At 34.8% G+C, this 144,179-nt stretch overlaps 10 protein-coding genes and 1 long non-coding RNA gene across 17 annotated transcripts in view; 7 read left to right on the top strand and 4 right to left on the bottom strand.

The window, feature by feature from the left end:
• Positions 1-30,796: 30,796 nt before the first annotated feature.
• On the top strand, positions 30,797-32,312 carry LOC113729612 (stemmadenine O-acetyltransferase). The gene has a single exon (XM_027253881.2). The coding sequence runs from the start codon at positions 30,873-30,875 to the stop codon at positions 32,181-32,183; it is 1,311 nt and encodes a 436-aa protein (XP_027109682.2). The 5' UTR covers positions 30,797-30,872; the 3' UTR covers positions 32,184-32,312.
• A 19,565-nt stretch (positions 32,313-51,877) lies between these two features.
• On the top strand, positions 51,878-53,903 carry LOC140037040 (probable transcription factor At5g28040). The gene has a single exon (XM_072080718.1). The coding sequence runs from the start codon at positions 52,172-52,174 to the stop codon at positions 53,603-53,605; it is 1,434 nt and encodes a 477-aa protein (XP_071936819.1). The 5' UTR covers positions 51,878-52,171; the 3' UTR covers positions 53,606-53,903.
• A 1,433-nt stretch (positions 53,904-55,336) lies between these two features.
• Positions 55,337-61,612, bottom strand: LOC140003743 (guanosine deaminase-like). 4 transcript variants are annotated; one of them, XR_011840886.1, is made up of 5 exons: positions 61,448-61,612; positions 59,498-59,688; positions 56,236-56,340; positions 55,824-56,133; positions 55,337-55,714 (listed from the first exon to the last, which is right to left on the bottom strand). XR_011840886.1 is itself a non-coding variant. In XM_072080720.1 (5 exons), exons 3-5 carry the CDS (start codon positions 59,552-59,554, stop codon positions 55,945-55,947), a joined length of 351 nt encoding a protein of 116 aa, XP_071936821.1. In that variant the 5' UTR covers positions 59,555-59,688; positions 60,549-60,666; positions 61,448-61,585; the 3' UTR covers positions 55,745-55,944. The 4 variants fall into 4 exon arrangements, 3 of the variants coding, with proteins under 3 accessions (XP_071936821.1, XP_071936822.1, XP_071936820.1); XM_072080720.1 differs by lacking the exon at positions 55,337-55,714 and adding an exon at positions 60,549-60,666 and having other exon boundaries at positions 55,745-56,133; positions 61,448-61,585; XM_072080721.1 differs by lacking the exon at positions 55,337-55,714 and adding an exon at positions 60,549-60,666 and having other exon boundaries at positions 55,745-56,133; positions 59,498-59,680; positions 61,448-61,585.
• Positions 61,613-66,478: 4,866 nt separating this feature from the next.
• On the bottom strand, positions 66,479-73,383 carry LOC113732681 (guanosine deaminase-like). Its single transcript, XM_072080717.1, has 5 exons — positions 73,225-73,383; positions 72,746-72,805; positions 71,288-71,478; positions 66,950-67,054; positions 66,479-66,852 (listed from the first exon to the last, which is right to left on the bottom strand). Exons 1-5 carry the CDS (start codon positions 73,238-73,240, stop codon positions 66,664-66,666), a joined length of 561 nt encoding a protein of 186 aa, XP_071936818.1. The 5' UTR covers positions 73,241-73,383; the 3' UTR covers positions 66,479-66,663.
• A 9,634-nt stretch (positions 73,384-83,017) lies between these two features.
• LOC140037039 (uncharacterized) lies at positions 83,018-90,492 on the bottom strand. The gene is made up of 2 exons (XR_011840885.1): positions 89,954-90,492; positions 83,018-84,796 (listed from the first exon to the last, which is right to left on the bottom strand). It is a non-coding gene; the product is annotated as an uncharacterized lncRNA (long non-coding RNA).
• An 808-nt stretch (positions 90,493-91,300) lies between these two features.
• On the top strand, positions 91,301-93,279 carry LOC113732679 (polyubiquitin-like). The gene is made up of 2 exons (XM_027258598.2): positions 91,301-91,457; positions 91,921-93,279. Exon 2 carries the CDS (start codon positions 91,921-91,923, stop codon positions 93,067-93,069), a length of 1,149 nt encoding a protein of 382 aa, XP_027114399.1. The 5' UTR covers positions 91,301-91,457; the 3' UTR covers positions 93,070-93,279.
• A 2,357-nt stretch (positions 93,280-95,636) lies between these two features.
• LOC113732678 (uncharacterized) lies at positions 95,637-103,583 on the top strand. Of its 4 annotated transcripts, XM_072080716.1 has the most exons (6): positions 95,637-96,827; positions 96,935-97,114; positions 98,789-98,891; positions 100,212-100,267; positions 101,784-101,948; positions 103,039-103,583. In XM_072080716.1, the coding sequence occupies exons 1-2, from the start codon at positions 96,069-96,071 to the stop codon at positions 97,007-97,009; spliced, it is 834 nt and encodes a 277-aa protein (XP_071936817.1). In that variant the 5' UTR covers positions 95,637-96,068; the 3' UTR covers positions 97,010-97,114; positions 98,789-98,891; positions 100,212-100,267; positions 101,784-101,948; positions 103,039-103,583. The 4 variants fall into 4 exon arrangements, with proteins under 4 accessions (XP_071936817.1, XP_071936816.1, XP_071936815.1 ...); XM_072080715.1 differs by lacking the exon at positions 100,212-100,267 and having other exon boundaries at positions 95,659-96,827; XM_072080713.1 differs by lacking the exon at positions 96,935-97,114 and having other exon boundaries at positions 95,667-96,827.
• On the top strand, positions 101,605-103,334 carry LOC140036415 (FLUCTUATING-LIGHT-ACCLIMATION protein 1, chloroplastic-like). The gene is made up of 4 exons (XM_072077810.1): positions 101,605-101,667; positions 101,784-101,948; positions 103,039-103,152; positions 103,242-103,334. Exons 1-4 carry the CDS (start codon positions 101,605-101,607, stop codon positions 103,332-103,334), a joined length of 435 nt encoding a protein of 144 aa, XP_071933911.1.
• A 2,204-nt stretch (positions 103,584-105,787) lies between the features above and the next one.
• On the top strand, positions 105,788-107,936 carry LOC113732680 (polyubiquitin-like). The gene is made up of 2 exons (XM_027258599.2): positions 105,788-105,945; positions 106,570-107,936. Exon 2 carries the CDS (start codon positions 106,570-106,572, stop codon positions 107,713-107,715), a length of 1,146 nt encoding a protein of 381 aa, XP_027114400.1. The 5' UTR covers positions 105,788-105,945; the 3' UTR covers positions 107,716-107,936.
• Positions 107,937-121,234: 13,298 nt separating this feature from the next.
• Positions 121,235-121,945, top strand: LOC140036414 (uncharacterized). Its single transcript, XM_072077809.1, has one exon. It carries the CDS (start codon positions 121,235-121,237, stop codon positions 121,943-121,945), a length of 711 nt encoding a protein of 236 aa, XP_071933910.1.
• Positions 121,946-140,030: 18,085 nt separating this feature from the next.
• Positions 140,031-144,179, bottom strand: part of LOC113729311 (uncharacterized) — an 8,195-nt gene continuing 4,046 nt past the window's right edge. Inside the window, exon 3 of the mRNA XM_072077808.1 lies at positions 140,031-140,168. Within this exon, the coding sequence (XP_071933909.1) occupies positions 140,031-140,168 (138 nt within the window). The remainder of the gene's footprint in view (positions 140,169-144,179) is intronic.

The following is a 144,179-nucleotide window of genomic DNA, read 5'->3' as shown; positions in this document are numbered from 1 at the left end:
AACCCGAATCGATGTGGTACATGCTATCGCTCAGGAAATCGATTATATGTTTATGGTTCTGAGTCGACATGAGAGATACCTCCCACCCGAATTGGTGTGGTACATACTATCGCTCAGTGGTCGATGAGACATCGCTCCAATCGACTTATACTTTGTTTATGATTCTGATTCGACATGAGAGGTACCTCCCACCCGAATCGGTGTGGCACATACTATCGCTCAGTGGTCGATGAGACATTGCTCCAATCGACTTAGGATTGTTTATAGTTTTGAGTCGACATGAGAGCTACCTCCCACCCGAATCGGTGTGGTACATGCTATCGCTCAGGGAATCAATTATAGCACTGAGACGGTATGAGAGGTACCTTCCACCCAAATTGGTGTGGTACATGCTATCCGCTCAGGGCTCATAAGTTATAAAATATTCATGTACAATTACCAATCATTGTTTATGGTTCTGAGTCAACATGAGAGGTACCTCCCACCCGAATCGGTGTGGTACATGCTATCGTTCAGAACCAATTTTAGCACTGAGACGGTATGAGAGGCACCTCCCACCCGAATCGGTGTGGTACATGCTTCCGCTCAAAACTCACGAGTTAAACGTATTTATGTACAATTACCAATCATATGTATTCAGGAATTAAGTACCACGTAATTCAAAGAGAGAGAGGACAAGCGCATCCCCACGAGTAAAATTCGATTTGTCGATAAGATTTACTTTGATCGACGTCGAGTCAACACAAATATAATTTGCAATGGTAACACTTCACTTAATTCACATAGCAATTCACTTCACACAATTCGAATATCAATTCACATAGCACAATTCAATTGTAGCATTACTTAAGGGAGAATGAGTGCGGTAAAATACACACTCGTCTCAACAATTCCATAATACTCAATTAACAATTAAAGCATTTATCAACAATTCATGCACTTGACACTCACCGATTCAAAATAAGTGAGCAGACAAAGCTTTAAGTGTCCGCACCGAGATTCCCTTGGAAATCTCCTTGAGCGCCTGAACAATTAATAAGTATTTCTCACTCACAATCACGTATTAATCAAGAAAGAAGGTACATTTCTTTAGACTAGTCGATACCTTAAACAACGAACCTTAACCACTCAAAATAAAGGTTCAAAAGTAAGGATTTATTAATACAAGAAAAACTAATTTCCTCCACGAAATCGAGTTTAAAACGATCAATCATTATCAAAGGGTAGAGAAAGGTTTCCAAAAACTCATTTCTCATCAAGTTGGAAAATTTCAGTTTTACATATCAAACTTAGGAAAATTAGAACTTGCACTCTATAGGTCCAAAAATGGAAAATCTTATACTGTTGGAATCTTGTTTCAAAGTACTAAAAATTCCTAGAAGACACTTTTCCAAGATTCTAAACGGAAGACATTCAAATTTCAGCTCAAAGTGGCTGACTTGAGCATACAAGACAGTTTCGATCATGTTTTTCGGTAAACTTTGAAAATTTGGCAAAATTCACAGAAAGTGAACTAGCTTCTGAAATTTGTAACACAATAAGAATTTCAATCAAGGTTTCAAATGTAACAAATAGAACTAGATTCAGAGTTTTGAGTATCAAAATATAGTAGTTCAAAGTTGGCCAAAATTGAAGACTGTTCTGTGAATTTTCCAGATTTGAAAGTAAATTTTGGGACATTATTTGGGTATCAAAATGGTCTTAGAATAACACCAAATTTGGTACACACCATCTTCCATATGAGGACTACTTCACTATCAATTTTCACACAAAAACTCATACGGGAAGGTAGTTAACAAAACTATCAAAGTTCAAGAAATTTCCAAAACAGATCTGTCTTCTTGCTTTCTTTTCCTTTTCAAACATTTTGCACCACGAAATCAGTCCCATTTTAGGTCATTTGTGAAACCAAGGTCCAAGAAACATTTCATAAGCAGTTCATAGTTGGTTGACATCAAAATTTCAAAATAAAACATCTCACATACAACCAAACCAGTCAGCCAGCAAAACGAAGGGTTTTCCAGTTCTGCTGCAGTTTATAAATTGTACCATATCTCACTCAATACAACTTGAAATTGAGAGTGGTCAGTGGTGTTGGAAACTAGACTCAAAAGGCTACATTTCATCAGAAGAAGTCATTCTGAAATTCAGTTCATAGATAGCTCGAATTCAAGCGACAAAACGCAGCTTACCACTGTCATTCGAACAGAATAGCAGAACAGAACAGGAAACTTTGGTGAATCACTACGGATCACTCAGTTCGAACTAGATGGTGCATTATAACATTGGAAAGCTACAAATGTCTAGTTTCAAATTCCATAAACGGCACTCGATTTTGTCGTCTGTACAAAAAGATATGTTCGATCAAAGGGACACTGTTCAAGCTGTCCGAACACATTTTTCAGATTTCTTCAAGTTTCGAAAATTCTGATTTTGCTCAATCAATTCAAATGATTTTTTTGTAGAAACTTTCTACACACCATCTACAACATATATACAGCAGTTTCACAGCAAAACAACCCACAAAAATTCAAAAGACAGGTACGAAAAGCATTGGACAGATTCGGCCAGTTCTAGTTTTTCTCTTTTCTCAATTTTCTCCCCATTTCCAACCGTAGTTCCTCTCATTTAACACATAAACAACACAAACCAAACATTATATCATCATATTAGCCCATACAACCAAGGTGGAAATTCATATAATCCACTTCAACCAATCCAATCCAAGTAATAACAACAATAATGAAACTACAAGCTTCAAGGCTAAGGATAAAATCCATTAAAGCTAAGAATGAAAGATTGGATGGTGTTGGATGGTTACCTCCTAGCTTTGAGAGAAACCAAAAAATTTTGGCACCAAAAGGTCCAAGAAAACCGCCAAGATGAAGTCTTTCTTCTAGTTTAAGTGAATTCCCAAGTTATATGGAAGTTGTGTGATGATTTGTGAAGGATTTGGAGTACGAATTTGCAAGATTGAGTGAAGCTTTTTCCCTTCCTTTTCCCTTCCTTTTCCCTTGAAGGTTGGCCAGCCAAGATGAGAGAGAAAAAAGAGGTTTGTTGTGTGGTGAAGCTTCTTGAAGAAGCTTGAGGGTTTTGTGACCAATTTCCTACAAAAGTCAACTGAGACTAGTGCTCGCATTGTGCCCGTTTTCTCTCGAGTTTGTTTCACTTGTGCACTAAACCTCTAATGTAATTTCTTTAACACTATAATTATTCACTCTTAGTAGTCTAGTATAAGTTTCTTAAATCTCCATTTACCCGTTCCGGCTCGATTTACGCGAACTTCCGATTCGCGCGTGATAAAGTGAAACTTACAATAAATTTATGTAACGATGATATAATTAATTAACTCTAAGGTAAATAATTATAAAAATAACTATTTTAAGAATAAACATGAGTCCTCAAATCACCAAGATCATTGCACTCTCAGATCGAATATTGTCTCGAAAAACGTGTATTCACTATTTCTTACTAAACGAGCTTCCGAAAATTAAATTTGCTAACGGGACATTTTAAAAATATAAGTAAGGCATAGTTCCATGTAAATGGATTTAAAATGGTTGAAATAAATTATTCGGAGAAAATGGGTGAATAAATATTTAAATAAGCCAGTAAATAAGATAAAAATAAGAAAATTTTTCGGGTCCTCACAAGAAGTGTTAAGGATGAATTAGAAGAATATAAGATGGATTGGTTAGTAGAAAAACAAGAGAGACAGAGAGATAGAAATGAAATCATGTAGTGCCAAGTGTCAACCATCTAGGATACCATTTGATCAAAAGAAGTTTTGTGTTTATCTTCCAAAATTAGTCAAAAACCTCTCATTTTTTTTGACCATATAGTGTCAAGTGTCAACCATCTAGGATACCATTTGATCAAGAGAAGTTTTGGGTTTATCTTTCAAAATTAGTCAAAAACCTCTCATATTTTTTTGCTTTTGGCCGAACCATAGAGGATAGAAAAGAGAGAAAAAACTTCAAAATTCATCTTGATTTCCTTGCTTGATTTGTGAGAAATTCGAAGATCAACCCTAAACTACTCCAATAGATCTTGAGTGTTAGAGGGAAGCTCTTGGTGGAGTTTTTAGAAGAAGAAAGCTCTTGTCTTGCATCTTATCTTAGGGTTTTGAGGTATATCACTAAGACACCTCTCGATTCCTTCTTATCTTGTAATTTAAGTGACACATGACTTGATTATAAAGGATTTCATAGAAGATTTCATGGTTTTGCTAGGTAGTTTGCAATTTTCAGCTTTCATATGAAATGTTTTAGCTTTGCTATGAAAGCCAACTGAAGGAAGGCAGCCCCTTATTGAAAACTAAAGCAAGAAGAGAGAAAGTTGACTTTGAGAAGAGAAAGAAAAAAGAGAGAGAATGCATGAAAAAAGAGGGAGGGCGTTCGGAAGAAAAGAGAGGGTGCTCTTCCGCTCCTAGCTTTCCCTTTAATCTTTGGTATATGATTTTTCAGTTTTGATATGAATTTTCTAGGTTCGATATGAGATTTTCCAGCTTTGGTTGAAATTTCCAGCTTTATGGTTTAAAATTTCAGTTTTGATGTAGTTTATTTGGAACCTTTTATATGTCAAAGTTTGATAGTTTTTTATGGCTAGATTATGTACCACATAGGCCCTATAACGTGTTAGATTGATTGATTGCAAATTGCCATGAAACTAGGGTTGAATATTGAATGGTTAACTTGAAAAATTGGAGAACATATTGCTGGATTTTTTCTCCTTGTTAGTCAAGTGAGAGAGAGTGAGAGTTGAGGTGTAACTTTAGAATATTTTTTTCCTTTTGCATATGATTTTACTTGAGACACTTGTTACAATCTTATTCTTTACTTGTATATCGATTTTGAGCCAGAGAAAGAGGTTTAAGTGAAAGAAAATGAGTTTCTCCCAAACTATTTTAGAGTCAGAAATTTCCAACTTTGAACATTACAAGTCTTAACTAGTTTTTTCTCAAAATTCTTGACTATAAATGACGTATTTTTACGCCATATTATATTTGAAACATTGCGTTATCATACATGCGGTTTCCACCTTGATTTGACCAAGAAACCGTGGCACTTTTGATAAGCGATATGAGGGTTAACCCTACAAATTACTTTGTTTTCTAAGTGAAGTTTTGAAACTTACATTTTGTCATTTATTTATGTGTGCCTCAAGTGGTTAGATTCTTGATATATTATATGATCACAAGAATTGAGCATATCTAAGAGGACAAATCAGGGGTTTGAAGTGAAATGATTATGATTCATTGATGAGTGTTCGTTACATGTTTGTGCAATAAATGACTATTTTGAATGTTTGTGAATGATTGTTTGAATGTTAAATGCTTTCCAATAATTGTTAAATGGATTTTCAATGGGCGAGTGTGTACTTTATCACACTCGACCTAAGTAAATGCAAATTTTCAATGATCAAATGATTGAATATTACTTGTGCATGAATGTAAGCCATGTGTACTATATCGCATTGGTTGAATTGGGCCCTTGCCCTTCGTTGCCAATCCACTCGAGACAAAAGCAAACTCGGTCAGGAGGCTGGTGACCCTAGACCCCTGTTTTGGTATACTCGAGTATGACCACGAAGTCGGGTGAAATACTGGCCAGTGAATGCAATGCAATGACTGAAATGAATAACTAATTGAATGAAATGATCACTATGGGAGTTTTTATTTTCAAATGTTGGAAGTTATAAGGAAGAGATGGACGAAGAATGACTGAATGAATGAATGAATGGCTCCAAATGAGCACGTATCCTTTTATTGAGTGTGCTATTGTTACTTAAATGCTCCAAATGTTTTCCCCAAATGATTGTTATTAAATATAATATGTCTGTGATTTAACTCCTTGAATGCTTGTTTGGGAATCTCACTGGGTTTCTAACTCATCCCATTAGTTTGTTTTCCTTATAATAGTTGAGATCCGGAGCAGATAAACTTGAACTAGAGTGTAATGATCCTTTTACACATGTATTTTTGACAAACAGATTGTATATTGATATTTGGTGGTGTATCTTACTTCACTTTTGGGTTGTAATTAACTTTGAATTTTGATTGAGTTGTAGAACTCAAATGTTATTTTGGAGGTTTGAATGGATATCTTGAGAATTTATTGGAGTAAATGTAGTGAGTCCTGGCGAGAGTTGGACAGGCGATCCACCAAACCTTTGGGTACACCCTGGGTGGGTGGGGTCGTCCCACAGTTTGTTTCGAATCCGTTGACACTCCGTCAATCTTGAAAATACAGTAACAATATCCTGTAAATCACTACTTAACTCCAGTCTACGTTTACCAATCATCTCCCTTCCCGGCCCGAAAGCCAAATATGTAACAAGAGGGGTAATATTCGAATTTATTGTAACCAGTAACAATAAACACGACCCATGGTTCCTCAATCGCTTCATCAATCCCTTATTGGCTCGGTTCGACCAATTAGCCGATGAGATTTGGGTTTTGGAGCCCCGGTGATAGTATAGCCGATGTGGTAAGAGTACACAATCAACTTTCAAGTCAATCACTCGGTGGAGTCATTGGGGTAAAGCACATGAGCACCCAATGCTCAAGTATTATATTTCACTTGTTCAGATCATTTGTAAACAGGATAGGAATCCTTTCTTTACCCAAGGCTGTCCACCCTACCCAACTACCCAACCTCACTAAGGTAGGTCTCGGATAGGAGTTCCAGTGAAGGATCCAGTTCAACCGATGTGATCAATTACGCATCAGGCCTACATTCATGCACATTCAAACCCGCATTCAAGATCATGGAATTCAAATTCATGGAAGTCGAACGCAATAAAGTACGCACTCGTCTATGCACTAACAATTCAAGATATCTAGCAATTTTGATCAACAAGTCACATTTCGATCAACAAGTCACATGAAACATCTATCAAGTAAATCACATGGTTCTAACATGCAGTTGGAACACTCACCAACTTATCACATTCAATCCACTTCACTCGCAAGTTCTCCCTCTTGGCCACTCTCAAGTCCTGCGATCATATATAGTATAGCAAGAGTTCAACAACTCCAAGCCACTATAAGTAAGAAACTTTAAGTTTCAAAACTTTCACTTAGGCACCACACAATTGTTCACATTTTAGTCCCAACAAAGCTTCCAAAAATCACAAAGCTAGAGCAATGTTAGACCAAAAATCACAAGGGAAAAAACCACGTGCATGGTAGACCAATGTTTCAAGTGTAATATGGAGCAAAAATATATCGATTATAGTCAAGAATTTTGAAGAAAACAGGACAAGACTCTCTTAGTTCAATGCTGGAAATTTTGAGAAAGAAACGGTTTGGAGGAAAATCATTTTCCTCCTCTTAACCCTCTTTGTTTTGACTCAAATCCAACATACATATGAAGATCAAGGTTTTAACAAGTGTCTTGAGCAAGAGTATGTGCAAGAGTAAGTCAAAAGCACTCTAAAATTAAAACTCAAGCTCGAGTATACCAAGGTTGTGCAAAAGGTTAAAAGAGTTGAAAAAAGTAAGTTTACAAGAATTTACTCGAGTATACAATAAAAGAGTTAAAAATGGTTAAAACAGTTTGGGACAATAAAACTCAAGCTCTCCCTTGCTCAATCGGTCAACCAAGCAAAAATTAACAGCACTTATCCTCAACTTCTCCATCTAAACTTCCAATTTTTAACCTCATCTTCATGACAAAGAGAAAATAGATCATGGCTAACCTATGATAAAGCATATGACATATATTCTTGGCAAGGAAAGCCATCAAAATCACACAGATATAAACTTGAAACTAGGCTAGTTACTTCATGTACCAAGGCTAGAAATTTAAGAAGAAATGAAATCCTTCATAAAAGCCTTTCCTTTTCATCCTAGATCTTCATACATCAAGTAAAATCAAAAATAAGGGAAGAAAGAGGGGGTTTCTAGCAAATTTACCTTTTTACCTCCAAGACCTAGAATGGAAAGCAAATCAAGAAAGTTGCAAAGTTTCCTTGCTCCAAAAACTCCTCCAAGAGCTTTCTTCCAAACTTGCCTCAAGGATTGATAGAGTGGATTAGGGTTTCTCTCTTGTTTTCTCACTAATTAGACAAGAAATCAAGGCTAGAAATTGAGTTTTTCTCTCCCTTTTTCTCCCTCAAATTTTCTGCCAAGGCTAAGAAGAAAAGAAGAATATTTGGTTAAAATGGCACCTTGGTGGGAAAAAAATGAACTTTGGTCTTGGTCAAGATTCTCTAGATGAGTGACACGTGGCAAAACAAGAGGTAATGTCTATCTAATTGTCTTGCTAATCATTCAAGTAATATTTATCCAAGTAATATCTCTCTTTCTCCAATTAGCTTTTAACACCTCTTGTCACATAATCCATTTTGCACAAAACTCCCTCGAATCCACAAAAATTATTGCTCACACCTCACTAGTTGATCACAATGGCACAATGCACTATGAAATTCAAAATGCAACACATTGAATGAGACAATAGGATATAAATCATGACTCAACCATTAAATCAACCAAAAATTCAAGGAAAGCAAGGAAAAATGAAAGTTAAGAAAATAATTTTCGGGAGCTCACAGCCATGGAGTCAAGGAAGTTTTCATTTTATTTCCATGCACTATTTTATAGTTTATGTTTGATTGAGATAAGTTTTAATGTTAACCACTTCTACGGGAGAGTGATTTTTAAGATGATGTCTTAAAAATGGGAAGGTGTTGTACTAATAAGATAAGTGTGGAGGTAATATACATAGAGTTGTTAAACAGAACAAGCAGCTCAAAAACTCAATTGAGCTTAACTCGATAAGGCTGGAACTCAGCTCGTTAATTGTGGCAAACGAGTTGAGTTTGAACTAGAAATATGCTCGTTTAATTAACGAATCGAGTAGGCTCAAATCATTTGTTGGCCGAGTAGCTCGATTGGACTCGATAAGGATGGGCATATATATCATTTTAAAAATCAAAAGAACAAAAATTCGGATTAGGGTTCTCAGGTTCTGTTTCATTTTTCTTCTTCTTTGATTTTGCTCCATCTCCACCTCTGTGCCTCTCTACCACACCTCACAGCCCACCAGTCCACAGCCCAATGGTCCACCATCTCCACCTCTCTGCTTCTCTGCCTCTTCGCCACACCCTACCAGTGCACTAGCGCCACAAAGCCCTTTATTTTTCACAGCCAAAACCAATCACTACCGCAACCAGTCCTCCATTTTTCATGGCCAAAACCAATCACCTCCAGCCATCTTTACTCTCCAATCTCCACCAAAAATCATCGCAAGCAACCACTGACCAGTCCAGTTTGACTTGTTTCTCTAAACCACCGTGATTTCTGGTAAGTAGAAATACTTATTATTTTCAAATGTTTGATGACAAGTTTCACATTTATCGACAAATTCATGCATATGCGAGCTTAATTAATTTGTGAGGGAGCAAAAAGTGATTTGGGCCAACATTGTTTGTACTCAAACACAATGGTATATTTTTAGATAATCACCATTAGAGTTAAAAAATGATTAATTAGTGGTATGTGCTGAAGACTTGCCCATAATTAACCTCGAAACATTTTTGGTCTTGCCGAAATGTTGTCTAAGAAAAGAAAATTTTATTCTTTTTTTTATGTTGTTAAAAGCCTAAAATTGTGTATTTGTCCCTTCTAAGATTTTTTACGAGCTTTGAACAAATCTAAGCTAAATTATGGCCGAAAGTAGTCTCTCATTCCTCTAGATTGTAGACAAGCTAATAGTAGTCCAACTTAGGCTGTTTTAAGTTTGAATTGAATTTTAAGAAGTCTAACAAGTAGTAATTGTTACCGAATATGTTTAGCTAGGTTAATTTTTTAGTCTTAAATTAGCTATCCAACAAATCGAGCTTCCATTTAGTTTGAGCATTTTCACTAGAGAGTCACTCATTAAATCTCATTCAAATGCCCTTTGCAGCCCTTGCATTTTCTTCTATCCGATGGACATGAAACTTATCTAAGCTTTAAGGCTATGGCTAGTTAATTAAGTTTTTAGAAGTTCATATAGAAGAAATAAACAAAGTTATTAATTAAGTTTTAAATTCATATAGTAATCTGCTGCCAAACCTTCCATTTCTTGAGCCATCCATATACTCTAAATTGCACTTCCCCTCCCTACACCGAAATAAACAAAGTTTCCATCTGGATTTATCCAGTTAATCTTGGCCATTTTCTTGAAGCATCCTTGGTCAGCAATTTCATTCTACTTTTCTATTCCTTTGTTCTTCATTCTTTCGAGAAAATGACACTATTAACAATGGCCCTGTTTGGCAAGTGAGTTTTTTGGACGTTTGTCTAAAACTTTACTATAGCTTACTGTAGAAGTTATAGAATAATTTTTTGACGTGTGTAAATTTTTGAATATTTTGAAGTGTATAGTTTAAAACTTTAAAAAAAAATTTGAGGTTACTGTAGATAAAGTTGTTAAAAAACTTGTAGCATACAAATTTGGCCAAAAACTTGCTCGCCAAACAAGGCCAATATTTGTGATAGGCTGTTTGACATATTTTAGTGCAATTAAATACCTGTATTTTTCTGCCTTCTTTTTCATTCTTTTTCTACCATTTTTCTTTCTTTTTTGGATCATACTAACAATAAAATTGATTGGTTTTTCCCTTTCAAAAAATAGGTATATATAGTCCTCCATTTCATTCACACCAAGGATCATCATCAAGTTTCATTATGGAGGTTAGAAACGAAGTTGTCAATCAAGAACTTGAGGTGGAGGAAAATGCTGATGAGATGAGTGAAGAAGAGTTAGATTTAGATATCTTAGAGCAGTCAAATGAATGAGCAAAAACAGGGCAAAAAGGTGATGATGAAAGAGCTAAACTATTTGAAAAAAAAAGCAAAGAAAAAAGAAGCCAACAATGTGGGAGGATATGAAAATACTAAAGCAGGCCGATGGAATAATGAAAGTGCAATGCAATCACTGCAAAGAGTTGTTTGATAAAAGTGCATCTAGAGCCACATCTCAACATAAGCGTCACCTAAAAAATTGTCTACAAAAAAAGTTGACTCTTGGGGAAGAAAATCGAAAAAGGCAGCAAGTCTTATCCTTTACCGAAGGACCCTCGGACTGTATAACTTCTATAACAAATTTTTCCTATGCTTATGCCAAGGTCTGAGAGTTAGTAGCTCATATAGTTCTTGTAAATGAATATCCTTTCTCTATGTTGGACCATGTTATTTTTAACAAATTTATGAAAGCTATATCTCCATTTTTAGAAAAGATTAACTGGCAAACAGTAAAGGAAGATTGTGTGACTGCTTACATGTTTGAAAAGAAAAGGCTCACTGCACTGTACAATGAGCTAGATAGTGCATTCAAAACTCACAAGAACTTGACCTTCTGACCACCATGCAGTGCTGCTATATAGCATAACTACAGAATATACAGTGTTGCATATAGTTCAAGCACCATATATAACAAAGCATCATGAACAGTTCCTCTTTATCTTCATCATGAAACCAAATACCCAAGCACACCTATCTCTAAATGTTTCAATTTTGAATCATTAAAACTCCAATTTTTTCCTTCCTAATCATTCTCCAGCCACTTCTATGTCAAGTCCTTGGATCAAAACGCATCATAAGCATCTTAATCTGCGAATTCAACCCGAGAACCCTAACTTGTGCAATTATAAATTTGGATCATTTTGGGCTTATTTTGTGCATAAATTTTCTAGGTTACATCGTATTTTGCATCACCAATCATTATCTCACTTGTTTAAGGTACGATTATTTCACAACTTTTTCATTTCAATTTTTGCCATTATCGAGTATTGTATTTTTTTAATGAAATTGTGAAGTTGCAATATAATTGCCATGGGTTATGATTTTTAATGATTAGATTGGTACTACTATATAAAATTGGTAAATATGGCTTGAGTAGATGATGTCTTTGGTATTTTCTCAAGTGATGCATACATGAACTTGAATTTTTTATGGCAAATTGTGATGAAAATTTTGAATTGCATTGCTATTTATGTTGATAATTGCTTGTTCGGGGATGCTACACATTGATAGTTGTGCATGACTTTCGGTCTATTGTGAATAGGGTTAAAATAATATGGAGGGTGATAAAGGCTAATTTCGTGAATATTTTTTAAGTTGTTTCATATTGTTTTTGAGTCAGTTTGTGGAGTTCAAGGGTATAATTTACTCATTTTGGCTTTTAAATTGCATCATGAGATAGTAGTTCGAGTAACTATGATTAATATTTTACTTATATAATCTTATTACTTTTCAGTAGCTGCAACCTCTTTTCCATTAGCACCTACAACTATAAAAGAAAAAGGAACAAAAATGAACAAGTTTTCATGATCACGTCAGTTTTAAAAGGCTAGGTGAAAAAAGACAGGTCAATAGTGAACAACCATTTTGTTCATGATCAATTGATTGTTTCTCAAGTGTTGAGCCTACACAGGTGGGATGTTCATCAAGTGGAGGCTGTTTAGCAGATTCAAGTTGTTGCTCAGCTTCTTCTTCAACAGGTTCATCTGAAAAAATTGAGAAAACATCAGTTTCAATATGTTAACAGCATCGAATAAGTATTGTCTTAACAATAGCAACCTATACTAGCAACACTTTGGTCTACCCACTGCTTGGTGCCCCAAAATGACTCTTTAGATAGATCCTTCTGTTGTGGCCAAGTCCAAGACAGTTGCTACATTTGTTGGTGTTGAAAGAAGGACCTCTTACACTGCCATGACTAACTAACTGCTAGGGTGGTATAATAATATGACATTTTCATATCATGTGTCCCTTTGCATGACATTTTAAGCAACTTAGTGCAGTAGCCCCTACACTTGATAGCTTATAACTCTATTGTTGCCTTGTCGAGTTTTATTAGGTTCCTTTCTCTTTGCTTTCTTTGGCTTTTCCAGAAGTCTCAACTTCTTGGGTAGTAGAACAAGGTCCTTATAAGAGTTCCTCCAAGCATTAGGTTCACTAAGTGGGGTAATAGCTAGGTCATATGCAACCAATTATGCCTCTCTGGAGTAACACTTGTGCACATATTCCTCGAGTTTCTTTGGTGTAAGTAAAATGCAGCATGCAGTACGACAATATGGTAGACCAGTGAGTTCCACTTTCTACAAGTGCATAGCACTTGTTTAGATCCACTATGTAGGTTCCACCATAGATGTGTTTCACTTCAAATCTCTTGTCATTCGAGTGCCTTGCAATATTGGTAGTAGCCTTGGACAAATTTCATCACTTCTCTTCTTCATTCATTCTGTTTTTGTCCGCAGCCTTTCCATTAGATACAGTCTAATGTTTTCCAACATACCTAGAATTGGATTCTCTCTTACCTCTAGGATGATTAAGTTGAAACTCTCACATAGGTTGAGGAGTATAATACACTTAGCTGCTTCTCTAAATTATGATCTAGACTAGTGTGCATAGCTGCTTCTCTAAACTCTCACATGTGTAGTATTTGTTAGTCACTTATAAGCATTGTGGTTATAATCTCTCAATGCTTCCATCTCATTTTCAAACCTCTTCATATATGATACTCGTGCACAACCCCGAAACTATCCTTTATGTATTGACTCAGGTGTAACTTCTTTATGTTGTAGTGCAAATGCCTCACACAGTGTCTATGCTCAACTCTTGGAATGATGTCTTGACTGGCAGATCTTAAACCTTGACAGTTTAGACCAAATGAAAAAAAGGAGTCAGTTTATCATTAAAAAGATGTAAACTTATGAAAAAAAGAGTCAGTTTATCATAAAAAGGAAGAGTCAACATATGGAAAAATAATCAAGTCAGCAATAAATCAATCACCTTCTACTGGTCACTGATAAAGGTCCAACTCTTTTGTTCATAAACTTCCAAGTCATATTTCAAAAATTCTATGAACCACTTCCATGAACTCTTATTTTCTACCTCAGCTATTGTTTATGCAATAGGGTAAATGCAATCACTTGCATCAATTCCAACTGCTATTAACAAAACTCCGAGGTAAGGGCCCCTCAATTGCCATCCATCTATAACAATTACACATCTACAACTTAATTTGAAGCCTCTTTTTAATGCGTCAAAGAATATATACAATCTCTAAAATCTTTCCTTGCTGGTTACATCATCAATAGTTGTCTCCATGTGTATTGTTAAGCTAGGATTACAAATCAGCAATTCATTAGAATAGTCCCATAGCTTTGTGTATTGCTATTCATAGCTGCCATTGATTAGTAACTTGGCCTTCATAAAGGTCTTGCTCGCCTAGTCCATAGTGGTGTTGACATTAAGCTTCGAGCACACCTTCTCCTTGAACTCTGCTCTTGTAACCTGATTGTTTAGTCCTAGGAAATCCATGTAATCTCATGCTAAGAAACCAGAATTTGTACTATTGTAATAAAAGGTTCTGCCATAATTACAAGGTGGTCCCATGGTCCGGATAATAAATACATTATTGTCAGGTTCTTTTGAAGCATAAATGAACCACTTACAATTTTCTATCTTTCATTTTGCCCTCATTCTCCCTGTGTCATTCTTGCCCCATCGAAATCATTGCCCCATTTCACTCTATATTAATCAACAGCTCTCTCTAAAATATTTTTATCATCAAACAACAACCTAACTTCGAATTTTGGGTCTACCATGTCATGTTCCAGCCTAAACCTAACATATCTTGGCATTCTCTTCCTAGAACTATTATTATTTGAATTTTCATAGTTGCTATCAAGCCCTTCTAAATTCATTGTGTTTGATTCTTCATTCATTGGCATACTATCCCCATCATACAAATTAAAGTCACCAACACCAATAGCTTGCCTTGATGCCTAGATCCTTTAACATCAATGGTTTGTTGCCTTGAACACTATTCACTTGTTGGTTTTGTGTTTTCAAAATCACTATATTTTTTCTCGGTAGTAACAGATGTTTGACCCCTTTCTTTAACTCTTTCCAGCTCCTTATCAGATTGTGCAACAAAATTGCTAAAAATCACATCATCTTCATCTTTGCTAAAGTCATAGTCACAGTCATTTAAACTTCCAATGTCTGTAGATTTTGAAATTCCATTATCATTTACTTCACACATATCTTCTTTCTCAACCATTTCAACTGGTACTGTGATATCTTCAAATGTTGTGGAGTCATCAAAATTAATATCAACATAAAAAGCATCTTCACTTAAAACTCTAACCTCTCCCACATCAACATTGCAATTGCCTAGTTTACTATTTATAAACCTATCTACCACATATAGTTTTGCTACACCAGATTGCTTCTCAATTGAAGCCATGTCAAGAACATTTCCTCTCTCTCTATTTTACGAAGTTTGAAGCCACACTCTCCTCTTAGAACTCTATAAAATAATTCGATATTTTCTGTGCATCCTATGATAGTGCGCATATCATAAAGCTTTGACACATCTACCACATTGGCAAGGACACTTTTAAAGTAATCCATGTTGCCCCCATATATTTTTTCTGTAGTGGTCCAAAATATACCCTACCATGATAGATGTTTAAGGTAAAATAATCCAACCCTTGTCCTATTCATTTTTTTTTCAAATAAGATAAAAAAATATTTTTATTAATTATGTGTGCATATGCTCAACCATTATTCTATCACTCGCATAAATAGCATGAAAGCAACAACATATTGCATAAAATGATAGCAAAGGGATCACTTGCCTTAAACCAAAACCAAAAAACCCTACACAAAACACCTTAGCCTACCCCAAATCTATCTTCCCAAACCCTTGCTCTTTACACTTATGAAATAGACATAATGCATAAGCATCCAAATCCCAATACTTAAACTGAAATCCCAACAAGTTACATAACTAAAAAGTGCATATCCAAACAAAATTCAACTTTAAACAAGAGCATAAGTCTTTCACTTACTAGAATTGCTGGTATTTCCTCGAATTTGTCTTCGTCGTATTTTTGATAGCCCACTTGCCCCATCTGTGAAGATCCCAAGCTGATCAATTCATTTTCCGACATCTCAATCTGCCATGGCTTTTTTATTATGATTGCCAGAGAATTGCCCTAATTTGGCTTGCCTAATTTTGTATCTTGTCTGTAACACTGATACTAAAGTCTTCTTCCTAAAATGCTCCCTCATAGTTTGTCGTCCAGCTGAAAAAAAGTATATTTGGGGTGGCGCCACCTAGTAGGTCCTTTATTGGCATAGACATCTTAATTTAAGAACTAATTGCATATAAAAAAATTTGAGGAACCACATCGGCTTAAGTGAAAATCTTTAAGGACTAAATTGGTATTTTTCCCGTAAGAAAAGATATGAAGCAAAACATTTGCCTATTTTGTAGAAAGCAAATTGAAACATATCTCCTTCAAAACAAGACGAAAATTTTCATTTGTAAGGATCGAAAACAACCTAAGAGGGGGGGTGAATTAGGTAGTTTAAAAATTGGCCAAGTTGTGAGTCACTTTTTGAGTACTTGCCCTCTTTTTCTAAAAAACCATACAATGGAACAATTGATGAGAAAGTACAAGTGCTTGTGAGTAGAAGAAATGAGCAATTTATATATCAAGACAGTAAGTAAAAGAGATAGAATATCAAACCAAATGTCAAACTCCTCTTGAGTTTGAATATCACTTTATAGAGTAAATTTCTTCAAGTTGATCAACTTACAACCAATTTCTTGTGTACAAGGGAAGGATCACTTCCTCCTTGCCCCAAGCCACACTTGGTCAAGTAAGGAAGTTTTACTATCATTCGGATAACCCTCACAAAGCTACACTATTAAAATAATTGAATCACACTAGAAAAGCTAACGAAAATTACACAACTAAGTGAACAAATTCTCTTTGAAGAGTATTTTACCACTAAAATCACTCTTAATCTGATGTAGTCTCAATGTGCAAAGTTACTTTCATGTGGTTGACTTTGTTCTATTTATATGGGACCAAAAAATTTCTCAATTAATGCTTTCAACAGATAGAAGTCAGTTGAAGAGTCAACTAACCGTTGGTAGTGTCGGACGTCCGGTAGACCAATTTCTTTCGTCCGAACGTAGGCAGTGAGCTCAAGAAATTTTCCTGAATTATTTCGGACGTCCGGTACCTTCAATCTATACGTCCGAAGGTAGGAGGTGAAACTGAGAATTCTTCTTTAATTCTTTTCGGACGTCCAGTGCCTTCAAGGTTTTACGTCCGAAGTGTCGCAACGCTTGTCAGACGTCTGGTGCTCTGATGATGTGCGTCCGATCGAGATCAGTGAGTTTAGAGGGAATGACTCAATATCTTCGGACGTCCGAGGGTGAAGTTTTTCATGCATCCGAAGTTGCGCAAAAATTGTCGGACGTCCGATCCAGTCTTCTTGTGCGTCCGACAGTAGCTTCAGCATTCTTTGTGCTTAATCTTTAAACCTGTTTTACTCCATTTCTGAAAGGGTCTATTGAGAGAACATTAGTAACATCCATTTGTTTTGTAATCATCAAAACCTGCGGACTGAGATAAACAATCTTCCCCTTTTTGATGATGACAAAACAATGGATTGAGAAAAATAATTGGGGCACAACTCCCCCTTACTTGATGCATCCAAAGAGTGGATAAAAAATATCCTCTCACATATAGATTACTGGACACTCCCCCTTAGAGTGACTCCTCCCCACATATAGATTACATATCTATTTCTCCCCCTTTTTGTTATCATTAAATCCAGTATCCGATACACATTATTAATATTTCCAGCAATATAGGAAGCCAAAACTATCAACAATTATCAACAATACTATTAACACTTATTAGCAAAACCAGAAGCCAAAACACAACAGAGGAAACAGCAATCATTCATCCAGTCAATATCAGAAATCAAATGTCAGACTGAATTAAACAACATTCATCCAAAAAACAGGAATAATCCACAAAAGCAACATTCATTTGAAACATAAAAGATAACCAAATAGTTTTACAGACTAGCAGAGGAAGGGAAATAGAATTCTTAATACAGAACACACGAAATGTTTTAAAATGCAAGAGATGCCAAAAACCTATTATGAACTACTATCCTAGTCATGAAATGCATTTGCCTAGAAGAACCTAAATGGTAATTTTTGACGATCCAGGCCTCCTCTTTGTTAGGCGAAACTGAGCAGTATCCACTTCTTCCTCTTCAGTGTCCTCATCATCATAATCCTCTTCAATTTCTTTTTCAGTTGTTGGAGCCTTTCCCTTGTCCTGTGGCTGAGAACTGGAGGCATGGTACTCTGGGATAGTTTCAGTAGTTGACTCAATTCTAGGCTCCTTTTGGTGTGCATTCTCATTGTCTTGAGGAATGGGAGGCACAAGCAGATTCCTTTTGTCAATGAAGGTGGCTTGTTATTCGGATGACATGGTCATTATCAGACCATCTTCAAGGAGTAGGATGTGTTATTTGAGATTCTCAAGCAAAGAAATGACCTCAAAATTGGATAAAGAGAACTTAGTGGCTGACTTTCTAGGATGGATAGTAAAGGGTGAGACAAACATGGACTGATCTCGAGGAGTCCTAGGGGTAACAGGAGTTTCATAAAAATTCTTTCTCCTAGACTCCGAAACAGTTTCCTTGTAGCACCAGTGACCCTAAAAAAATTTCAGATTTTTACTTTCAAAATAAGTTTTGGAGAAAACAGTTGATGCACTTTTTTTTGTGATTTTTCAGTAAACGGAATTTCAAGATGAGCAAAAATAAGAGTTAGGAATTTTTCATAGGAAAATTTCCTACGGCTATTAGTGTTGATTTTGAGCAAGAATTTGCACATAACAAAATCAAAATCAATCCTGATTTTTTCAAGAAAGCAATAGAACAGGTAAACCTCCATTTTGTTGGCATCAGTCCTATGACCATCAGTAGGGACCAACAGATTCAAAATTATGAAAAAAAAATGATCAAGTTTTGAGGATTGAGATCCTCCAATCTCGCCTCAGTAGGAGTATTAAAATGAGTTTGAAAATAGGTCATCAATTTAGCAACATGAAAATGATGATATGCGGAAAGAAATTCTTCATATGAAAAGAAATTTGTAATTTTTCCTTTAAAACCATTTTCAATTTTGGTTTCCAAAACAGTATTAACAATGTCAGGGTTCAACTCTATGTTAACAGAATTAACGCGTGAAACAAGATCAGTGTGTGATCTACCCTTCCTAAGGTTGGCAAAGAATTGATGAAGCATGTCAGGATAGTATGTGTTTGGAATAGTCAAAAAATGGGTCCATTTTTGGAATTCAAAAAGATTGAGAACAGATTCAAGGTCAAGCTTACGAAATTCGTAAGGGATGATGGTCCTCTGAGTGATAAAACCTTTCTGCGAGATCCATTCGAACCTCTCCCTGGCATCATCATCCATGAACTTGGGTAAGGGGGTAGGTTCCTCTGCAGTTTGACCCTCAGGTTGCTCAATGACAGGATGCTTTTTCTTTCCACTATGTTGAGCAGTTGGCACGGTATTCTGAACACCAGACCTTGTCCTTAGAGACTTCCTGATAGATGGTTTAGCAGTTTGCTATTCCCTAGCAGTTTTCTCTGCAGCCTGTTGTTCCCCAGAAGGATCAGCAGTTTGTTTTTCCTTAGGTTGAGCCATCCTCTTCCTTTTGACGGTCCTTTTTCCCTTCCTGGGTGATTTCGTGACGGATGTATCTGCATTGGTGGGCTGCTCCAGTTCCTCTTCACTGCCACTGACTGGATGCTCTTCAGTTTGATGCTCCTCCAACTGTTCAACAGATGGTTCAACAGATGGCTCTCTAGTTCGAGCATTCTACTTCTTCTTTTGTTTTTCCTCCACGAGTTCCAGATCCCTTTTTGGGTGATTTGGTGGAAGGTTCGACAACCTGAACGTCTTCATCCTCTTCATCTCTAAGCCTGAAGGTGCGTCCGACACTCACAGACCCTCCTCTAATCCTCACCATGATTGCAATGCAGTGTGTTTATTGTTGTGGAGTGTAATGCAAATATGTATCAAAAGATGGAAAGTGCAGTATGAACTACAATGGATGCTTGAACCGTTCATAGAGAGTGAATTTGAGTGGTTAGGATTTCAGGTAAGAATTGAAATTTATAGTGCAGTTGGCAGTCGGGAGAAGTTATGATGAGCAATAAACGCGCAATAGGAATGTAACGGTGCCGGTCAGAGTAATTTTTTGGAACTTGTTCCGAAGAGAGATAAATTTGAATTTTGAAAGTGAGAGAATATGAAGAGTTGCGTCCGAAACAAAGGGTAAGAATGAACTAAATGACGCAGAGGACTTCCTTATAAGACGCAATTTTTGAGTGTCGGACGGCTGAACGAAGTAGAGTGTCCGACACATTCGTCCGAATCAGAACTTTCTGGAAAAAATGATCAAGAACACTGTCGGGCGTCCGTTCTAGCACATCGGACGTCCGATAAAGAGTGACCAGAGAATTTTTTAGAGTATTTTTTCTGAAACGTCCAATTTTGTTCTCAAAGACACAAATTGATCCAGTTGTAAGGCTTTTATGAGAATATCAGCAATTTGATCTTTTGAACAGACATATTGAACACAAATGTCACCCTTATGGACAAGATCGTGAATGAAATGATACTTTATGTCTATGTGCTTTGTTCTAGAATGTTGGATGGGGATTTTTGTCAAATTTATGGCACTGGTGTTATTATAATACATAGGCACACAATAATACATCAATCTAAAATCATTCAATGTGTTTTTCATCCACAATAATTGAGCACAATATGGAGTAGTTTGCAAGATTTATGGTTGGAATTCAAGATTGGAGCAAAAAGGATGGTGCAAGATGAAGTTTCTCTCTTCTTTCTCTCCCTCAAAGTTTCGGCCAACTAGTTGAAGAAATGAAGATGATTTTGGTCAAAATTTGATATTTAGTAAAGGCGAGAATTAGGTCAAAGTCAAATTTCCAATCGGGTCACGACACTTGGCACCTTTAGGGTAAAATCTTATCTTCTTTCTCCCAATGGTTAATCTAACTAGCTAACCTCTAATTATCTCCGAGCACCTTGTAAAATAATATCCCTTAATACAAAACTTCAACTAGTTATCAAAAATTTTATCGCACTTACCGCACTAACGGGTCCCACGTCCATAATACATTTCAAACTTAACATGAACTATCTTATACTAGGAAAATGATTTAAAAACTATACTTACTTATAAAAATCTTTAGAAACTTAATATAATAAAGTGAAGTACGAAAAATACATGGAAGAAAATAAACTAAAATAATTATAAAATACGACAAATTTTCGGGTCCTCACAATGTACACTGTACACAAGTGAAAGAACACTCTGTTTTTTTACCATACTTTGGGTTTGTAAACTATAATAACTAATATGTACAAGAAAAATATCAATTGATACAAACAACATAACAATATGTCATGCCAAATTTATTTTCCTAAACTCTCAATCCAAAACCATATAACAAATTAATAGCAATAACAATTTGTAAATCATCATAACCTACGTATAAACCATAATTCTATTAGAATTAATTTGTAAACCATAATAACTAATGTGTAGAACGTAAATAATAATTGGTTCAAACAACACAACAATCTGTCACAACTATATAATTTTTCTGAATCCTCATTTTAGAGTTGAAATCTTTGTTAAGCAGATTCTTCATATGCATAGGACAAAGGCTCTCTTGATAACTAGATCGTAGCTTGTAGCCATCATGATTCGCCACTTTCTTCTTCCTAATTGTATATGTTCACTCATAAAAAATTTAGCACTAAAGATAAACCCTCCATAATGTCCTATAATTTCTATTGTGATACTTTGCTTTGGGTCAAGGAAACTCAAACCTACCGAAAGCGAAAACTTAGTTCCATACTTCTTCAATATAGTAAACATACGATTAGTAACACTCACAAAATCTTAACTTTCATGTGAACAATATATAATAATGAGAGACTTGTGCACGATGAAATTTTCAACAGAAGAAGGAACATCTAACAAAGAAGAATTTCTGCTTAACTGTGAATATTGACAGTTATTCCATTCTCAAAATAGGTAGAGAAAAAAGCAAGCTACTAATAAACTCTTTTGTCACCTTTCACATGATGTTCTTATACTACCTACAAGAATTTCTTTTATATGCATTGAAATTTCTATTGTCCAAACAAATTAACAAATTGTAAATCCAATTGCACCAGTTGTAACTTAACCCTAACTAATGTGATTTCAAATAAGAGACATTCATGGTCACCTATATTCCATTCATGTCCAATTAACTAAGTATTCCATCACAAAATTTTAACTTTCATCTGAACAAAATATGATAATGAGAAACTTGTGTAGGATGAAATTTTCAACAAAAGAAAGAATATCTCACAAATAAAAATTTCTGCTTAACTGTGAGTATTGATAGTCATCGTATTCTCAAAATAGGCAAAGAAAAGAAGCAAGCAACTAATAAAATCTTTTTTCAATTTTCACATGATTCTCTTGTACTTACCACAAGAATTTCTTTTGTATGCGTTGAAATTTCTGTTGTCCTAATAAAGCAATAAATTGTAAACCTAATTAAACAACATGTAACTTAACCCTAACTACTAGTTTTTTTTTTTTCCAAATAAGAGACATTCACTAAACCTATGTCCAAATCATGCCCAATTCACTGGGCATTCCATCTTTCTTTCTTTCTTTTTTTCTCAAAATTCCAGATTAAATAATGTGTATATTGTCTAAACAGTGTGTAAATATTTTTAGTTAACAGCCCGATACATCTGACAAAAGATAAACCTGTTCAATCATTTCAAGAAAATAGAGTTTCTTACCTCCATTAACTCTGAAATCTCTAACTATTGCAAGAGACCCTAAACCCGTGGATTATACAGTTTCTCCGCCTATAAAACACCGTGGGGTCTTCATCAGGAGGAATTCAAGCAATTATTCCTTGATGAGATAAGCGTCTGGCTAAGATCCAAGGAGGTTTTTGGCAGTTGTCCTCTCTACTATCTCAAAGCAGTGTCGATGTTTTGAAGTGATTTTGGGAATTAGTAGACAACGGGGAAAGGGTTTGGTTGGAGAAATCTATTTTGATATTATTGATAAAAAGAACTTTTCATTAATAATTTGGGCGGGATAAATTTTTACTATGCAAACGCCGTTTGATGATGATTCTCCATCCGTTTTCATAATTTTTATTTTTTTTAATGCTACTAAATAATACGTCGCCGTCTTGCAATTTCTCATTTCACTTGCGACGTGGTTGTGTTTTCTCCCATTGATTTATCTCAATTCATCTGGCCGTCAAAAGTTTTTGAAACGGTTGTCTGGTAACCGTCCTGGCCCCTGGTCCATCTTCCCCCAGCCCACCAGACGTTCTCAATGTTGGTGCGGGACAAGTGTTCAAAGCTGCTAGAAGTGGCAGCTTTTCACTCGGTGGAGATAGGCGAATTCTCCCATACCTACTCCAAGCCTGTTGGGAAGATACCTAACTATTTCAGCTAAGGTATCCAGGAATTATTTTCCAACAGTCAGCATCTGATGTAGCCGTAGGTACCTATCCCAAGTCTGTTGGGGAGATACCTAATCAATTCAGCAAACGTATCCCGGAATTGTTTTCCAATAGACAATATCTGTGTTGAGTCGACATTTATTTTATCAACTTCAATACTCAATTAAGTCTTTTCTCATTCTTTTGATTTCCACTCTGTCTTGCATTCTAGGATTAGTTGGATTTGGGCTTCTCTACTCTAATTTGACTCATGCATGGGGGAGAGACCAGGTCTTTTCTTATGGGAAGGGACTCTTTTTCTAGTTTTATTTTTCGTTTGAATAAATCCTCTCCTGTGATTTTTTCTAGTTAGAGATTATTTTCTCCTAAGTCTGCTAGTGATAAATTTTCTCCCCTAAATTTTTTAGTGGGAGTTTTATTCTCTCCTAGGATATTTTTGTGAGAGTGTTTTCTTTTTTTTTTTTATTCAGTCAGTAAGATTAAAGATTTGGTAGACGTCAACAATCAAATCTAATAGTCAAATTTAAATTTTTCTTTAAACTTGAAATAATTTTTATCACATCTGACTATCTAAATATCAAAAAACATGCATACGGATTTGTTGAATTGTAATGACATTCATTTGATGGGAAGATATCTTTGAAGTTTCAATTTTATGATCAAATTTGTAGTTTTTATAGATCTGTTGTATCATTTGATTTTCACATCGATATGGATATGTGTCATGTTTAATACACTTGTTACCATTAGCACAGATATTGACATGTAATTGTCCTTCTTATAAAGAAAAAAGTCTTTTTTTTATTCGTTTTAGTAGTTTTAGATCCTTGATTGGAGATTGACATTCTTAAAATAGGTAGATAGTATAGATATTTAGTATTTGTGTATCTCATCTGGCCACGATGTAATCAACAAATTGTGTATCCTTTAGTAGTTATTATATTTTTTTTTTTTTACCTTTTTTTTGTTTCATCGCTTTCATGGGTATTATGTTTGTTGCCTTCTTTTGTGAGTGTGGCTTTTGTCCCTTTTATGTTGTTTAATCCCCTTCACAATATCTTATCTTTCAGGGTACTTGTTCCTTACGATTCAATCGATCCTATTCCCTTATGGTTGGTGTTATCCTCAATGGATGTGACTGATATTTCTAAGAAACCATGAAGGAACGCGGACCCATAGATGGAGCTGTTAATAGCTCAGATTTGGCCAACAAGGCAAAAAATAAAAATGTACAGTCAAACCATAAATCTATTATATACGTCTCATTAGGAATAATATAAGATTTATATATCTTAATGAAAAGTAGTACAAATTGTTTATGATGAATTGCAATTTATTACAAAGGCTGTATACTAATATAAGACGCACGGTTCCTACCTGAAATTCGTATAACTGAAAATATTTTGGATCTAACAGGAGAATGAATAGACTGAAGGCAAGGATGATTATCAGTCACAATCGCATTTGACGAACTAAAACATTTCTGACATATAGTAAATTGTGTAATTCACCGTTCTAAATCAACTTATACAACATGTAATTTAAACATTAATTACGAAGCTATAGATAACATTATAAATAATAATATTCAAGAGTTGTATCTTACCCAGCGATGTTTTGACATATGATTGTCAGTTGAAGTATACACACCACAGTTTAACAATTACAACTTTTCTAAACTTGTATATACATCATGGGAAAGTGGTATCTAAACTTCCATATCAAGAAATTCCAAGCATTGCGAGTAGCGGAACATTTAAATTAGACGCTACAATGGCCAAAAACTACAAGGTTCAATTTGCTAGTAGAAAGCTACATACATACATACATACATATATATATATATATATGGAAAAATCATTCAAAACGTCCCTCACAATTTGCAAGATGATTTTTTCAACTCTCACTTTTAAAAATGTAATTTTATATCCTTTATAAATTTACATTAGTCAAATTTGATTTCTATCTAGATTTTCGACTAGTTTTTTGTCGGAATTCATCACATGCCTTACACATGATCATTTTTAAGGGACAAAATTATCAAATCAAATTTCATATAATCCGATCCATAGTCCCTCACATTTCATAAAATAAATTTTTTCATCCATCATTGATCATGTGTATGAATAGCTTTTTTTTTAAACCCATGTATATATCTATATGATTGTTCAAGTGAAATAAAATAGAAATATATTTCATGCTATATGTACTGTTCAAGCGAAATCAAATAGACATATATATGAGTTTTCAAAAATAAAAAAAAAAACTATTTGTACATGTGATCAATGAGGGATGAAATTTTTCATTTTATGAAATATGAGGGACGAAAAAATTTATTTTGTGAAATATGAGAGACTATATATCAGATTCTGCAAAATATGATTTGACAATTTTACCCATAAAAAATGATTACGTGCAAAGCACGTAGTGGTTTCCAGACAAAAATTAGTCAAAAACTTAGATGGGAACCAAATTTGATCAATGTGAATTTGTAAAGGATGTAAAATTACACTTTTAAAAGTAATGAATGAATAAAATCATTTTATAAAATGTGAAGGCCAGGGCATTTTGAATAATTTTTCATATACTAATCGATTTGAATATGAACTTGATATTAATAAACAATGTACATATGTGAGTTTTGTGTGATCTGGAACCGAACCAATATATAAGTTTTTTGTATTGGACCGAGTTTGACCCTATTAAATGGGTTTACAAATCTCAATTTACACTGTAACCGTTTTTGAATTAAAATTGATCAAGAAAATATGATTAATTAATTAACTAGTACGACCAAATTAGTATTAAATTTACTTTTGCTTTTAGTAGGAGTAAATAAGTTTAAACTTTTAGTAGGTCCAACTTAGTCAAAATTTTAATTATTAACAATAGGGGGAAAAATAGTCCAAAATTTATTTGTTTCATTAAAATAGTCAAATTAGTTCAAAACATAAATTTTTTTTTTATCAATAGGGGCAAATTTATCCAAAAGTTTAGTTATTTTATTAATACAAATAAATGAGTAAAAAGTTTAGTTTTATTCATAGTATGGGCAAATCAGTCCAAAATTATGGTATAACATTAATATGGGCAAATTAGTCCAAAATTTAACTTTTTTTATCAGTAGGTTCGTCTAAAATTTTATTATGTGATTAATAGGGGCAAATTAGTCATTCGGTTATGTGGAATGTTTCATTCTATATATAAAACGCAATCAAATATGGAATGACACAGTAATTCAATCACGCATCATTCCATGGACCAAATGAACCCATACTTTTTTCAAACAATGCAAAAATCATCTACACGGGCAAACGGACCTAAACCTCTCGTCTATATAAAATTTTGCAGTAATTACCTGTAATACAAATATTTATCCTAGAATTAAACATAGATGTCTTTCTATGGGAGAAAAAAATGTGTTGAAACTTTCAACCTTTTCAAGCTCAAATACAAATATGATCTCCATAGTAAATTTAAAACAATTATTTAAACATAAGAAATGTACAATTGGATCATAAGTTTTAACTCCAACAGGGAACCGTATACAAGTTAACCGTCCCCTGCCATATTATCTTGGCTCCACCACTGAAACTGAAGAGTGCCATGAGGAGTCAAAAGTTTAGTCTTGAATCTTGATGATAAGCCGCAATACTTAATGTTAAGAGCAGTAGCTCAACTAATTTAAAGATCTAAATATGTCGATTGCTCAATAACGTATTGTCTCTGCTTTCTTAAATTTTCTACATGGTAAGATTTCATATCTTAACCTTGAATTTTTCAGGAACTGGCTAGGTCTAGCTACTTCTTAAGTATGCAAAGAAACTATTTAGTTTTAATCTCATGCAGCATCAACTGTTAAAGTTTGTCCAGATCATTGAATATAGCAAAAATCTTTTAATTATTAGTCTCAATGTTGTAATTTATTTGTATTTACATTATTATTGTAAGGAAAAAATGATCCCATGCAATATATTATATATGTATATATCTGTATTTATATATTTTAGTGTAAGTGAGAAATTTTGAATTCAAAACCTCTCACTTACATTCTTTTTCTTCTGTATCACCCATCCCATCCCTCATCTTCGTACAATGCATTAATGTCTTTATGCCCGTGACACACATATTTCACTAAGAAATTGCCCAAGATATTTTTTCTTCAGCAAAAATCATTCATGACAATTTTTCTTTATTTGGCTTCAATTTTTTTTTTTTTGCAGCTTTATGTAAATATTTTTTGTAGTGAATTGGAGGGGACAAAAGGGGTTGAAGGCTGCCTTCTGTTTTGGATCATTTTAACTGACATTTTACACAAAATAAATGTGAAAGTTCTAAACTATTAAATGATTCCAATTCCAAATGTTGCCACTGTACCAATGGCGTCCCTTTTGAAAGAATTTGGTCTCTCAAACATGATTACCCCACCGAATTCCGAATGGAATACAATTTGAAGCAGTCAATGTCAAGGGGTCTTTTCGATTGTGGAACCTTTATTTATTTATTAGGAACCAATGGTGAATGAACTCGATACGGGTGGAATTGGAAAACCTAACCTTGCTTTTGTGAAGGAAAACCTAACCTTGCTTTTTTCCATTATTGATTACTCGGGGCTTTGGAATTGGAGAGCCAACAGAACAAAAGGTTCTTGTGGAGATTTGGACTGTCACTTTTTTTTTAAATTTGTAGTCAAAGGTGGGATTTAAAAGCTAAAATTTTTAATTCTTAAGATCTCGACTTTAAATTAAACTGTCACACTTGTATCCAACTATAACTGAATTTTGAAGTAGATTGGTAATATATATATCTTGTGGTAAGCCAAAAGCGTGACCACAGGTTCCACGCGTTCTGTGCAATGGGTCTCCATTACTTCTTTGAACCAAAAAAATAAAAGAAAATGTAAAAACAAGAATGACCAACTTGCATAAAAAGTTTGTGTCTTATGAAGAAATTATTGGGATGATGAAAGTGAACTCAGGTGCAGTTGATTTGTACCCACAAATGTCCAATTTAGAGGAAGTTTACCAAGTCAAATTTTGCTTGGGTGGGATTTCCAGGCGTGTAAGCATCGATTATTTTATGGTCTTTATCAAGTGCAGTTGTCAGTGTCACCATCTAATTTCTGTCCTGAGCAGTCTTAGTCGTAAGTTAAACGGAAAACTGAAAAAAGGATTGCTTAGTCATTGCAGTACATTTTACTTTAGTTGACTAAAATTTGTTTGGCAGATTCCTTGTTAAATACGTCTTTTAACACATTCTTTAGATAAGCTCTTCAATTATTTCTTATTTGTCTATTTATGGCCTTGTTCTCGGATGTTTTAGATTTTACAAAAATTTGATCATAGAAAATAATCAAAATCAGTAAAAACTACTCTCTAGATGATTATAGATTTTAACTTTTCATCATTAAAAAAAATCTATAATCAAAATATAAAAGTAACCGAGAACATCACAAAAACTAATTTTCTAAAATCAGAATTTATAATCAGTTAAAATAATCAATCGACAACACATCCTATGTACATTAGTTTCCAAAAGGTGTTGCAGTTTATTTTTTAAATTCAAACCATATGTTTCATGTCAAATTGAAGAAATCTTTACAGAATGATGCTATAGATTTTATCGTCTTAATAGATATCGTTGGCATTTTTCACTAAATAAACCTAATAGGGATCTTGCTAGGGTCTAAATTAACTGATCTTTCCAACAATTTTTTTTTCAAAATTTTCAAGTGATGGGTCATATTTAAGATATTTCCTGCATTCCTATAATTTCTGGCAACTCAGATTCGTGGCATGGGTATGCTTCATAACAATTATATGTGGCAAACAAACCTATTTATCTAAATTTACCCATACCCGTCCATAAATAAATGGGTATGAGTATCTTAAGTTTTTGCATATAGGTACAAATGAGTTACCCATAACCTATCAAATCCAATTAACCCATTTTAAATTGTCTTCTCCCAAACCTCCTCTCTTCCCCCGCCCATTTTTTTTTCAAATTTTTCATTTTTCCATGATGTTAACTACTTTTATTTTATTATTATTATTATTTGTTAGTTTTATCTTATCAATTTATTTTATCTTAGTTTGTTAACTTGCTCATTTTTTGACATTACCAATTTATGATAAGTTTTAGTCTCTTTTCCAACCTTTACAAAATGAAATTTTAAATTTACACATGAAAAAAATGCTAGAACTTCAAAATTTTTAGATTAAGTTTTTATGTTAACTTTTATAGTACATAGTTCAAATTTTTATATTCTTATTGTTTAATTATTAAATAGTATGTAATTTTATAACACAGAGTACGGATGGAAAAAAAATTGATAATTAGACTTATTGATCATTATAAGTAAATATTTAAAACTAATGATGGGTGTAAAGGGTGGTATAAATTGATAACTTAGTTTGCAAAAATGAATTTAAATGAGTTTACAAAAAGTTAAATAAATGGGTTATAAATGGGTAATTGAGTTATCCAATTCATTTTTTGACTTACCCATTTATACCTATTTAATTGAATGGATGTAAATGAGTTAACTCACTTATACCCATTTCCCATTTTAACCAACTCAAATCCGTCCAAGTCACTCATTTTGACACCTCTAATAACAATTAACAACTGTGGTAACAGATCTCAATAACTGCTATTTAATTGTACCAACACAATCAGTGTTATTTAATATTAACTATTGGATGTCATTAAGTCAAAAAGTACTTGGATGATGGATCCTTAGTGCCACTAGGCATAAGAAAAACTAGTTTTATGCTCCATGACAAACTTATCGCAACCAAAAAATCAAGGGTAGATTACATATAATCCCTTATAATTTTGCATATTGCCATATACCTCCTTATGGTTTCAAAATAATAATATAACTCTCTGTAGTTTTATGTAAAGTGGAACATGGACAGAATGTATGATCAATTATAGCGATTATACAAGATGCACTCCAAAAGAACATGTGATGGAATCATAACATCTACCTAACACTCTTATGGTTTGCATAAATATTCACTTTACTTCCCTATGACTTTTACATTTATCTATGTAATCCTCTTGTGATTTTATATAAGGTGATTAAGTTGTTATTTGATTTAACATTTAAATAAGAGCACTACTGGTATTTCAACTAACAACATTATATCTATCAAATTTCCACTTTAAATGAAATCATAAGCGGTGAAGTGGATATTTTGAAATGCTAGAGAGCTCATGTGATAATAGATGAAATCAGAGGGAAGTTATTTGTAATTTATCCAAAAATCAAAGATAGAAATCAAAATAAACATATTATGTCGGCCCATATGAAAGTGGTTGGGCTTTTGTATTTATTCATTTTTTCTTTTTTGGGAGCTTGAATGATTGATTATGTCTTTCTATAAATAGGGGAAGCCACCATGCTCTCCCAAGTCCCAAGTGTGGTAGAAGCTTGAAGAAAGTAACCAAATATGGTGGCCAACTTGGAGATATTATCAAAAGAAATGATTAAACCATCGTCTCCAACACTCTATCACCTTAGAAACTTCACTCTATCTTTCCTAGATCAACTTGCACCACCCATTCACATCCCCCTTATTTTCTTCTACCAACCTAGCCAATTACAAACTTACAAAGATCATGCCCAAATTTCTCAACTCCTCAAACAATCATTATCCAATGCTCTGACTAAATTTTACCCCCTAGGTGGAAGAATTTGCAGTGACGATTTTGCAATTGATGCTAATGATGCTGGTGCTTTGTTTGTTGAAGCTCAAGTTCACTCTAACCTCTTGCAGGTTATAGAAAAGCCTAGCATGGATGAGATGAAACAGTATTTGCCCCTTGAGCCTAATGGTAGTGGCCATGGCATCACTGAAGCTAACACTATCCTTTTAGCTGTTCAAATCAATATCTTTGATTGTGGAGGCCTAGCTATTGGCGTGCAAATGTCTCACAAGATAGCCGATGGCACGTCCTTGGTGGCTTTCATGAATGCGTGGGCCGCAAACTGCCGTGGAGATGCTGAAATTCATCAATCTAGTTTGGATTTGACTAGTTTATTTCCACCAAAAGATGTGCTCAACTCCGGTTTCAAACCAACAGTAGGCATCACAAAGGAAAAGATCACGACTAAACGCTTTGTGTTTGACAGGGAAAAGCTGGCGAAACTCAAACAAGCTCTTGCTTCATCTCCTGGATCACAAGTGAAGGATCCTACGCGGGTGGAGGCTGTTTCAGCCTTTTTTTGGAGGCATTTCATAGAGGCGACAAGAGCCAAGATGGATTCTAAGTCCAAGAAGATGGTTGCAGCAGTCCATGCTGTGAACTTGAGACCCAGGATGAATCCTGTCCTTCCGGATCACGCCTTTGGGAACTTGTGGAGGCATGCCCTAGCAATTCCAGTAGCTGAGGGAGAGAAAGGGTATCAGAATCTAGCTGGTGATTTGAGGAATGCAATAAGGAATATCAACAGCAATTATGTGAAAACATTACAAATTGGAGACGAGTATCTACATGCTCTCAAGAAAACTATGGAATTAGTCTCGAAGGGAGACATAGAATTTTGCAACTTTAGCAGTTGGTGTAGATTTCCTGTGTACGAGGTGGATTATGGTTGGGGCAAGCCTACATGGGTGTGCACAACCACCTTGCCCTTCAAGAATGTTGTGATATTGATGAGTACAAGTTGTGGGGAGGGTATAGAAGCATGGGTTAACATGCTTGAAGAAGATATGGCTAGTTTTGAGAGTGACCATATGCAGCTTGAGGTTCCTGCCTAAGATCTCAGCTCTTAAACTATAGTTATCATCTGTAGGTATGAAATGGTTTGCTATAATTGTATGCATGGCTAGGGAGACCACCTACTATTCTGGATTGACTAATGGTATGGAATCTGATCTTTTTATCTAGCATTTGGTCTTTCATAGATATAATTACTTGAAAGAAGTAAAGAGGGAATAGGTGTGTTACGTCCAATTAAATCTGGTAAGGCACTATTTAAGCAGTTATAAGACAATTTCTAACGTGTAATCTTAATTAGTTGATTTTCAATTGGTTGTCAATTGCATCTGGGTATAAAAGAAGCGTAAATGCCACTAAAGGAGTAAAGGATAGAGAAAGCGAACAGCAGTCACTTTTTGTATAGGATGATGGAGCCTTCGCTATGATCACTTTCGATTCTCATTTTCCTCAATGCTATAATTACAAACGCGTCATTACGGTCAAGACTAATAAGTCTAATATGGTAACAAAATCTAGAGTCCCTTTTTGTTTAAGAATTTTTTTAATGGGCACTTGTTAGTTACTTTATTCATACCAAACTTACCATATAGATATACACACCTACAATTATCGTAGTTTTGCATTTAAACACCTTTATAAATTAATAACACTTTTGACAAAAATCTAAAACTTAAGACCCCTCTTAACAAGGGCATCCGATAGCCAAATCCTTTCTTTAAATGCACTTTGCAACCACATACATAAAGATTTAAAGTTAAACAGCATTATTTTTGGGTTCATTTTTGGATTTTGTGATTTTGTCCAATATATAGTTGCAACCAACTTGAAATTACACACTTTGAGGATTACTATAGGACCCTCTAAGTTTTCTAGCAATTTTCACTTTACCCTCTCACTTTTATTTCACTAATAATAATAGTTAAGGTTAATTGTTAGAAACCCTCCATATGTATTACATTAGTTAAGTTTCTGTCTAGGTCATTAATGAAATGATCAATATGTTTTTTCTTTAGGACTTTAAGTGACAAAAGTACTTTTTGAAAGGTGGCAAAAGAAGGAAAATATGAGTGACTAAAGTTCCATTTTTTGAAAGTGCGTATCTGATTGGTCTTCTTTTCCAGTTTGGTTCCTCAACTCAGGCAGACAGTGGAAACATAAACACAGGTACTATGGTACCAAACAAAAAGAAAATGAGCGAAAATAGGGAAAACAAAAAGAAAGAAAACAGAATGCTCGATATTATCTTTTATTTTTTTTATCAGAATGCTATCAACTTCTTGTTTAATTGAATGCATTCATCAAGATGGCCTTCTTTCTCCTGCTACTTATTCTTCCCTCTGTTTTTCATTGATTTCTTAATATTTATTTTTTTCTATCTTTTTTCGGTTGGTAAAATTTCAAATAGCTGTTAACGTTGAGAGGTAGTTCTATCAACTATTTCAAAAGTGCAACTTGAAGCTCAGTCAACAGTTAATGCAACGTCAGGTGTTTATTAAATGTGTAGATTATCTATAAAAATACTTTAGGATGTTTAATGCAACTGAGGTAATAATATATGGGGTTTTTTGCAATTAACCCTAATACTTAACGATGCTTGACTGCTGGTCAAAACAGTAATGATGTCAAAGTTGATGAAAAGACAAATATGTCCCTAAATCGTATCAAGCCAAATATGGCTCATCCAAGCACTTCTTAAACTTCCTTACTTACCTTAATTTTAACATTTGGGTGATTTAGGCTAATTCCATTTGAGTACATAATTCAACTTAAGTGCCTTTTGTGGGGTGGGAGGTCAAAGTTTCGAATCTTGTCTCTCATCAATTGCCGCTTAATATGTGGTTGCCTAAGGTCTAGTTGAACCTATCCCCCTTGCCCTATAGCGATGTATGACTAAAAAAATAGAGTTTAAAAATGAAATTAAAAAAAAAAAGTAATTCAACTTATTGGGTTAATAAGTGTCATAATCTTCTTAGCATAAGTAAGCCCCACAACTCTGCCTTTGAAAACAATAGACTTTAGCAATTTATGCATTATATGAAATCTTCAATGCATTTCAAGGATCCTCAATTTATATGGGTGCTGAGTTCTCTTTGTTGCTTTTTGAAAAAAAAATTTGTGTTTATGCCAACTTAAAAAGAAAAAAAAAGAATTGCTACAAGTAAGATAAAATAGCTTAAACCTCAAGGTAATGAAATCATTGAATATTCATCATTTAATAAATGCATATATCAATTACAAAGAGAAGTAGGTTTGTAGTTTTCAATTTGAGAATTTTTTAATTCTGGAGGCAAATTATTTTTTGTTTGTAGTGAAGGTTTTGCTATTACAGGGGCATATGTAAGCGAAGATAAGAAAATTTTGGTTGCTATTATAGACTAGTTGTTGAGAAGGCTGAAAGCCTGTGATGTATATTTCCCCTATAATCAAGGGGAGACAGTTTAATGTCCAAGTGTTTTTCATCTTTTGGCATGCACAGTTTGCATTATGGACCTTCAAGTGAAGTTAAGGGTTCGGAAAACAAGATCTTAGGGGGTAAAATACTAATTTTGTGAAATCTTGGGGTTGTCATAAACTCATTCCTATTCTTTAAAGCCCCTTATATTGAGAGAGGCTTATTTCTTCACTGCCCAAGAGATGTCTTTCTTATTTTTCTATAAGTTTTATAATATTCTGTTACATTAAAATTCACAAAAAAAATAATTAAAACCTAAAAACTTTGAAGCGTTTTTAGCATTGTATAATTAGTTACTCCTTCCATTCTATAAAATTTGTCATGTTTGTTACTTTTTCTTATTCCAAATTAATTGTCATCTTAGAAAAGTCAACTAACCTTTTTCAATAAAATTTTATCTTTACTCTTCATGTGACCCACTACTTATTCCCAACAATTATTAATACATCAAATAAAAGATGGCCTATCACTAAGGATATAAGCGGAAAGTAAAAATTTCTCTTTCCTGCTAACGTCACTATACATAAATTACACGTTCTCTCAAAAATGACAAATTTTATGAGATGGAGAGAGTATTTAAAACTTAAACATTTTAATTTAGGGGGGAAATCATTCAAAAAGCCCCTCACCTTTTGCAAAATGACTTTTTTCGTCCCTCACTTTTAAAAGTGTAATTTTACGTCCCTTATAAATTCATATTGGTCAAATTTGCTACTTAAGTTTTCGACTAGTTTCTGTCCAGAATCCACCACGTATCTTCCATGAGAACATTTTTTAAGGGCAAAATTGTTAAATCAAAATTTTCATAATCCGACTCATATTCTCTCACATTTCATAAAATAAATCTTTTTGTCCATCACATTTCACAAAATGAATTTTTCCATTCCTCATATTTTACAAAATGAATTTTTTATCTCTCATTGATCATGTATATGAATAGTTTTTTTAAACCCGTGTATATATCTATTTACTTTCACCTGAATAATACGAATACCATGTAATATATCTCTATTTGATTCATCTGAATGTATTGTTCATGTAAAATCAAATAGATATATACATGAGTTTAAAAAAATTATTAGTTTTTCAGTCATGTTCATTTTCTTTTACTCGAAAATTGAAAACAAAGAAGATATTTAATCCTAAACATTATCGAGTGTTTATATAGAATTCAATTTGAACAGAAAAAAGAAACAAATGAAAAGTATGACAAAAAGGAGTAAGTAATTGACACTTTCAAATTTTAAGACAATCACAAGGCAAGTAATTTAACTGTTGATCTTAAAGGTGGCAAGTAGAAATTTCAGATGTAAACTGCAATTTGTTATCATCACTATAGAATTCAAGGTATGACTGATTAATTAGATGACCTTATTAGACAACTCAATAAATGAATTATTAGCAAAAAAAAGGTCATAAATATTGAATAGGTTCATATGTTGAAATCAAATAAGTATATACATGGGTTTAAAACAAAATTGTTAGTTTTAAACCCAAGTATATATCTATTGAATAGTATGTGTACAACTACAATTAACCTGTTTAGATGAAATTAAATAGAGATACAGTATATATTATTCATACCATTCAGGTAATACATGAGTTTTAAAAAAAAAACTATTCATACACATGGTCAATGAGGGATTAAAAAATCATTTTGTAAAATATAAGGGGCGAAACAATTCATTTTGTGAAATGTGAGGGACTATGGATCGGATTATGTAAAATTTGATTTGACAATTTTGCCCCTTAAAAATGATCACATGTAAGGCACGTGATGGATTTCGGCCAAAAACTAGTCGGAAACCTAGATAGAGACCAAATTTGACCAATGTGAATTTGTAAAGAATGTAAAATTATACTTTTAAAAGTAAGGGATGAAAAAAGTTATTTTACAAAATGTGAGGAACGTTTGGAATGATTTTCCGTAATTTAGGGACATGAATTCTTTTGTTATCTGAAAAATGATATATCAGTTTAGAAGTAAATATTACACCTTCATTAAAAATTATGTGAAAAATTTTGTCATCCATTTGATGAATTCTTTTGTTATCTGAGAAATGATATATCAGTTTAGAAGTAAGTATTACACCCTCATTAAAAATTATGTGAAAAATTTTGTCATCCATTTGATGGCTTACACCATCCCTTTGAGGAAATTATTTTATCGCGAACACCTCAAGCATCTAAACCGTTAAATTCGACTAAAACTCTTACGGCCATTCAATCAAACATGCACTTATTTGGTAACCAAGACTGCATGTTATAATCTTGCTACGAATGGGGAAAACACAAGCTCACAAACCACTTTAGATTAGTATAAACAGTTCTCTAGTTATAAGATATAATATATCTAGGGTACCAGTTAGTTTACAATTTTTTTATTTTTGTCCATATTTTTTAATTGTAGGCCATACATAGCCATTATTAGTAAGGATACTATAAGAATTGCGTTCAAAAATGAGCTTTTTTTTTCAAGAAAGAAAATTTTTGAAAACACTCTTCTTCTTCTTTTTTTTTCGAATGGGAGAATGTATTCTATAGAATGTAAGGAATTTGGAGGAGGCATTACAACTCTTTAATACTGTACAATACATTGAAGGTTTAATTAAGGATTGGCTTAAATTACATCTACGTCCCCAGGAGTTTGGAGAAATTACCAAATGAGCCTCAAGGTTTGGAGAAACTACCAATACCCTCCTTGACTTAATAATAGCTAAGGGTCCATCTAACGAGTGCTTATAAGGAACTTGTTAAAATATATTTCAGGTATCCTATTTTTGGAAATGTGAGATTAATTAGTGAAAGTGAATAAATACAAGGAAAGGTTGATAAGATTAAATAGTGAAAGTATATAAATGCAAGGGAGGATAATAAATGATAATATGTATATACACATGGTAAGTTGGATGAATGTTAGATGTATTAGGGCATCTGTTAAAAAAATCCAATAGTTAACTACCGGAATAAGTAAAAAGACGAAAAAAAACCAGCCAAGATAAATAACACATCCAACTCTACGTGAATTTGGGGAAATTAGATTTTGTGGATGGATTTGGAGACAATTCCGCAGATGCAGGCTTTGTTTTATGGTAATTTCATGTATTTTGTAACGGAAGCTAAAAGTTTGCTTGGTCCAGGGGACTTTTGTCAAATGTTTGCCAGGTCCAGGGGATTGACAATAGAATTGCCAAACCTCGGGAACTGATCGGTAATAAGTCCAAACTTAGGGAGATAGACGTAATTAAGCCTTAAAGATTCAGTTATCCGAGTCAGTTAAAGATATGAGTTTTAAATGTAATTATGGAATAATAATTAATGATTAACTGAAGTAATGCAAAATTGCGAAATCCCTCTTCCTAGCCCAGAACAAAATTATCAATTCATTTCATTGTAATTTTTTTAAAAGCAAAATTAAAATGATCATAATATTTTCATTATCTTTTTTTTTTTCGAGAGTCTAAAGAGGTTGCGTGTAAGTCTAGCAAGTACACAAAACTTACTAGATCAAAAGAGTGTTTTGACACAAATCTTGAAATTTTTTTTTTATCGCAGGTGAGATTTGAATAAGCATGACAATGCTGATGAGAGAGAATTCTCAAATGATGATGCTGATGAGAGAGGATTCTCCAGGGATTTCTTGGAAGTGGTGTTGATGTGCCTCGAAGAACAAAAGCTGACTACAGCGGAGCAGATTCTGGAGCGCCCCTTTTTCAAGCAGGCCATTGATGTGCAAAAATTTGATCATAGCATGAGGATGGGTTAAGTCCTTTGATGATGATAAATGATTTCTTGAATTAGCCCCTTTGATGCTTCTAATATTGCCATAACATCAAGCATTCTATTGACTGAGCAGTTCAATTAGGCCACAAAGACTCGATAATACTTGATATTATATGATGGCTTAACTTTTAGGAAAAAATACCTCTCTTTGTTTTATAAATGGCTCAAGTTCAACTTTTTTGAGGCGTGACGTTTAAAGGAGTTCTCACAATAGACTATTGAAATTACACCTTCTTCTACCAATTTTTAAGGCGTGTAGTCGCCTAGTAACATTAGGATTGTCTAAAAAGTATCTGATAGATAAAAAATTAATTATACTAGAAAAAGACAATTTCAAATCTATATTTAACATATTTTCTCAATTGTGTTATTAATAAGAAGTTCAATGTTAAAGAGAGTTTAATTTTTCACAGTCGAAACAAATACAAATGTGGTTTTTCCAAGTCATACAAATATCTCTAGATTGACATAATGTAACCTAATTTTTATCCACTACTTGATATTCACTTCTAAGTTGCATGAAAATATAACCCAAAAAAAAAAAAGAGATTTATTTCATTAAACATAAAAATTGAATAGCTTTGAAAATAATTGGGACCAAAGTAAATAAATATAGACATACATAACTCGGAAGAAGGGCAAAATTTCTTCAACCATTGAGCTATATTGGATTCCCTATTAACAATCCAACATGTAAACAATTAACAATCTCATATGTAATTTCTTTTGCATCTTTTAAAAAAGAGTCAGCCAATGGTAAGCTTAATTTCAGACAATATTTAACAATAAACTTCAGCAGCAGAGCTGTAACTAGTATCAAACCTATATAAATTGAATTGCTACTTGAATTTTACAATCGTGTACAATCCTATCTAATTAAAAATGATCATATTATGATTCCATGACAATCGTCAATTTAGTACGATTCTGTATTGATTCTACAACTCTAGATTGTAGAGTCATAGGATCCTATGATCTAGAATCATGATTTTGCAAACTATAAATTGTCAAGTCCTCATTAACCTCAAAAATATATATATATATCTTCATCAAATCAGCCAACGTCAAGTACCTTATTTTTGTATAACTAAATTATATAAAAAATTTATATGCAAAATATTATTAATTTAAAAATCAGCAGTATTGAAAATAAAACAATTGACATGCATATTATGAGATTGCAATACACCGTTTATGAAATTTTACCAGAAACTGTAATGAAAAGGGGTTAATTTACTATTTAATTAAATTCGAAGGCATGAAAGTAATACTTTTCTAAATTTAAAGTGTGCCAATGATTGATTTTTATCCGTTGAATAATTATTTCATAGATAAATGGTATCAATTATTTCTCAACTTGGTCCTGAATTTGATTTGGTCATTAATAATCTAAAAGTTTTAAGTTAATCCTCAAATTTGACAATTTTTTTTTAGTTTTGATTCAATAATGCTTAAAAAAAATTTTTGATTCCATGTGGTTTGCATGATTTAACTTATTAACCTGGCTTGATTTTAGTGAGAGTACTAATTATAATCAAATTACAAAATTTAAAGATGAAACAAAATATTGTAAACAATAAGAATCAAATCAAATTTTAGAAAAGTTAAAAAAAAGAAAAATGCTTAAATATTTTTCACTCCCTAAATTAGTTAACATACCATTATTAGTGTTATTAAACCTTATATATATTACCCTCGCCAAATTAATTGATTGTAAAATAAGTTTTGTCAAGGTTGGCTGGTGAGTAAAAATGAAAACTCTAGAAATGGTCATAAAAATGTGTATATAGTATATACACTATCAATGTGTGTGTGTGTATATATATAAAGGAAACTTTCAAAAAAAACCCAAGGATTTAAGGGCATTTTGGTCTACGCCTTCAACACTGTCGTTACAATTCAAAAAATTCCCTCCATTCTCTCTCTCTCTCTCTCTCTCTCTCTCTCTCATCGAGAAACTCATGCAATAGCTCCAGCTGAACGATGGAGAAGGAAGAAGCATGTTCGAGTCCATGCACAATGGTAATTTAAGCTTTCATTTAGTAATTCTCAAAAAAAAAATCTAGAAAATTCTTCTATCTATTAATTTTCTAACTTCAACGTGTAATGGAAATTAAGGAGAAAGACACGCAGAAGCTCTAGCTCTTCAGTGAAGAAGAAACAATCTCTGAATCATTGCTTCATGGTAATTTAAATATTTGCTGAGTAGCTTTTAGTTGAAAAAAGTTAGTTTTTGACTTCAATTTGTATAGAAAAGCTGAATGTTGTTCTTATCAAAATTTGATTAACATTTGCATGTAATTTTGTTCTTGTTTTGTAATATGTTTATTGTAAAGTAAAGAATGGATTTATTTGTGATCTGTTAACAAATTCGTTCATTTATTTCTCCATTGATGACATGGTCGATAAAATTGTGTTTGCTAGACACTGATCATCGTTTACCTGTAATTTTGTTCTTCATTAGTAATATTATTTAATCTTCAGTGTCAAATAAATTTGTTTTGTGATCTTTTGGCAAATTCGTAGTTATTACTACACTTGCGGTATGACTGCATTAAATTTGTGTTCGCAAGAGAATGATAAATGATTTTTTTCTTTTTTGTTGTTTGGATGTTCTTATCTTCTAATGTATTCATCTGTTATTAAATTATCTTTGTGGTATGTTGCAAATTTTTCTATTTCATTCCTTGAGTTTTAGTGTAGTGTTCATTTTGTGTTCTAGGATTTTTATGAATTTTCTTATGTTTTGTTGTTTAGATGTAAAATTACCTAAATTTTGTTCATTGGTTATGTATTTTTTTATTTAGATGTAAAATCTCCATTTTTTTTGCTGAGAACAAAATAGTTGGATTTTTTAATTGACATGACACGGAGGTTTGTAGGAGTAAGATTTTAACCTTGAAAAAAAATGTGCTCAAAGTGTGACTTTGGAAGTGGCACCATTCTCAAGCCAATATTTAATCATATTTATATAGACACACACATACACACACACATATATATATATATATACACACACATATACATATACATATTAATGTCATATTCTCGTCCTTATCCCTTTATTGTCTCTCTTTCTACATGGTTGATGATGCCCTCTCTAATTCCGTCGCGGTCTCTCTGTCTTTGTCTCTCTCCTTTCCAGGTTTCACAAGTTAACTTTAGCAACTTTGGCTAATATTTATCTCCTACATTGAGGTTATTTGATTTGCCTATTCAAATTGAGGATTGAAATTTAAGTTTATCCCCTAAATTTTGAGCTTTGTACATGTTTATATATCTTGGTATCTATTCGAAGTACTCACCAAAAGAATCAAGTCTTGATGCTAGATTTTTGCAAACGCATAAAACTGCTTATACATAACATAAAAAATGGTTTAATTTTGATGCAGTAAGTTTTTGTTCCCTTTTTTTCTCTTGGAACATATTTGTTGTTCAAATTGTTTTTTACTTAATATTATATCTCTTTTGGTTTCATGATATAGGGGTAATAGGGTATCAAGATGGAGTGCTTTTGATCAAATGTGATGTTTCAACAATAAGTGGGGAAGGATGTTTGTTTCAAATGTGATGTTCAAATTCATGATCGTTTTGGTTATAGAGTCTGAATGGATAGCAATGATAAAGTCATATGAGGATTCATTTAGTGTCTACCCTTTTTTTTAAGTTTGGGAATGTATTCCTTAGAGGACTTTCGTTGATACAGTAGACGATATATGTGCTATTAGCTTTTTTGTTTTCTGGCCTCGGGTTTTCATCTTTTCTTGAATAGTTTGATTATATGTTACAAGCCCCGTGGCTTATTTTGTTCCCCTCTTCTATTACTTCTTCAAGTCTTTTACTCTTCATAGATTTTTCAGTCAATTGAAAAATAGATTTGCTTAGAAGATGGTGAAAAAAAAATATGAAGGAGATGAAGCATGAATAAAATTTACATGGTTTCTTCAATTTGCTTTGATTTTTTTTTTTGGCATTATCTCTTTTTTTTTTCCTTGAAATTTAGATTATGGTACTTAAAAGTTTATCTCATATTCAAAGTATCCATAAAAAAGGAACACTAAAAACATGTATTCCATCTCTATTCTTTTCTTAGATAAGTTTTAACTCAAATCTTTATAATTTAGACGGAGAGATATATCGGCCGGATATATGTTCACCATACAAGTAAAGATTAACCCTCCGTTTCACTTGAGCAAAGGCATCTGAATTTTTGGGGTAGATATTGGGTCATATTGGCTTCTCATACTTTTAGGTAATTTCGTAGATTTTCTTTTAGGTAATACGTTTAAACCTTGCAACCTGAACTTGCATTCAAGTTGAAAGGAACCAAAATAAAAAAATCTTGAATCGAGCCAGGTTGTACCAAGATTATACTGGCAGTATCACTTTTTTTTTTCATTTTTGTGAGTATTTTCGAGGGTCTAGAAAGCCAATGAAAGTGTAAAATTTTATAACCTTTTATCACATGAATATTCATTTGCTGATCGTATTCAATGATGTTATTTCTGTTCATGAGAAGAAAATAACAGCAATCAGGAACGCTAATTAGACAAAGGGCATGACACAATATTCCAGGTTTGTCTAAGAGGTGTGTATGCGGTCAAACAAACGAGAGGAGAGATGGATTGGATGTCGCGGGAGGAAGGAATGTAAATGAGGGATTTTGAATTCGAAACTTTCCACTTACACTTAAAAAAAAAATGGGGCGCTTGGCTTCCGGCTTGGATTTGTGCTCATTTTCTAAGTGTTTTACCTTGATATAAATTTACACGAGATCTATAATTCTGTCGTATATTTTTTCACAATGTTTAAAAGCATTGTTTTTTATAGTATTCTATAGGTGCAAAATGTCCACTTTAATTAATTCTCATCTCAATTTTTTAGATATAGCATAGCCTTTTTGTTGTATCAAAGTATTTTTGGATGAGTACACTCTTTATTAATTAAAAAATTCCAATTCGAGTGTTACTTATTTAGATATTGAAATTTCAAGATTTATGCTGAAATACCTGGTGATCTATTAAACTATAATATGGTCACGTGAAAATACACAGAAATGCAACTAGTTAGACAATAGTGCAAGCTAACTATCTTGTTACACAATTTCTCTTTTACAAGAAATAAATAATTTGTGTAATTACCTAGTTTATTTGTGCTCAGTTGAACACGTAAGGCACCATGCAGCTATAGCTAAATAATGAAATTTGTTAATAAATAAATAAAATCTCTTTCTTAGTTTTCTGTAAGTTTTATATTATTCTGTAAAATTAAAATTCACAAAAAAAACAATTAGAACTTTGAACCTTTGTTAGCATTGTATAATTAAAAACTTTGAACCTTTTTTAACATTGTATAATTAGTTATTTGAAACTTAAACATTTTAATTTAGTGACGTGAATTTTTTTGTTATCTAAAAAAGTAATGCACCTTCATTAAAAATTAAGTGAAATTTTGTCATCCATTTGATGACTTTCACTGTTCCTTTGAGGAAATTATTTTATCTCAAACATCTCAAGCATCTAAACCATGAAATTCAATTAAAATTCTTACTGTCATTCAATCAAACAAGCACTTAATTAGTGGCCAAGAGAAAGCTCTTAGAGTTCTCCCAATTACCAAGTTCAGGGTTCGAATTCTGAGTCTGATAATTGGAGGTAGGAAGGGCATGGAAAGGGGTGGATCTATACAATCATTTGTTATATCCAACAAAGACTGCATGTTACATCCAACAAAATTCACCACTTCACGCACCAAATATTTGAGAACCTATCCAACAACAGCAACCAAAACAGTCAAAAAGCATCAATACCGAATTTTTTAGCACACTCAAGCATCCTGCCATGAAATTTCAAAATGCTCCCAAATCCCCCATTGGGCCTTTTGATATTAGTAGTTTTAAATTAAAAATGAATACTCCATTCATCCCAAAAAAAAAAACTACTTTCAGATTAGTATAACATTTTTCTAGTTATAGGAATTAATATATTTAATGTAGCATTTAGTTTACATTTTTTTATTTTTATCCTTATTTTTTAATTTTAGGCCATACATAGCCATTATTAGTAAGGATATTATAAGAAATTTGTTAAAAAAATGAGCTCTTCTTTTTTTAAAGAAAGAAAATTTTGAAAACGCACTATTTTTTTTTTTTTTTTTTGAATGGGAGAATGTATTCTATAGAATATCGGAATTTGGAGGAGGCATTACAATTCTTTAATACTGTACAACACATTGCAGGCTTAAGAAATAATTGGGTAAATTACATCTACCTCCCCTAAAGTTTGGAGAAACTACCAAATAAGCCCCGAGGCTTGGAAAAATTACCAATACCCTTCTTGACCTAACAGCAGTTAGAGTCAACTAATGGAACAAGAAAACAGATGAAAAAACTAGCCAAGATAAATAACATATGCAAATCCTCTTGAATTTCGGGAAATTAGAATGTCTGGATGGATTTGGAAATAATTCCACATATGCAAGCTTGATTTTAAGGTAATTTCACGCATTTGGTAACGTTTACCTGGTCGGGGGTTGGTTTGTTAAACGTTTGCCGGGTTCAAGGGGTTGATGATAGAATTGCCAAACCTCAAGGATCGATCAGTAATAAGTCCAAACTTTGGGGAGGTACATGTAATTAATCCTTAAAGACAGTTATCTGAATCACTTGTGTGATTAAAATTGTAAAATCCCTCTTCCTAGCCCAAAACTCAATTCATTTCATTGTAAAATTTTTTTAAAAAACAAAATTAAACCAACATAATATTTCCATTATCAATAATAAAATTTCTTCCCCAATACTCATCCAATTTTCCAATTCCCACTATTAAGAGGCTGCCATAAAAGAATAATAATAATCTATTTTTATGTGTCTTTGTTCCTCTTGGGCTATCCTCTAACCGTCTTAACCGTTTTCAAGAACGCAAGCCGCCTCGGCTCCCAAAACAAAACTCTCTATATATATTCGACCATCATATCCCACTTCTTTCCCTCCCACCTCATTTTTCCAATTCGCAGTAACTATTTCCGATCATTTAGTTTCTTCTTCTTAAAAAATTTCTATCAAGAAATCCCAAGAAGAAAAGAAAAGCATCAAGAACACTGATCAGGAGCTCGAGGAAAATGGCAACTTCTTCAGGTTCAGGCGCCTGCCCCAACATCCTTGCTATTACTGAAAATGGCTTTCCTAAAATGCGATCCCTGAAACACATACTCAGTACAAGATTCCGAAATGGAATGCCTGAAGAATTCATAGCCATCATCATGCGAGACGTTCTGACGGCTCTCTCTTATCTCCATGATTGGTCCGCTGATCATAACGACGTTAATTCCAGCAATATCTGTGTTGATACTGAGCAAGTTCCCACCACCGTTAAGCTTGCTGTTGTTCCAGATAAGCACTTAGAAGTTGGAGGGGAAAAAGATTGGAATCCCACTGAAGGGTTATGGGGTTTGGGGATGACTGCTTTGGAGGCCGGTTACGGTTCTTTACCAAAATACTGCACTGGGAATGAGCGTTTGGCTTTTTTGGCCTACCATGTGATCAGGATTCTGAAGCTGAAATTGGCCAAGAATAAAGGGAAGGAAAAATTGGAAAGTGCTGACGATCAGAAATTGAAAGAAAAGGCAATGCAGAAAGGAAAAGGGAATTTGGTAATTGATGACGATCAGGAAATGAAAGAAAAGGCAACGCAGGAAGGAAAGGGAGAATTGGAACTTGCTGATGATCCGACAGGGGAAGAAATGGCCGAGCAGAAAGGGAAGGAAACATTGGAAGTTTCTGATGATCAAGAATTAAAAGAGAAAGCCGTTGCTGATGAAGAACCCAAGAAATCGATGATCACATTTCCCGCGCTGGAGAAGCTGCTGGATATTCGTTACGTTGAGCGCCTGGAGAAAAAGTTGACAAAGTATAAAGCTATAGTAACGCTGACAGAAAAAGTCAAGAAGGCTGTGAAGAAGCTCTTTCCCCAGAATAACAATGCTGATGAGAGAGAATTCTCAAGGGATTTCTTGGAAGTGGTGTTGATGTGCCTCGATACACAAGATCTGACTCCATCGAAGCAGATTCTGGAGCATCGCTTCTTCCAGAAGGCCAGTGATAGGCAAGAATTTGACAACTGGATGAGGTCGCATACTGTCTATCATGAATTCCTCAGACAGAGGATCGGCCCGTATGGTTTGATATATTGATGATGATGAGAATTAGCCGTTTTGATGCTTCTAATATTTGATATAACGTCATGCATGAGTTCAATTAGGACCTGTTATTTCCTGGTGGATCATTTTCTTGTTGCTGGATTGAAACTCTGCATGAGTTCTAGACTTTGATTTTCTGAGACATTCATTTGTAGCTGAAACTTTCAGTCTGTTTGATTGTTTGCGTACTAGTTAGTTTGAGAGCTGATCATTTCGTTGAACAATACGATGATGATGATGATGATGTAGAAAGCTTCCCAATCAAAGGAATTCTGTTGCACGTATGGTTCATTAATGCTCTGTTTTTGCTCTGTTTTCTGATGAATACAATGAAGAAATGCATGGAAAGTTGAAGAAGATTGATTCAGATTCGTACAACATAATTTGCAGCACTTGAAGGTTTTGAAAGCCCATTAACCAAACTGTCTGTTTTATCAGATGTAATGTTCTTGAATAAAGCATAATCAAACATATTTAGCATTTTTTTTTCTCAATTTATTAATAAGAAGTTCAATGATAACATTGTTGAAACAAAATACAAATGTGATTTTTCCTAGCCGTACAAATATCTTTAGATCGATGTATTTAACCTAATTTTTATCCATTACTTGGTATTCACTTCTAAGTTACATGAAAAAATAACCAAATAAAAGACAGGTTTTCTTTCGTTAAACATAAATAGAATAGCTTTGAAAATAATTGGAACCAAAGTAAATAAATATAGTGCATTTTGGACAGTCATGTGTAATTATTGATTTTGTGAGGTCTTGGGGTTTGTTATTGAACTCAATCCTATTCTTTAAAGCCCTTTATCATGAGAGTGACTAATTTCTTGTTTGCCCAGCAGACATTTTCTTTATTGGTGAAAATATGTGAGATTCAGTCGAAATAAGACTCTGTTCCATCCATAGACAATTCTGTTGTTAAAGAAATAATTAATTTTTTTCAAAATGAAGTAATTTCTGGAAGTGTTATTGTATTGGAAAGTCCTTAGATAGCTTGTCTGTGTCTTTTCATGTGTATAAGAGTATCGTTTCATTTGTCCTTAGATAGAAGTGTCTGTGTCTATTCATTTGAAGAGAAAATCAAATGAAACGAAACAAGTCACAAAGTATAGAATGTCAATATGCATTCCCAACCCTTTTATATTCCTCTATTCTTCATCCAAAATCTCAACCAAAGAGCTCCTCTTGAGTTGGTAAGTCATTAATGACTTCACAGACTCGGCTTGAGTTAGCAAGTCATTAATGTTTCTCAATTGAATTTATGTTGTTAAAGATTCAAATAAAAATTGGCATCTACTAAGACTTGTCATCAAAACCCTTCTTGTACTAATTTGAAAACTTATATACAATGATAATGAATACACTATCATGATTGTATATATGATACATATGTAAAATTCAAATTTTAAATTTAAATTCAAATTAGTTGTCATGAATCTAACGTGATATCAGTGTATAAAATATTTATCCAATATGAAAATCGAGTCCTACTATAGTATCATATTTGATAAACAACAATTGGGAAGTGTCATATAATATGGATTTTTCTAACTGGTGTCTAGTCTGCACTCGTTAAAACACTAAATCATATATAACTAGTTGTACACCTATGCATTTTATTTTTTTGAATGAAAATTAATATAAAATAACTAAAAATACTATTTTATAAAATTTTATATACTAATTGTAAAAGAAACATTTAATTCAATAGATTAAAAATAGCTAATTCATAACAACTTAATAATTAGTTTCAATCAAAATTTATCCCGTGATTCAATTATGCTTACTCTAATTAATGGTGGTATGTCAATATATGAGTAAAGGAGATATACTGGGAAATAAATGCACTTAATACTTGATTCTTTCATGACTAAAAGAATTTCAAAAAGCAAACTAGTAGATGATTTTTTTGGTAAATAAATAAATTTTTTTTTCTAGCAAGTCCCCATACACGGGGGAGGGACGCCACCTCGACTTTATTACTAATCATAAGAGGAGGTACATATGTAAAACCGAACAATTGCAAGTAGGGAGTACTACTCACTTACATGGACACGTCTAAAGATTGCAGCAATGGAAACGTCTAATGAAACTAAAGATCGCATATGGCTGCATGTTTGGGTGACCAGCCAGTGCATCTGCGACTGCATTCGCTTCCCTATAGATGTGATTTATGCTTCCTTGCAATTTCTCTAGCAAACACTTAAATTGTCTGAACAATGTTGCAAAGCGGCCAAGTAGCTGAGCACTTTGATGTCACCAAATGAAAGTGTGTCTTAGGTCCACCTCTGCCTCAATAGGGGATAATCCTCCGCTAGTACAAAGTTGTAGTCCGGAGAGCAACGCTCTGCCCTCTGCTTCTAATACTTGAATGTCGCCAAATTCCTTGTAGAAAGCGATGATGACCTTGACCCGATGATCTCGAAGGACCCCTCCACTTGTGGCTTCCCCATTAGTGACACTAGCATCCGTGTTGAGCTTTAACGAGTCTGGTCGCAGCCTCTCCCATTTTACTGGAATACACATTTTCCTCTTGCCATGCTGAACTAGGAAAAAAGATGCGAGCCCGAAATCTTGGTCCCCCTTCAATTGTTCCCGTTTCACTTTGGAAGAAACCCCCAGTAGTTTCAGGAAAAAAGTAACATCGTTAATGATCGACCTCAACTCAATCTTGAGCCCCTCAAATCGTGCTGCATTCCTTCCACGCCATATAAGCCATGCTACAAGTAGCGGAATTAGACATCTAACATGGTGTGGTTGCCCCACTTGTAGAGCTGTTAATCGAGCCGCGTCGAGCCGAGTATTTGGCTGCCGAGCTCGACTCGAGTTTAATTCGAGCCGAGCTCGACTCGAGCTCGTTAGGAAAACGAACTTTAAAATGTGTTCGAATTCGACTCGTTAAGTGTACATGTGGCTCGAGTTCGAGCTCGAGCTCGACTCGTTTATCACAAACGAGTCGAGCTTCACGAGCTCGAGCTCGAGCTCGTGCAAATTAACCTTAATAAAAATTTATATTTTATAATTTTTATAATTTTAATTTCTAAAATGACAAATATGCCCTTCATTAACGAGCTCTAACGAGCTACTCGAGTATCTTACTCGGCTCGTTTACTAAATGAGCATGTTTCGAGCTCGTGCTCGACTCGTTAACCAAAATTAACGAGCCGAGCTCGAGCCTTAACGAGTCGAGCTCTAACGAGCTTTCGAGCTACTCGATTGACTTAACAGCTCTACCCACTTGCCCGTCGGGTGTCGATAATATCTATTGCATCATTGAGGCATGGAGGCAGGAGTGAAGACTAAATGGAAGCCCGACAAGAGAGTTGAAGTGCCTCCATACCTCCCGTGCTACCTCACTTTCAAAGCAAACTAATAGATGATAAACTTATTATTTGATCAAACATTCAAAACTAACAAAAAAAGTAATTTGGTAGAACTTTTAAAATCCTGTGTTTATATAGGAACCATTTTAGCCTAAATTGAATTCCAATTGAAAAAAAAGCATCAAATTTAATAGAAAAAATTTTTGGACAAAAATGACTATTTATACAATTTAAGTGCATTTGTATGAGCAATATGCTAATTTTGCGGAATATAAATTCATTGAAAAATGAAAATTGTCAAAACTTTAGAATTACAAATAAATAATCAAATCAAATAATAGAACTATAGTCAACTTAATTGAAAAAAAATTTTAAATAATGTTGATTGATTATAAAAAATCATAATCAATGTAAATGTATATAAAGGAGTGACTTAATAGATTTAAGTTTACTATAAATAAGGAAGTATTTGAATGATAAAAAAATGAAAGTTCATCCAAATTTCATTAATGATAATAAATGATCAATTCAATAATAGGAATAGAGAATGTGATTGTAAAGAATTAAAAAAGGAAAGCTATTAACAAAAAAAAGGCATAAATTATACAAATATATATAAAGTATGTAATTAATCGATTTTTTGAAATTTACTATAAATAAGAAAGTAATAAAGGACTATAATTAATTGTTACCAAAAAAGAATAAAATCCATGAAAAGGTATAAGCAAATACAATATTTTTCTACGTGGCGAAACGATAGAACTTACACTCGGCAAAAAACTAAAATAGCAAACTTTCTTTTTAATTGGCATAACCAATTTAGTAACGTACAAATGGGAAAAACTATATAGCATATTTTGTCCAAATTTTAGTAATGATAATAAATAATCAAGCTAATAAGAAGAATAGAAAATGTGATTGAAGAGGATTAAAAGGAAATATATGAGTTGATTAACAAAAAAAATAAAGAACATACAATTAATACAAACTCATATAAGGTAGGTCATCAATAGATTGGATGAAATTGAAGGTAAATAAGGAAATGTAAAAAAGACATAATTAATTGTTACTTAGAAAAAGAATAAAATCCACAAAAATATAAACACGTTGTTTCGTACAATTTTAATTTGTTACGTGGCATGAAGATAACATGTCTTGGTAGAATATAGGAATACCCAGCTTAGTAACCTACTAAAATTGAAATTGAATATCATATATGCACTGACAGTGTATACACTATCACGATTGGATGCACGATACATATGCAGAATTTGGATTTCAAATTCAAATTTGGATTATGTATTATGCATCTAATGATGAAAGTGTATACACTATTAGTAAATAGAAGATTAATCCATATATATGTGTGTGTGTGTGTGTGAGATTAATTTTTTATACAATGATAATGTGTACACTCTGTCATGCTTGAATTAATGCCACATAAGCGCATTAATAATTATTACTTCAATCTCTTTATACAGTAACAGTGTATATACTGTCATGCTTGAATAAATGCTACATCTGTACATTAACAATTATTTTGCCAACTTTTTTATATTCCTCTATTTTTTATCCAAAATCTCAACCAAAGAGATGCTCTTTGAGTTGGCGAGTCATTAATCACTTCACAGAATTGGCTTGAGCTAGTAGTGTCATTAATGTTTCGCAATTAAATTTATATTATTGGAGATTGAAATTGAAATTTGTCGCCTGTATTAAGCATCTTTTTTAAGATAATTGTTAAAGTTTAACTAAAAAAAAAAAAGTCATTCAGTGAGATTCGTCATCAAAGTCCCTCTTATTCAATGTGAATACACATAATGTACAATGTTAATGTACGATTATTACTCTATCTTCCATTTATATATTTTTTCCCTACCTAAAACTAATATCAACGCCCGAGCTCCATTTTAACGAGTGTAGATAGATCTTATAAATCGTTAGATTTTACCCTTTTTAGGCTGTCGAACAACGGAGGCTTGAATATTTCAAAAACTAAGCAGCACGTGAGTATGAGTGTGATAAATTGATGACGCCACCAAGTCACGTGCAATACATCCCTCCAAAGTCCCATATGGTAAAACGGAACCGTTCAACCCCTTCCCAGGCAAACCTTTTCCCACACGACTCCACCACCACCTCCCGCACCCTCCACCACCGCCACCACCACCACCAGAAGTCTAGGTCAGCTGCCCCTTCCCCCTTTTAGGAAATAAATCCCAGCAAAATTAAGTCCATTTTGATTCCTCCTCCTCCTCAAAAATCCGATGGCCGCCTCTCAAGAAGACCGTAACGTTTACAACCCGGAAGACCTTGACGACGACGAAGAAGACGAAGAAGGAATCGGAGGTTTAATTCATAACCCGGGTAATAATACCAATGATATTAACCCTCCTGAGAACGACGTCGTTGTGGACGACGAAGATGATGACGTGGATGTCGACGTGGACGTAGACGAGGATGATGACGTCGACGACTCCACCTCTTCTTCCAATCTCGCCGCTGCCGACCACCACCACCATGATCCCTCCTCTCTCCTTAACCACCACCACCACCACCACATCCACCTGCCTCCGCCTCCCTCTCTTTCCCCGGGAGATGTTACCGTCGCTCTCCCAACCGATCAGTCTCTCCGTCCGGACGCTGAACGACAGCGAATCGATGAAGTGACGGTCGCCTCGGTCTCTGCCGTGGCCAGGGCCGTCGTGGAGGAGAAGAAGCCGGTTCCGAACGATGAGTCGAGGCGGCTGTTTCAACGGCTCTGGACCGACGAGGACGAGATCGAACTTTTACAGGGGTTTTTGGAGTATACGACCTCGAGAGGCGTGATCAACTCGTCTCACCATCATGATACGACGGCGTTTTATGATCAGATCAAGAGTAAATTGCAGCTGGACTTCAACAAGAACCAATTGGTCGAAAAACTCCGAAGGTTGAAGAAAAAATACCGGAACGTGATGAACAAGATGAGCTCCGGTAAGGAGTATGTCTTCAAAAGCCCTCATGATCAGGCTACTTTTGAAATTTCTCGTAAAATTTGGGGCGGCAGTGGCGTTGGTGCTTCCGTCCGCAGCGGTGTTGTGATGGAAGAAGGTGGATTTGATGATGATGACGGTAACCCTAATTTTAGTGTTAATTTTATTGATCAAAGCCCTAACCCTAATTTTAACCTTAACCCTAATGGAATTGATCATTTAGAGAAGAAACCTCCGCGGTCTAGGAAAAGATCACGCGGTGTAGGTGGGGTGAAAATTGAGGAGAAACCATTTGGGTATACTAGTGTTCCAACTTTGCAAAATTCAAACCAGCAGCAAAGCGTGCAGAATGTGCAAAATATGCAGAATGTGGGCGTGGTTACGCCTACAGCAACGCAAATTGGGCCGGTGACGGCTGCAGCTGGTTCAGCAGGGTCGGGGCAGGCCACGAATTTGATTGAGGAGACAGTGAGGAGCTGTTTATCACCGATATTTAAGGAATTGTTGAACAGTGTGATGAGTTTGAATGGGCCAATGATGGGTGGTTCACGAGGATTTGGCTTTGCATTGAGTCCAATGCCATTAGGGTTAAATGGGGATTTGGTGGCGGATGAGAAGTGGAGGAAGCAACAGATTTTGGAGTTGGAGGTGTATTCGAAGAGGTTAGAATTGGTGCAGGATCAAATAAAGGCGCAGCTGGAGGAGCTAAGATCAATGGGAAGTTGATAGTTAGGAATTGCTGGAGGGTTGATGAGTAGGCAGGTCTTGACTTGGATTCGAGGAGTAGTAAGTGCTTGGTGCTTTTTCCATTATCCAGTATATGAGCTTAGTTGATAAATTTTCTTCTGGTAATTGATTAATAGTTTAGGATTTTAACTTACATTGTGGAATAATGAGTCCTATATATGCAGCCCTGATGGCTTGTTTAGACTCCTAATATTTGTGCAGATAGTTAGTTGACATGTACATGAGAATGGGCAATCTTAGGTAACTTGTTATTTGATATCTATACTTACCTTTCTCATTTGATTTTTTTTTTTTTTTGCTGGATTGATGTTTATTCTTCTTGTTGTTCTGCTCGTTAATCGATCGAGCGAGCAAGAAATACTTTATTTTGGAACAGCTTATCTGCTTGGACCAATTAGTAATCATACGTCTTCTGGATTTTCCCTGGCAAAATCATCTGTGTTGGAGCTCAAGCAATGTTTTCACGATAACTTTAGTCAGGCAGATTCTTGGAGAATCATGTTTGAAACATGCAGAGTTTAATTTATTTGAGGATTGTTGGAGAATCATGTTTGGAAGATGCAAAGTTTTACTTTAGTAGTGAGTGCTGCCAACAAAGAAACACCTCTCTCCTCTCTCTGCTGCCCTTAAAACATGTCAGAGAAACATTAAGTGTAAAGAAAAATGCGTATGCATCCGTGCAGTTTTCTGTTCCAAGGACTCTGAACCTTAAAGAAATGAGATAAGGTTGATTATTCTTGGCGATTGTGTCTGGAGAGGATTATTGATCTTCCACCATCCATTGTTATCTTGAAGTCTTGCATATGGAAGTCCTTTCTGTTTGGCGTTGCCAGTATCCTGATTTTACTGAATACCTGCCCAGTGTCAATATATTAAAGCATCTAATTCAATTTGCTATGGATGGTCTCTATGTTTTGATTAGAGGAAGAAGTCATTAATTTCAGTCTTTAAGAATCATGGTATTGAGGACCTTTATGGCGATGAAAACTGTCCAACAAAAAGGTTCATTAGTTTTTCCATCCGGGCTGTGTTGGTTTATCAAAGAGTACACATAATTTGTTTTTTTTTTCCACTCTCTGTTTACCTTTTTTTTTTGGGTTGAATTATGTTGGTTTGTTCTGACTGCTGTATAAGGTCCACCAAGTTGAAGCTAGGGGTAATGACGAGGCAGCTTTTATCAAACTGCATTTATTCCTATGGCATCTCAAGAGTGAATTAACTGATTCCTTCAGATGCCCCTCTGCGATATGATCCTAAGAAGCTTCGAATGTAACTCATTTCTGTCTTCGCTAGCTTCAAATACCTTTGGCGGCTAATAATATGTACTGATTGGTTTCGTTAGAGATGTCACTGTTCCTTGTCAAAGTACTGATTTCCCAAAGAATTAGCATCAAATAAACTACAGTTCGTGAAACTACCTATTCCTATTTTGCTCCTGGTTCAAAGATTATTTTTTCCTGATCCAACTTGATTTTCTGCCCAAATTTATGCTTGATTTGGAGAAGTTTTATATCAGTTAGGAGCAACTATTAAGTATACCTAGTAGTTGGTTTAGGACCAATAGAAAAACTCCACGTGGACATATAAAAGTTTCACTTGTTAATCCATATATTTAGTGATTTTTTTAACGTGTAAATGAAATTAAATCAAGTGAAATCCTTATACGTTCGCATGAAACTCTTTCGTTAGTTCAGAAATAACTACTATACATGCTTAGTAGTTGATCCGAGTTGACATAAAATTTTCCATCACTATTGGATGTTTCAGTCAACGTTTTTTTATCATCCGTTCCACTTACTACAATTTAAAGACAACCTACGAGTAAAACTACCTTCGCTTGTTTGTGTGTAAACTTCGAGGAGTCAAGAAGATGAAGTACAATGGTACAATGGGAAATTGTTGCTATATTTCTATGTGTTTTCCAGAACTGTCATCTCCTGAAGCTTCAAGACTGAATCTCATATCTCATCATGCAAACTGAAATCCTTGAAGGAAATTGAGCACATGCACACCAATCTTTCTGGGATACCAATCTAAATTTTCCAGCTGAACACAGGAGTGAAGGACATTCATCGAAAATATCTCCACCTTTCGCAATTTAACATATGATCATTGAACTGGGACTCTCAAACTTGAGAAAGAAACAAATATAAATATAAATGCTTGTTAAGGAAATGACGAGGGAATCGCAACTCACATTGACATGTTCAACAATGTAGAGATCAATGAAACAATATGGATGCTAGAAGCTACTTTATGAGCAAATGTGAATCGTTCCAAAGCATCCATATCAGCAATCACAGATTTCAACATTTTCCTCAGTGGATATGAAATTTGGCCTTTGATTTCTCAAAGACTTGCTCCGCAATATGGGATGCATTACCATCTGCTCTCTTGATCTCCAAATGACCCTTTTGGTAAAAACCAGTACCTCTTAGGGCATCGGCAATAAAAGCATTATATCCAATGGCAATGGCAGCTTCAGCTTTGGCACCATAAACCAGTCTCTGCATAAAGTGTTTCAAAACACAAGAATTAGAATAAAAGAGCCTAAATGTAAATCATGAACCTACCAGGCAAGATGACATGAAAAGAGAAAAGCAAAGAACCTTAATTTTGGAAAGGTAGATTGCACCAAAGCACATGGGGCAAGGCTCACAAGAAGCATACATTTCACAATCTGAGAGCTCAATTTTGTTGAGCTTTTTGCATGCCTGAACAAGTAGTATCCAACATGAGAATGACAAAGCAGCAACTTTAAGAGGCATAAATACCATTGCAGCCATGGAACTCCACCAATTCAAAGAAGAAATACGACATAAAAAGAAAAACATGAAAAATCAAATTCGAAATTAACATAAAACGAAATCACGAAGAATCAATCTAACTGCAGTATCTAATCCTCAGCTGGTACACTCCTCCCATATTCCATTGCAAAGAAGCAGAAGTAATTGCAAGCACATATTATGTGCATGGCATGCAAAACGTGCTTACAAATAAGTAAAAAGACTGCTCTAGATTAAACTCAATCACTGAAATCTGAAAGTAAATAGGCAAAATTGCATATTTGTGTAAAATGTAGGATTGCAGTCAGAATGTACAGCTCAGAACGTGGCCAAAGCTGAATCTAAAAGACTAAAACACTCCAACAATTCACGTTTGATAAGCAGTATGTTGATTTTGAAAAGTTGCATGCTAAGTACACAGGCCATCCCCCCTCCACCCTCTAAAGCTAAAGAAACAGAAAAAGGACAAGGGATTCCATAGTTGATGGAGAAAAGACAGCAATGGACCACCTTCAACGAAAAAATTGTCCGCCAAATATAATAACATAACAAAGACTTCAATCAGAAGTTCGATGATTCTATGTTTGCTATTGAAAAGATGTTTATCTACTGAAAAGATGTTTATCTAAGCACCAGTCATGTCCTTTTGCATCATCAGCAAGAGCAAATTATCACCATGACATTTCTATTTTCCACAGCCAAATGAAGAAAATATAAGCAAAATCACTGAATTGCAAATGAATATTTCCATAGATCATCCTAGCTTAAAGATCATCCTATCTCTGCATCCCTATAATTTAAATTTGAGATTGTCAAACATAAATGGTTACATTCATCCGAGCTGCCTGAGCTCGAGTATGGTTAATATTTTAACACTTTACTCCAGTTTCCAAGCTGTCATCATTGACTCGATAGCATTTTTAAGAACTCTGCTAAATGACAAGACCAGATGCTTAACATTCAGAAATCAATAAGATATGGGATCTGAGACAATGGTCAGAAAGCATTCTAAATTTCAAAAATTAATAGCTCTTTACAGATCTCAATCTTCAAGATTCATTGTTATTGTTTGGGATCCACTGACGAAAAATGTTAGGCAGGGAACTAAAATCTTTCTGGTAAAAGAAGGTTAAGACCAAATTTTATGCAGACATTGATATAAGTCACTATCCAACATTTCTTGGTTTAAAATCATTTTCCCAGATGCTCCCGATGCTTCTCAGTTATGACCTGTTTCTGATGGGTCAGGCCTATCCTACTTTTCAGAGGAAACAAGTGAGAGTAAATTGACCATGTGTTATCAGATTGACCTCTCCTATACCTAAATCATAAAAGAAATAGGTAATAGATGTGTCAGTACACTTCCTTGCCCCATACTTCTAATCATCTTGGATCAAATCTGAAGTCTTCAATAGGTTCTGCACTTACTTCAGCTTTATAGGCAGTTTTGACTTTATGGCCTGACTTTTCTTTTAAAACTTCTACTTTGGTGAAGTTTGAGATAAAGTTTGAATCCGACCTCCCTGCTGAAGGTGGTAGGGAACACTACCTTTGTCTCTATTTAGAACCTAAAGCTCTAACCAACAACGAACAGTAAGCTTGTCATCAGATTATGTATCCATAGTCCTTAGACAGTATTTACAGAATCTGCCACTTGCAAAGTTTTTACCAACTTATGTCTCACACGCTCATGTTCCATGGGCAATCTTTGCATGCAATTTCTAGGATTGCAGATCATCTTATATTTGGAAAGAATGTATAAGAAACTTGACACCCTAAATGACTGAACTCTTTACAATCGTCCAACAAAGAAAAAAGCAACTTATACATGTTTAAAAAAATATCAATCATCCAGGGTAAGAAAACAATTATCAGCTCCTAGTATGATACAGCTTTCTACAAGAAAAGGACATCTGCAACATGCTCACTTCAAAATTTTGCTTCTCGTTAAAAAGGAGGGGTTGTTGACTTGATACACTTCGGTCTAATCACTTTCATACATCTATATATAAATTGGCACAAATTGACTTGCTGACCATCAGACTACTACTTATATTTCTATTTCAACTACAGGTTGGGAATACAGATTGTATTGCATGGCCATCATTACATTGATGGATAACTCAAAGTAGGGTGCCTATTTTTGTATGAGGACAGTTGATTGTTTGCCTGTGACTTTCTAACATGCATATTCATCTTTGGAAAAAAAAAAAATTTCACATATTTCCAACCAATTATTCACGTTTGCTGCATTGCAAGCACTGACTAGAATTCAAAATAGTAATTAAGTCTATCCAGTAAAAGCACATGGCCTGTTGTAAGCAAAGATCCAAAAATGTCAGGGAAGAAGATGATAATGATGATGATGATGGTGGTGGTGGTGGTGGTGATGACAAGAGACATCAGAAGACACAACTTAGCAGTCCTTGGCACTGAGAAATTAACTTCAATACCACCAACCAAGCACATTATATTTTTTTTCAATCAACAAAGAATGAAGGAAAAGTAAACTTAGGGTCCAAGTCTGAACAAATTTCCATTACCACCAACACAACAAGCAGAATGTTGTCTTCCACATGTTTTATGGTTATTGTTATTGGGAACATGTATTGGGAACGTGTAATCAATAAGTTTCTTCTATCACATACTGACAAGAAAATACTTCCAGCCAGTTCAGTTGCAAGACCACTAAATGCAGCACCACAACTAGTGTATGGTTATTGTTATTGGGAACAAGCAGAATGCTGTCTTCCACATGTTTTATGGTTATTGTTATTGGGAACATGTATTGGGAATGTGTAATCCATAAGTTTCTTCTATCACATACTGACAAGAAAATACTTCCAGCCAGTTCAGTTGCAAGACCACTAAATGCAGCACCACAACTAGTGCAGCGCCAGACTGCATGGAAGAGATACAGGTGCTACACATCATTTATGTCTGCATCAAACAAAAATATATGAAATCATGCAAGAAAATGTTGACAAATTACATCCAAGTGTAAACTAAACCCAAAGAGAGCTCCTACAAAATGCACATGCTATAATTACACAAACAGATAAATCTCAGAGAAATTATATCTAACCTCTCTAATTGCTGTGACCTCTGCATGTGCAGTAGGGTCAGTGCGTGCTAAAACCATGTTGTGACAGCTGATAACAATTTCATCATTGCGAACAACTACTGCACCAAATGGTCTGCCATGCCCACACTCTGCCCCTTTATGTGCTTCTTGGACTGCGATTGTTAAGAATTTATGTTCTCTATCCTGTACAGCTGATTAGAAATAACAAACACATCATGAAGCTAGCCTATCCACCAGTAACTAATATAGTCACGTTTCAAAATCAACATCTAAGCTACCTTAGTAGATGCGAATGGAATTTGACCATTTCACCAATAAATGTACATGGAAAAGATAACGATTTCAATTAAATCTGTAGTTTGTTATCAGAGGTGCCTCAACAAGAACAGGAGAAATAGGAGTCAGGAGGCAGTCTGGAATCAACTCAGAACTAGTCCTACAGGTTTGTCAAAATTAGGGTTGAACTTCACTAGAGTTGCATTATCCATAAGAACATGTAAATTGCAAACTGAAGACCAGGTAAGGTTCAGTTTTCACTTCCACAGCCTGGGTCAACCTATTAAATGATTCACCTTGTAATCAAATTAAGAATCCAGGATTAATGCTATTCTATGTTTTCTTTTCCCTTCAAGGAACTTAAATGTTGGTCAGAAGATGCTCAGACTTATCTTTAACTAGAAAACACTTGAACATACACATCCAGATCAGTTTCTGAACACATATCTGGACAAAATTTCCAAAGATATCCAAATCACTAAGTTATGTCAGCATAGAAAACTCAAGCTACATATTACAGATTTCAAGCAACTTAAATGTTGAATGCTTCTGAAAGCTTTTGGATGGATGATGATGTTTTAGTTAAATCTTCTTACATCAATATTGAGAACTAGTTCAAACATATTTATTTCAATTTTCTGAGAAATTTGGATAAGCAATGTACAACCAATGTCTCATTTGTTTATACATAAAATGTACATGAATGTTCAATATCAAAACTTCAACAAAGAAGAAGAAATAACTGATGCAAAATTAAAATTGGTTCAGAACTGACCCTATCGAATAGCCGGTTGGTGAAATGTTGGATACAAATTCCAAAGGGGGAGTTTGCAAGTAAAGGCCTGAATCCTATCCAAACAATGCTCAAGCTGAAGCAGCGGACACACTATTAACTGATACAATAGAGAATAGCAAAAATGGACCAGAAGCACTAATTCAGGATTACGGCTGAAAAATCGAAGAGGGACTGATACAGCTTGAATGGTTCAAAATGACATTACGAGATATATCTAATACAAGAGGAAAAAATAGAAAAGAGAAAAAAGGACCTTTTTTAACTGTTTCTTTACCATATTCCAATGGCCTTAAACTACAGATTTTACCAAAAGCACCTTTTGGTACTAAAAAAGACTGACTTGATTTTGGACATTATCAAAGTAAACGAACCAATATTATTACCTTCCTGATTGCCAGCCAATGCAGAAGCAACAGAAATAGTTTCACCCTTTGCCTCAACAACTGAATGTGAATAAACTAAAGAACAAACTAAAGCTATTCAGGTAACAAACTAGAGCAGAATTCGAAAACTGCAGGTAGCAATCAGAAATTCAGAAAAATCACAGAGCAGATACAAGATAGTGAAAGCCAATGATCGTGTTGAGTTTTCTACAGTCTCTTAGTAAACCATGATAGAAAAACGACCAACTTAAAAAAAATGAAGTGACCCCAGTAGACTGTTTTCAGTGCTGGAATTCGCACATAAGATCCAAGATTCTTACAGACAATTATGGCACCGACAAACAGAAGTATCATTAATATTCATAGAACCAACTAAATCATCAGTTCATTCGCTACATCAAACTCCAAACAACATATCAAACATAATCCCGAAAACATCAGAAATTCCACCAATTTATCCAAGAAATTTATCTCATTGCCTATTCTGTGGCTTACCATTGGCTTCTTCCATTGTGAAGATGAAAATTGAGACGAATATACGGAAAGTCAATGGTTTCAAGAAAAGGGTTTGAATGAGAAGATGAAATATTTAGGAAAGCGACGATATGAGTAAAGAAAGATTTGGCGTCAAACAGCAAAATAAACGTGGAGGGAAAGGGGACGAGGAGAAGAGGAGAAGATAGGCCACTATTACAGAAAAGCGCGCGCTCACGCTCAACAGAAGACAAGGATAAGCCGAAGGATTTTATAAAAGGGAAAAGGAAAATCGTTCAGAATATCTCTTGCATTTTACAAAATAATTTTTTTTATCCATCACTTTTAAAAGTATAATTTTACACCTCTTATAAATTCATATTGATCAAATTTTATCCCCATCTAGATTTTTGACTAATTTTTAGTCGGAATCTATTACGTGCCTTGCACGTGATCATTTTTAAGAACCAAATTGTGAAATCAAATTTTATATAATTTAATTTATGGTACCTCACATTTCACAAAATGAATTTTTTCATCATTCATATTTTTCAAAATAGATTTTTTCATCCCTCATTAATCATATGTGTGAATAGTTTTTTTAAATATCTATTTGATTTCATCTGAACAGTACAAAAACATGTAATATATCTCTATTTGATTACATCTGACTAAATCAAATAGAGATATATTACATGTTATTTGTACTACTCAAGTGAAATCAAATAGATATATACATGTGTTTAAAAAAATTATTAATTTTTCACTCTTATTCATTTCCTTTTACTTAAAAATTGAAAACAAAGAAGACATTTAATTCTAAACATTATCAAGTATTTATATCGAATTAAATTTGGACAGAAAAAAATAAACAACGGAAAAGTATGATACAAAGAAGTAAGTGATTGGCACTTTCAAATTTTAAAACAATTACAAGACAAGTAATTCAACTGTTTGTCTTAAAAGTGGTGAGTAGAAATTTCAAATTTAAATTACAATTTATTAGCATGATTATAAAATTCTAGTTAAGACCCATTAATTAGATGTCATTATTATACAATTCAATAAATAAATTATTATCAAAAGAGAAATGTCACAAATATTGAATAGGTTCATATGGTGAAATCATATAGATATATATATATATATATATATATGGGTTTAAAATAAAATTGTTACGTGTACAATTACGATTAGCTTATTTAGGTGAAATTAGATAGAAATATATTACATGATATTCATACTGTTCAGATAAAATCAAATAGGTATATATATGGGTTTAAAGAAAAAAAGCTATTCGTACATATGATCAATTACGGTTAAAAATTTTCATTTTGAAAAATATGAGGGATCAAAAAATTTATTTTGTGAAATGTGAAGGACTATGAATCGAAATATGTAAATTTTGATTTGACAATTTTACTTTTCAAAAAATGATCACATGCAAGTCGCGTGGTGGATTCCGACAAAAAACTAATTGGAAACCTAGGTAGGTACCAAATTTGATCAACATGAATTTGTAAAAGATGTAAAATTACACTTTTAAAAGTGAGGGATGAAAAAAATTATTTTGCAAAATGTAAGGAACATTTTGAACGATTTTTCCAAAGGAAAAGTGATTCCAAGTTTTGCTTTTCATAATCAAAAGTGACGGTGCAAACGAGTTGAGTCGATTCCGAGTAATACTATGTTCGAGTTTGAACTCAACTTGATTTAGCACTGTTTGAGATCGAGTTCGACTCAATCGAGTTTGAAATTCTACATATTCAATTTGATTCGTTAAGATTTCTGATATGCTCGAGTGTCAACCTCCAGCCTGATCGAGCTCGATTTGAAAATGAGGTATTTTGAAAATTTACAAAAACTTAGTCCTTATATATGTAATTTACTATATATATATATATATATATATATATATATGTATATATACACACATATACATATATTATAAATATATTTTTTACATATATAACACGTGTTGCTCGATAAGGCTTGACAAGCTATCAAACTTAACTAAAAACGATCCATACTCGACTTGTTTGACTAAATGAATTGCTCAAGATTGACTCAAACTCGGTCAATGCCGAGTCAAGTCAATTGTTTGATCGATCAGCTCACAAGCTATTCGATTCGTTTGTATCCCTAATGCAAACTGCAAAGTAGTGTTGATGGTAAGAGCCAAAAACTCAAAGCTATAACTAATTAAAAGCAGTAAATGGAATTTTTTTTGGGGCATTTTTCCTTTTTTATGAATTGTATTCGGCACATTAACGAACTTTTGCCCACTATTACATGTCTTTGTCATTGAATTTCAAAAGTTGTCTATAGGTTGTTATTGCTTTTTTTTTTGGACATATAAATTTTGCCACATTATTAATAAAAAAGAATAACTTTTTTATACACCGTTAGTGTATATTATATTTTACACCATCAGATTTAAATCATATCGCATAACATGAGTTTAAATTTGATTCAAATCATTATGTAGCATATAATCAAAATAGTTAGTATAAAAAGATCACTACACTGTCAGTGTATAAAAAATTAATTCTAACGAAAATGCCATAAAAATTCGGCCTTGTGAGATTTTGCTAAGTTCTATGGCCACTCCAAATCTTGAGGACGCTATAAAACTATGGCCACTCTAAATCTTGAGAAGTTGGTAAACTCTGCGCTCTATGGCCACTCTAAACCTTGTGAGATGTTGGGAAGAAATGAGTAAATTTAAATCTACTCCTTAATGTTTCAATCTTTTTTTCACCCGACTCTCTTTATATGCGCTAGTGCTTTTGACACACCCTATGTGTGTTTATTTTATAAAAAATTATAAAATTAATTATTTTTACAATAAATTATTGTATGTGGAATCATGTCAGAGCATGTATTTTTTTAAAAAAAGTTATAAAACTACTCTTTTTCATTATTTAGGAAGTTATTACTTTTTAAAATCATGTTAAAGAAGAAAAAAGAGGATATGAGTTGGATTGCAAATGTATCAAATCACTTATGAGCGCTCGTGAGCGCTCGTGAGCCAGCTCGGTCAAAATTCGACTCGAACTCGACCAACATCTAACTTGAGTTCGAGCTTGCAAGCCACTTGATTATACATATATGCAAATATATATATATTATTTTTATTTTTATTAAGTAAAATAACATATATATCTTACTATTTTATTAATTTTTAAAAAAATTACTATTTTATTCATTTTTGAAAACAAAATACTCCCTCCGTCCCATAAAATTTGTCATTTTTGGGAGAATGTGCAATTTATGTATAGTAATATTAATAGGAAAGAGCAGTTTTACTTTCTTTTTATACCTTAGTAGCGGGACATCTTTTATTTGATGTATTAATAATTCTGAGGAATAAGTGGTGGGTCACATAAAGGTAAAGATAAAATTTCATTGAACAAAATCGATTGACTTTTGTAAGATAATAATTAATTTGGGACAAGAAAAAGTGACAAATATGACAAATTTATGGGATGGAGAGAGTAATTATTTTTTATTTTTTTAAACTCGAGTAAGCTTGAATTCGGGCTTAACTTAATTCGAATCTGAGGTCAAACTTGAGTTCGAATTTTACATTGAGAGACGTCAAACTCGAACTTGAACTTGGTAAAATTGAATCGAAACTTGACTGGACTTGTTTGCAGCTCTGGATGTGGATAGTTGATAAAGAAAAAGATGGAATTTGAGTACTTTGAAAACTAACTTCAGAGGGAATTTTTGGTATAACATTAAATGACATAGCTAGGGGTAATGACGAGCCAGCTTTTATCAAAATGCATTTATTCCTATGGCACCTCAGAGTGAAATAACCATGTCCTTCAGATGCCTCTCTGCAATATGTGCCTGAGAAGCTCCGAATACAACTCTTTCTGACTTGTTAAACTGTGATTTGTCTGCAAATTGCTTCTGTCTTCGCGAGCTCCAAATTTGTTTGGCGGCTAATAATATGTACTGATTAGTTTGGTTAAAGATGTCACTATTCTTTGTGAAAGTACTGATTTCCCAAAGATTTGAGTTCATCTAAAAGTTAGCATGAAATAGACTACAGTTCGCCGAGCTTCCTATTGCTATTTTTGCTCCTGGTTCAAATATGATTTTTTTTTTCCTGATCCAACTTGATTTGCTGCCCAAATTAAACTTTTTACCATGCATTTCATCTGTATCACTATTGTAGAAGTTTTATTTCAATCAGGAGTAACTACTAAACATACCTAGTAGTTAATCTAGAATCAATAGAAAAGCTCCGCGTGAACATATAAAGATCCCACTTGCTAATTCACATATTAAGTAAGTCCCTTGACATGTTAAATTAAACCAAGTGAAATCCTTATATGTCCACTTAAAACGCTTTCACTAGTTCAAGAATTACTACACATGCCTTGCAGTCGCTCCCAACATAAAATTTTCCATCACTATTGGATGTTTCAGGCACTTAGAGTTCAATTCCTGTTCTCAACACGGCCAACATGAGCTAGAAGCTTCCTTCGTGACCCCCGAAACTTCTTCATAGTGGCTTTCTTCCATGCCTCATTTTAGAGGGATCGAATTGTATCCGAAGAACAAGGTGGCGATCATTTCCTAATAATTGCTGTACCTCACAAGTTGCATTAATTGGTTGAGCAATTGTACCTCGACCTTTAACTACATGCAAGTATCATGTATTCAAGACGTCCGTTCCACTTGCTACAATGCAACCCACAGCTTACGAGCAAACTTACCTTTGCTTGTTTGTCTGTAAAGTAGTTTAAACGAATTGTTAAAGGCACAAGGTTTACAAACTTTAACGAGTCAAGAAGATGAAGTACATTGGTAAAATGGGAATAGTTGCCACATTTCTATGTATTTTCCAGAAGTGTCATCTCCTGAAGTTTCAAGACTGAATCTCATATCTCATCATGAAAACTGGATACCTTAAAGGAAATTGAGCACATACACACGGACCTTTCCGGGATACCAATCTACTGAACACAGAGTGAACGACATTCATCATAAATATCTCCACCTTTCACAATTTAACATAATGAAAAATCAACGAACTTGAGGAAGAAACAAATATAAATATAAACACTTGTTAAGGAAATAACAAGGTAACGGCAGTTCCCGTGGACATTGTTCAACAATGTAGAGATCATTGAAACAATGAACGCTAGAAGCTACTTTATGAGCAAACGTGAATCGTTCCAAAGCATCCATATCAGCGATCACAGATTTCAACATTTTCCTCAATAGATAGGAAATTTGGCCTTTGTTTTCTCGAAGACTTGCTCTGCAATACGGGATGCATTACCATCTGCTCTCTTGATCTCCAAATGTGCCTTTTGGTAAAAACCAGTACCTCTTAGGGCATCAGCGATAAAATCATCAAACCCAATGGCAATGGCAGCTTCAGCTTTGGCACCATAAACCAGTCTCTGCATAAAGTGTGTCAAAACACAGGAATTAGAATAAAAGGGCCTAAATGTAAATCATGAACCCACCAGGAAAGATGACATGAAAAGAGAAAAGAACCTTAATTCTAGAAAGGTGGATTGCACCAAAGCACATGGGGCAAGGCTCACAAGAAGCATACATCTCGCAATCTGAGAGCTCAATTTTGTTGAGCTTTTTGCATGCCTGAACAAGTAGTATCCAACATGAGAATGGCCAAGCAGCAGCTTTGAGTAGTATACTTGGGGAAAATGGCCAATTTCGTCCCTAAACTTTTTTTCCTAATGCCAATGTTGTCCCTAAATTTCGTTTCTTACCAATTTGATACTTGAATTTATTTTGCAATTCCAATTAAGGACCTTCGCAGTGGCACCACTACCTAAAACCAATCTTTTTCCTAATTGACTAATTAAATAGGGGTATTATGGAAATGTCACTTACGAGACTATAATAAAACAAGTAAATCGTATAAAAAACCACCAGATAAAACTTTTAAATTGTGTAAAAAATCACCAGATAAACATTTTTAAAGTTTACTCGTGGTTTTTTATACGATTTAGTTGATTTATTACAGTCCCATTTGTGGCGTTCCCAACATAACCCCTATTTAGTTAGTCAATTAGGAGCCAGATCGATTTTAGGTGGTGTTGCTGCCACGGAGATCCTTAATTGGAACTGCAAAATGAGTTAATGTATCAAATTGGCTAAGAATAAAAGTTAGGGACTAAGTCAGCACTAGTAAAAAAGTTTAGCGATGAAATTGGTCATTTTCCTGCACAAATACCATTGCAACCATGGAACTCCAGCAATTCCAAGAAGAAATATGACATAAAAAGAAAAACATGAAAAATCCATTCGAAATTAACATTTAAGGAAGAAATGAAGAATCAATCTAACTGAAGCATCTAATGCTTGACTAGTACATTCTTCCATACCATTTGCAGGGAAGTGGAAGCAATTGCAAACACATATTATGTGCATGGCATGCTATGCATGTGCTCTTACAAATGAGTAAAAAGACTATTCTAGATTAAACTCTATCATTGAAATCTTAAAGTAAATAGACAAAATTGCATGCCTGTGTAAAATGTAGCATTGTCCAAATGTACCACTCAAAGCATGGCCAAAGCTGAATCTAAAAGACTAAAATACTCCAACAATTTCACGTTTGATCAGCAGTATGTTAATTTTGAAAAGTTGCATGCTAAGTACACAGGCCATCACCCCTCCACCCTCTAAAGCTAAAGAAACAGAAAAAGGACAAGGGATTCCATAATTGATGGAGAAAAGACAGCAAGGGACCACCTTCAATGAACAAATTGTCCGCCAAATATAATAACATAACAAAGACTTCAATCAGAAGTTCTACGATTCTATGTTTGTTATTATAGGAGCGTATAGTGAGTACAAACATTTACTGAAAAGAGGTTTATCTATGCACCAGTCACGTCCCTTTGCATCATCAGCAAGAGCAAATTATCATCATGACATTACTATTTTGGGCAGCCAAATGGAGAAAAAATACGCAAAATTACTAAATTGCAAATGAATATTTCTACCAATCATCCTAGCTTAAAGATCATATTATCTCTGCATTCCTATAATTTAAATTTGAGATTGTCAAACATAAATGGTCACATTCATCCAAGCTGCCTAAGCTCAAGTATGGTTAATATTTTAATACTTTAGCTTCCAAGCTGTCATCATTAACTCAAAAACATTATAAGAATTCTGATAAAAGACAATACCAGAAATGCTTAACATTCAGGAATTGATAAGATATCGGATCTGGGACAATGGTCAGAGAGCATTCTAAATTTCAAAGACTATTAGCTCTGTACAGATCTCAATCTTCAAGATTCATTGTTCTTTTTTGTGAGCCACTGAAGAAAAATGTTAGGCAGGGAACTAAAATCTTTCTGGCAAAAGAAGTTTAAAGACCAAAATTCACGTGGACATTGTTATATGTCACTATCCAACATTTCTCAGTTTAAAATCATTTCCCCAGATGCTCCCGATGCTTCTCAGTTATGACCTGTTTCTGATGGGTCAGGCCTATCCTACTTTTCAGAGGAAACAAATGAGAGTAAATTGACCATGTGTTTTCAGACTGCACTCTCCTATACCTAAATCATATAATAAATAGGTAATAGACGTGTAAGTACACTTCATTGCCACATACTTCTATTAGCTTAGATTAAATCTTAAGTCTTTAATGGGTTCTGTACTTACTTCAGCTTTATAGGCAGTTTTAACTTTATCGCCTGACTTTGCTTTTAAAACTTCTACCTCAGTGAAGTTTGAGATAAAGTTTGAATCCAAGCTCCCTGCGGAAGTTTGTAGGGAACACTACTTTTGGCCATATTTAGGACCTAAAGCTTTAACCAACAACAAAGAGTAAGCTTGTCATCAGATTACGTATCCATAGTCTATAGACAGCATTTACTGGATCTGCCACTTGCAAAGTTTTTACCAACTTAATGTCTCACAAGCTCATGGGCCATCTTTACATGCAATTTCCAGGATTGCAGATCATATTATATTTTGAAAGAACGCATAAAATACTTGACACCCTAAATGCAACTTATATGTGTTAAAAACAAAATCAATCATCCAGGGTAAGAAAACGATTATCAACTCCCAGCATGATACATCTTTCTACAAGAAAAGGACATCTGCAAGATGCTCGCTTCAAAATTCTGCTTCTGGTTGAAAGGGAGGGGTTGTTGACGTGATACACTTTGGTCTAATCACTTTCATAGTTCTATATCTAAATTGGTACACAATGACTCACTGATCATCTACTTATATTTCTATTTCAATTGCAGGTTGGGCACATTAATACAGGTTGTATTGCATGGCCATCACATTGATGCAAAACTCAATGTAGGGGGTCCATTTTGGTACAAGGCCAGTTGATTGTTTTCCTGAGACTTTCTAACATGCGTATTCATCATTGGAAACAGGATAGAGGTGTCAAAAAAATTTCACATATGTCCAACCAATTATTCATGTTTGCTGAGTTGCTAGCACTGCCTAGAATTCACAGTAGTAATTAAGTCTATCCAGTAAAAGCACATGGCTATTGTAAGCTAAAGAATTGAGAGTAATCCACACAATTTTATCATGAAACACAAAAGTCTCTGAAAATTTGATCTGAAAAAAGAAATTCCACCACTCCAAGTGACAGCGAATTTCTCCAAATATTGTTAATATACCAAAACATCAGAAAAGTGGTGTTCTGTAGGAGTGTGTTCTGAAATAAGGGTCGCTGCAATTGAGAAAATCGGCATACAGAAAATCCAATTTGTTTTTGCCTTTTTTCTTTTATGCTAGAATGCAGCTTAACAATTTTTTAAAAAAAAAATGCTTCCAGTCTGTCAAAATGCAGCATCCGAAAATGGATGCGGCGAGACATGATTGACCGTTGATCAAATTTGATCAGTGGTTGGTTCTTAAAGTTGCACAAAAAAATTTTTTTTTTTGAATTGTGAATGCTGCAAATAACAAATCGGCGTAGAAAAAATTTTGGAAGTGTCAGAACGCCGCATTCAAAATGGATGCGACGAAATATGATTGACCATTGATCAAATGTGATCAACAGTAGGTTTTTAAACTTAAGCAAATTTTTTTAAAGTTGCATGAGGCGACTGCAGAGACCTAACATCGCTGCATGCTGCGACCATGAAAGTTTTTAAAATTTTGGATGCGGCGACTAACTTGTCTTGTCTGGGATTTGGTTATTTTTTCAATTAATAGGTGTCATACAGTAGAAGGAGGACGTTAAGAGAAAAGGCATTTTGGTGAGAATTTGGAAGTGGTGCATGGGGTTGGCAACCTTGCCAAATTGTTTCACATTTTGCTGCTTCCCGAGTAGAAATGGTGCATGCGGTGGGCCTCCATCATCCACCACCATTAGAGGACTAGGAACACATCCACATAGTCACACACCATCATACATGTATACAAATTTATGTTTCAATGAGGCTTCTAGCCAAGTCTTATGCATACTTCACACATTTTTTTCTTCAATTATCTTAGTTTTTTTTCATATAAGAGGATCAAAAGTAACATTCTACCTATTCTTTATTGAATTAAAATCGAGACTTATAAGTATACTGCATTGGAGAAAAATTTAATTAGCTAAAAATTGATTCCCTTTTTCTTCTCTTTATTTATCAAGAAATAGAATTAGAGGCATGAGTGAGTGATTGAAAAAGAGGGAGAGAGAGGTGTGTTGCATTAAAAAGAGGAAATGCATTAAGTAGTGTGATTGTAGTTTATGCTGCTGTGGTTGCTTCCTGCAATAATTCCACCTGTCTCAACGTTAGGTGATTGTTTCTTGGGGAGATCATTCGTGCTTCAATGAATTGGAAGAGTACAAAAGCAAAGATAAATGTCACAGAAATTATATCTAACCTCTCTGATTGCTGTGACCTCTGCATGTGCAGTAGGGTCCATGCCTTCTAAAACCATGTTGTGACAGCGCACAACAATTTCATCGTTGCGAACAACTACTGCACCAAATGGTCCGCCATGTCCACACTCTACCCCTTTATAAGCTTCTTCCACTGCTCTTGTTAAGAATTTATGGTCTCTATCCTGTACAGCTGATCAGAAATAACATACCCATCATGAAGCTAGCCTACCCACCAGCTACTATAACAGTCATGTTTCGAAATCAAAATCTAGGCTACCTTAGTAGATTCAAATGGAATTTGACCATGTCACCAATAAATGTACATGGAAAAGATAACGATCAATTAAATCTGTAGTTTGTTATCAGAGATGGCTCAACAAGAACAGGAGGAATAGGAGTTACGAAGTGGTCTGGAATGAACTCAGAACTAGTCTTACAGGTTAGTGTCAAAATTAATTAAGGTTGAACTTCACTAGAGTAGCATTATCTGTAAGAAAATGTGAATTGCAAACTGACAAGGCAAGGTTCAGTTTTCACTTCCACGGCCTGGGTCAACCTATTTAATCACAACAGATTCACCTTGTAATCAAATTAAGAATCCAGTGTTAATGCTATTCTATGTTTTCTTTTCCCTTCAAGGAACTTAAATATGGTCAGAAGATGCTCAGACTTATCTTTAACTAAAAACACTTGAACCTACATATCCAGATCAGCTTCTGAACACATTTCAGGAAAAAGTTTCCAAAGATATCCAAATCACTAAGTTATATCAACATAGAAAACTCAAGCAACATATTACAGATCTCAAGCAGCTTAAATGTTGAATGCTTCTGAAAGGTTTTGGATGATGGTGTTGTAGTTAAATCTGCTTACCTCAATAATGAGAACTAGTTCAAACATATTTATTTCAATTTTCTGAGAAATTGGGATAAGCAATGTACAGCCAACGTCTCATTTGTTTATACAAGAAAAGATCATGAATGTTCAATATCAAAACTTCTACAAAGAAGGAGAAACAACTGATACAAAATTAAAACTGGTTCAGAACTGAGCCTATCAAATAGCTGGTTGGTGAACTATTGGATACAAATTTCAAAGGGGGAGTTTGCAAGTAAAGACCTGAATCCTATCAAAACAATGCTCGAGCTTAAGCAGCGGACACACTATTAACTGATACCATAGAGAATAGCAAAAAGAGACCAGAAGCACTAATTCAGGATAATGGCTGAAAAATTGAAGAGGAAAAGCTGATACAGCTTGAAAGTTTCAAAATCACATTACGAGATATATCTATACAAGGGAAAAAAAGAAAAAAAAAAAAGAAGAACCTGTTTAACTGTTTCTTTACCATATTCCAATGGCCTCAACCTACAGATCTATATCAAAAACACCTTTTGGTACTAAAAAGATTGACTTGATTTTGGACGTTATCAAAGTAAACGAGCCAATGTTATTACCTTCCTGATGGCCAGCAAATGCAGAAGCAACAGAAATAGTTCCATCCTTTGCCTCAACAACTGAAAGTGACAATGACCAAAATTCCAAAGAACAAACTGAAGTCAATAAACTTCAGGTAGCAATCAGAAATTCAGATAAATCGCAAAGCATAAGCAAGATAGTAAAAGCCAATGATCGTGTCGAGTTTTCGACAGTCTCTTAGTAAACCATGATAGAAAAACGGCCAACTTAAAAAAAAATGAAGTGACCCCAATTGACTTTTCGTCGGTGCTGGAATTCGCACATAAGATCCAAGATTCTTGCAGACAATTATGGCACCGACAAACAGAAGTATCATTAATATTCATAGAACCAACTAAATCATCAGTTCATTCGCTACATCAAACTCCAAACAACCAATCAAACATAATCCCGAAAACATCAGTAATTCCACCAATCAATCCAAGAAATTTATCTCATTGCCTATTCTGTGGCTTACCATTGGCTTCTTCCATTGTGAAGATGAAAATTGAGACGAATATACTCAAAATCAATGGACTTCAAGAAATGGGTTCTTTCCTTTCGTGATTTAAAGAAAAGGTTCGAATGAGAAGATAAAATGTATAGGAAAGCGATGACATTTGTAAAGGAAGATTTGGTAACATAATAAAGCAAAATAAACGTGGACGCAAAGGAGCACGAGGAGAGAAGGTCGGCCACGTATTTATGAATATTTATTTATATACATAAATGCTGAGTAGGATGTGAGAAAGGGATAAGTAAGTGGTTGAGAAAATAAGGGATAAGAAGAGGGACTCTGCGAAAAGAAAACGTGGACAAAATGGGATCTTGATAGGATTCCAAGCTTTGCTATTGGTTTGTTTGGATAGTGTATTATTTGAAATATTATTTGGAATAATTACTGTAGCATTTTTTACGATGTGATATATGTAAAATAAGAAAGTGGTTGAGAATTATAAAAAAGTGGATTGAAAAATATATTTATGATGCAAACGAAATATTATTTGGGATAATTTCATTATCCAAAGCGGTGAGCTGAAACAAATAGAAAATGGAATTTTTTTTTCTTGGGGAATTGTCTTTTTTTTTTGGGGAATAAATTTTTTAAAAATTTTTTGGGGAATTATATTAAGCACATTAGCAAACTTTTGCCCACTATAACATGTCTGTTATTAAACTTCAAAAGTTATTTATAGGTTGTTATTACGTTAATTATAGTTACGATTTAGACCCTACTTGATAATCCAATTCAACATTTAAATTTAACAAATTCAGATCTTAACATATTCAGACGCGTTTGAAACTAAAAATAGAACATCTAAATTAATTAATATAGTATACACTCAAATATATCAAATTTAATATTTAATAATTCAATAACTTAATGTATTCAAATTTCAGAAACTTTGAATTTTAATTTTCAAACTTCAATTTTATCAAATATGGTCTTAGTGTAATGATAGTTACTTTTTATGGAATTAGACAAAAGCCACACAAACTACTCAACTCTTTACTTTAAAAGGCATAAAATAATCATTTACCCAATTAAGCCCTCACAAGGCAGGGCAACAAAAATCTTATATTGTCTTTAGTAAACCTCAAAACTCAAAACAATACATTGACCAGGCAATTGCCCTTCAACTTCATAAACTTCATAATTTCCACGGCAAAAGAAACCAGAAAATACTATCAAAAGTAGTATAATAGTCTCAGAGTGACGTTATTTACACTCCTATTATGTCATTTATACTCCAATTACTCCATTTTCATTTTGATAAAATCATATTATCCCTGCTCCAACTTCTTATCCTACCGTAATTGGATGACCAACTCTAGTAAAGTTAGCTCGTGAGTAAGGAAAAATAATTAAGGTAGGGATAATATGGTCTCATCAAAATGAAAACGGGATATTAAAAGTGCATATAACATAATAGGAGTGTGAATAACATCATCCACAATCCCCCTCAATCTAATTTGGAAAAACAAATATTCCTTAGTATACTAACTGATAATGGAAAATATATTTTCAATTTCAAAAATTTCATAGCTTTGATCTTGATCCCTGGCAAGTGTCTTCTAATAATGCGAATTAATATAGGTTATTTAGAAGAAAGTACAGTCATTCAATTTCAATTCTTCCTTATAATTCAAATGGAATTATGTTGATGGTTCAAATTCAAATGGAATTTCATAGGCAATAAGTTCAATATGGTACAACTTCAATATTTTATAACCAACTATAAGTAGTTTTTATCCCATGCACTTGCACAGGTTATTTTTTTAGTTTAACATATAATCAAATTAAATCTCAAAAAAAATGATATTCATTTAGTAGATAAAATTTGTAATCTCTTCAAAGAGTGTAATTATCAAAAAGGAGTTTGCAACATTGAAGAGGATATGCAAAAATTAAAAATTACAGATGTTTTATACATTGGACAAATATACTAAACAAAAGCATATAATGATTAATTTGTTTAAGTTCTCTAATCTAAACATACTAAACAAAAGCATATAATGATTAATTAATCAATTTTCTTCAATAAGAAAACAAAGATTCTTCTTAAATAGTTCATTTGCACAATCGTTTGCTTTTTGTATCATTATTGTAATTTGCGTAGATGTAGGCCAAAAAAGAAAAAAGAAAATAGGCTTATTGCTTATACAGAACAATATTTTCAAGCTATAAAAGTATAAAAGAAGGGGAAAAAGTATAATAACAACCCAAAATACTTAAGGACAATTCTTGAAATGCCAACAATTTTCAAAATAGTTTACACTGCCCCATCAAGTGACCAATAGCTAAACTAATGAAGAAGTTATTGTGTTAACAGTAAGGAAAAGCAAAATCCCAAACATTTCCTCATCAAAGAAAGCGAAAGTGAAAGATCAGCCTTGAAAACGTCATAAAATGCAAGTATAATGTTCTTTTTTCTTATATTTTTCCTCCTATTTACGCAATACCTTTAAGGGTAAAACCCCCTCCCCCTTATATAGAAAAGCCTCAAGTAGTTTCAAAATGTACAGTACGATATTTCATATTTTAAACTAAATTGTAAGGGTAATGAAATTCAATAAAATTAATGGGAAGGATGAAATGAGAAAAATGGCTCGATAAAACTAAGCAAATTCAGTTGAAGAAAATCATTTGTTTCATTCTTTCAAAACTAACGAAGAGAGAGAGAGAGAGAGAGAGAGAGAGAGAGAGAGAGACTTTCTAGAGAGAGAGAGCACAAATCAAGTGAAAGAACAACTTACGATCTGAATCAATCAAGAAGAGCGAAGAAAAAGATGACAAGGCGAAAATTTCTTCCATAAAATTGAAAGCAAATAGATATGCATGTCATAATTCGTTTATGTTAGTTAGGGTTTGGAGTTAGTAATTGTGATTTGCTTATTTGATTTTCAATATTTAAAACTAAAAATTTATTTACTTAAATAAGATAAGATCTTTGGGTGTTGACCACAGAAAAGTCATGATTTTGTGAGTTTGGGTACTGTTATGATGGATTTAAAGTTGATATTATCTTAATTTTATTCCATTTTTAGGAAGATTTGTTTGTGTTTGAGCATGACTCTGCTAATGGTTGATTGTTTATGTTGACTATGAATCATGTAAATAATTTGTGAAAGTTCCCTTTCTCATAGGATCTATACGTATTTGAGTACGATTCAAATAATTGTCACAAGTTGATATTTAATAAAGAGTTGTGTGTCGAAGTTCTAAATTTCTATACCTATAGCTGTCATATGAAGTAGTGGTGATAGTGGTCCAAAATCCCTTGTTATTAAAACTGACTGAATTTGTACTTCTCTGTTTATTTGGCATTCTGCGTTTCAATGACTAAGACATATTAGTTGGGGTACTAAAACATGTTTATTATATTACTTGAAATATTCCACAAAAGAAGACGATTCTGAGAGAAAAGTATTCCACGGAAAAAGACAGCTCTGAGAAAAAAAGTAAACATACATATGTATTTTGATCGGAGATTTAGAGAATTTCTTACCCTCCACTACACAAAAAGCCATATGGCCGTCTTTATAGACAGAGTTGAAGACCAAATCTCCATAATTAGCTTTTGCAGAATGTTTAAAAAATTGGATAAGCATGCAAGAGTGACCTTTTGATTTTGTGCCCCCAATAGTTGACTTAAATGGTGGCCTACATCCAATTAGGGACAACAATGATGTTAAATTGATGAATAATAGCATATTGAGAAATGGCAACAAGGATAATTTGTACTTGCAATGGGGATGAGCCTTTTGAAAAGTCAGTAAGTCACCAGAACATGGTGGGGACATTGTGCTGGAGCCGAATTCAATAAATACTACCCACCGTGCTAGAGCCGAATTCAACAAATATTGCCTCAACATCAAAAAATAAAGTTTTTGACATCAATAATGGTGGGGTACATAACATCACAACAGCTAAAAAGAAGTCAACTACTACTGATGATAGGGTTAGTAACACCGCAACAAAAAAGACAACAACTCCTAATGATGATGATCTTGAATGGCTGAAGGATGGGTTGGAGACAATAGAGCATGAGGATATTTTTGCAACCAAGAAAGATGTGGATAAATACAACAAACCAGAAGGCAAATCCACTTTACATTCCAAGCATTTTCAACCTTATCATGTGTTTTCTTTTCATGCAAAGCCAACTGTGAAAAGCCTTGCCATAAATGAAAGTGCTAAGAAAAAGAAGTCCAATAAAAGCAAGCTGTCTGAAAGGCTTGATGCTATTGGAGAAATTCCACGTCACATTTCATCTCAGATTCCATCTTAGAATCCATCTCAATTTGCATACTAGCAAATTCCATCGCAACTGAGGGTGAAAATCTTGATGAAAAATCAAAAGTAGAAGGTGGAGCTTCAGGTATGCAAGAAGAGAATTGGCAGGAACCAATGGTTTTAGATGAAGAGTTGCTGGGCAAGTGTGGATCTGATGGTGAAACCCAACAAGAATGCCTTGGCTTTAACCCTGAGGTAGAGTTTAGAAAGCCACATTTTGAGTTGAAGGTTGGGCATAAGTTTTCCAATTTTGAAGTGTTTAGATGTGTTGGTAGAATGATTGGTCAGAGAGGGATATGAGATTAATTGGGTAAAAAACTACTCGAAAAATATCATTGCCAAGTGTGCAAAGGGCTATTTATGGAGGATTCGTGCAACATCAATCCAAGGTGAAACTACCTTTTAGATCAAATCATTGAGTAAGCATGTTTGTGCTAGATGTTACAACAACAAGCATGCATCAGCCAAATATTTGAGTATGAAATACCAAGACAAGATGAGAGGTGATCCAAAGTGTAGCCTAATTGGGTTTCAGAATGATATTAGAAAAAACTTATGATTAATGTTTCCATTGTGAAGATATGCAGAGCTAAGAGAAAGGCAAAAAATGACATGTTTGGCACAGACATGGAGCAATATCAATACTTTTGGAGTTATGTAGCAACAATCCGAGAGACAAATCCTGGTAGCACTGTCAAACTTAAGCTTGTTATGCCTACAGATGGTACAAATGGGACATTTGAAAGATTGTATTATTGCCTTCATACCTGCAAGCAGGGGTTTCTCAATGGCTGCCGACCAATAATTGGTCTTGATGGGAGTTTTTTGAAGTCTACATTTGGTGGTCAACTGTTATCAGCAGTTGGCAGAGATGGCAACAACAACATGATTGCAATAGCAATAGCAGTGGTAGAAGTAGAGAGGTATGACTCATGGAAGTAATTCTTGGAACTACTAATGGTTGATCTCGGATTGGGTATGGAAAACATGCCTTAGACATTCTTCTCAGATATACAGAAAGGGTTGGTCCATGTAGTGAACGAATTATTGTCAAATTTTGAACACAAGTTCTGCTTGAGGCAAAGGTACCAAAATTTCAAGCAAAAGTTCAAAGAAAAGGAGCTGAAAGACTTGTTCTGGGCAACTGCAAGTGTTTGGAATGAAATGGACTGGAAATCGGCAATGAATACCCTTGAAAGATCTCGCAAGGATGTAGTTGAATGGCTGCAAAAAGCCCCGCAACTTTATGGAGCCAGTCACATTTTAGACAAAGTGGCAAATATGATATTCTGGTGAATAACCTATGCGAGTCATTCATAACTAAATTTTAGAAGCAAGAAAGCTACTATCATAGGGATGCTTGAGTGGATCCGAAGAAGGCTGATGCAAAGAATTCAAGTTAAGAAGTCTGGAATGCAAAAATTTCAAGGAAAAATTTGTCCTAACATTGCAGAAAAGATTGCCAAAAATATAAAGTTTAGTTGGCTATGTATTCCTACATGGGATGATAAGACCCAATAAAGTTGAATCAAATTTAGCAATTGATTCATTTTTTTTCCTCAGCAATAGTGCCCCTATAACTAGTTGTCCATCAAGAAGAGGGAACTAGCACTACTAAACCAGTTCAGAAAACAAGCTGTAGGTCTAAAAAATAGTATACACAGCCAACAATTGCGAGTGTGGCAAAAACTATGCTTGGCAGACAATCTGTATCTCAGTTCAATTACGTGCATTGGATTTCTAAATTATAGATGCATCTTTCATTCAGCATCTTAGCTTGTTTTCTTGTTTTCCTCTTTAATTGTAGCCTGTGGGTGGTAGTAAGAAAGGATGTAACAAGGTTGCTGACACAACTACACCAGCAAAAAGCGCCTGATTTCCTACTATTTCTGATGTTTTATACAACCTAAGGGCCAAGAAAGCAAGATCTGAATAGTTGTAGTTCACTTAGCATAGAAGCTTTATGGTTGTGTTTAGGACACACTTTTTATTTGTTAAAAAACTTTTGTGTAGTTTTTTGAGGCAGCTTGTGCTTTCATGCCAAAACTTTTGGATAGTTTTTAAGGCTTGTTTATGCTTCCTGGGAAGCTTTTGTCATCTTTACTTGGAAACGTTATAGTTGATAGGAAACTTTTGCCTACTTATTGACTATTTTAATAGACAAATATGATTAAGGGCTCCAAATATATTCCACAATGGTGGTGGATTTAGTTGTTGTAAGTGTTTTTGCTTAGATCTTGATATAGATTACCTTTTCAATTGCTTGTTAAGATACATATGTTTTTGGCAGGCCATTTCCAAAAAACCAAAAGAATAAGATACACATTTTCATGGACAAAACAAACCACCAACTTGCTTCATTTTCATTCATAAGAAAACCATTGTCTTATTTTATAGACATCATCTGATCATCATCATCAGAAGCAAAAGCGAAAAAACAGATACCATTAGACAATAGCTAACTAGTGCTTTTAAGTTCTTGACTTCATTATTCAATGTCATGCACGGCAAATGTTCTTCAATAGTTGGCCTCCCAATAGAGTTTTCCCTAGTCTGTTCATCTCTATAAATAGGATAACACCATGACCAAAAGTCACATTCATCCCATTCACACACAAAATACAACATCCCTTTCGATGGCTCCGAGGACTCGACAATTTTCACCTTTGCCTTTCTTCGACACTCACAAATCTTGTATTGGTATCGTAGATCCCTAGCTCCGCTACCTCCTCAAGAGGTTGAGGAAGACACGAGCAAATTTTTTCCTAGTACAGTTTCCCTTCATCAGTAGATAGAAGCCCAATTTTATTTCCAATATTCTTAGTTTAAACCCTAATAAGAACAGTTTGTTAGCAAAAATGCAAAATTAAAACTTTTTACCTTGGCCAAGATTGTGTAGCAATTCAGTGGTTTACTTTATCCCTCAAGAAGCATTGTCTTCCTCTTTAATTGGGTGGTAATTTGATCTATCCAAAAGGCTAGTCGGATTTCTCTCATTCAAGAAGCTACTTGGATTTCTCTACACAAATGTCGGATTTTGACTTCGCTGGGAATTTTATTGGGTGCTAAGGAGTAGAATGGAAATATTTGCTAAAAATTTGGTATAAAAAATTTGTTTTTAGGTTCCACTATGTCATTTCTATTAATTTTACAGGATATCGTCACCTTTACAATTTAGTTTAAAATATGGGTACCATTTTGTACGTTTTAAAACTATGAGGGGCTTTTTGTGTATTAGTTTAACCCCATGGAGTTTTTTTATTTTTTACTCTACCTTTAATCTTAGGAATCAAATTCTTCTTACTACCAAAAAAATATAAAAAAAAAAAAGAAAAAAGGTATGAATGTACTGTGACATGAATATCCCACAAGGTGAAAACAAAAAAAAAATTAGCACAAAAAATTCCATCAAGCACTAACATGACCATGTTCGCAAATGTGCAACGAGGTTTCTATGTGATGTGAAGCAATTGCAACAAAGAAATTTATAACAATAAATTAACATTCCCTATACAGAAAGAAAAAAAAATTCTCATGGACAATGTATTTAACTAATTGAAAGGTTACTTGTTCAAATCAAATCCTCTTGGCTAAATCAAAAGTAGAATATATGCTACTTTTGAAGTCCTACATATGAAATCAAAAAATGACAATAATCCATATTATAAAGGAAAATAAGTATATTAGTGAAGAAGTGAAGAATATCTACATTCATCAAATTAGTAAACCAAAACCAACAGAGAAGCATTGAAATCCCAAGAATAATGAATGTTACTCCCTCCGTCCCGAAAAGTGACAAACTTTTCGGGAATTGGAATATTTTTCAATAGTAGACAAGAATAAGAGATAGCTGTCTGTAATTCCCAAATTATCCCCGCCAAGCTGTCCAAATTTTGACTATAGTGGTGCGGATGAAGTTATTCAAATGGTTTATGTAAACTAGTCAACACTTTGGGCCCACAACATTATTAAAGCTACACTAACTTTTTGCTTATTTTGCACTGCACGCGCTAGTAAACATTGGCTAGCATCAGCCACGCACTTCAAAGCGTGTCTTGTTCTTTTGACAATTTATGCTGGACCCACATATTTAAAGGTAGTGTCAGAAGGGTAAAATTAGAAGAAGGAGAAAAGTTCATTTGCCATTTTAGGTATGTGACAAACATTTTGGGATAGACCAAAATGGAAAGCATGACAGTTTCAATGGGACGGAGGGAGTACATGATAAAAAAATCTTAAAAAGTTAGGTAAAAATTTCTATCTAGATTCTAAGTAAACATAAATATTTGTACGCATTGGATTTCAAGATGAAATGGGTTGACGTATTTTTATTCTGATACTGCGTACATATTACACGTGGCACTATTGCATTTGTCGTGTCAAATTTTTTGCGATGGAAAAAAAAAAGGTATTTACAAAAGATATGATTTTTATCTAAAAATAAGTGAAAAGAATCTAAAATAGAACTTTAAAGAATGCGACAGTTTGGATCCAAAATTTATCTAAAACGGTTCTTAAGAAAAATAGGAGTCGTCACTTGGTATTGAGTTTTGGTGTACCAAGTCACTCAAAAGTGTTTTTAGACAAAAATAAAATCCTTTTCGACAATTCCAGGTCTTTGAAAAACAAGAGAAAATAAGTTCGGGAGTCACGGTTAAAGAAAGAGAAGGCAAAGGTTTGATTAACTCAAACCTAAGGTACTCTTTCAACCTAGTCTAAACTAGTTGCGAGGTTTAGTCAAAATTTTTCTAATTTAACCCTTAATTTTATCACGTTTGGATGTTTCCTACATGGATGCAAATCTAAATTTATAAAATATCCAAAAAGGACAAAATATCCATTCAAGGGTTTAATTGATACCAATCGCATGAATTGCGAAAATCAAAATAATTCCTTGAAGGGGTCATGAGCATGCATGGATGAAATTTGAAGAAAAGAAAAGAAACTTAAATTATATAATTAGATATAAATGGTCAAAGAATAGGGATGCAGTATAATGGGTACGGGAGGCAAAAACTCGTGACATAATTTTCTTATACAGGGATTAATGGAGTATTTAAACTAAAAAGTTATAATCACCCATTTCCCATGTTTGAAGAATAATTCTCCTAACATAGACAAGCAAATGAACTAGTTTAAATGTGATGCAATTCTAAATGATATGATTAACACATACAGAGGATATGTGATAATATAATAAGAAATATCATGCAAATGAGAAAATATTCTAAAAATAAAAATATGCATGAAAATGTAATAGATATCAGGCAAAAGATGAATCTAATGCGTGAACGATCTACAGGTCTAGTGTTGGACTAGCCCATTTCTAAAGAACCTTACTAGCGTTGGATTAGCAAGTAGGCGGGGGAGAAATCACAACTAGTTTGGGACTAGTGTGGTGACGTCATGCATTCATAATACACAGTAAAACAAATAAGACATAAATTAAAACAAATAAATACATAAGAGCACGTAGCACGTAACACGTAAATATAATATCTAAATGCAAAAATCCTAAGAAAAGCGGATAAAGCACATAATACATAAGACACATAAATACGTAAAAACCTATCTATTACAGTGGGGAATCTAACGACAATCTAAAATGTGAAAAATAAAAATCCTACCTACCCTATATATTACAATAGGGGACCCAATTACAATCTAAAATGAGAAAATATAATAAAACAAATCTAACTATCCTATCTATTACATTTTTTTGAGGTATTTAACTGCCTCTCAAATAATTATAAAAATTAACTAAATAAATATAAGAAAATTTGAATGAACATTTAAATCAAATAAATAAAAGCATATAAAAATATATAAACACATAGGAACACGTAGGAGCACATAAGAGCACGTAATTGATATTGAAATAATAATAATAGGGGTACCTCCCTTTTGAAGTGGTGACTAAATGGAGTCAAATTGCCCTATTTATATTCAAAATGAACAAAAGAATCATGACACCAATTTAATTAAAAATAATAATAATAATAAAAATACTAAATTCACATTAATATGTCAAACGTAAAGAAATTTAAGAACATCTAAAAATTACAAGTTAAATATATTCAAAAGTAACAGAATTAGCTATTAAAGAAAAAAAACAATCATAATAAAGAGCGTCAAAATTCACTAGGGACTAAATTATTAAAATTAAAAAACTTTTGGGATTAAAAATATATTTTTTCAAAGTTTAGGGGCCAAAATTAAATGAAAGATAAAGTTCAAGGACCACAGTGCAATTAATTTAAGGACCTAAGAAAAAAAAATTTAAAATGTTCTGGGCCGAAGTAAAACTACTCCAAAGATCAGGGGCTAAAGTGCAAATTTTGGTTTCTTCCTTGGGTAAGAAAAAGGCTAACGAGCCATCATTTTATTTCTTTGGACCAAACACTACTTAAGCCCAGCCTCAATCTGGCTCAAGCCATTTCCCAAATTTTGACCAACACAACAACAACAACAAAAGACAGCAAAAAGCCAGAAAATTAAACGATAAAATATGGCTTTAACATGGTTAACAAAAAATTGAAAATACCTCAATCCAAGCAAGAGTTTCTCGGTCAAATTTTGAAGGAACTCCCAAGTTTCACTCCAACCGATTGCTGCCTTGTTGTGTTTGAGTTGCTAGTATGTGTGTGTGAGATTGAGAGGGGAAAAGGGAAAGGAGAACCGAGAGGGAGAGAGAGTTCAAGGGAAAAGTTGTCTTGGGAATTTTTGGGAGAGAAAAAGAAATGAAAGAAAAAGGGAGCCGAGAGTAGAGATCAGAGGAGAAAAAAAAATGGAGCTTCCTCTTTTGTGTGTCCTCAAGAAAAGGAAGAAGACAGCCGAGAGATGTCTTGAGTTGGAGTGTTTTTTTAAGGAAAAAATAAGAAGCCCAGCTGAGAGCTCCTTTTCTTCTTGTGTTTTTGTCTCTGTGATGATATCTTGAGAGGTTCCCAAAATTGAGAGAGAGAGCCAAGAGATTGTCCTTTTTTGGAGCTCAAAAAATGAAGTTTTGTTGTGTTTTCAAAGAGAGAGGCTGAGAGATGTATGTTGGGAGAAAATGTGGAGCTTGTGTGTTTGGTTAGTAAAAATGATGGTTTTTGACCAAAATGGAAAAGAAAGGTGCATGGAGATATTGAGTGCAAAAATGGATCAATAGTGCATATGGTGAAAGAGAAATAATTAGGAGAAAGTTTTTTATTTCTTGATTTTCTTTTGTTGTTTTTTTTTGTGTTTTGTTTTTTCTTTTCCTAAAATAAACCTACAAAATTGAGAAAAATGCACATTAAAATGCAAAAAAATAAATAACTTATTAAATTAAAAAAATCAAGAAAATATTAAAATTTGACAAAAATTTGGTGTCTACAGCATTGAATCTTTACCTACATACAAATATGTTACATATACACCGTATGCTATATTAAACATCATATTTTATCCGTGTAGGGTTCATTTCTTCCACCGAATGCATGTTCCACATGTCAGCACCGTATTTAATTGCTCCCTACCGAACTGGGCCGAAAAGTAGCTAGTGGGCCGAAAAGTAGCTAGTGGCTTTCGGCCATGTGACAAAAGAGTACAGTAGCCCACATGTCAATTCAAAATTTCTTTTCCTACTTGTCCTCCCACGTCCCGACAGGCACGTGGGGTGCTATACTCTTTTGCCACATGGCTGAAGGCCACTAGTTGCGGAGCAGGCCTGCCTGTTTTCCCACGTGCTATAACAAAAGAGTACAGCGACGTGGGCCACTGTACTCTTTTGTCACGTGGCTGAAAGCCATTGGCAACTTTTTGTCAAGATCTTGATTAGGAATTTGGGGGTTATGAAGGACTCATCTGGAATTAGAGAACAAAATGGCGAGGGAAGAAGAAAAAGGAGATAAGGTGAGGAGAGAGAGAGAGAGAGAGAGAGAGACAGACAGAGATGAGGGAAGTAGAAATAGAGAATTGATATCTGTTATTCCTTAGATTCCTTTCCCACCAATCATCTTATTATATATAGGATTTGTAACCGACTCTAACCAATTCTGTTAATTCTTCCCTCAACGATGCTGTCCTACTTATTCTTCACATGCTATTGATTGTGTTTGTACAAAACGTCACCATTGCAGGTTATAGTTTTATTACATTTCTGGGTTTATTTCCTTCATCCTAACATTGCCTCCCCCAATTAAGAGTCTTGTCCTCAAGACTGGAAATGAGGGAACTGAGCTTGTATAAAGACTTTATCTTCCCATAAAGCCTCTTCCTCTCCTAGCTGACACCATTTGATAAAGTACTGAATAAATGGATGTCCATTGCGCAAAATGAAATGTATTTGTAAAATGGAATCTGGTTGTAAGGGACAATGATCTTCGCTATCAAACTCAGGTAGACTATCTAAAATGTGGTTTAGCGGCCCAATCTACTTTTTTAACAATGAAACGTAAGACTGGGTGAATCTTAGCTCCTGCAGGTAGTTTAAGATGATAGGCTATTGATCCAACTTTGACCTCTACCTAAAATTGACCATAGAATCTGGCAGCAAGCTTGAGACATTTTCTGATGGCAACTGTTTGTTGCTCGTAAGGCTGTAGCTTTAAGAAAACCCAATCACCAATTTCAAAGGTTCGTTCTGTGCGTTGCTGATCAACAAAATATTTCATTTTTGCTGTGCTTTAGCCAGATGCTCCCGAATGCTATTGAAAATTCTTATTTTGTCGTGAAGTAATTGTGTTGCTACTAGAATGATAGTATCCAAGTGAGGACCAAGGGGTAGGGGAATGGATTTGTAGCCATATAAAGCTTCAAAAGGGGTCATCTGTAGGCTAGAATGATAAGAAAAATTATACCACTACTTTGCTAAGGCTAGCCACCTACTCTAATGAGTGGGAAATTCACCAGTCATGCATCTTAAGTATGACTCCACACATTGATTCAATCTCTCACTCTATTCGTCTGATTGAGGATGGTAAGTCGAACTGTAGTATAACTCAATATCTATTAAGTTGAACAATTCTCGCCAGAAAATGCTGGTGAAGAGTTTGTCTCAATTATATACTATGGACTCAGGAGTCCATGTAGTCTGAAAATATTGTCCATAAAGAGGTAAGCCACCTATTTAGCAGAAAAATGGTGAGCGAAGGCCATGAAGTGATCAACCTTAGTGAATCTGTCAATCACCAGCATTATAGTATCAAGCCGTGTGAGTTTGGCAAACTTTCAATGAAATCTATAGTTAGATAAGTCCACGCCATTTGAGGGACAGGCAATGGTTGTAGTAAGCCAGGATAACGTACATGTTCAACTTTATACCTCTGATAGATATCACATGCTCTCACAAATTGGATGGCATCCTGTTTCATGGTAGGCCAATAGAATAGAGTTCTCAATCTCTGCTAGCACCCGCTTTGTCCTGAGTGGCCTCCAATCGCAAAGGAGTGAAAGACTTGAATTAATTTGTCTCTCAAGCCATGAGCTGATCCTACATAGAGCTTTCCATTGTATCTTAACAGACCATTGTTCCATTCATACTATGGCTAGGATGCAGGATCTATTATTAATTGAGCAATGATGTCCTGACAGTGAACATCTAAGTCATAACTGCCCTGGAGTTCTTGTATCCATAATGGCTTCACAGAGGAGAGAGCTAAGCATGATCCCTGCTGAGCTCCATGATCTAAATCTCCTCCATGTAATCTAGAGAGTGCGTCTGCTACCTTGTTTTCCACTCCTTTCTTATATTGAATCTCATAATCTAAGCCTAGCAATTTACTCAGCCATTTGTGTTGTAGTGCAGTAGTGAGCTTCTGATCCAGCAAGTATTTCAATAACTCATGATCAGTTTTGATAGCAAAGTGATATCCTACCAAATAATGCCTCCACTTAATTACTGCCATAATTAGTGCGAATAATTCTTTTTCATAAGCTGACAACCCCAAATTCTTAGGTGATAGAGCCTTACTCAGAAAAGCTATAGGATGGCCATCTTGTATGAGCACTGCACCAATTCCCTCTCCACTGGTATCAGTTTCAATGGTGAAAGGTTTCTGAAAATCTAGTAGCTTTAAGACAAGAGCAGTACATATGATATTTTGTAATGAAGAGAAAGCCTCATGTGCTTCTGAATTCCAAGCAAAGTCGTCCTTCTTAAGCAAGTCAGTGAGAGGCTTACAGATGATCCCATAATACTTGATAAATCTCCTATAATAACTAGTCAACTCCAAAAATCCCCTCAACTCTTTTATTGTCCTGGGAATTGGCCATTTTAGGATACTATTAACTTTTGATTTGTCCATGGATACCCCATTTTCAGTTATAGTATGACCAAGATAGTTCACAGTTTGTTGTGCAAAAGAGCATTTAAACCTCTTTGCAAATAACTTATGATTTCTTAACATAGATAAGACTGTCTTTAGGTGTTGTATATGCAATTCTAACGTAGGACTGTAAATCAGGATGTCATCAAAGAAAACTAACACAAACTTTCATAAGTATGGCTAGAATACCTGGTTCATGAGAGACTGGAATGTGGTTGGAGCATTTGTTAACCCAAAAGGCATCAATAGGAATTCATAATGGCCATAGTGAATTTGGAAAGCAGTTGTGTAAGTATCTTTGTGTTTAACCTTGATCTGATGATAACCAAAGGTGAGGTCCAGTTTTGTCTTGTATTTGGATCCTGCTATTTCATTAAGTAACTCACCAGCATTTGGGATAGGATATCTGTCCTTAATGGTCATCTCATTTAGTCACCTGTAATCCACATAAAAACGCCATGTTTCCTCTTTCTTCTTAACAAATAACACTGGTGAGGCAAATGGGTTGTTGCTATGAGTGATTATTCCACGCTGTAACATGTCATCTACTTGTTTCTCAATTTCCCCTTTTTGAGAGTGAGGATATCTATATGGTTTCATTTTGAAAGATTGGGATCCAAGTTTTATGGGATCTCATGATCTATTCCTCTTGTTGGAGGTAATTCAGTGGGAGTCTCAAACACATCAGCAAATTCTTCAATAATGTCCTGAACTTCTGTAGGCACACCTCTCCAAATGGATTGCCCTACCCCATTCTCGTGGCCAAACACAGCTACTTTTTATATTCAATAAATCTTCTTAAATCACTGTCCCTAATGAGGTCTAAATGACAATTTTCTGCCTGTCCTTGTAAATGTACTACTTCTCCTTGATTGCTTAGGGAAATAGTCAACTTATGGAAATCAAAAGTGATGGGACTAAAGTGAGCCATTCAATCCACTCCTAATATTATATCTCAGTCACTTAACTCCATTACCTTGAGGTCATAACAGAATTTGTGTTGATTAATTCCCTACATTACTATAGGACATATGGCCTTACTGGTTACACATGGTCCATTTCCCACAATTACAAAAAAGGGATTGACTAACTGATAGGGAATATCAAAGGCAATGACTTTTTCACTTCTGATTTAACTATCTGAGCTGCCAGTATTACCAAGATCAACATTTTTTCACCATCCAACCACCCTGTCAGTGTGATTGTTTTCCTTTTGATTGCATCAGACAGTGTATGTAGGGACATCTTCATGACCTGCCCTGGATTTCCTGTGGATTCATCTTGTTCCCCCAATGCATTCTCAAATTCAGAATCTTCCTCATCTTTACTAATTAAGAAATTAAGATGACCAAATTTGAACTAATGGCCTTATCCAAATTTTCTCCACATCTGAAACAAAGTCCATTATTTCTCCTATACTGAATTTCTTGAGTTGAGATTTTCCTGGATTTCGGTTCTGTAGTAGACACTAGTTTGCCCTTGAATTGAGTATTCTTAAATGCACTAACAGAAGGTACTTTGTAATATGAATTGTTGTTTTGTTGTTGAGAAGAGCTCCTAGAAATCCCAAATCTATTGTTTGACGCTGCCTTCTAGCTATCCTTGGAATTTTTGGATTGCAGGTTAAAAGCATTTTCTTGTAATGTAGCCATTTCAAATGCCTCAGATAAAGCTGCAGGTTTCAGCATTCTAACCATGGTTTTGATTTCGTCCTTTAGACCATTGATGATGCTAGATATACAGTATTCCTCACTTAAATGTGAATTCCTAATCATCATAAGAGTTTTAAGCTCTTCAAATTTTTCCTGATACTTCTCAACCTTCCCTATCTGCTGTAGTTTATTGAACTCTCCACAATATCCTAGCCATTCTTGTTATCAAACCTTTTATGCAATTGTTCCTCAAACATTTCCCAAGTTATATTAGGTTTTTCTAGTTTTATTCCTTAAAACCATCTATCCGCCCTTCCTTCTAGATACATTTCTATGACTTCCACTTTCTGTTCCTCAAGGATTTGATAGTTCAAATAGTATTTATTACATTTCCTGATCCAATCTCTAGGATTTTCACCATAAACAATGGTAAGTCAATTTTCGGAGGATTTGGTATTAGAATCTTACCTATCTCCTTCTTTGTTGTCTTAATGCTCTCAGATCCAATCTGAAACCTCTGACTCAGTGGTGGAGTCGGTAATAGGGGTGTTTGGTCATTCCTCTACCAGTTTTCTTTTGGAATTGCATTGTCTCTTCCCATCATCATCTTCATAAATGCACTAAATTCTTGCTTCATCCCAACTACTAGACCTTTCATTCTTTTATTGTTTTCTTCCAGTTCTGTGCACAATTCATTGCATATTTGCAGTTGCTGATGATGTGAAGCTTGTAGACCTTCTACTACCTCTTGAAGCTTGATTTCTTGCTTCTTGATTTGCTCCTCCAATGTCTTAAACCTGGTGCTTTCTGCCATCGAATCCGAATTTGTCGAGGATTCTACTTGCTTTGGCACCACTTGTCAGGATCTTGATTAGGAATTTAGGGGTTACGAGGGACTCACCAGGAATTAGAGAACAAAATAGCGGGGAAAGAAGAAAAGGGAGATAAGATGAGGAGAGAGAGAGAGAGAGAAATGAGGGAAGCAAAAATAGAGAATTGATATATGTTATTCTTTAGATTCCTTTCCAACTAATCATCTCTTTACATATAGGATTTATAATCGACTCTAACCAATTCTGTTAATTCTTTCCTCAACGACGCCGTCCTACTTATTCTTCACATGACACTGATTGTGTTTGTACAAAACGTCACTGTTGCATGTTATAGTTTTATTACATTTCTGGGTTTATTTCCTTCATCCTGACACTTTTTAGACGTGTGGATCTCACACTGCTGAACATGTTATGTGACGAAGAGATAAGAAGTGTCTGTGCGTATTTGATGAAACGGTGACGTTTATATAAAACGATATCGTTTGGATACTATTAAGTGCTCAACTTAGATGACATCATACCATTACAACCTTAAATCTAATAGACTTGACCGTGAAAACAAAACAGATGAAATGATCCAAAATTTAAATCTAATAATTTAATGGATAAATATATACTCTCAAAAATTAAGTGGTCAACACACTACCATTCGAAATGTTTGTGTTTGGATTGCATTTTTCATGATTTTTCATGAAAAAATTACTGTAGCGATTTGATGTATGTGAGGAAAAAAAGTAATAGGAAATGTGATTACGAAAAACGACGTAATTTTTTGACGGAAAATAGCAATCCAAACGAGGCCTTAATGTCTAATCAGATACATTTCTGACCACAAATTGTCAATACTGTGGGCTGGTGCAATTTCTATCGAGATTCCGGTGGAAGAAGTCTAGACTCTTCCAAACCAATTTGGCGATTGCGTGTGGGTTTCGCTTTCTGTTTCGTAGACGTCATCTATGACCGAATTAATAAACTCTTCATATAATACGAATACAATTTCGTCCTCAGGTCGGTCTTCTTTTCTATATAATAGCCTCTTATCTTTCCTTCTTACCACTACTCGTTAATCTATCAATCTTCTTCATCATCTTCATAAATCGTCTCTCGAATTCTCCCATATCAAATTCTACCATCATAAGGTAATCCTTTTTTCTTTGACAATCTATATTCGCTTGTTTCTTTTCTCAGTGTATGATTATTTGTTGCTTGATGCTTTGATTGATTTTAATATTGTTCTGGTTGCTTAATCTTCCGGTAATTGACGGATCTATTGGGATGTATTTGGTTGAGACTAGAAGATTTTCCAATTTTATATTTTATTTAAAATATAATTAGTCCAATTTAGGCTGGAATTAAGAGAAGAAGAAAAGAGTTGATTTCTATTTAGGGTTTTTTCTCTGTAATTTGTGGATTCCGTCCCTAAATTAAGGAATTAGGTGCCGAATTTTGGGGTTGAAGAGTTACAGCTTTTTTTCGGTTTACTAGTTTTGCTACCAATTCTGATTATTCATCTTGTGGTTGAAATTTTTGGTTTAGGGATTTGAATTTTATTAGATCTGATCGGATTTGGCTTTTTGGCTTTTTCCATTTTTTCCTTAACAGATGCAGATCTTCGTGAAAACTCTAACTGGAAAGACCATAACCCTCGAGGTTGAGAGCTCTGACACTATCGATAATGTAAAGGCCAAGATCCAAGACAAGGAGGGCATCCCTCCGGATCAGCAAAGGCTGATCTTTGCTGGAAAGCAGCTTGAGGATGGTCGTACCCTGGCCGACTACAATATCCAGAAGGAATCTACCCTTCATTTGGTTCTGCGTTTGAGGGGTGGCATGCAAATTTTCGTTAAGACCCTCACTGGTAAGACAATTACCCTCGAGGTTGAAAGCTCTGACACTATTGACAACGTCAAGTCTAAGATTCAAGACAAGGAGGGTATTCCCCCAGACCAGCAGAGGTTGATTTTTGCTGGCAAACAGCTTGAAGATGGGCGGACCCTTGCCGATTACAATATTCAAAAGGAGTCTACCCTGCACTTGGTGCTCAGGCTGCGTGGTGGAATGCAAATTTTTGTGAAAACGCTTACTGGGAAGACCATAACTCTGGAGGTGGAAAGTTCTGATACCATTGACAATGTCAAGGCGAAAATTCAAGACAAGGAAGGGATCCCACCGGATCAGCAGAGGCTGATTTTCGCTGGTAAACAGCTTGAGGACGGGCGGACCCTTGCAGATTATAACATCCAAAAGGAGTCAACCCTTCACTTGGTGCTGAGGTTGAGAGGAGGAATGCAAATATTTGTGAAGACTTTGACAGGGAAGACAATTACTCTGGAGGTGGAGAGTTCTGATACCATTGACAACGTGAAGGCAAAAATTCAGGATAAAGAGGGAATCCCACCGGATCAGCAAAGGTTGATTTTTGCTGGTAAGCAGCTTGAGGATGGTCGCACTCTTGCAGACTATAACATTCAGAAGGAGTCCACCCTTCACTTGGTGCTTAGGTTGAGGGGAGGAATGCAAATATTTGTGAAAACTTTGACTGGAAAGACCATCACCTTGGAGGTGGAGAGCTCAGATACTATTGACAATGTGAAGGCTAAGATTCAGGATAAGGAAGGGATCCCACCTGATCAGCAGAGGTTGATCTTTGCTGGTAAACAATTGGAAGATGGAAGGACTTTGGCTGATTACAACATCCAGAAAGAGTCAACTCTTCACCTTGTCCTGCGTCTTCGTGGTGGCATCTACTGATTATCTTGTCAAGGCTGTCTTGCTATTGGAATTTACATAAAACCCTGTTCTGTTTGCTTTGCTCGTCTCTCTGTTGTCTGAGTCATGTTTACTGGCTTAGGCTGTTGTGGCTCTTGATTTTGGGGATTGGCTGGTGGTGGTGTATTGTTTTGTTGGCATGGGAGTTATGGTGGTGTAATCTGATTTTAAATAAAATTTTTTACTTGTAAATGCTTTTGTGTTAAGTTTTGCATTATTATCCTAACTTGATTTGCTCTGTTTCTGAGGAAGTGTACAGGGCTTGCTTGGCTTGAGAACATACGTCAATTGTACTGTTACTCCTTGGTAATCTCAGTTTCTGCATTTTCCGTATTGCATGTGCTTGATGTTCTAGAAGTTGTAAAGTCGTTCTGTGCCATAGAGACGAGAACAACACCTGGTTGTGTTAACCTAAATCATTACATGTCTCACTTGTTAACTTGAATCATTCCTTGTCTAGCTTGTTAAATCATTCCATGACCTCTTATTCCTCAGCACCATTGGCTAACTACTAACTGTTTGATCATGTGTCTCTATCTAAACAAAATCGATTGTTACCCAATGTCCTTAAAAATCAGAATTAGAAGAATTAACTAACGATTAATTGTAGAGCATTAGATGGATTAACTATTAATTGTGGATTACTTAGATCTTGTTACCCTATGTACCTACCTCATAAGCCATTTGAATGCATTTGATGGCTGTCCAAAACAGCCAGAGACATTTGACAAGAGAACTGCATGGATTTTTTTTTTGTAAACAGTAAAATTTAACGCCTGAATTTATGGTTTGTAGCATAGTCTAATGGCAAGGGAAGTGATAATCTAGGCTGTAGTATTACTCTGATGGCAAGGGAAGTGATATTCCAAACATTGTGATAAGAGGACGGCTAATGGCAAGGGCAGAGATAATCTCAAAACAGTTTGTTTGGATGGTGCTTTTATTCCAAATAATATTTCGCTTGCATCATATACACATTTCCCAACCCATCTTTTTATATTCTCAATTATCTTTTTATCTCACCTACGTCACATCACAAAAAATGTTACAATAATTATTCCAAATAATATTTCAAATAATACATTATCCAAACAAACTTGGTACCGGTGATAAGAGGTGGTCTTATTTAGTGTATTAATGTGGAAGACGAATTCGTGGTCAAACAAGGAGTTGATCAATCAAATCAATGCGGTAGTTGTTAATGACCATAATAGAGGGTATTACATTACGTGCAAGGCTATGAGTCACAGCTGCTGCTCCTCTTTTGGTATGCAAAGCAGATTGCAGGACTACTCCTGTATTCAATAATGTAGAGCAGATTTTAGAACTACGACGGCAGATCACGTTCCATGCACCATGCCATTAACGATTGAGATCAGACGAGAGCTTGGATCGATTTCGGCCATTCATTTGAAATGGTCGATCTCGATTGCTAATTATCCTTTGTGGTTGCACCTACAACTACATAGAGCCCCGATTAAGGCCTTTCAATTGCGGTTGTCACATGGTCGAGATCAATGAAGACGTACAAATGAACAAAGGTTTAGTGCTTTTTAAAAGTTTAAAACACACCTAGGAGCGATAAGTATAAAATTTCAAATTTAAATATGAAAATTTCCAATTTTTTACTTGAAATTAATATATGAAAATTCTTTTTTTTTTTTTAAATTTATAATGGATTCATAGTCAAATTGAAATGTGATTTTAAATTTCTAAGAATTTTAATAATACTCCTTATTTATTGTTAGCACTCGTATTATCTCATCTTTTCATAACTCTTGCCCTATGTAGCATTTTCTTTTTCCTTCAACAGAACAAGGTTGACATACAAAAGCGGCAAAAACATCCATTTCATGTTCTTCTCTTTCACAAATTATGATTTCAAATTTGTCAAAATACGTACTACCAATTAGTTTATTTACGCAAAAAAGAAAAAATTCAAAAAGAAAAGGAAAGAGGTGAATCAAATAATTTGATTGCTTTCAGTGCCCATTAGGGAGTACAATGATGTACAGTCTGTAAACGGACTCCTGTAAACCTGTTTCTGCTTCTCTGAAACATGAAGAATCAAGGATCATCCGTGCGTTTAATAAAACTGAAGTCTAAAAAATGAAGTCCAATATCTAATCAAGGATCACCCGTGTGTTTGATAAAACTGAAATCTGAATCCATTAAATTATTGGGTTGTTAAATACTAAATCTAATACCTTTAACTGCACATCACATTCAATGATAAGTGGATAACTTATCACTTAATTTTGGAAGTAAGTTTTACCTAGAAAATTCAGTGACACTTAATTAATTCAGATATTCAATTTTTTATTATCAAACGATCTGAATATGTTAAAATTTAAATCCATTAACTTTAAGTGCTGAGTTAGATTTTCAGATAGCACAGTAGTTTGTTTTTCTTTTTGAAACAAAGGATCAATCCTGTTTGGATTGTAAGTTATTTGGGATTATTTGGGATATTTTTACTGTAGCACTTTTTATGATGTGATGTATGTGAGATAAAAAGATATTGGGAAGATAAAAAGGTGTATTGGAAATTGTAAAGATGATGTAAGCAAATAAAATTGGGGAAATAGGAAGCAATCCAAACAAAGATTAGATCCAGTAAGAGTATGCTCCGTTCTAAACTCCAATCCAGGCCAAATAGTTCAATAGAACGCATTTATTCCACTATGGTCAAGTGTTGTACGTCTTCATAGTTGAAACTCTTCGTTCATCCGTCACTTCTTCCCTTCTCCTTTTGCCTAAAACCCCTCAAAACTACAAGAACAACTAGCTTCAATTTCATCCTATGACGGCAACAACAATAGCAGCAAAACCAACCTTTTTCTTGCTCAAACCAAACCCTTTACTCTATCCTCCCAACCGGTTCCAATTCTTCTTTCTTCCTTCCCACAAAATCCCGCCTCCAGCACCCTTCCGTCAGACACACAATAGTAACAAATTCCCCTCTAGCATCGTTCTCCTTGATGCCTATGGCAAAGATCAGTGCAACACAACCATCAAGTTTAAAACCAACGATGATGATGATTCAACGGAAATCCAAGAAAAAACAAGCCCACCGATGGAAGAACTTGCTTTTATCGTCCTGTCTAAAGCCTTGGAATATCCAGGAAATCCTGTGGCAATGGCTGCTGTGCTTGTCACTCATGCATGATCCAAAATTAGCATTGGCTGCCTCCGGTGGAGTAATGGGTGGTTCATCTTTCTCATCATCCTACAGCTCCGAATCATCATCCTCTTCGTCCTACAGCTCATCAGGGTCCTACAGCTCTGAATCATCTTTCTCTTCATTCACCGAATCATCATCCTCTTCGTCCTACAGGTCATCAGGGTCATACAGCTACATTTCAGATTCAAATTCAGAGCCAAGTCCAGCCCAATTGCTTCAAGCTTCTTTAAAGAAAAGCTATGCAGTGAGAAAGAAAAGCTACCCTAGGCGAACCAGTTTGGATAGATATGCAGTGACCTCGAAGAGAAGCTACACTGCATTGTCGAGTAGCTTGTCAGAAGAAGTGTACTCGTTGTCATCTTCGGTGTCACAAGCACAAGTTGGAGGTAACACAGGACCAACCGTTGTTGCTTGGGTGTTCCTTCTGGTCTTGTTGTTGGTCATGTCTATTTTGGCCTTTGCATTCTATAACTCTACACGGGATATGGTGAGTACTGCTGAAAAGAAGTGCAGGTACACTGTTGCCACTCAGAGGATTACCATTCTCAAGCTGCAGGTACAATGTTGTTGTTTGGATATCTGGAAAAACTTGTGGAATATTCTCTAAACATGTGTTCCAACATTTTTTCTTTTGAGTTTTGAAATCATCCATTTTTATGACAGGGATTATATCCCAAAGAAGTCCTACAGTATAATTTTTCTGAAAACACTTTCAAAAAGCAGAGTCCTGAGTCCTGAGTTCTGAGTCCTGACAGAGCAGAAAGGGAAGGTTGTGAGGGAAGAAATTGGGATTTCTTTTAGAAGGCATGGGGTGCGAAGGGAAAAGCTGTTGTTTGTTACATGGTAATTGACAAATAATTTATTCTTTGATTGGTTTGAATAGCTCTGTCTGTGTGGTTTTTTAAGAAGACAAACATGGGAAAGGAAGAAATTGAAGAATGGCCCTTAATCAATGAGGTATAATGGTTATTATGAAGCAATTGTACGAGACTGATTAATTTGATTAATTAGTTGAAGTACATGGTTGGAAATTAAACTGAGGACAGGTGATGTCTTGAGGAACTAGTTTGACATATGCTAGATGACTATAGAAAGATGAAATGAAATAGGCTTGACCATGGTTTTCAATATACTGCTGCTAGTGTTGCTTCAATTCAAAATATATACAGACATTCGATCAAACTTATAATATAAAATACATACCAACACACTTGATCAACTTTTGCCTTTTGAGGGAGTAAATTTTAATGCCTTGAGAATTACCAAAGAAACTACCTGGTCATCTCTCAGTTACTAATTACTATATGTACAATGTATATGTTTGAAAATTGGTGATGCTTTATCCTTTTTAGGTACTTTATCCTTTTTAGGTACAATTTGTGCTTGCTATCATGTGGAACTTAAAGAAATTCACTTGTTCTGATTAAAGTTATCAATGAGTTTCTCTATGACTACAATGGTGTTGGGATGCTTTAACTTTGGTTGTTTTAACCCTGCAAATGCCTTGTTCAGTAAGCATAAATTTGAGTTTCTAATCTTCCAAGAAGACTGGTATTCTTTTGATTCTGAATCCTTATGGATATTAAAAGTCAGATATTATTGCAACTGCTTTTAATATGAATAAACTATGTTACCATTTTCAATTGGTGCAAGGAAATAGTATAATGACAATCCTGTTGGATTTATCTCCTTTTCTGGCCTGGTTTCCTTTAAACTTTTACCTATACTCCTCTTAGTAAAGGAACATCCAGTCATCTCATAGAGATTTGTAGAATAAGTTTCTTACAGTTCTAATAAAACAGGGAAGACTTTGAGGCCAACCCCTATCTAGCTCTCTCTTTGTCTCTTCATAGAAAGCATGATAATTTGCCATTCACCAAATTCAAACCATTCATAAAGTGACTCAGCAGAACAGCCTTTCCCAGTACCCTGGGACCAAAAAAAGAGAAAGGAAAGATCAAAAAAGATACCACCTAAATCAATAAACAAGAAAAAAGAATCACAGATGGTCGGCCCGACTGAAAGGTGTCCAGGGACAACAATGAATAATCCATCCTTGGGAAAGTTTCTTATGCAGATTCTTCTTGGTTACATACAGTGATATACTGCTGCATTAAATAGATGAAGACCTTACTATATGAGGGTGTTCAGATAAGTTGAGTTCAAAATAGGACAATTAAACTCGTATAATGTTCAGATAAGTTCAAAATACGACAAGTAAAAATTGTATAAGGCTTTTTTGTAGTAGAAGCAAACATATTCGTTTATCTGATGCTCTTCTTTATGCAATTTCCTGTACTATGAGAGGGAAGATGAATAATTTTGAATAAATGCATCACAATATATCGCATTCCAATGATGCATGGTACATCTCAAACATACATGTAAATGGTGCCAGTCCATTTGCACGGTATAGTGCAATTCAACTAATCAAAAGTTTCAGTTTCACCTCTTTGTTTAGTTTATGTCATTTTCAGCTTCTTATTCCATCTCTTGCCTGTTTTTCCAATTCCAAAGGTTGGCTTGTTGGGTTCAGGGAGATCACTACAAAGGGATCTTGACCGAGTTGCTGAAACTGCTGACACATCCACATGAAAGGGTTTAAATTACATATTGACAGGTAAAAATTCCCAGCTTTTCAGTTTTATTAGTCCAGTTTTGATTGCCTAAAAGTGGAGCATATATAGAAGTCTTAATATAGATAAACAAAACTTTAAAATACGTTTTGTTGCTTTGTATGCCAGTATAACCAAGTTTTGTTTCGAGAAACAGCCAGTGAAAGCATTTATGTAGTTTAATGCAATTTGGTTGCCAAAGAAGGGTATAGTAAAGTGAGTTCAGCTGGTTTGTCATGTCTGTATGAGCAGTTAGTATGAAGTTCGCCAAAGTGAAAGCATTTATGTAGTTTAATGCAATTTGGTTGCCAAGAAGGGTATAGTAAAGTGAGTTCAGCTGGTTTGCCATGTCTGTATGAGCAGTGTGTATGAAGTTCTAGTACTTCTCACACTTTCCTGCATTTTGCATCTTACAAATGAAAAAATGATTTAGACTTTTCTTCGCCATTTCTCATAGTAAAAAGTAATCACAGTGGAGAGTTACTTCTGCTCTCCTTTACCTTACTTTTTGTTTAACTCTGTTTTGCTACACTTGACTATTCCCCAATTGAAAGATCCTTGTCAGGTGCAGAATGATAAGGGAAGGAACATCCTTCCTAATAGGACCTCATTTTGTCGGACGTAAAAGCTGCTTATTTCATATGCCCAGAATTCCCTCCATGTACTGATGTACCTGAGGACTGTGGCCGTTGTACTAAATTTCAGCCACAAAACTGTTCGTAGATAACATAAGAAGTCATTAATATGGTTGAATCTTGACACTCGAATGTTGAACCTTGATACTTGTGCTGTTAATAACGCTGATTTTCTAACTTCTAATTACATGCCATGGATCAAGTTGTCTGAAAGCTTCATTGTTTTAAACTATAATCTAACAAAAGATTCCAAATATTGAATCAGTTCTTGCGCTATGCTGAAATTGGTAATTGTTTATACTATTAGATGAATCTATTCATTTAATCAGCTGCATTTATTAACTGTTTTCCCTTTAATCTTTTGGTTTAAGACTTAATATTTCACATTAGAACTTAAGTTGGAAGTGCTTATGCTTTTAAGGAAATGAGTTTATGGTTTTAGCTCGGCGAAGTATTTGTGGAGAAGAAAGCAGAAAAAAATGAAGATTTTAAATTGGGTTCTCTTTTTTGTGGTCAAATTTGAGAAAATAAGAAGGCAAAATGATCAAGGGAGACTCGTAGTATTAGTCTTAAAATCTTCAGCTGACTCTCTAGCAAAAATGCTCAAATCTGCATGTTTTACATACATTTCTCAACAAGTAATGCTCTGAGTTAATTGAGAATTCGTAATACTCTCCACTTTGGTTGCAGAGACTATATTGGCATTGTTTCGGCATCCTGTTTATTGGTTTGCTGCCTATTCATCTGTAAGCGACACACAGTCTTTCTTCCTGCTCAACTGAAACTTGAAATTGGTCTTGACAGCAAAATGTAGCTAGCCCCTTTTTGCTGACTAGCCTGTGATTTTGAAATTTAGATCAGTATGTTGATTATATACTCTGGGATTTGAATTTAGATTAGCTTCTTGATTAGGTGCTCTGATTTTACCCTCTGATGGTAGAGCAATTTGCTTGATACGGACTTTGAAAAGAATTCATTTGAAACGTAAGGGAAGTTATATGTCTTGTTTCTATAATTATTGGTCCCTGTAGCTTTACTCTATATGGTTTTAAATGCCTCCCAATCCCCGTGTATATGGAAGAAAAAATGAGAAATAAAAAAATGACATGGCCATGGCCTTGTCTGTTGGGAATATAGTTACTAATAGCATGTCTAAAATGTTTGCTTGATCAATGAATGTTTTGCCATCAAATTACTAATAACTTCAACTCATGATTTGTGTTTTCAGATTAGTCTTTATATGTGTTTGCCCCTTCTAATCAGGGGATGGTTATGTTGTTTTCACTGGCTTCTCAAGCCTATGACAATATCGTGCGTTTTAGGTAAGGAACTTTCTTAGTGGGTATTGGCTTTTAGAATGCCAACTTAAACCCAAAATTCAAGTGGTACGAAATGTGTAGGAAACTGCACATCGTGTTAAGGCTAGGGCTGCTGGGTTGATTGGATATCTTCCAAATACAGAAGGAAACTGGCTTTATAAATCAAACCTGCAGCCACTTTAGTCACATTGGACCTACTTTACCATTGCATTGAAGCTGATTGACCTGTAAATTTCTCACTTTCATTTTCTAAGGCATTTATTACCTGTCTTTGGTAGTTTGAAGCAACTCAAGGGTAAGTTTCTGCAGAACACAATAATCTTGCTCTATCTAATTGCTAATTATTTATTATAGCTTCTCAAGAGTGCAGACTTGCTTCTGCTGTGCAGAATGTAGTTCTTGTTAACAATTATATATGCACAAAAAAAAGGCATCCCTTATTCCATAGATATCCAAGTTTTTGCAACTTAATTTTCCTCTAGGCATTGATTTTTTTGGAACTTAATTTTCTCTGGGCAACATCTTCATTTATGTCTGCAGGAATTACTCCTCTTGTTGTTCTATATACTATGTAATGTATGGATCATGAAGACAGTAAATGTTCTTTTCATTTCAATTTGCTATAAGAGGAGAGGTTGTGAATCTTTTTGCTAATTGGGATTTGGTTAAAGATCGTGTCTATATAGCTCTAATGTTTGGTCTATATAGCTATCTAGCTCTAATGTGTTACATGTATTAGTCTACACTTCAATAGCTGTGATCATATGTACTTCATTTGTTTGATGCTTCATACTCAATTTAAGGAATCGAGGATTTATACTGTTAAGGTAAATCTTTATGGTGTGGATGAAGTGCTTAGCTTAAACAAACAAAGACCTATTTTATTTGGAAAAAAGGTAGTTTGGTAATGAGCCTTTTACATCTACTGCTACATGAAATGCAGGCTGATATCAAGAGCAGCACATATGAAGGGGAAACAACATTCAATGAGCTTTCCATTGAAGAACGCAGTAAACTTGATGAGGAGACACTTGTCAACCTAAATAACATGAAAAAGCGAAGCTTAAAAATCAAGAGATCAACTGGTGTTACTAATGGTTACACAGTGGTAAGATGACATATAGTTTCTTTTTGGTTGCTTATTAACTGCTGCTGAAACCTGAAAAACTAAATATCCTAATAATGTGGTTAAAGTACCTTAGCAAAGCTGTTGGCTGAAATAAGTTCGATTGCATTTTCTCTGAGTTTGGAAGTATTTCATGAATTCTGGTAGTGACAGATATTCTCTCACCCTTCATCACCAAGAAATTTGAGCATCATCAATCTGTTCACTAACTTGACCCTTTCATGTTTAAAAGAGCTTCTGAAAAAAATCTTTTCAGTAGCTTCTAGGTCAAATAATGATCTTTTGTGAGTCACTGTTTTAGAAGCATAGAACACATGCTTTATGCACTTAGAAAAAGTCAAATTTTTTATTATGTCATTTTCACAACTACTAATTCTATTAGTTACTTTTCTTGTTTGCATCATCTTCACATACTTTTCTTGATAACCTGAGAATGTTACACCCTAAATCTTATTGCCAAGTAATAATATATATTCTATTTCCTTTTTAAGTGTTTGACAGGGAGTCTTGGATATGTGATAGAGAGTCCAAAGAGTGTCAGGATTGACCTTTTTCCCTAACATGCCAACACCTAGATTCTTGTTGGTCAGAAGTGAAAAGAATAATAGAGTCACTTCTGAATCACAATACTGCCAACTTCATGGCAGAGTGCTTTCGTGAATGAAGTAAAGGATTTATATTTCGTGAAATTTAGGCATTAACTTTAGCTGTAAACTAGAGAGATTGTGCTCAAATATCAGTTCTAATTTCTTTTACCCTTGCATTAGTTTCATCATTCATGACCGATGTACGTTAATTTATATCTTGGTTCATGTCGTAAAAACCTTAATTGGAAAAATAATCCATTGTGGTTTTTCAACATGTGGATAGCCATACTTGAGGGCATTTAATTGTTCATCTGAAAAGATAAAATAATCGAGGTGTTTAGATTTCTCTTCCTTTACTTTATATACGTTTTTGTTGAAAGATGTTCATCACAAAATAAATTAAGCAGCATTTAATGATTGGTGTTAGATATGGTTCCATTCATAATGCTTTTGAGAATGATCATCATGTTGATCCCTATATGTAGGTCACAATATTGGTGGCTGCTGATGGTGAACATGAGCTGCCTACCATCAATGGTGAATCTGACTTGAAAAAAGCCTTGAACAAGCTTGGCTCTATTCCTTCTAGTACAACTTTGGCAAGGAAATGATTCAGTTTCCAAAGCAAGCATATACATCATTATCTGCTTCTTCCACCATATCCTGATCATAATGGCTGTCCAAGCAGGCAGTTCAAGTGTTATGGACTCCACAGAAAGAGGATGATGTATTATCAGAGCAAGAATTGCTAGAAAAGTACTTCTCATTGCGGCCTCTATGAATGACAAAGAGTGTCCTGTCCTGCCTTTCATTTTTAAGAAGGGCTCTTTGAAGACTTGAGATACGAAAATGTAAATACTATATATCAGCTATTTGGTGTCTTGCAAATTCACTAACAAAGCCTCAGCTTTTAATGTTCATCAAATGTCCAAGATTTCCTTCATTAATTAGTTTGTAAGTGTCCTCCTATATGTCAAATTCACAATACGGAGAACCAATATGCAATTTTCAAATGAGGACCGATTTTATTTTTAGGGAGTATACATTTTATACTTTGAATTATCATTTTTCAGTACTAGTCGGCAGTTTGAAAAAGAAAAAAAAACACCCTTTTGGATACAGAAGAATTTTTTGATATTCCATTCAATGCTTTGTAGATTCTTAAGACTTGTGCACACAACTATGGTTTCTGGTACCGTCTGAATTGGCGACTCTTAAGCCCATATTGCAGTAGGAGAGAAGAAAAAGGACAAACATGTATAATTTTACACCACTAACTAACACAATGAGGTTATAGGAATCAATGGCACACTTAACTTTTTCCACACACCTTTGGTGAAGTTGTTAAATGCTAGCTTAATGTTACTTTTCAAGACACATTTTAATTTTATTTTCAAAGATACCCTTTTAATGCTCTAAGATTTGTAGCTCCTCTTCTTTTCTTTTCTTTTTTTTTTTTTTGGTTCAAGGGAGACTCCAAACCTTATAAGAAAGGGGGAATGCCATAAAGGGAAAGACTTGAGACTTTTGTATCTAATATTCAAAGGAGACTCCAAACCTTATAAGGTGGAAAGGAGGAAAGGAGAAAAGGTAGACTTGTTCCTTAATAAACAATTGGGAAGATTTGTGTAAAAGGCATGCTAGAAAAAATGAATCATAAATAGAGCAAAGATGTGTATTGCAAAGGCCTTTGTATTCACTTGTGCATGTAAAACGTACGTATTGTTCAAGTGAGTACGTTTAACTTTTGCAGAGAAACTGATCTATTTGGGGGAGGCAAACGTATGTGTAGGAGGGGTGAATCACCGGATCAAATAAGTGTACTATTATACCCTCTAATTTTTTAAGAATAAGAAGTACTGTACTTCTTATGTGATATCTTCACTATTGTATCCTGTGAATTTTTAAAGAATAAGAAGCACTATACGTTTTATATGACACCTACTTAGTGCACAAAAGAGCTTTAAAAGGGCTCTATCTAGTCATTGGATCAAGACGCAATGGTTGAACTCTCTGGATCTTTTAAGGACAAGAAGTATTGTACTTTTTATGTGATGCCTGACCTAATACACAAGAGAGCTTTAAAGGGGGCTCTCTTTGGCCATTGAATTAAGTTCCAATGGTTGAGGGGGTATTGAGTTTGTTGATGTTTATATCCATTGACCATACAATGGAAATTGTAATTCATTCCATTGACCATACAGTGTGCTTGTTTTTACAACAAATTTTTGCTTATCATGGAAAGTGGTGGCAGTAGCCATAAGTAGATGACCAAAATTTGGGTAGGCTCGATTTTTAAAAATTTAATAACCTAAATTGTGCCACAAATTGGACACCGAATGGAATCATTTTGCGTACCAAAGGTAGGTATTTTGCCTACTATATAACATGTTTACTTTTTTTTTTTTTTTTTTTTGGGTGAAAACGGCGTAATATAAATAAAAGCAATCAAAAGTTCCCCTGGCTATTACAGAACTGTCCTAATGCTACGGGGATAACAGATGCCCCTAGTGTCCTCATCAAAAGCAAAAAGGAGTTCTCGAGGACATGATTCAAAAATCATAAAATTTTGATCCAGCTTGCTGGCCAATTTCGCTAAGACATCTGCACATCTGTTGGCCTCACGGTAGACATGCCTGAGTTTAACATGCTGGAGCTGCGAAAGCAGGCATCTGCAGTCCATGATAATTGGATGGAAAAGATGATCAGGATTCACAGTAGAATTAAGGAGAGAAATCATATCAGCACAATCAACTTCAACATGTTTACTTGTAAGATGTGTGAAAAGCCACAAGCTATGTGAATATCACATATCATTTTTTTAAATTAATAACAACCAATAACTATTACATTTTTTTACTTAATTTGCACATACACATATATTTTGCTTTCGCACTAGTATGCAAAACTACTTATAATTTGCAGCTACCCTAAATAATCTTGATGGGTACATATATTATAAAAAAAAAAAAGAAAAATTCTCTCGCCATAGAGTGGATTTTAAGAATTCACAAAATTGACTCGACAAAGTATCTGTACAATTAGTATATATTAGTCGCACTATTCAATTTATGGCTCAGGCCAAACCATATCAGCTCGACTCGATCTGGTTCGCCGATTTCAAAATTTGGTCAACTTTCCAACGAACCCGAGCTAGTGCAGTGCAATCAGATCCGAGTGAATTGACCCACTGGCCATTGCGTGTCGGGTTCGGTTCGGGTTCTCATAGACGCCTCGTTTTCAAGGCGGTCATCGCTCCTCTATATAATACCCTCTTTATCTGCTTCTTTCTCCTCACTCATTCATTGAACCTTCCTAAAATCTTCCATCCATTTCTTTTTATTTTTTAATCAAAAAAGTCTTATCTGGTATTCTGTTTCTCCTCTCACAAGGTAATTAATTCCTTCTTTCTTCGACGATTTGTTTATCATTTTTTTTCGGTTGTTTTCGAAATCCATCATTGATTATTGTTGTTTGATCCTTTAATTGGTTCTGGTGTCGTGGTAGTTTCTTAATCTGAATGATTGACGGATCTTTTTGGTGATTATATTGGTTGCCTTTTTAGTCTTTTTAATCTGGCCGATTTTGATCTAGGGTTTCTGTTATTTCTGCGAGCCAACCCTAATTTTTAGAAGCTGGGTGCCTCTTTCTCTGCTATTGGGGTCGTGTATCTGTTCTATCAATTTAGGTTTTTGTTGCTTGATGCAAGCTTTAATTGATTCTTATGCACTGCTGTAGCTTCTAGCCTTTTGATAATCGATGTCCCTATTGGGATTACTTTAGTTCAACATCTTTTGCGTTTTAATATTTTAATTCTAGTAGTCCGAATGGTTTTCTATAATTTTTTTTGGGTTGCACCCCTAAATTAGATAATTTGGTGCTCCTGTTGTTCTGTTATTCAGGATTTTGCTCATTTATTATGGTTGATTTTGTGCCAGCAATTTCAGTTCTGGGCTGGGAATTTGAATTGATTAGATCTGATTGGATTCGGTGTTTTGGATTTTTTTTCTCAACAGATGCAGATCTTCGTGAAAACCCTTACTGGGAAGACCATAACCCTGGAAGTTGAAAGCTCTGATACTATTGACAATGTGAAGGCCAAGATCCAAGACAAGGAGGGCATCCCTCCGGACCAGCAAAGGCTGATCTTTGCCGGGAAACAACTCGAGGATGGTCGTACCCTGGCCGACTACAACATTCAGAAGGAATCCACCCTTCATTTAGTTCTGCGTTTGAGGGGAGGGATGCAAATTTTCGTTAAGACTCTTACAGGGAAGACAATTACCCTGGAGGTTGAAAGCTCTGACACCATTGACAATGTCAAGGCTAAGATCCAAGACAAGGAGGGCATTCCTCCTGACCAGCAAAGGCTGATCTTTGCTGGAAAACAACTTGAGGATGGTCATACACTGGCTGATTACAATATTCAGAAGGAATCTACACTTCATCTGGTGCTCAGGCTTCGTGGTGGGATGCAAATTTTCGTTAAGACTCTTACTGGAAAGACCATAACCCTGGAGGTGGAGAGTTCTGATACAATTGACAATGTGAAGGCTAAAATTCAAGACAAGGAAGGGATCCCACCAGATCAGCAGAGGTTGATTTTTGCTGGTAAACAGCTTGAGGATGGCCGGACTCTAGCAGATTATAACATCCAGAAGGAGTCAACCCTTCACTTGGTCTTGAGGTTGAGAGGAGGAATGCAAATATTTGTAAAGACATTGACAGGGAAGACCATTACCTTGGAGGTTGAGAGTTCTGATACTATTGACAATGTTAAGGCAAAAATTCAGGATAAGGAGGGAATCCCACCGGATCAGCAAAGGCTGATATTTGCTGGTAAGCAGCTTGAAGATGGCCGCACTCTTGCTGATTATAACATTCAGAAGGAGTCAACGCTTCACTTGGTGCTTAGGTTGAGGGGAGGAATGCAGATATTTGTGAAGACTTTGACCGGAAAGACAATCACTTTGGAGGTGGAGAGCTCAGATACCATTGACAATGTGAAAGCCAAAATCCAGGATAAGGAAGGTATCCCACCTGACCAGCAGAGGCTGATCTTTGCTGGCAAGCAATTGGAGGATGGTAGGACTTTGGCTGATTATAACATCCAGAAAGAGTCCACTCTTCACCTTGTCCTGCGTCTTCGTGGTGGCTTCTGAATGTTGCTGATAATTTGTTGAAGGCTGTCTTGCTGTTGGAATTTACATAAACCCTGTTATAGTTTGCTTTACCCTGTGTGTCTTTGCTGCCCAAGTCATGGGGACTGGCTTGTTAAAGCCTTCTGTAGTTTTCGTTTGGTGGGATTGGATGGTGGTGTTATATTGTCATGGGAATTTATGGTGGTGTTACCTGTTTCTAAATAAAAGTTGGAATTTCTAAATGCTTTTGTGTAAATATAGAGTCGCTGATTAAAACTGCCGTGGTCTATATTTGCTTGATTTATTGTTGTTCTCAGTAAGTATATTCTATTTGCTTAGCTTGAGAACATACATAATATCTTGTTCAGTTGTTCAGTTCTTCCTTGATAACCTTGTTTCCAGCGTTGACGTTGTAAATTAAGTTGTTTTGTGGTTTTTGATGGTTTCTCAATCGTACAGCGGCAGGTGTTGAACTTGAACATTCAATGCTTCTGGCCTGGCTACCTTCAGCTTTGGATCTGGTTTCTCTATCAACCTTCAACATTCGATCTGGTTTCACTATTGAACAGAATATTGCAAGTGGATAGAGCACAGCTATAAGAGACCATTTGACGGTGTTTGATGGCCCTACAAATCAAGCTTGATCTTGCATCGGTTCCCAGTCCTCAGCATTTGACTGCCAATCGCCAAAGTTGACCGCCAATCGCAAAGGACTGGCTACCTTCAATGTTTGATCTGGTTTCTCTATCCAACAGAATATTGCTAGTGGATAGAGCATGGCTATAAGAGACCATTGGGACGGTGTTTGATGGCCCTACAAAACAAGCTTGATCTTGCATCGATCCCCAGTCCTCAACATTTGACCGCCAATTGCCAAGGGATTGGAACTTTACTCTGAAGTCTGATCTGAACTCGGTATACCCCTAAACAAATCAAGCTTGGGAAGTTCACTCGATTTGAACTCTGGTAAACCCCTTAAAAAAAAATTCAAGCTTTAGCGCATTTCAAACTCGTTAAGATGAATAAAGATCAAACAGGCTTATTTACCTGAAAAGAGGCAAATCGTAGAATTGAGTACCCTCTTAACAGGTTCAGATCGCCTGTATTGCTCATTAGAGTGTATATGGAGGCTGATCGGTTAGATATCTGCTTCAAATTTGTGACATGAAGAATCAATTGTATTTCAATATCCAGTAAGGTTTCCACTGCCTTCCCGTGTTGTACTTTGTCTTTCGGCCTAAACCCCAAATGACTTGAGTTACCACAAAAGCAAAATCACATAAATTTCCTCCTATGGCGCCACCAACAGCAATAGTAGCAGGCAAAACCAGCCTTTTTCTTGCTCAAACCAAAACCCTTTACACCATCCTCCTGGCCATTTCCAAGTCTTGTTTCTTCGCTCCTACAAAATCCCACCACGTTTCTGCCTTCCAATCCATAATAGTAATTCCTCTCAAATACTTGGTCATCAGAAGAATTCCCAGATGTGCCAATGATCAGTACAATAATCCCATGAGGTTAAAGCAGAAGATGTCGATGCCATCAACATCATCATCAATGGAAATCCAATAAAACACAAGCCCAGTCGAAAAATCCACAGAAACATTTGACAGCGGCCGCAGCCGTAGTGTCATTGATGTTATTCATTGAGCCCAAATCAGCATTGGCTTTCTCGGGTGGACTAATGGGTGGGGGACTGTTTCTGTGACTCCAACTGTGATGATGATGATTACAACAATGGCTACGAGTTAGACCACGAGTCAGATTCATATTCACATCCATCCCAGCAATGCAGGTTCTTTCAAGCTTCTTTAAAGAAAAGCTACGCAAAGAGAGGAGTTTTCCTATACCCAGTTTGGATAGATATATAGTGACTACGCAGAGAGAAAGAAGAGTTTTCCTATACCCAGTTTGGATAGATATGTAGTCGCTTCGAAGATAAGCTGCAGGGTGGTGCCGAGAAGTTTGTCAGAAGAAGTGTACTTCTTGTCGTCGTCGTTGGTGTCATACCGCTCAGAATCACACAATTTGGCGATAATGTTAGTTGGATTTCGGCCATCTATATATTGTAAGCATATGGTGTATATGGTTTTGGAGACTCGAGTACTTGTTGTATGTGCCCGATGCTGCTGAGAGGACTGCTACAACCGTTGCTACTTGGAGGATTACAGTCCTTAAGCTACAGTTATGTTGTTATTTTTTGAGCAATTTTAAGGGATATTCTTTAAACACGTTTTGGAACATTTTTATTTTGAGTTTCCAGATCAGTCTTTCGTTTCACATGCTTATCTCCAGACAGTGTTACAGTATTATTTTTCTTAACATGCTTCCAAAGCAGAAAGGGAATGGTTGGGAGGGAAGAAATTGGGATTTGTTTCGAAGGCACGGTGTGGGAATGTGGGATGGAAGGAAGAGGCCGAGGTTTGTTTTCAATGTAATTCACAAATAAATCTTGCTTGGATTGGTCTGAATTGTTCTCTGTATGCAGTTTTTTAAGGAGGCAAAGGCAGGGTGAAGGTGTGGAACAGAGCTTGAAGGTAATAGGGATGGTGAGAATCAAATCTAATTCTTAGACGAGGAAGAGGGCCTTTAATCCTTTCAGATATAATGGTCATTTTGAAGTAATGTGTGAGATTGATTACTTAAGGTACATGGCAGAAAGAGCTAATACGAAATTTAATTAAAATGGGAAATTAAAGGACAGGTGAAATTTTTGAGAAACTAGTTTTTACCTGTTCTGATGATAGAAAAATGTATTGAAACAGGCTTCAGTGGTTGCTGTCAATATTATTGCTTAGTGTTACTTCAGTTCAAGATATAAACTCTCTCGTGCCATCTCTCTGAGATTCCTATTTCTGTATGTAAAATGATTTGTTTAAAGAATTGTTATGCTTTATCCTTTTTTAGGTACAACATATGCTTGCTATAATGTACACCTTAAACAAAGTTCACTCGGTTTTATTAAAAGTTGTCAATTAGTTTCTCTGTGACTACTGAGGTGTTAGGATGCTATAAGCTTGATTGTTATAACCTGCAAATGCCTTGTTTTATTACTCTTTTAGAAGACTGGCAATCTTTCGTTTCTGGATCCTTATGGTCACCAAAGGCGTTATATTATTTTAAGTGATTTTAATGTGAATATACTATATCAGCGTATGGCTTTCTTTGTGCTCAATGTCTGGACTTTCTTTAGTCTTTTCTATCAGCAAGAAGCACAGATAGGTTTTCTTCATGCTCTTCTTTATGCAACTTCCTGTACTTGTGGGAGAAAAGATGAAGAATTTTGAGCAGATGCAGCACAATACATTACCTTATACATTGATACTTATTACATCTCAAAGATACGTGTAAATGGTGCCAGTCTAATACTATTGCATACTGTAGTGCAATTGAATTCATCATAAATCCAGTTTGACAATCTTTGTTTAGTATATTTCAGCTTCTTATACTGTATCTTGCTTTTTTATCTGAAGGTTGGCTTGTTGGGTTCTGCAAGATCACTGCAAGGCGATCTTAAATCGAATTGCTGAAACTACAGATACATCCACATGAAAGGATTTAACACACATATTGACTGCTAAGGATTCCCAATTCCTCAGTGTCATCAATCCCTCTTTGATTGCACGAAATTGGAGCCGAGAACGCACTCAACACGGACAAATGTATGTTAGAAAAAGGTCTTCGTGTTCTATATGCCTAAGGTTTTTTGAGAAACAATCAGCTAATGCATTTATCTGAATGTAGAAAAAGCAGCAACAGTTAAGAAAGCCTAGTCTTCCTAATCTTAAACTCTTTAGTGGACTCTTCTAGAGCAAGTGCTTAGTCTGCATAATTAAATATTTTTTCTCAAGAAGTATTGCTATGAGTTGACTGAGTACATGTTCTCCATTTTGGTTATGGGGACTACATAAGCTTTGCTTTGGCATCCTGATTATTGTTGCACCTCTGTCTATTCATCTGTAAGTGACGTAGAATCTTTGTTCTGCTAAACTGAAACTTCAAACTAGTCTTGACAGCTAATATAACTAGTCCCTTACTGCTGATTAACTTTGGATTTTGAAATATAGATTAGTCTATTGACTAAACGCTCTGATTGTTCCATTTGATGGTAGAACAATTTGGTTGATACAGACCTTGAATAGAATTCATTTTAATGCTTCTAAATTTGTTGGTAACTGTAGCTTTACTGGTGATTGTCATAAATACCTACTAATGCAGGTATTAATTGGAAGAAAAAAATAAGAGAGAGAAGAAATGCCCTGTCACTGATACTGACATGCCCAAATATATTGAACTCAACTAGTTGATCTTTAAAAAACGTACTCATCAAAGAGGTGCTTTGGCACCACTTTGGTACCACCCTTGAATTTTTTTGCTATAGGTGAGATTTGAACTCCAACCTACAGCCCAAGCCCAAGGAGGGGCTTAAGACACTTCTTGATGAATGATTCCCTTACATGCTACTCCAGAAAGCCTCATGCTACTGGTGGAACAAACAAAGGAACACATCACTAGATCTAAGGGGCGAGATAATATCCAGGAATGTTTCATTGCGTGGGAAAAACCACCAGATGCCTGGACCAAAATCAATGTGAGAGGAGCTTCAGAAGGAAATCCGGGAAGAGCTGGTATGGGATGGCTGATCAGGGAAGACTGTGGCAGGTGGAAAGCAGGTTTTTCTGTCTTTTTGGGGGGGTAGCCTCAAGCATAGTAGCAGAACTCCGGGGAATACTGACAGGGTTGCAGCTGGCGGAGGAGAGGCTGGAACGGTTGTCAGAGACAACCGTTCCGGAAGGTTCACGATCATGATTAGGTCAAAAAAATTTGTGCGACTCAGATCACTCCTTGTAACTCGATTTTCACGCCGTGTGAGACTCACAAAAATGTTGTTCTAGTGTTACTCGCTGTTGTTCTATTGTTACACTTTGTATATATAATATTACATCGTGTGCAAATGATGTTACACCTTCCGGAACGGTTACTCTGACAACCGTTCCAGCCCCGGATCCGCAGCTCGCGTGGCACAAAGAGTGTGAGCAGGTTATTGCTGAGGCTGATGCATCATCCCTCATTTTAATTTGGTAAAGCAGACACGTCAATTAGTGCAGAGGAACAGGAAGTGTGAGCTGAAGCAAATAAGACTGCAGACTGGTTAGCCAAGGATAGCATTCGTCATCAAGCTGCTCAGGAGTACATAGAGGACCCACCCATTGACATTAGATCTATACCCCTTGTTTTGTTGGGCTCTAGAGTCTGTAAACTCTCCCATGTAAACAATAAATAAATAAATAAATAAATAAATAATATATATATATATATATATATATATATACTAGGAGGAAAACACCGCACGATACGCGGTGTAATTTTCAATCTTGCCCATCAATACCCAGTCATTCAAATTCAGATATTAAATATGAAAAAGATTATTAGATGCTTCTCCTCTTATCATATAGACGAACATCCTGCAACCAGATTATTAGATGAAAAAGATTCAGACTTTAATTTGAACATAGAAATTATGCAAATGGAGTAATATATTCACCTCTACCACATACCCTCTAGTCTTTCATAAACAAGAAAAAAAGGAAAATGGAAAATTCACTGGATTTAAGTGGAAGTAGTCTTAATATTTGAGTTCTAAAAGAAATATTTAAGAGCTCCAAAAATTCCCTTGAATTTTCAAAATATTTATTCAGGTCAACAAAAATTCAAATTTTAGGGTTGCTGAATGTACGTAAAATATCGGACTTGACCCGGACACCCACTCCGTCGACAAAAAAAAAAAAAGTACGTGAAATACTTGGCAGAATTAAACTTCAAAGACAGCTGAACACTTTGCATACTTGAAACCAAGAACATCAGAATGCTATCCACAGCCACGAAAATGTTCACATTTAAAATCAAAAGTGCACACATAACCTTCAAAGGACCTACCAAATGCTCTCGACAAAGTTCCAATGCAACGATAAGAGGACAATTAAGACTTGAAATTGCAGCATACTGACTATTTCCTGCATTTGCAAACACCACCAAATACCCCAACAGCAGTTTGCATAGTCCTGTAGTGTCAGAATAAATCATCATAACCAAAAAAGCACACAGTCAAGGTGCCAAAGCATGCCTTTTCGTATCAGTTGGAGCTTGTGGAGCAACTATTCAGTTGAATCTATAACGGTTAACTTTAGTCTCCTTGAATCAGGGGACAGCAGGTATTGACAGCAATTGCCCTATAATGCTCAAAAAAAGAAACGACTAAAGAAACAGTCATTGATCTATAATTTAGAGGTACTATCAGGTTTTGAGGCTAGCTGCAGCCTAATTCTGCCGGAGCTTCTTTCTTGAAATTCAGTTTAGGTAGTTCAAGAAATGAAAATATGTATGTTTAAGCAATTGGATAAGCAAACCCAACATTAACTGCAAAAATGCCAGAATTCTAGAGTTTGAGGAGTCATTCTTTCCAAAAATGATAACTTATGGTAGTTAATACACGAAAAGTTAAGAGAATTGGCACCTTAGCAATGGAGATGTGACGATCCTATTCAAAAGCCCACTTGTATGTACAATTGTACATGCTTGCGCAAATTATCAGCCTGATACAAGACCTAAAGATTGTCATACTCTATGGTCACCATTAAGGACTTTGTTCTAGACTGAAAAACAAAATAGAGGAAGTCAGCTGTTCCCCACCTATTGCCAGCCAAGTGGAGTAAGGTGTGCGTCGAAATATTCTGGAGACGTATATGCTTTATAGGTCTCGTCCATGGTTCAAAGACTCGGCCCAGTCGAGTCGTCACCGTCTCGAGTCCTCCTGATACGATATCAGGACGATACGATTCTGAGATACATCAATGAGATGTCACCGTGAAGGGTTGAAACGGCCGAGTCACATCAAATCACTCCGAGTCATCCCGAGTCAACTTGAATTTTTATTATTTTTACTAATTTTTTAATTATTTTTATTTATCATATTTTTTATAATTTTTAAAATATTAAATATTTCAAAAATTCGCGTCTCATTGAGACTGCGACCAATATGCCGAAACCGATGTGGAACGGTCCGGACCACGACCGCAACTTTGAACCATGGTCTCATCTCCTTCCACATTATGGATTCCTTAAGCATGCCTCACCTAAGTTATAGTTTAATGAGACCACAAAGACCATTAAATTGCGTGCAAAAGCCAAGAGAAAGGACATTCTTAAGTTATCATTCAAATCTAAAATGACGGAGTAAATTGGAATACTCAGAGTATGATACTGAATATCTAGAAAATTTGAATTTACCAACCAGGTAAACAGTTTTGCACCAGTGCAATGGATACAGACTTGGAAATTCACCACTGTCCATGTTAGCAACTCAAAGAGTAGCTCCCAAAAATGCTATACAGCATAAAACTCTAGGCAACATTTATATTGTGCAGGCACAAACACAGATACATGTAAAAACTAGAGCTCCAAACTGGGAAGTCAAGACCAATTGTTTTGGGTGATGATGGACCAAATTTCAAGGCAGGGAAAAGAACTGCTTGGTATGTTCTTACCAATTCAAATTTAAAGAACAGCTATTGAGCATTTTGGAAATGGAAGCTCCGTGTAACTGCCAGACAACCACATGCAGTCTACATGGTTAACAAACATTTTTCTGTATTTTACTCCCCAAGGATTTTTAAATTGCACTATATTCTTAAAATTTTTAAACGCTAATTTCAATCCTTATAAATGTCAGATCCCAAAACCAAAAAAAAAAGTTACGCAAAAATATGAGGTTGCCCACTCAAATACACACCTCTGCTAGCCTCGCCTCTAAAGTCTCTAATCCTGCATACAACTAAATTCTATGTTTTGGGATGACAAAACTCAATTCTACTCGCTTAAAGATGAGTGAAAAGCCAAAAGCAGAAAGCAGAAAGGAAAATGTCTGGTATATAGAATTTCGACAAAATATCAACGTTGCTCGTCTAAAATGAATCCCAAATGAGCAAAAAGAACAGTAACATTCCAATTTTATATTTAAATTAAAGAAAAAAAAATGCAGCGAGCAGATTGGGAAGAAGAAAAGGTTGAGCTTTTTGGACTTACAGCATCGACAAAGAGGAGAGATGCGAAGCGGATGCAATTGGGAAGCTACACAAGTTGGAATTGTTAGGACCGGTGTAGAGGGAATTGATGATGATAATCAAAATCGAACAGATCTTTACTGTAAATTATACCTTATTCATGGTATCGGTTATGGACCTTCAAATGACGCCACTATCTCAATTATGAGCGCCAGTTTCTTTTCTTTTCTTCTTTTTCATACGGTTTTCATTAATTTCAACACGGGCTCTTTCTTCGCAAAACAAAAAGTTTTCAGATCGGATACGTATTGTGCAGCCCAAAATTCTAGAGGGTTGCTCAGGGGAAAAAAAAAAAAAGCATAAAGGGTGAGTTGTGCCTTGGACTCCAAGTTTTCAGCGAGGAAGCCCAGACTCTTGGTATGAAAATAGCAAAAAGAGAGAGCGAGAGAAATGAGTCCAACAATTTTAGCATTGTTTTTCTTTTTCTTTTTTTACACATACATGCATTTGTAAATTTAGACTTATTTGAAAATAAATAATATTGAAAATTATAATTGAGTTTTGTTATGAAAGTTGGCATATTTGTTATTTTGGTTTTGTCTCTGAAATTGTTGCATCCATTAAAATATGTCAATTTTGTTAATTGTTGCATACGACGATTGCATGCTATTTTTATTGAATCTCCCGAGATGAAGTGGTTGAATAACTAAAAATGATATGGGCCTGACAAAAGATGTTTAGTATGTTGATTAGGTGTTTTAAAAGTTGGATAACCAGGTATTTAGTTTCAATCCTATATAGTAAAACCTTTCCTTGCTGCTTTATCCAAAAAAGGGATTGGAATAGCGTAGCTTATTGTTTACACATGTTTTCTCTACCTTTTTTCCCAAATATTTATCATGATGTGATGTTTACTTTTTTGAATCAAAATTTTCTTATATATACTATAAGAGAAAATGCCCAATTATCTAAGTCTTCTGGTCATTTGATTTTTTTATTGCTTTTGTTTCGGTAAGCTTTCTGTCTTCCTGTTTTTTCTTACTTATGCATGCTTTCTCTACCTTGTTTTTTAAAAAATTCATCGTGATGTGATGTTTACTTTTTTGAATCAAAATTTTTGAGCCTTCTGGTCATTTGGTTGTGAGTCATGACTATCACGCTTAAACACAGATTGTAGGATCGTATGTTGTGCAAACATTTATAGAGTATCTATCTATTACTATCTATTATATGTATTATAATTATAATATTAAAAATATGACAAGTCTTGACATTGCGGTATTTTTTTATCTTAGTTTTTATTTTGTTTATATTATCCTTCTGTCTTTCCATTAGAGTTATTGCATTTCAATTGTGATAGTAATAAAAAATATGAAACATTATAAATGATTAAATCTCAGAAGATCCCTATTAAAACTATTTAGCAACCCTTGTGCTCCATCTTCAATTCTTATGTGCATCAAAGTTTCTTATCTGAAACAATTTCTTACTCGAAATAGTGTGACCAATTGCACTAGCCACAATCTTAAGATTGTAAAAAATATTAGTATAAAAAATAGATGTTCTTAGAACAAAAGAGAAATATATAATAAGAAAAGAGTTCATATTTTTCATTTGGAGAACTTTTAAAGAATATCACAATATACATGCATAATTATGTGCTTTTTATCAATATGAAGAAATACAAAGACAAAAGCAAAAATAAAAAAAAAATTCAACTATTTCCATCAATTGAATTTCGATTGACAACTAAATAACCAATCTAAGATAATTGAGCAGTATAAATCATTTACATTCTTTATTAACCTCAATAACACTTAGAAAAAATGTAAATAATTCAAATTCAACAATGCACTTCACATTATTCTATTAAAATTCATAAAAAAAATTGAAAAGTTAAACTAGAAATATATAAAGTACAATAATTAAATATTCATGCAAAGTTTGATATAAGCACTGTTCATATATTTTATACTATTCATGCGAAGCTCACTGCTTCCATTTCTTTTTGTATCCTCAAACCTATCTTTAATGGAATTTTTTCACTTGAAATGACTCGAGTACTCGCGAAAAGGAATGAGGATATGATTTTATACAACTTACACTAGTGTGGACATTTGTGTGCTTTCAAGTCCTAGCGTGCGTGCGCTTGTGTGCTTGGCAATGTTGAATGGCTGTAGCATGATCGAAAATAATGGACTCACCATGATTGGTTTGATTATAAGGTGACTATCTCTCGGGAAGTACTTAACTTTTCAAACCTTTTTCATTTTCTTCTTCATGATTAAGCTTGATCTTTTGGATTCCCAATCTTCTGTACCAGATGATCCTGACTGGCCAAACATGGAATTATTGAACTAATTGTATAATTGCATTTCGTTTGTCTTAACAATAATAAAAAAAAAACATTCTGAATGTTACGATAAATAACATTCAAAATGTTGAGACAAATTTTTTCATATGTTAAAATTCACTGATTTCTTTAGAAACTTAACAACTAGAATGACAAAATGTTGATGCTATGTTTTCATTTGGGTTATATTTTCAAGGCATATCTAAATTCTGGCTGGTAAACAAGCTTGCCATGGAGTAAAGGAAGGGGTGAGTGTGGTGAAAACAACTAGAATGAAAAAATCTAATAAGCCAATTCATTTATACTAATACCCTTCGAGAAATTGATTTTACGGTTTAAGTCTTTACTTTACTAGTAATTATGAATTCTATTTGCTAGGCTCACGCTTGACATGCGTACATATATTTCCTATTTAACAATATCTTTTGTACTATATTAAAAAAAATACAATATTATAATTTAATGGTAAAACTATTGCAAGAATACAACAACTTTGATAAAACATGACCGTACTAAGAATTGTTTATCAAAGTTGAATCCATAATTTACCAAAAAAAAACTCAAAATATATTAAAAAACCAACAGATCAAAGAGTTCGAATTTTGATAGTCTTTGTAATGACAATTTATTAAAGAAATTGAAAATATAAAATATTCTAGAATAAGGTGAAGAATCAAATTTCACAAAAAAAAATTACATTTAAAAGATGTTATATTAGGGTTAATATAATCACATGCAAAGTACATGAACTATTACTAGTTCTAGAAAAAGAGCAGAGGTAGACTAAGGCTTTCAAAAGTCGTGTAAATAAGTGTGTTGTGGAAAAAGTGAAGTGAAGTGAGGTAAAGGAAAAGAAAATTAATTTTCCTACATGTGTTTGATTAACAAGAAAATACAAATTCTTGTATTTTTTTTAGCCAAAAAATCATGAAAAAAATCGTTAATGTGTTCGTTAGTAGAAAATATTCTATATTGAACTTCTTCATTTTTGGTATTTAATGCATATAAAAACATGGAATAAATATTTTGCATATTGGAAGAGTTGATTACCTCAAAATTAATCACAATCTTTAACAATAAGTTTATATATATATATACACACACATATGTGTGTGTGTGTGTGAAATTATTTCACAAAAATATAGATTATACAAAGGATCATACAATGTAAAAGAAAAACAATACTAATATCATATAAATTTAACAAATTACTAATTCATTAATTGTTAAAATAAGAATAAAATGTCTAACTACAAGCCGATTTTTTAAATTATAAGTCCTAAAATGTTCTAATTTATGTAGAAGTCTTGAATGGAGGAAACAGTTTAGAAAGAAAGGAGTTGTGAAGTTAGTTAAAATTTTCCCGTGACTCACTTTCCTATCGAAAATGAGCGGTTATTAAAAAATTTTATATGGTGGATCCCATAAATTTTCTGTCAAATAATCGTTCAAAACTTATAAGAAAGTTATTTTGCTTCACTTCACTTCACTTCCTTTTTCTTGACAGACAAGCACTATCTAAGGGTTCGTTTGGGAGTGGATGATTTGGAGAGAAAAGAAGGGGAAAGAAGAGAAAGTGAACATTTCCTTCGTTTGTTAGTTTTTATTAGGAAAGAAAAGAAGAGAAATGGAAGAATTTAAGAGGATAAATAATAAGTAAAAGTTTTCCTCCCAAATTGGAGAAAAAGTTGGAGGAAACTTATGAAAGTTTTTTAAAATACCTATTTTATCCTTAAAAATGTCTTAAACAAATATTTAATGACTTTTATATCCAAAATCATTCCACTAATTCTCAAAACTCCCAAACAACACAACAATCCCTTCTCTTCTCTTCTCTCATAACTTAAGTTTTCCCTTCTTCTCTTTTCTATCCTAAACTCCCAAACTTAGCCTAAAGCTCTAAGCCTTCGATGGATGGTATGGTTTCAAAATTAAAAAGACTGTTGGGAAAAAAAGGAAGTGAGTATGAGAGAAAGAACTCACGAGCGAGACACAAGAGGAGGAGGAGGAGGGATTGGACAAATTTGAGAGAAATCTTGGAAGCTTTGAGCGAGAGAGGGAGAAATGGAGGAATAGTCTCTGGAACCTAACCTCCACTGTCTAAGTACTAGGGGAACCAGGCTGTGCCATGCACAGCTTAGACCGACCTAGAATAATATTTAAAATATATGATTACATTTTTTATTGGAAAAATATCAGTAATATAGGAATTAAAAAATTACAAATATAGATTCAGGTAAAAAATATGACAAATATAGATTTAACCTGCTAGTGTTTCTCTTTAGGATTGCTTAACTGGAAACATTAGCACAAAAACAAAACAGTCCAAAGTTCAAAATTAACTGAAGAAAGAAAGCATAAAAAAAAAAGATTTTGTAAAATCAATTCTAACAAATACATAGACCTTCACGTGTCCTTACTTAAAAATATAATAATAACACGAAAATATAATAATAACACGACAAACTGTGTCAACATTGTTGGGAAACAACAATTCATTCAACCAACAATCCAAAGTCTAAAAGCATCACCGAACATATAATTTTCCGGTGAAAAATACAAATCAGAAATGTTTACAGCACGTTGTAATCAAAAAATTTGGTGTTCATAGGAAAGAAATGTTTTATCTACCATCCTACAAAAACCATGAGGACGTTCTAGCATTTCCTACAATTCTTCTCCATAGAATTCATATACCAGTTTATCCAAAAATGCTACAATCTATAGAGTTTGAAATCATAGTTAAAGAATTAGACTAAGATTATGAAACATTTAACACAAAAAAAAGTCTTTTTTATATCTGCATAGATAAAAAGTTGAAAAATTTGAAAATAACCTGTTTCTTTATTAAAAATGAAAAAAAAAACTCCTAGTTTCATACATGAATTTCCACTCGTCTCCTCCAGCTTTACCCATGTGAATAAAAGATGAGTAGAAAAAGCTTTTATCAACATAGAAGGTAAAAAGTTCATTAAAAGACATAATGAAATATTTGTATCGAGCAGCAAAAATTTTCAAAAATAAAGGAAATGAACTTTTTGGATGCTTCTTACAGTACTTTCTCAACTTCTACTCCAAGCTAGGAAAGTTTTGTGGGGAGAAAGATGGATTATGGCCGGTGACTTTAATGACATTGTTTCAAATGAAGAAAAATGGGATGGAACCTGGAGGGACGAAGGATGTTGGTTTTGAGGGTCATCCTTGGACCTGGTGTAATAATTGGGTAGGTGGGGGTGAGATAAAACAAAGACTGGATAGAGGTTTATGTAGCTATCCTTGGCTCCAAATTTTTGATAAGGTTAAGTGTAAACACTTGGATTCATTTGCGTCAGATCATAGCATGCTGATTATAGAGACAAATCCAACACAAATCAAGAGAAAGAAGAGGTTCTATTTTGATAAAAGGTGGCTCCACCGAGATGAAGTCTTGGATATAGTCAAACTGGCATGGGACCAAAGGGACGATGGCTCAAGGATGTTCAAGGTTGTGCAGAAAGTGAAAAGGTGTAGAGTAAATCTACTGAAGTGGAACAGTAAAATCCAAGGCAATTCAAAACAAAAGATAGAGCAAATCAAGGGCCAACTGCAGCAACTAAATCTGTGTGATACTGAGGCGAAGCGAGAGAGGAAGAAGAGTCTTAAGAATGAACTGAAAGAGGCTTATAGAGACGAAGAGATCTACTGGGGTCAAAAAGCAAGGGTGCAATGGCTCAAGGTAGGAGACAAAAATACCAGATTTTTCCATGCCACTGTGGAGGGGAGAAGGAGGAGGAACAAAGTGGTCAACATCCAAAGAGAGGATGCACATGGACTAAGAATGAAGATGAGCTCAGTGTAGAGATTGCTAGCTATTATAGAGAACTCTTCAAGACTTCAGACGCAAATGAAATGGAGGAAGTGTTAAATGGTATTCCACACACAATCTCAGGTAGTATGAATGATAACCTAACAAAACCTGTAGATGAAGGGGAGATTAGATCAGCTCTCTTTTCTATGAATCCTGATAAAGCTCCGGGTGTAGATGGAATGCCTCCCATTTTTTTCCAAAAGTTTTGGAACATAGTTAAAAAGGATTTGGTAGGTGTTGTCCAAACTTTCTTCCACACTAGTCATCTGCTCAAGTCTGTTAATCATACAGTCATTTCTCTCATTCCTAAAATTTTGATTCCCACATCCCTTAAGCACTGTAGACCTATTAGCTTGTGCACGGCAGTATATAAAATCATAGCAAAGATTCTAGCTAATAGGCTGAAGCAGGTTCTTCATTTCTGTATCAGTAAAACACAGTCAGCTTTTGTTCCTGGGAGGTAGGGCTGCAAACGAATCGAGCTGCTCGCGAGCCGCTCGCGAGCGGCTCGAGTCAAGCTCGAGTCGAGCTCGTTATTAATCGAGCTCGAGTCGAGCTCGAGCCGGCTCGAGTCAAACTCGAGCTCGAGCTCGAGCTCAGAATATTAAGCTCGTTAGCTCGCGAGCCGACTCGCAAGCTTGGGTATATATATATTTTTTTTTTATTTTTATTTTTATTTAATAATAAAATTACGTATATTATATATATATTTTTATTTTTTATTTTTATAGTAAAATTACGTATATATCCTTAATATTGTATTATTTATTAAGAAAAAAATATTATTTTATTTATTTTTTAAAAAATAAAATAATTAATTTTTATTTTTTTTCGAGCTCGAGCTCGGCTCGACTTGATTCGAGTCGAGCTCGAGCTCGAAATTTGCCGGCTCGTCGACCTCGAGCTCGAGCTCGAGCTTGGTAAAATTTAGTCGAGGCTCGGCTCGATTAGCTCAAAACTCGACTCGACTCGGCTCGTTTGCAGCCCTACTGGGAGGCAAATCTTAGACAATATTATGATTTCCCATGAGTTTTTACACTATCTCAAAAACAAACGGCAAGGGAAAGAAGGATTTATGGCTGTGAAATTAGATGTCTAAAGCTTATGACAAGGTGGGATGGAGGTTCCTGGAAGCTGTAATGCGGAAAATGGGGTTCAATGACAAATGGAGAAGCTGGATCATGGAGTGCATTACTACTGCTTCTTACTCGTTCCTGGTTAATGGCGAAGTCAAGGAGTATGTGGTGCCACAAAGGGGAATTAGGCAGGGTGATCCACTGTCACCCTACTTATTCCTCCTATGCTCGGAAGGCTTTTCCAATCTCCTCCAAAAGGCTGCGACTGAGAAAAAAATTGAAGGCATGAAAATCACCAGGCAGGGACCAAGACTAACCCATTTATTTTTTGCAAATGACTCTTGATATTTTGTAAAGCTGATTCCCAAAATGCAGCAGAGCTCAAAAGGTTACTTAACGTATATGAAAGAGGAACAGGCCAGCTGATTAACCTGGAAAAATCCTCAGTCATATTCAACAACAATATGCAGCAGGAAACAAAGGTGGAAGTCAGCCAAGCTTTAGGAAATATCCATGTTGTGAGCCAAGGAAAATACTTGGGTCTCCCAATGGTGGTAACAAGATCTAAACAGCAGTTGTTCGGATACATTAAATCCAGTATTCAACAGAGACAAAAAGTGGAAAAATAAACTTTTGAGTGCAGCAGGTAAGGAGATTATGCTCAAGTCTGTGGCATTGGCACTGCCAACATACACAATGTCTTGCTTCAAGCTACCTAAAAAATTGTGCAAGGAGATTAACTCCACAATGGCCAACTATTGGTGGGGTGAGGAGAATGGGAAGAACAAGATGCACTGGAAAGCTTGGAACAAGATGTCGCGGGACAAGCAGGCAGGTGGCTTAGGCTTCAAGGATTTGGAGGCGTTCAATCTAGCATTATTGGGAAAGCAGATTTGGAGGTTACTCACTCAACCAAATTTGCTGGTCAGTAGAATGCTAAAGTCCAGATATCACCCAAAGCAATCTATATTCAAGTGTAAAGTTGCTGGGAATGCTTCATGGATTTGGAAAGGACTGATGCAAGCTAGGCTGATGGTTGAAGAAGGAACTCGAAAAAGGATTGGGAATGGACTGAGTACTAACATTTGGGGGGACAGCTGGATTCCTATGACACCAAATGGAAGAGTGACAACACAGCAGCCACAAGGAGTTAATTTGGTTAAGGTGGCAGACTTGATCGTCCACAAAAGATGGAACAAGAACCTTCTCTTTAGGAATTTCACCCCCATGGAGGTAGAAGGAATACTAAGCATCCCCATTAGCTTAATAGACAAAGAGACAGCAACTTCTGGATTGATAATTCAAATGGGCATTATTCAGTGCGATCAGCCTACAGGGTACAAACTAAAGGGCTGAAGGCTTACGAGCAGGAGGTCAGGGGGCCAGCTAGTACTAGTTGGAGTATCCAAGGTCAGAAAATTTGGAAGCACCTGTGGAAACTGAATATTAAGCATAAAGTGAAGCTTTTCTTATGGAAATGTCTCAACCAAGCTTTACCTGTAAGACACCTCATTCACAGTAGAACACAACAAGGTGATCCTACATGTAGAGTGTGTGGAGAAGACTGTGAAACGGTTGAACATGCGTTACTTAACTGTAATCATGTTAAACTGGTGTGGAGAATGGCACCTATCCAATGGGAGGGAATTACAAATCTGCAAGGTTGTTTTAGTTCGTGGTGGACCTCGGTGATGGAGGCGAGATCGAGAAGTGAGGGATATGAACACATTTCTCTCATGGCTAACATTCTTTGGCAGATCTGGAAGAGTAGAAACGCGAAGGAATTTGATGGTAAGCAGCATCCCCCACTACGAATAGTGCATGAAGCTCAGGAGGAATGGTTGGAATATGGTGAAGCTACGGTCATAGCTTTTAAGATGAGTACAGAAGAAACAGGAGATCAGCCGCAACCCCCCCCCCCCCCCAGCAACAAGAAGAAACAGCAGGCATTCTGAGATAAAGGTTTGCTATAGAAAAGAGCAAGGCCAGCCCCCAAATGGGGATCTGAGCAACTGTCTCTTTGGATAATCAACAACTGATGAGAGGATGGGCTTTACAGGAAAGATGTTCTGGCCATAAGCTAATTGATGAACTAACTGCAATTAAGCTACTGATGTGTAAAGCTGCTGTACAGAAGTTGGAGAGGTTAGAAGTTCAGGTCCAGAATAAGTAGACACTCCACCTCATCCAGCAGCCGAAATCTTCGGATATGCGACTGGTAACACTGCTGGAGGATATACATAGCTTTAAGTACTTGTTTCACATGTGCTCCTTTTGCCTAGTAAATAGGGATATTAACCATATTACTCATAGAATTAGCGCTCATGCGCTAAACTTATTTGTTGACCAGGAATTTTGGATTCCTCAGTGATAGTTAGCACTGACTGTGTAGTTCCCTCAAGTCTTTACTTGAAATTGTAAAGTTTTTGTTCATCTATAAAATCACTTATCGTTTCGAAAAAAAAAAAAGAATACGTATGTTCTCTTTTTATGCCCAATTTGGTAAGTGAGTTTTTTGAAAGTTTGTTTAAAATTTTATTATAGCTTACTGTAGAAGTTTTTAAAAATTTTTTGAAATGTGTAAATTTTTGAATATTTTGAAGTGTATAGTTTAAAAACTTTAAGAAATTTTTTGAAGTTACTGTAGTTAAAGTTTTTAAAAAACTTGTAGCAAACAAACTTGGCAAAAAACTTGCATGCCAAACAAGGCCTAAAGTTTCTCTTTTGGGCAAAATAGTAATTATGAGACTGCTATTGGCAAAAAAAAGGACTCCAAGTGGCCTCTCTGCCACATCCTCACACGTGGATCAATGCTTTAGTAGAAGCCTTAGCTTTTTCTATATACTAGTTGAGGAAAGCTGTGCGCACAACTAGTGTCCACATTTAATTGCAATCATATTTTGGGAAAAATATAGCGAAGCGTCCGCCCAAAAACATTTAATTGCATGGAAAGTGTTTGGACAGTGAGATTATCCCAAAACATATTTTTCAATACATATTTTATATTTTCAATCACCTTTTTATCTCATATACATCACATCAAAAAAAATGTTATAGTAATTATTCTAAATAATATTTCAAATAATACTCTATCAAAACAAATACTTAGTATTTGTTTGGAGCTGGAAATATGCATGTTTTTAGAATTTTGGAGCTGGTAGTGAAATGTGTTGTTAATAGTAAAACGAACAATGCGTATGAGAAGCAAAAAAAAAAAAAAAAAAAAAGCAAGAGAAACTTGGCTGGTTCAAATCTAGTTTATTTGCTTCCTGTTGTAAGGACAACGTACGGTTTTGTGCATTTTGCACATCGCGTAACTTTGTTTGCACACGGCGTAACTTTATTTGTACAACGTGTAACTTTAGAACAAATTTTTGTGAGCTCCACACACGTTGTTAAAAACGAGGTATAATAAGTGATCTGAAGCGTAAATTTTTTTTTGATAAAATCTTGGCCGTGAACAGCTCATGAGCGATCCATCTGATGACTGCTCCTACCCCTCATCCCTGTTGTAAAGATCTGCATCTAAACACAAAGTGAATGGTGAGAAAACAAACCCATTCCTTTATGTTTTAAACTAATGGTGGAAATATGATGAAAGTACGAACAACAATTGATCAATGGCTGGTTTTTATGCAAAGTATAATCTAACTTCAATTTAAAAAAAAAAAGCAAACATCCAATCACATTAGGTAATTGAAGACAGTGAAATAGTATAGGATGATTTGTATCTCTGGGCTATGTAAAAAGAAAGAGAAAAATCTGCCACAGTGTCTGCAAAGCAATTGGTCAAAGTTTATAAACTTCGGCAAAATTCACCACAAACTTGTCTAACTGCTCATAAATGAATATCCAAGAGGTAAAAAGTGACAATAACGGAAAATTAATTTAGAAAGCAAAAGAAAAATAAAAGTGTTATGTTTCTTTTGTACATTTTTTCCCAACACTAAAATAAAACTTTGGGTACACATTTTGTTGGGCATATGATAAGTGTTTATATTTATTTTCTAAATAGATAAAGGTCCATTTACACTTAGTGCCTGTTTGATAACATAAAAAAGTGCTGAAACTGAATTCATTCAGACATTCAGATGTTGTGGGTGTTTGATAAATAAAAATTCATCTGCTGAACTTATTAAGTGGTGCTGAATTTGTATGTATTTTTTTCAGCACAAGAATCGTAGCTGAATGCTTAATTTGATAAGAATCAAGAGATTTACTTCAACTACTTTATCTTATCTACCAAATATATCCCTGTTTGTTAATTACATTCAAAATCCTTATCTAATTAAACAACCTAATATTCCTTATTCAAAATCCTTATCTAATTAAACAAAACAACCTGATTCAAATTTTTTTTTTAACAATAGTATTTTTTTGCAGTAATTTTCATCCACAAACATTTATATTTTGATATATATATTTTTTGTACAGATAAATATTATTTATGTGATGCAGCTTATCCACACACACGTGGCTTTATGGCACTATATCGAAATATTAGATATTGGTTGTCTGATTTTCGAAATGCTTCTCGTCCAAGATCAAAAGAAGAACGCTTTAACCAAGCACATGCAAGATTGAGAAATGTAATTGAACGTGCTTTTAGAGTATTAAAACCTCATTTTCCCATTCTCAAAACGATGAAACCATACCCTTTTCCCACACAAAGAAACATTGTCATTGTATGCATTGTTCTTCACAATCATTGTCATTTTCATACCTAACAATTTTAAGTTAATTAAATCATAGGTTTTATTTCCTTTTTGGATTAAAAGATAAAAGGGCAAAATTGTACAATCTAGCTTATTAAGCATTAAATTATGAATATTTATCAAACAGTATAAATAGATTCAGCATTAAGATTCAGACATTCATATATCTCTTTTCAGTGCTTAAAATTCAGCAAATTAATTATTTCAGTATTCAGAATTCAGAATTCAGATTCAGTGTTATCAAACGGAGCCTTAGAGTTTAATGGTTTTTTCTTTTGTTGTAATACTATGAAGTAAATTATCTTTTATGCCTTTTTGGTGCGCTTTTGGGTATTTTTCCCCTTAAATAAATAACCTTGTATTGACTCCAAAAGTGACTATGCTTTATCCTTAATTTCAATTTAATACTATACGCAAATTCTAAAAAAACCTGCATTCATGTTAATACTTGCTCCTTTTTTACTCTGATCATAAAAGCATAAAATAAATTTTGACTTATATGCCTTTTTCTTGCATCGCATAAATATAAAGTTTCGCTATTTCTTTAATGCTATGTTTATAGTCACCTTAATGTAGAATCTCTTGTGTGATTAAAAGATATAATTTCTCGGTGGTTTTTGATGCTTTTTCCTTCGGTTCTAGTACAATGAAACAGTCTATGCTTTTATGTGTTATCCTTAATTTTAGTTTAGTATCATACATAAATTATAGGATGACTTTTATTTTATGCGCCTTTTTCTCCTACCACAAAAATATAAATTTTAGTTATGGGAGCGCTTAACATCATGATACTTTCATTTTTTATTTCTTTAAATATCTTTATTTATTTAAGGTATCATGATATTGTTATATATTTTTTTTTACTTAATATCATGATTAAATAAATTATTTTACTTGGCCCGGCCAGTAGTTAGGGGAAGGCTCTTACAGTTCTCTCCGATAATTGAGTTTCTCTTTTGTTTTGTTCTATTTTTTTATTATTTTTTTTGGCAGAATCTGACATAAACATAAACGACAAGTTTTGGTATCAATAATAATATTTTTGACAGTTTGAAAATTCAATTAGGCTAAGACTAATCAAGAATTTTTATTCACGATTAATTATATGAATCAAGACAAAATAATGCTTACGCTTCACTTATCTATACTACGCACACTTTTATAGGGGGTGTAGATTTAGTATAAAATGATACAACTTTGGTATAAACGTGAAGTTTGCCTACTCATGCAACTAATTCACGGTTACGAAATTTATATAAATTAACATTAAAAATTGTAAGAATTACACTAACTGCACCGAATTAGACTGAATCACTGAAGAAGTCTGTGATTCGAGACACTTTAAAACAGAATTATTCTGGATTTATATGCTTGTGGTATTTTTATTCTGACAAATTCGAGGGAAAGTAAAGTGCCACGTTGAAGTATTATTTTAGCAAAACTTGGCTATGCATTGCATTTAATAAGCGTGGCACTTTGCATTGGAAATTGTTCACAGTAGTACTGTTCAAATTGGAAATTGTTCAAAACAAGGTTTAACACTGATAAGCTGTTGAGGTATTGATTGGAAGGATAGGAGGGGCCTATGCAATGTTAAGAACTATGACTAATGCTACTAGATCAGCAGCTGCTGTGATCACTTTTCCATTTTGATCAGCAACATTCAATCAATTAGCTTGTCCATCTCGTCCTTTGCACTTCTTCCATCATGTTAGATACTCTTACAATTTGAAACATGTATTACTAATATATGTTTTTTCACTCCAGCAATAAGTGCAGCCATCTCCTTTAGTGGGCACCGTAATTTGAGATAATATGATCGGGCCCACATATGGCGCCCTTAGAAGCCAGTGAGTTTGTTTGGACAACAAGAATTTGGAATAAAAATTTCAGATTTTGTTTTACTTGCAGCATACACACAATTTCCAATCATCTTTTTATTTCACATACGTCACATCACAAAAAGTGCTACAGTAAAGTGCTACATCCAAATAAATTCTTATCCAAACAAACTCAGTGCTGCTAGTCAAGTTTGTAGGCCAAAGCAACAAAAACTTCTTTAAAAAGAAAAGAAGAAACCAATTAATGATTTTTTTAATAGCTGCAATTAAATCACTTCAATGGAAACAGTTTGAAATTACAACTCAAGATGCTAACACAAACGATAACAAATACAAATTTAAATGGTAATAAAAATGCTAATTATATTCTTATGTAATTGCATTCGGTATCGATAGGCCTTTCATTCAAGTTTAATAGCTACGTGGCAGTGCATGAAGAAGCAACTTATCCTTGTATTCATCCTTTGATCATCTCAAGTTTCTGTTTGCGTCCTTTCACTTTCCTACCCAATAATCAACGTCAAAGCTTGCAATGTTTACTCCTCTCTTTTTGGGTTGATGATGTCTGAGAAATGTTAATCGCGCTCCAGATTCCCAGAAGTTGGTGAAATTTTTACTCCTAAGATTCCTAGAAGTTTCCCACTGACAGGGGATAAATATTAGATAGATCTTTTCCATATGCCGAAGGTTTCAAATCAAGCATCAGAAAAGAAAATGACTTTAAGAAGGGCAAAAAAAAAAGAGGCAAGTCTCCGGAAAGATAAACATTCAATTGATTTTTATTCTTTTTTTGTTACAACCAGCAGAGACCAGATGTTTACACTTACTGAAGTGAAGCTACATTTTGCTTCCTCACGACCTCCACAGATTGAGAACGTCTCTCTCTCTCTCTCTCTCTTTTTCTTTTTTCTTTTTTGTTTATTACCCCATCATATGCACTTATTGAATAGACTTCTCACACATGTTTCATTCTTGGTTAATTCCTACCCAATAATCAACGTCAAAGCTTGCAATGCTTACTCCTCTCTTATTGGGTTGATGATGTCTGAGAAATGTTAATTGCGCTCCAGATTCCTAGAAGTTTCCGAACCGCAAAGGCATCAAGTTCCCTGACAATTGTATTTTCTTCAAGTTTGAAGTCATAAACATGCTCATCCATCAAATTTCAACTTCAATTCTACTTAGCACAAAACAATATCGCTTACGTCAAAATTGGAGCTATTAAGCTTAGCACAAAACAATCGAATTGCTTTTTAAATAGACAGCCTTCCATTTACATTTAGAGCTATTAAGCTCTCTATTTAATTTTTACATGCACAAACCGGCTCACAAATCGATAGTAAAAATAGGTAAATTAGCCTACAATAAGCAATTCGATTTTCCTTCGTAGCATCCAATTGGGTTGCCTTTTCTCTCGTGATAATTCAGATGGCTCAGCTGAAAGCGCGTAGAACATGTTTATTTTAACTTCTTCAGTCCTAAGACGTCCTTATTCCGAAGAAAAACAACAAGTACACTCTATATATAAGAACTGGTTCCATTCAATCCTGCTATCACAAGTAGTATTGATGGGGGACGCTGTTGTGATCCAACCTGATCCTGTTAACGATAATGATCTCGCCGGAAACCCACGCAGGTCAGTTGATCACGCATTTACATATTCTAACGATCCTTTTTGTACTTACAGGGCTTCGAATGCTTTTCAGTCTTTTGCTTATCTTGGCTTCTGCACCATTATATATTTATGTCAAGTACCAGTACAACTAGATAGATTTTGTCAGTCAGTCGTATATTATGTGCTGAATCTTGGCTATTTAAGAGACTTTGTGCATTTGAGATTCAGCACACTTTTTGGTCAGAGTGTTTGTATATTAGTGCGTTTGAGATTCAGCACACTTTTTGCTCAGTGTGTTTGTATATTATATGCTAGTTTCTTTGAATTCGTGTTTGGATGACCTCCTTTTGGCAAGCAAACATGATATTTTGCAATCCAATAGTTGGAACTTCATGTACAATCCTGTTGGATTTATCTCCTTTTCTGGCCTGATTTCCTTTAAACTTTTACCTATACTCCTCCTAGTAGAGCAACATCCAGTCATCTCATAGAGATTTGTAGAATATGTTTCTTACAGTTCTAATAAAACAGGGAAGACTTTGAGGCCAACCCCTATCTAACTCTCTCTCTGTCTCTTTATAGAAAGCATGGTAATTTGCCATTCACCAAATTCAAACCATTCATAAAGTGTGTGATTTGTATATTCTATAGTTTCTTTGAATTCGTGTTTGATGACCTCCTTTTGGCAAGCAAACATGATATTTTGCAATCCAATAGTTGGAACTTCATGTACAATCCTGTTGGATTTATCTCCTTTTCTGGCCTGATTTCCTTTAAACTTTTACCTATACTCCTCCTAGTAGAGCAACATCCAGTCATCTCATAGAGATTTGTAGAATATGTTTCTTACAGTTCTAATAAAACAGGGAAGACTTTGAGGCCAACCCCTATCTAACTCTCTCTCTGTCTCTTTATAGAAAGCATGGTAATTTGCCATTCACCAAATTCAAACCATTCATAAAGTGTGTGATTTGTATATTCTATAGTTTCTTTGAATTCGTGTTTGATGACCTCCTTTTGGCAAGCAAACATGATATTTTGCAATCCAATAGTTGGAACTTCATGTACAATCCTGTTGGATTTATCTCCTTTTCTGGCCTGATTTCCTTTAAACTTTTACCTATACTCCTCCTAGTAGAGCAACATCCAGTCATCTCATAGAGATTTGTAGAATATGTTTCTTACAGTTCTAATAAAACAGGGAAGACTTTGAGGCCAACCCCTATCTAACTCTCTCTTTGTCTCTTTATAGAAAGCATGGTAATTTGCCATTCACCAAATTCAAACCATTCATAAAGTGTGTGATTTGTATATTCTATAGTTTCTTTGAATTCGTGTTTGGATGACCTCGTTTTGGCAAGCAAACATGATATTTTGCAATCTGATAATTGGAACTTCATGTGCAAGCGCATGTCTATTTTTCAAGTACAAAGTCAAGAGGTTAGCTTTGTTCATATTAGCTCTGTTCTGTACAAAGTCATGATTATTTTGTTATGTTTTAGTCTTGAGGCAATTGGTGCGTTGAGGTTGAACGCACTTTTGCCCGGGGAGACGGCGATGGTACTATTTTGTTAACAATGGCAATACTTGGTTTGCCTTTGTTTATCTGGTTAAGCTTGAATATTATCAACCTTTGTTATTGGTTTAATTTTGATCAATTTTCTACTAAACATTAGATTTTCTATTTTTCAATTCTACCAAAATCCTTTTTCCTTTTTCTAGCAGAAAACCTTAATGCAATTATGAACTGTCTTCACTGTCCCAAAAATTTTAAAAAAAAATTTAAGAACTATCTTCACTGTCATTGCTTTTCATCTTATTTTTCCATCCACGACTAAAAAATTGTTAGGAAATTGGCTTAATTTCTTTTAGTTAAGATTCTTATTTGGTGTGGGAAGTAACTAGTTTCCAAATTGGATTTAGTTACTTGAAGTAGTAGTCAAGTAAAGCCCTATTTAGCAGGAATTAGATGCTATTTCCTACTCTATATGAGTTTAGGAAATAATATTGGTTTCCAATTGTTATTTGGTTTTTTGGCAGTAATGTTCTCTATAAATAGGTAGGTTGGCATACTACAAATACACACAAGAAAGGAGTGAGAGAGTTCTTAGTGGGTGAGAGGGTTATACAAGAGTTGGGCCTTGGGAATCAAGTTGTAATCTTGTAGTGTTTTTCTCATAGTAAGAACAAGTTTTTCTCTCCGTGGACGTAGGCTTGGTGATTAAGCCGAACTACGTTAATTCTTATGTGTTGCACATCATTCGTGTTAGATATTATTTTCTATTAAATTGTTGGTCTTTTTCTTTTTCAAATAATTGGCCTGATACCCTAACAAGTGGTATCAGAGCTCCGTTGGGGTTTTGGTTAATTATTTGAAATTGAGTGGGTGGTGGTATACCATGGGATTTGGAACTATACAGTTTTCAATTCAACCGTTTAATGGAACTACAAGTTTCACTCTTTGGCAAAGAAGAGTGAAGGATGTTCTAGTTCAACAGGGTTTAGCAAAAGCGTTGAATGGAAAGAACAAGAAGCCAGAGAGCATGAATGATGATGAGTTTGAGGAGTTGGACGCAAGGTGTGCGAGCACGATTCGACTCTATGTGGCGGACAACATCATAAATAATGTGATAGATGAGGAAGATTCTGCAGCAGACCTCTGGAAAAAATTGGAAAAGCTTTATCTGGCTAAAAGCTTATCCAATAAGTTGCATCTAAAGCGACAACTTTATGCACTAAAGATGGAGGAGGGTGACAGTCTCATGGATCACATGAATACGTTCAACGGAATTTTGGATCAATTCCAAAAGGTTGGCGTGGATATTGAGGAAGAAGATAAGGCCCTTTTACTTCTTACCTCAGTCTCTGATTCTTACGAAAGTGTCGTGACAACCCTGTTGTATGGGAAGGACACTTTAGAGTTCGAAAATGTGCAGTCTTCTTTGTTGGATCATAAAAAACAAAGGAAGGCAAACCAGGATGTGATACAAGAAGCTGCGTTAATTGCTCGAGGTGAGAATAAAAGAGGAAAGCAATTTGGCGGTGAATCTAAGGCAGGTGGTTCAAAGGCCAAGAGAAAGAGTGGAATCCGGTGCTTTGGTTGTCATGAGTTTGGCCATATCAAAAGATATTGCCCTCATCAAAAGAAAAATGATGAGAATGATTATGATAATGTTGCTGGATATGCATCGGGTGGAGATATTATCACAATCTCCAAAGGTAATAATACTTCTTCTCGTGATGGTTGGATTTTAGATTCTGGATGTGTTTCACATGTTTGCTCCAGGTTAGACTATTTTGATACTCTCCAAAGAAAGAAGGCAGGTTTTATGTCCTTGGGTGATGGATCTACTTGTCAAGTCAAAGGTGTTGGAGTGGTGAAAATCAAAATATTGAATGGAGAGATTCATTCTTTGGGCGGTGTGGCTTATGTCCCAAAATTACGAAGGAATTTAATTTCTTTGAACCAATTAGACTCCAAGGGTTACCATTTTTCCGCTGCAGGTGGAGTCTTGAGAATTACACATGGCGAGACGGTCTTGTTGATGGGGAAGAAATATGGTAATCTGTACCATTTGAATACCTCAATGGATTGGAAGCGGAAGAGGATCCAAGAATGCTCTCAAATTACAAATGATGGTGAGAGGAAAAATCCTGCTATGGGAGAAGGTGAATTGAGGCCCCTCTCGCAAGTCAACTAGATGTTGGACTCGGTTAGCTACACACGTTCATTTGCCGATTGAATCAATTGAAAACAATACTGTATTGATTCGGGTGTGTAGTTAGGCACCAAGGTACTTGGTTGGAAAAGGCATATGGAGTTTTTTTTGGATGGTTTGCTGTGTTTGCTAAAAGAAATATTCGCCAAGGTGGAGATTTGTTAGGAAATTGGCTTAATTTCTTTTAGTTAAGATTCTTATTTGGTGTGGGAAGTAACTAGTTTTCTAATTGAATTTAGTTACTTGAAATAGTAGTCAAGTAAAGCCTTATTTAGCAGGAATTAGATGCTATTTCCTACTCTATATGAGTTTAGGAAATAATATTGGTTTCTAATTGTTATTTGATTTTTTGGCAGTAATGTTCTCTATAAATAGGTAGGTTGACATACTATAAATACACACAAGAAAGGAGTAAGAGAGTTCTTAGTGGGTGAGAGGGTTATACAAGAGTTGGGACTTGGGAATCAAGTTGTAATCTTGTAGTGTTTTTCTCATAATAAGAGCAAGTTTTTTTCTCCGTGGACGTAGGTTTGGTGATTAAGCCGAACCACGTTAATTCTTGTGTGTTGCTCATCATTCGTATTAGATATTATTTTCTATTAAATTGTTGGTCTTTTTCTTTTTCAAATAATTGGCCTGATACCCTAACAAAAATTTAAAACATCTTGGCTTACAGGGATGAAGTGAATGAGGATCAATTGAACTCGACACCTACTTGTCATAAAGTCTTAAAATATTTGATTCCCTCTTTATCTGGGCTTGTTTCGGTGAAGTATCAGGCCAAATCTGAGGACCCAAGTGAAACACATCCTCTGCAAACCTGGAGTTTCGTTGCTGCTATACTTTCCTACCCCCTATTATTTTTGGCTATGAAGCAATTGCAGAATCGCCGCAATAACTATGTGAAGATATTGAATGGTGTTGCTTTCGCTAGTGGAGTCCTCTCCAGTTTCTCACTACTATCGCTGCTCCTCCCATCCCACCCTGGACTAGTGCTCCTTAAGGTTTCTTGGGCATTATCTGCTGCTATAACAGCATGGCCGCTGCTTCAATGCACCTACCATTGGCTTCTCAACGGAATCAAAATGCTGCTTAATGGACTTGTATGCCTTGCAAGAAGTATGCTGACAACATGGAGCTTGAGTCAGCAGGAATCAACTATGCTGAGCGTGACACGTCTTCCCGTTTAAATTTCTCTGCTTCCTTCTCGATCGGAAACTAGGATAAAGTTAGTTTACACCATTTAATGCACAGACCAATTAGTTATGTATGTTTTTTTTTTTTTAACCCTCTTATCCCTCCCCACACCCTTCTCATTGCAGAATCGCCGCCATAACTATGTGGAGATATTGAATGGTGTTGATTTCGCTAGTGGAGTCCTCTCCAGTTTCTCACTACTATCGCTGCTCCTCCCATCCCACCCTGGACTAGTGCTCCTTAAGGCTTCTTGGGCATTATCTGCTGCTATAGCAGCATGGCCGCTGCTTCAATGCACCTACTATTGGCTTCTCAACGGAATCAAAATGCTGCTTAATGGACTTGTATGCCTTGCAAGAAGTATGCTGACACGATGGAGCTTGAGTCAGCAAGAATCACGTATGCCCGTCTGAATTTCACTGCTTAGAATGTTGGCAAAATAAACCAAGAAGTTTCTATTTATATATTTACTAGTTTTATTAGGATCCGGATTTTAATAACTGTGTTATTTAGGAGTATGTGTTTTATTTGGTAATTGTTGATATAAGTGGTTTTTTACCCAACAAGTCTAATAGGTTAAAAATACGTGTTTTCTCAAAGAGAGTCTTAAAGAGTTTGTATAGTTTTATTGTGGCATGGCTTTCTTCCATTGTTTTGAAATTGAGATGTCAATAAATTGTTATGTGGCTTTCTCCCATTGTTTTAAAATTTCAGATGTCAATAATAGTCTGGATTATTTATTTTCTTTTCTCTCACTCACATATGACTGATTATTTTATTCCTTTAATACTGTAATCCTGTATATACTAATTATTATTAGAACCCTAAAATTTGGATTCTACAATTACTATCACGCAGAGGCGGAGCCAAGACAAGCACTAAGTGGGGTCATATTTGAATACAATATAACTTATTCTACTATTCAGTTTTTGGATATGGGTATCATACCCTCATATTAAAATTATATTTTAATGATAAAATAAGCATTTTTTGACTTTGGATTGTAATGGTATTAAATATTAAAATATAAATCCCTTTTATTTTGGGATATACATTGAGGGAATGTTTCTATAAACGGACCACAAAATTTTCCTATAAATTATCATAAAATAAAAAAAATATTATATTCCTTATGTATTACATTTGTCTTCTAGGACCATCCATCTTCTAAAAGGTTGCAAAATCAATTTGTTATCAACTTGGTTAAAGATATATTTTTTAATATAAGTAACCAAGTCACTTGATTTTGTATGGATTTCCTTTTAAGAAATTTATCCACATCCTAATATAAATAAAATTTCGCTAATGAAAAGTAAAATGTATGAAGATTATAGTGAGCATGATAATGAAGATATCACTAGAGAAATGAAAAGCTGAGAAGGTAAAAAAACAAAATTAAATGGTTTGGAAATTTAGAGAGTGACTTGTCTAATGTTGAAATCAAATACAATAAAGACTTGATTTGAAATTTCGGAAATTGAAAATCTAGTGCATCTCAATTCTTGATTTTGCCATGCTTATAAATTTTATTTTATTTCATACTTGTTGTTTAAGACTATGCTAGTATAGTATTGCGAATGAAATCTAGAAGTAAAAGAGGATCTTTTGGTTAATTTGTTGTAGTGTAACTGTACTCTACCTTGGTAGGTTATTTGATTTTTGAATTCTAAGTTATAATTAATTTTCAGTTCCTCAAAACTTATTAAGTAATTTTCGACCCCCAATGTGTATTATTTTTATGGGGTCAAACATTTTACAACATATCAGTTATATGCAGTTGTTTGACCCCACTTAGAGCCATGTGGCTCTGCCAATGGCATCACGAGCCGGACTACGAAGTTAATTCTGGGCATTTTCATTGTCAGAGAGTTAGGGCATAAAGTTGCTAAAAAATATTCAATTGATTAAGTTAGGCCAGAGAATTGATCCTGAAGTGCACAGTTGGTGAAGAATTCGAACATAAGGTTGTTCGAAAATTGTTAGATTGTTGCAAGTATTATGACAGTGATTAGAGAAGAATTATGTTGGATCTGTTGATTGTTATATGTTATCCAATTGAATTCAGCAAGCTCAAAACGTAAAGCTCGAGTTCTAGCTCAATCGCAAATTCGAACCGAGTCAAGCTCAAGCTTGAGCTTTTATTTTTTAAAAAATGAATGCAATGGTAATTTTTAAAAAAAATAATAAAATATAAGGGATATATATGTGTAATTTCACTATTAAAATGTGTGTGTGTGTGTGTGTGTGTGTGTGTGTATATATATAGAGAGGCGACTAGCGAGCTAATGAGTTGAATATTTTTGAACTTGAGTTCGAGCTCGAGTTCGAGTTGATTAGCTCGAACTTGTTTCGAATTCAATGTTGACTACACTTGAGTCGAGCTCTAACTCGATTTGCTCGTGATCAGCTCACGAGTGGCTCGACTCGTATGCAACCCTACTTGTCAATTACTTAGTAAGAAAATACAACATTCTCAGGCTATTAATAAAATAGGTGAAGTAAAGCAAATAAGAAAATTGACCAGTAGAATGCAGTTACAGGAAGATAGACACAATCAAAAAGTTAATATAAGTGCAAAAATAATGCATAAGAAATAAGGGTCTATTTGGTTCACAGACCGGATGAGATAGGATAACTCATTCTCAGATTAGTAATCTTGGGTTGAGTCATTCTTGGATAAATAATCCAAATTATCTGGTTTTTGGTTAGTTCTGAATTGGATAGGATATGTTGAGAAATAATCCTATCCTGTGTTTGATTGGAGATTGGATGAGGTAGGATTACTATTTTAATGACCAAAGCACCCTTAATTTGTAGATTCTTTTTAGTAAAATAATTTTATATTTTATAAAATATTATTAAAATAATTTAATATTTTTTAATAAAATAATTTAATAAAAAATTTAATATTTATAACTTTTATTAAAATAGAGTTGTTTGAAACTTTAAAATTATAAAGTAAATCAAGGATTTTGATAAATAAAAATTTGTATTCACTCAAACTCAACTCATTCTGGCCCTTAAAAATAGATTTTGACTAAATTTTTGAACCTAAATTAGAAGTACAATTACATATAGGCTGAATTTTGGCTAAATTAGGATTAAATCGATTAAAACCTAATCCATTGAAACGCTTTAAATGAGCCAAACTCAAGTTAACATAGAAGATTTTTCTTTAGACCGAGCTTGAACTTATTGAAATCCTCATTCACGAAACCCAATTGATAAAGTAATGCATTTATATAGAATTTGGTTTAGAAAATCAGGCTAATAAGGATAATTTAGTCCAACGACAATATAGTCCTTCTATTATGATGTTAGTAAGGAAAATTAGTCAAAAAAATTTTAAATAATTAATATGGGTAAATTAGTCAAAATTTTTAATATAATTAGTAGGGGCTAATTAGTCCACTTATTAGCATATTATTATGTGACAGTATAGTTATATAATGATCAGTATGAATTTGAATCATTCATAAGAGCAAATTAGTCTAAATATTGTTTTGTTGGTAGTAGGGGCAAAATAGTCAAAAAAAACTTTAAAATTAATTAGTAGGGGCTAATTAGTCCATTCATATTATATTGTCGTGTGAGAGTAGAGTTATATAATTATAAGAGTATAAATTTATATTTTTTGAAAGGTTAAATTAGTCTAAAATTTTATCATCCTATTTGTTAGTCATCCTAAAATGACTAATACCCCCTCTTTCATGGAGTTATTTTATCCCAGGAATAGGGGACTACTTCGGTTATGTAAGATGTGTCATCCCATGTATAAAAAGCAATTAAACATAGGATAACATATGATGATTAATCCAATCTTGTGCATAAAACATATTTTCCACATGAAGACTTTAAATTATTAAACAACCGAAAAGAAACTGTAGGTAATCTTACCGCTATGTACTCGCTCCTAAATCCACTTGATCCCTTGATTTTTGAGCCTCTCTTTCTTCATGTTATTTACATTAACTAGTGTCTCCTCATCAAGTTTACCACGTTCATCAATGGAAAGCTCATCAAATTCATCCATGCTCCCCTTGTTGTCAGCCTACATTACATGTAGCCGTAGATCAGAAAATGATGGGAAACTACTTCACTTTTTCGCAAAAGATACACTTTATTTCTTTAAGTAAATACTCTATCCGCACAACACAGATTTACCATTACATAATATTTCCAGCATTTCTTTAGATGTGCATAAAGCATTAAGAAAATGAAATACATTAGATGTCGTCTGTTGACTTGTAAGCTACCACATAAAACGAATAGTACAAGCAGTGCATCCGGTGTTACACACACTAGAGTATGTTAAATGTAAAATCTATACAGACATTGAAAGAAAACTCCACCATACAAAGCATTTATTCTCCTCTTGTTGCAAATTGAAAATCATAATTACGTACATGCGTTTTCATTATCCTATGGAGCATTGTATTTTGAGGATACAAGAGAAACGAATCCATCGAGAAAAATAAGAATGAAGAGTTGGCTAAAGAAGATTAAGCTGCAAAAACTCAGTGGCCAAGAGCATGTTACTAATTAGCTACAGTTTTTTACTTGGAAGAAGAATGCCACTTCGTCGTGCATATATAATTCTTGACAGAACGTACATTCTGCACAGCAAAACTAAGTTTGCACTGCTGAAGGACATATTAAACTAACTAGCAGATAAATAGGTGTACATTCTGCAGAAACTTACCGTTAGGTTGCTTCAAACCACCAAAGATAGGTGAAAAAAAGAGTCTTAGATGGTGATGAAAGTGAGACATTTACAGGTCAATCAGCCTTAAGGCAATGGTAAATTTGGTCCAGCGTGACCAGAAAAGCTGCAGGTTTGATTTATACGGACAGTACTCTTGTGTAGTACACATCTCCATTGGCTTATCAGGGCTTACATCAATTAAAATGTTAATGCAGGCTGTAGAAACAATGGATAGCAAACTAAAGACTTAGTTCATTCAATGATTAGAAGCGGCAAAACAATTGTAAAATCCAATCTAAAAGCCAACAAATCATGCAGAGAAGTTGTTAACTTTATTCCCAATATTCCCAATATCAGAAGTTGACTACACGCTTCAGTAGGCATTTAAAATGATCACAATAAAGCTACAGATGTCTAAAATCTAAACAAGATGAATAACTTACATCTAATGGATTCCAGTCAAAGTCTGAATCAAGCAAATTCTTCTTCCATAAAAGTGAGCATCTAATCAAGGGATGACTAATATAGTTTACTGTCAGGACCAGTTTGAAATTCCATAAAAGTGAACATAGATGTATGTAACTTACACATGAACAGGCAGAGATGCAATAGTTAGGATGACGAAGCACAGCTAATAGTCTCTGCAACCAAAATGGAGAGTATTACATATATTCATTTAACTTAAAACAACACCGTTTGAGGGAAGTATGCAAAACATGCAGACTAAGCACTTGTGCGTAGATAGTCCATTGAAGAGTTTAAGATTAGGAGTGTTACTACCTCTTAACCATTTCACAATTGCAATAATTGCCCATTTCATACTTAAAGGGTGACTTTACTAATCTAAACAAGTTAATGAACTGTCTAATTTCTAAATTCTTATACGAAATGCAAATATAAATGAAATTGCTCAAACACATACGGGATAGGGGTATATTGCAGGAAAAAACAACATACAAATGAGAAAAAAAGAGTCTAAAAATATAAAAAATATTTACGAAAATAGAATGAATAACATACAATACATGGATTTAATGTGCAAAAAGTCTAAGATTTTAGCATTGAACTATCCTATTTTTACAAATCTTCACTAGCATTGGATTAGCAAATAAAGGGGGGAAGGTGTCACAACTAGGACTGTACGTACTAGTGTGCTGGAGCTAAGCAGGCATTGTATACTAGAGCATGATATAAAAGGAGTAAACATAGAAAGCGCACTCGGCACGTAACAAATAAGCATGATATCTAAATGTCAATCCTTATGAAAGTGACAGGTGCCGAACCTGTGCAATAATAAATACCTACTCGAGAAAAATACAGATTTTTGTATATAGCGGTGAGTAGGGTCGAATCCACAGGGAGCAGGTAGGAAATTATTTCTTTCCAAGTCAGTAGAACAGAATTGGGGGATTTTCAATGGGAGGCACACAAATAAAATAAAATAAAACAAACAAAACTCAAAACTAACTCACAAAGTACAATTCACTGAAAATAGCAATTAACAAAAGTTCTACCCAAAGGATCAACTGCTCAGGCACGGTCCAATTAAATGCTCATCGATGCAAAGATATTTCACCCATTTATCACTAGGTTGGTTATAGCCATCAATAAGCTCTGACAACCAGCTCTTCCTTACTTTTTCGACAGTCAAGGTACGACCATTGACTGCTTCTCTAACCAGATAACAACCCTAGGTACGACCGTAGGAATTTAATTACCCAATTGCATTAAAGCCAGAAGAACCCAACCCTAACCAATAAACACGCTAAGAGGGTTTATTTAAATTAGATCTTGCGTTTCCCCATCATAAAACCAATTATGGTGGTTGCCACGGGGTGTTAACTAAATGAACAATTACGGATTCTATTTAATTAACGTGGCAGTAGGCTATTAAATTAAATCAAATACCCGGCCGTTGATATTCAATTAATCAAATACCCATGAACAATTAATTCAGGAAACGCACGAATAGCAATTAATTAGAGGAAATAATGAAGATTCGGTTAGATCTCACAGATATTATGGACCGCGCCTTCGCGTCAACCTTTGGGTAGAGGGGGAAATTAGCCGCTCCTCATCGTGTCAATCCCGCGTGATTTAATTGAATTCATTCAATTATTTGACGAAGAATTGGGGAAAGGAATTAATTGCGGCAACAACGGAGAAGACCCTGCTTTTGCATTCGTTCTAGGACCGTAATCGCAAAGCCAAAAAACCAACGCGAATTGTCTCAAAACAAGGGTTACAACCCAGGAGTCAAATCCGTACAAGACAAAAGCTAAAGGAGAGGAAGTTACGTCTTTTCCCGAAAAAAGAACAAAAGGAGATTTAAAGCTAAAAATCCAATTGCGGCTGACGGAAAGCGAAAGAAGAGAAAAAGCGTCTGACCGCCAAGAAACGTAGGAAAAGAAAACTAAGCCTCCAAAACAGATGATTCTTGAATCTTGCTTTTTCCTATCTCTTTATAGCCGCCGCAGGAGGTTTTTTTTCTTTTGGAAGCAACGTCTGGCCCAGTTGATTTAACAAAAGCTATTTCCCTTTTGGAGTTTTGATCCCATGCGCCTGGTCCACATGGACCACGGTCCGTCTTTCGGTTTCGTCCACCTTCTAAGGCGTGGCCACGCCTTGGAACGGGAAGTCTTCTGGAAATTCACCCTGCGAGATCATTTTTCATGCCTACCACCTACAATTCCCACAAATATCGAATATGAGTGAAATTCCAATTCTTAGTACCGTGAATAGCCAAAATTAGGACAGAATAGCAGTGCAAAATACGCCAAATAACCATTCTATCAAATCCCCCCACACCTAGACAATGCTTGCCCTCAAGCATTTCGGAGCTCAGAAGTACAACCAAGAGAGCAGAGGTCATGTAATAGTCTATACTAACACAAGCATCTAGGGTCCCTGACAACATCACCAAAAGTAGAACACACCGGACATGTTGTAATTCAAAGAGTATATACGAATACTAGGAACGCTCAATTCAACATCACGGAATGCCATTACCATAGGCTTGCACATTTATCACATCTCCACCCCTTAAAAGTGAACTAAACACATAAATCAAAGGGACTTTAATAGGGTTGTAACGGGGCTCAGGTGAAAGGCGAGCTAAGAATGTATGGATAGGGGGTAAAGTGTCAAGAGAATGTCCGAAACTCACCAATAACCACAGTGCTCTAACTGGAGGAGTTTCACTAACAAGGCAGTTTCCATTTGCTGTACACCATGTACACGTGACACAAATTTTTTCTTTTTTTTTTTTTTACTGCTCGCAAGGCGTGGGCACGCCTTGTAGCCCATAGTCCTCTGGTCACGAGGTCTCTTCATGATTTTTTTTTTTTTTCAAGAGAC

The sequence above is a fragment of the Coffea arabica genome, chromosome 2e, assembly GCF_036785885.1.
Source record: "Coffea arabica cultivar ET-39 chromosome 2e, Coffea Arabica ET-39 HiFi, whole genome shotgun sequence".
NCBI lineage: Eukaryota > Viridiplantae > Streptophyta > Magnoliopsida > Gentianales > Rubiaceae > Coffea > Coffea arabica.
Note: the sequence above shows the minus strand (reverse complement) of the source record. Positions and strands in the feature narration are given on the sequence as shown.

Bases quoted from the DNA above. Each gene is read 5' to 3' on its own strand.
- LOC113732678 (XM_072080714.1), top strand. From the start codon at position 96,069: ATGCCTATGGCAAAGATCAGTGCAACACAACCATCAAGTTTAAAACCA. The intron at 96,828-98,788 runs GTACAATGTTGT...CCAATTCCAAAG, and splicing joins TTACCATTCTCAAGCTGCAG to GTTGGCTTGTTGGGTTCAGG.
- LOC113729612 (XM_027253881.2), top strand. From the start codon at position 30,873: ATGGTGGCCAACTTGGAGATATTATCAAAAGAAATGATTAAACCATCG.
- LOC140037040 (XM_072080718.1), top strand. From the start codon at position 52,172: ATGGCCGCCTCTCAAGAAGACCGTAACGTTTACAACCCGGAAGACCTT.
- LOC140003743 (XM_072080719.1), bottom strand. The intron at 56,341-59,497 runs GTTAGATATAAT...CTACTTGTTCAG, and splicing joins AGGTCACAGCAATTAGAGAG to GCATGCAAAAAGCTCAACAA. The intron at 56,134-56,235 runs GTTCTTTGCTTT...CACTTTATGCAG, and splicing joins TCTACCTTTCCAAAATTAAG to AGACTGGTTTATGGTGCCAA.
- LOC113732680 (XM_027258599.2), top strand. From the start codon at position 106,570: ATGCAGATCTTCGTGAAAACCCTTACTGGGAAGACCATAACCCTGGAA.
- LOC140036415 (XM_072077810.1), top strand. From the start codon at position 101,605: ATGTACTTCATTTGTTTGATGCTTCATACTCAATTTAAGGAATCGAGG. The intron at 101,668-101,783 runs GTAAATCTTTAT...CATGAAATGCAG, and splicing joins CGAGGATTTATACTGTTAAG to GCTGATATCAAGAGCAGCAC. The intron at 103,153-103,241 runs GCAAGGAAATGA...CTGTCCAAGCAG, and splicing joins TTCCTTCTAGTACAACTTTG to GCAGTTCAAGTGTTATGGAC.
- LOC113732679 (XM_027258598.2), top strand. From the start codon at position 91,921: ATGCAGATCTTCGTGAAAACTCTAACTGGAAAGACCATAACCCTCGAG.
- LOC113732681 (XM_072080717.1), bottom strand. The intron at 71,479-72,745 runs GTAATAACATTG...ATTTCTGATCAG, and splicing joins ATTTGCTGGCCATCAGGAAG to CTGTACAGGATAGAGACCAT. The intron at 66,853-66,949 runs GTTCTTTTCTCT...CACTTTATGCAG, and splicing joins TCCACCTTTCTAGAATTAAG to AGACTGGTTTATGGTGCCAA.
- LOC140036414 (XM_072077809.1), top strand. From the start codon at position 121,235: ATGACATTGTTTCAAATGAAGAAAAATGGGATGGAACCTGGAGGGACG.